General features: G+C 44.0%; 2 protein-coding genes across 3 annotated transcripts; both read left to right on the top strand.

The window, feature by feature from the left end:
- Positions 1-37790: 37790 nt before the first annotated feature.
- On the top strand, positions 37791-77017 carry LOC137095151 (transcription elongation factor SPT5). Of its 2 annotated transcripts, XM_067461462.1 has the most exons (30): positions 37791-37949; positions 41094-41193; positions 43662-43821; positions 43921-43986; positions 45061-45072; positions 46738-46807; positions 47978-48046; positions 48901-48966; positions 50798-50828; positions 50973-51041; positions 52641-52892; positions 53197-53286; positions 54889-54959; positions 56279-56384; positions 58109-58202; positions 58591-58727; positions 60975-61130; positions 62636-62782; positions 64472-64618; positions 66244-66369; positions 68004-68088; positions 68202-68306; positions 68940-69042; positions 69315-69442; positions 70825-70930; positions 71025-71183; positions 71505-71673; positions 73511-73714; positions 74102-74197; positions 76552-77017. In XM_067461462.1, the coding sequence occupies exons 2-30, from the start codon at positions 41113-41115 to the stop codon at positions 76693-76695; spliced, it is 3249 nt and encodes a 1082-aa protein (XP_067317563.1). In that variant the 5' UTR covers positions 37791-37949; positions 41094-41112; the 3' UTR covers positions 76696-77017. The 2 variants fall into 2 exon arrangements, with proteins under 2 accessions (XP_067317563.1, XP_067317565.1); XM_067461464.1 differs by lacking the exon at positions 45061-45072.
- Positions 77018-81193: 4176 nt separating this feature from the next.
- LOC137095235 (mitochondrial import inner membrane translocase subunit TIM50-like) lies at positions 81194-134704 on the top strand. The gene is made up of 11 exons (XM_067461669.1): positions 81194-81434; positions 89277-89424; positions 93116-93147; positions 111342-111363; positions 122595-122653; positions 124071-124190; positions 126972-127076; positions 128184-128282; positions 132544-132700; positions 132900-133006; positions 134152-134704. The coding sequence occupies exons 1-11, from the start codon at positions 81231-81233 to the stop codon at positions 134251-134253; spliced, it is 1155 nt and encodes a 384-aa protein (XP_067317770.1). The 5' UTR covers positions 81194-81230; the 3' UTR covers positions 134254-134704.
- Positions 134705-144179: the final 9475 nt, after the last annotated feature.

The raw sequence follows: 144179 nt of genomic DNA, 5'->3' as shown, positions 1-144179 counted from the left end.
TACAACTCTCAGGATTCCATAGCATTGAGCCGTCTGTGGTTTGGCATGATTTGAACTGCCATGGCATATGGCTACAAAGTCCCAGGAGTTGTAGTTTCACAACGGTCTTCTTGAGCCTTTTTGGACAAAAGAGTGCAAATTACAACTCTCAGGATTCCATAGCACTGAGCCGTCTGCGGGTTGGCATGATTTGAACTGCTGTGGCACAAGGCAATGGAGTCCTGGGAGTTGTAGTTTCACAAGGGTCTTCTTGAGCCTTCTCGGACAAAAGAGTGCAAACTACAACTCTCAGGATTCCATAGCACTGAGCCGTCTGCGGGTTGGCATGATTTGAACTGCTGTGGCACAAGGCAATGGAGTCCTGGGAGTTGTAGTTTCACAAGGGTCTTCTTGAGCCTTCTCGGACAAAAGAGTGCAAACTACAACTCTCAGGATTCCATAGCACTGAGCCGTCTGCGGGTTGGCATGATTTGAATTGCCATGGCACATGGCTACAGAGTCCCAGGAGTTGTAGTTTCACAAGGGTCTTCTTGAACCTTCTCAGCCAAAGAGTGCAAACTATAACTTTTAGGATTTCATAGCATTGAGCCACCTGCAAGTTGACATATTCTGGGAGTTAAGGTTTCACAAGGGTCTTCTTGAGCCTTCTCGGTCAAAGAGTGCAAACTATAACTTTTAGGATTTCATAGCGTTGAGCCACCTGCAAGTTGACATATTCTGAATTGCCATGGCACAAGGCGATGGAGTCCTGGGAGTTGTAGTTTCACAAAGGTCTTCTTGAGCCTTCTCGGCCAAAGAGTGGAAACTACAACTTCCAGGGTTCCATAGCATTGAGCCACCTGCAGGTTGACATGACTTGAACTGCCGTGGCAAAAGGCGATGGAGTCCTGCGAGTTGCAGTTTTACAAGGGTCTTCTTGAGCTTCCTCTGCTATAGATTTATATTCCCTGAAAGAGACTGAAAGCGGCTATGTATCTATTATTATTATTATTATTATTATTATTACTATTCAGGTAATGTTTTGACAAATGGTAGATTTGTGTGAAGCCCAGAGGAGTGGATCAACAACAAATCAGACAGAAACTCTAAAATTACAACAGCAAAACAACAGAGAGGAAACAATCAGAGACAGCTAATCACCTCTCAACAAAAGATTGCCCCAGGCACTGCCAGGCCATCAAATGCTAATCAAGGTGGTCAGTCGAAACATTCACACCTAGCTCCAACAGACAAGAGTTCTTTGTCCCATCCTGGACATTCCACAGATATATAAACCCCTTTTCCTAGTTCCAACAGACCTCACTACCTCTGAGGATGCTTGCCATAGATGCAGGCGAAACGTCAGGAGAGAATGCCTCTAGAACATGGCCATACAGCCCGGAAAAACCTACAACAAGCCAGTGATTCTGGCCATGAAAGCCTTCGACAATACAAAGGCATAATGTTTGTGTAGAGTTTTTTTGTGTGTAGTTTTGTCCCCCCCCCCCCCCCCCGGAGGTTCTTTCTAATGTTCAGGTGGATATTAGCAGCCAGAGGCAGCAACGTATCCAAACCAGGACTGCTCCTATTCAATGTTTTCCATCTGTTCTGCCAATATTTTCCAAAATCACTAGACTATCTTCATGTTTGCCTTCCTTATTTCAACTTCCCAAACATACAAGAAACATAATATATACTCATCTAGCACGGCGTTGGTGCAAGGAGCGACATCCGTAATACAAAACCGATGCTTGTTTTCTTTCCAGATAAAAAATAGTCTTAACTTGTACAGACAAGATAAGCTTTCTCGAGCTTGATCTGCTCCCTCCCTGATATAAAGTTCTTTCTTTTTCCTCCTTTCCTTGGCCTCTTTCTCCTCTTAAGCCAAAGTCCTTGCTGGTGAAATGACCACAGAGTTTTTTCCTGCGGACAAGTAGTGAAGGAGCAGAATTCAAAACTACGTTAACAGATTAGACAGATGATTGGCCAAAACTAACGAAATGGGTTTCAGCAGGGACAAATGCAAGACTCGACTAAATACTAATACTAATACTAATAATAATAATTTATTTATACCCTGCCACCATCTCCCCATGCGCCTTTCACCTTAAGGACAGACAAGCATCCCGAGCTCTGAGGATTATTACCTGGGAAGGAATCCCTCTGGAGCATTGCAGTGCACCCAAGTACCTGGGGGTCACTCTGGACCATTCTATGACCTACAAGAAGCACTGCCTGAACATCAAGCAAAAAGTGGGTGCTAGAAACAATATCATACGAAAGCTGACTGGCACAACCTGGGGATCACAACCAGACACAGTGAAGACATCTGCCCTTGCACTATGCTACTCTGCTGCTGAGTATGCATGCCCAGTGTGGAACACATCTCACTACACTAAAACAGTGGATGTGACTCTTAATGAGACATCCCGCATTATCAGGGGGTGTCTGCGTCCTACACCACTGGAGAAATTACACTGCTTAGCCGGTATTGCACCACCTGACATCCGCTGGGAAGTAGCAGCCAATAGTGAAAGGACCAAGGCAGAGACATCTCCAGCCCATCCCTTGTTTGGGTATCAGCCAGCACGTCAACGACTTAAATCAAGAAATAGTTTTCTTAGATCTACAGAGACACTCGCTGGAACACCTCAGCAAGCGAGAGTTCAAAAGTGGCAGGCTCAAACCCAGCACCTCAATCCATAGCTGATACCAAATGAGAGACTCCCCCCTGGGCACACAGAAGACTGGGCGACTTGGAAGGCGCTGAACAGACTGTGCTCTGGCACCACGAGATGCAGAGCCAACCTTCAGAAATGGGGCCACACAGTGGAGTCCATGACATGCGAGTGTGGAGGAGAGCAAACCACTGACCACCTGCTGCAATGCACCCTGAGCCCTGCCACATGCACCATGGAGGACCTCCTTGCGGCAACCCCAGAGGCACTCCAAGGGGCCAGATACTGGTCAAAGGACATCTAATCAACTACCAAGTTTGCAAAATTTGTGGGTTTTTTTATCTGCTTGTTTGTTTTGTTCTGTTAGAAATGTAATACAATGGCCTGGTTGCGGATGACACGACAAATAAATACCTTCTTTCTAAAGATGAGGAGGGATGATGATGACCTAATTTCCCCAGGGAGTGAATTCTACAGGCCGGGGGGGGGGGGGGGGCACCACCGAGAAGGCCCTGTCCCTTGTCCCAGCCAAACGTGTTTGAAACAGGCCGTTCTTCTGTTTCCGCCATCCGCTTCTCTGGCCCTGGAACGCAACAAAAAAGCTCCTGTTTTGTAGCAGGTTTCCTATGAGGCGGGTGAGGTGGTAATCCTTTGTGATATTATACATTTTTCTCAGGAGGAGGTGGTGGTTTACAGTATCATAAGTGACTTATGAATAAATAGTTGAAACCATTGAAAACCCCACTTTGCTTGAGAAAACAGGCCGTTACCTCCTATCCCGAATGGAATTCTCCATTTCCCTTTTAACACCTGCCAAAACAAACCGTGTTGATGTGTGAACCTTCATGGGAGATCTGGCTTAGAATGGAAAGCAGATGACGGATAGAAAAGTGCATCTTTACTATAACAGAACATCCATTTTAATGTGTTGCGTCGTGTTCCTTGCGTCCGAGGAACATTCCGAGCCCTGCGCCAAACTATAAATCCCAGGATTGCATAGGACAGCGTCATGGGGGGTAAAGAGGTACCAAATCTGTGCAGATACACTATCCAAGGTGCATCTGTATAATTAATGTTGTTAAAGTGGGGTCAAAACAGCACGAATTCTGCAAGTTAAGAAGTGTTTTGAGTCTTTTAGGGTGTGTCTACACAGGCATGGGCCAACTTGGCCCCTCCAGGTGTTTTGGACTCCAACTCCCACCATTCCTAACAGTCTCGGGCCCTTTCCTTTCCCCTCTCAGCTGTATGATGTGTGCACATCCAAGTCAAGTGGCCTTTTGCAGTTGACAGATCGTGATTTTGTCAATGTTTATTGTTTCCAAATGTCAACTGAGATCTTTTGGCACGGCACCCAGTGTGCCCATTATTCCCACTGGGACCACCTGGACTGGTTGTTGCCAGAGCCATTGCCGTTCGATTTTGAGGTCCTGATAATGGCTGAGCTTTTCCGCATTCCGGAATTTCGGAATGCGGTGTTATCTCTACGCAGATGATGTCCAAATATGTCACTCCTTCCCATCTGTCACCAAGGAGGCTGTCCAAACCTTGAACCGGTGCTTGGCTGCTGTGTCGGACTGGATGAGAGCTAACAAATTGAAACTGAATCCAAACAAGACAGAGGTCCTCCTGGTCAGTTGTAAGGCCGAACAGGGCATAAGGTCACAGCCTGTGTTGGATGGGGTCACACTCCCCTTGAAGACGCAGGTTCGCAGCTTGGGAGTGATCCTGGACTCATCGCTGAGGTCTCGGCTGTGGCCGGGAGAGTTTTGCACAATTAAGACTTGTGCGCCAGTTGTGCCCATACCTTGGGAAGTCTGATCTGGCCACAGTGGTCCACGCTCTTGTTACATCCCGAATAGACTAATAATAATATTTATTTATTTGATCAGTCATATGACCATTTCAAAATAGAACACGAGTACCCGAATAGACTACTGCAACGCACTCTACGTGGAGTTGCCCTTGAAGACTGTTCGGAAACTTCAGTTAGTCCAACGGGCGGCAGATAGATTAATCACTGGAGCGTCATACAGGGACATAGGTAGGTAAAGGTAGTCCCCTGACATTAAGTCCAGCCATGTCTGACTCTGGGGTGTGGTGCTCATCTCCATTTCTAAGCCGAAGAGCCAGCGTTGTCCGTAGACACCTCCAAGGTCATGTGGCCGGCATGACTGCATGGAGCGCCGTTACCTTCCCGCCGGAGCGGTACCTATTGATCTACTCACATTTGCATGTTTTCAAACTGCTAGGTTGGCAGAAGCTGGGGCTGACAGCGGAAGCTCACGCCGCTCCCCGGAATCGAACCTGCAACCTTTTGATCAACAAGCTTAGCAGCTCAGTGCTTTAACCCACTGCGCCACCAGGGGCTCCACAGGGAGCATACCACCCCTATTTTATGTCAGCTCCACTGGCTGCCAATCCAGTTCCGAGCACAATTCAAAATGCTGGTTTTGACCTATAAAACCCTATACCGCTCCGGCCCAGCGTACCTGTCTGAATGTGTCTCCTTCTATGTCCCACCTCGGAGCTTAAGATCTTCTGGGGAGGCCCTGCTCTCGGCCCCGCCTCTATCACAAGTGAGGTTGGTGGGGACGAGGGACAGGGCCTTCTCGGTGGTGGCCCCTCGCCTGTGGAACTCACTCCCCGGGGAAATTAGGTCATCAACATCCCTCCTCTCCTTCAGAAGGAAGCTGAAAACACGGATATGGGACCAGGCTTTTGGGTAATCTGGCAGACTGACAAGGTAATGACGACCAGAATTTGGAAAGGACTATGGTAATGCTGAATGGATTTTATGGATTTTAGAACTCAGTTGGCCACTAGATTGGCTTTTTAATTGTTATTGTATTAATTGAATGTTTTAATTATTGAGGTTACTGCTGTTATGTATTTTATCTGATGAATTGTTGGCATCGAATTGTGCTGGTTGTAAGCCGCCCTGAGTCCCCCCTCGAGGGTTGAGAAGGGCAGGGTAGAAGTGGCCGAAATAAATACATACATAAATTGTTTTTCCTCAATGCGACTGTCACCTGGAATGGCGATATCAATAATCCAGACTTTTTTCTTTTCCACAATCGTGATGTTTGGTGTGTTGTGTTCCAAAACTTTGTCAGTCTGGATTCGAAAGTCCCGCAGTATTTTGGGGTGTTCATTTTCCACTCCCTTTGCAGGTTTATGATCCCTTTACCAGTTCTTGACCCCTGACAGGTGGTCCTTGTGACATGAGTTCCAGTGAATCATCTGGGCCACAGAGTTGTGACTCTGTTTGTGGTCTGTCTGTGCGATTTTCTTGCAGCAGCTGAGGAGATGGTCCATGGTTTCATCTGCTTCCTTGCACAGTCTGCATTTTGGGTCATCCGCTGATTTTTCAATCCTTAATGGCCTTGGTTCTGATGGCTTTCTCCTGGGCTGCAAGAATCAGGCCTTCTTCTGTCTCCTTCTTCAGGGTTCCATTCATGAGCCATCACCAGGTCTTCTCCTTGTCAACTTTTCCTTCAATTTTGTCAAGGAACTGTCCATGCAATGCTTTGTGGTGCCAGCTGTCAGCTCTGGTTTGGAGTGCAGTCTTCTTCTACTGACTCTTTGTCTGCTGTGCTTTGAGAAGTTTCCGATTATTAACTTCAATTAAAGCAAGTTCTTGGCTTTCCTTGACATATTCTTTCAGGGCATCGTGTTGTTCTTCTTCAACTGCTTGTTTGACTTGTAAGAGTCCTTTGCCACCAGACTTTCTAGGCAGATAGAGCTAGTCAACATCACTGCGACAATGTAGTGAATTATGAATGGTCATGAGTTTTCTTGTTTTTCTTTCCAAATTGTCCAGTTCTGCCTGCGTCTAGTTTACGATGCCAGCAGTATATCTTATGACAGGTATGGCCCAGGTGTTGATGGCCTTGATGGTGTTGCCTCCATTGAGCTTGCCTTTGAGAATTTTTCTGACCCTTTGAATGTATTCTTTGCTATTTATTTATTTATCGTGTCAGTATCAACCAGAAAATCAACCAGGTGCTCCTCAAGTGGCGGTCGAGGGGCATTTACAGAGGCGCCTCTGCGCCCCTGGCAAAAAAAAGTGTTCTGCGACCGCTTACTTCACGTAATGGACGAGCCGCCCCTGTGGTGGATGCACCCTCAGTCTGCAAAACGAACAATAAATATTTGCAGCCAATTAGGGGCTAGATTCCAGTCCATTGAGCATGCCTTTGCTTTGGGTAAGAATGCTCAATTGATATTAATTCATAATGAGGCCAATTTTTTAAAAACAGACACAAAATCTTCCTTTTTTTCCCAATGGGAAGGACAGGAAAGCCTTCCTTCCTTCTGTACGCCTTGACAAAGGGGAGTGATGTCAAGTGGTGCTTAAGAGAGCTCCACATCTGTCGCCAGATGTTCCTCTGGCTGCTCTCCAAGCGCGTTCGTCGTCAGACCGAAAGCCATTCAGAGCAAAAGTGACACAAAAGCCTTAAGGAGCCGTCTCCAGAGGTTTGCTCCCAGTTTGGAGTCTAAATTAAAGGTAACATCAGGACGAAGGAGTCCAAAGCAGATGGAACAACAGCATCGAGAGCATCTTCCTCTCCTTTCCGTAAGAGGCTGATTCCAAGGAGGAGGAATATGTATTGTCGAAGGCTTTCATGGCCGGAATCACTGGGTTGTTCTAGGTTTTTTGGGGCTATATGGCCATGGTCTAGAGGCATTCTCTCCTGACATTTCGCCTGCATCTATGGCAAGCATCCTCAGAGGTAGTGAGGTCTGTTGGAAGTAGGAAAAAGGATTTATAATATCTGTGGAATCTCAGGATTCCATAGCATTGAGCCATCTGTGGGTTGGCATGATTTCAACTGCCATGGCATATGGCTACAAAGTCCCAGGAGTTGTAGTTTCACAACGGTCTTCTTGAGCCTTTTTGGACAAAAGAGTGCAAACTACAACTCTCAGGATTCCATAGCTTTGAGCTGTCTGCAGCTTGGCATGATTTGAACTGCCATGGCACAAGGCAATGGAGTCCTGGGAGGTGTTGTTTCACAAGGGTCTTCTTGAGCCTTCTCAGCCAAAGAGTGGAAACTACAAATTCCAGGATTTCATAGCGTTGAGCCACCTGCAAGTTGACATATTCTGGAGTCCCGGGAGTTGTAGTTTCACAAGGATCTTCTTGAGCTTTCTCGGCTGTAGATTGCAAACTACAACTTCCAGGATTTCATAGCACTGAGCCATCTGCAACTTGGCACGATTTGAACTGCCATGGCACAAGGCGATAGAGTCCTGGGAGTTGTAGTTTCACTCATTAAGTACTCATTAAGTACTTCCTCATTCTTTGCATGCTTGCTGGAGATTTTTATGGTGTCGTAAATTTAGTAAAATTAGCCTACATTTCCTACTTGACAGATGCAACTGTCTTTCGGGTTGCAAAGGTTGACAACAAGCTACACAAATTGGTCAGAAGCTCACTCCAACCCAGGCTGTTAATTAATCTGTTAACACAGTTTTGAATTCTGCTCCTTTACTACTTGTCCGCAGGAAAATAACTCTGTGGTCATTTCACCAGCAAGGACTTTGGCTTAAGAGGAGAAAGAGGCCAAGGAAAGGAGAGAGAGAAAAGGAAGTTTATATCAGGGAGGGAGCAGATCAAGCTCGAGAAAGCTTATCTTGTCTGTACAAGTTAAGACTATTTTTTATCTGGAAAGAAAACAAGCATCGGTTTTGTATTACGGATGTCGCTCCTTGCACCAACGCCGTGCTAGATGGGTATATATCATTTTTCTTGTATGTTTGGGAAGTTGTCAAAAATGAATTTATTTATCGTGTCATCAGCAACCAGACTTTTGTATTACATTTTAAACAAAAACAAACAAACAGACAGACAAAACACAAAGTTTGCAAGCTTGGTCGTTGATTAAATGTCCTTTGACCAGTATCTGGCCCCTTGGAGTGCCTCTGGTGTTGCCGCAAGAAGGTCCTCCATTGTGCATGTGGCAGGGCTCAGGTTGCATTGCAGCCGGTGGTCAGTGGTTTGCTCTTCTCCGCACTCGCATGTCGAGGATTCCACTTTGTGGCCCCATTTCTGAAGGTTGGCTGTGCATCTCGTGGTGCCAGAGCGCAGTCTGTTCAGCACCTTCCAAGTCGCCCAGTCTTCTGTGTGCCCAGGGGGGAGTCTCTCATCTGGTATCACCCACGGATTGAGGTGCTGGGTTTGGGCCTGCCACTTTTGGACTCTCGCTTGCTGGGGCGTTCCAGCGACTGTCTCTGTAGATCTTAGAAAACTATTTCTTGATTTAAGTCGTTGACGTGCTGACTGATACCCAAACAGGGGATGAGCTGGAGATGTCTCTGCCTTTGTCCTTTTGGGGGCGCTCCGAGGGCTCTGATTGGCCCTCTGGAGGCAACAGCGGCCGGCGATTGGAGGGAGGGTGGGACCAGCGGCCAAGCCTCCTCCCAGCTGTTCCAGAGCCGGCCAACCAGGACAGAGGGGACTGACAGGAGGCGGGCGGGAGATTCAAGCCAGGATTCCTTTGTTCTGTCTGTATAAATATGCCTGAAAATCACTGTACTGTATGCTTATAGAGGAAATATCCCTGTAATGCATCCTTTTCAGCTGAATCGCTAAATAAACGCCTCGGTCGCAGATTGCCTCTTCAGCCTCTGGCGAGATTGATTTTCAACGTTTTTGCGTTTTTTTGAATTGGCATCCGCTGGCCGCTCGCCAAGGTCAGGACCCCATTCGAGGTCCTTTGGGTCTCCCCTCGCTGGGAGAACCCCCCAAAAGAGCTCGATATCACTTTCACTATTGGCTGCTACTTCCTGGCAGATGTCAGGTGGTGCAATACCGGCTAAGCAGTGTAATTTCTCCAGTGGTGTAGGGCGCAGGCACCCCGTGGTAATGCGGCATGTCTCATGAAGAGCCACATCCACTCTTTTAGCGTGGTGAGATGTGTTCCACACTGGGCATGCATACTCAGCAGCAGAGTAGCATAGCGCAAGGGCAGATGTCTTCACTGTGTCTGGTTGTGATCCCCAGGTTGTGCCAGTCAGCTTTCATATGATATTGTTTCTGTTGTTCATTCGTTCAGTCGTCTCCGACTCTTCGTGACCTCATGGACCAGCCCACGCCAGAGCTCCCTGTCGGCCGTCACCACCCCCAGCTCCTTCAAGGTCAGTCCAGGCACTTCAAGGATGCCATCCATCCATCTTGCCCTTGGTCGGCCCCTCTTCCTTTTGCCTTCCACTTTCCCCAGCATAATTGTCTTCTCTAGAAACAATGGAATGATATTGTTTCTAGCACCCACTTTTTGTTTGATATTCAGGCAATGCTTCTTGTAGGTCAGTGCACGGTCCAGAGTGACTCCCAGGTACTTGGGTGTGCTGCAATGCTCCCGTGGGATTCCTTCCCAGGTGATCTTCAGAGCTCGGGATGCTTGTCTGTTCTTGAGATGAAAGGCACATGTCTGTGTTTTAGATAGATTAGGGATCAGCTGGTTTCCCCTGTAATAGGCAGTAAGGGCACCTAGAGCTTCGGAGAACTTCTGTTCTACCATCTCAATGCTCCCTGCTTGAGCGGTGATGGCACGATCATCAGCATAGATGAAGCTCTCTGTCCCTTCTGGCAGTGGCTGGTCATTTGTGTAGATGTTGAACATGGATGGAGCAAGCACGCTCCCCTGAGGCAGGCCGTTCTTCTGTTTCCGCCATCTGCTTCTCTGGCCCTGGAACTCAACAAAAAAGCTCCTGTTTTGTAGCAGATTTCCTATGAGGCGGGTGAGGTGGTCGTCCTTTGTGATACTATACATTTTTTTCAGGAGGAGGCGGTGGTTTACAGTATCATAAGCGGCTTATGAATAAATAGTTGAAACCATTGAAAACCCCACTTTGCTTGAGAAAACAGGCCGTTACCTCCTATCCCGAATGGAATTCTCCATTTCCCTTTTAACACCTGCCAAAACAAACCTTGTAGATGTGCGAGCCTTCATGGGAGATCTGGCCTTAGAATGGAAAGCAGATGACAGATAGAAAAGTGCATCTTTACTATAACAAGACATCCATTTTAATGTGTTGCGTCGTGTTCCTTGCGTCCGAGGAACATTCCGAGCTCTGCGCCAAACTATAAATCCCAGGATTTCATAGGACAGCGTCATGGGAGGTAAAGAGGTACCAAATCTGTGCAGACTATCCAAGGTGCGTCTGTATAATTAATGTTGTTAAAATGGTGTCAAAACAGCATGAATTCTGCAAGTTAAGAGGTGTCTTGAGTCTTTTAGGGTGTGTCTACACAGGCATGGGCCAACTTGGGCCCTCCAGGTGTTTTGGACTCCAACTCCCACCATTCCTAACAGTCTCGGGCCCTTTGCTTTCCCCTCTCAGCTGTATGATGCGTGCAGATCCAAGTCAGGAGGCCTTTTGCCGTTGACAGATCGTGATTTTGTCAATGTTTATTGTTTCCAAATGTCAACTGAGATCTTTTGGCACGGCCCCCAGTGTGCCGATGACCACTGGGACCACCTGGACTGGTTGATGCCAGAGCCTTTGCCGTTCGATTTTGAGGTCCTGATAACGGCTGAGCTTTTCCGCATTCCGGAGTTTTGGAATGAGACGTTATCTCTACCCAGATGACGTCCAAATCTGTCACTCCTTCCCACCTGTCACCAAGGAGGCTGTCCAAACCTTGAACCGGTGCTTGGCTGCTGTGTCGGACTGGATGAGAACTAACAAATTGAAATTGAATCCAGACAAGACAGAGGTCCTACTGGTCAGTTGTAAGGCCGAACAGGGCATAAGGTCACAGCCTGTGTTGGATGGGGTTACACTCCCCTTGAAGACGCAGGTTCGCAGCTTGGGAGTGATCCTGGACTCATCGCTGGTCTCGGCGGTGGCCAGGAGAGTTTTGCACCATTTCAAACTTGTGTGCCAGCTGCGCCCGTACCTTGGGAAGTCGGATCTGGACACGGCGGTCCACGCTCTTGTTACATCCCGAATAGACTAATAATAATATTTATTTATTTGATCAGTCATATGACCATTTCAAAATAGAACACGAGTACCCGAATAGACTACTGCAACGCACTCTACGTGGAGTTGCCCTTGAAGACTGTTCGGAAACTTCAGTTAGTCCAACGGGCGGCAGCTAGATTAATCACTGGAGCGTCATACAAGGACATAGGTAGGTAAAGGTAAAGGTAGTCCCCTGACATTAAGTCCAGTCATGTCTGAGTCTGGGGTGTGGTGCTCATCTCCATTTCTAAGCCAAAGAGCCAGCGTTGTCCATAGACACCTCCAAGGTCATGTGGCCGGCATGACTGCATGGAGCGCCGTTACCTTCCCGCCGGAGCGGTACCTATTGATCTACTCACATTTGCATGTTTTCAAACTGCTAGGTTGGCAGAAGCTAGGGCTGACAGCAGAAGCTCACGCCGCTCCCCGGAAGCGAACCTGCAACCTTTTGATCAACAAGCTCAGCAGCTCAGTGCTTTAACCCACTGCGCCACCAGGGGCTCCACAGGGAGCATACCACCCCTATTTTATGTCAGCTCCACTGGCTGCCGATCCAGTTCCGAGCACAATTCAAAGTGCTGGTTTTGACCTATAAAACCCTATACGGCTCTGGCCCAGCGTACCCGTCTGAATGTGTCTCCTTCTATGTCCCACCTCGGAGCTTAAGATCTTCTGGGGAGGCCCTGCTCTCGGCCCCGCCTCTATCACAAGTGAGGTTGGTGGGGACGAGGGACAGGGCATTCTCAGTGGTGGCCCCTCGCCTGTGGAACTCACTCTCCGGGGAAATTAGGTCATCAACATCCCTCCTCTCCTTCAGGAGGAAGCTGAAAACATGGATATGGGGCCAGGCTTTTGGGTAATCTGGCAGACTGACAAGGTAATGACGACCAGAATTTGGAAAGGACTATGGTAATGCTGAATGGATTTTATGGATTTTAGAACTCGGTGAACGTTGGCCACTAGATTGGCCTTATAATTGTTATTGTATTAATTGAATGTTTTAATTATTGTGGTTACTGCTGTTATGTATTTTATCTGATGAATTGTTGGCATCGAATTGTGCTGGTTGTAAGCCGCCCTGAGTCCCCCCTCGAGGGTTGAGAAGGGCAGGGTAGAAGTGGCCGAAATAAATACATACATAAATTGTTTTTCCTCAATGCGACTGTCACCTGGAATGGCGATATCAATAATCCAGACTTTTTTCTTTTCCACAATCGTGATGTTTGGTGTGTTGTGTTCCAAAACTTTGTCAGTCTGGATTCGAAAGTCCCGCAGTATTTTGGGGTGTTCATTTTCCACTCCCTTTGCAGGTTTATGATCCCTTTACCAGTTCTTGACCCCTGACAGGTGGTCCTTGTGACATGAGTTCCAGTGAATCATCTGGGCCACAGAGTTGTGACTCTGTTTGTGGTCTGTCTGTGCGATTTTCTTGCAGCAGCTGAGGAGATGGTCCATGGTTTCATCTGCTTCCTTGCACAGTCTGCATTTTGGGTCATCCGCTGATTTTTCAATCCTTAATGGCCTTGGTTCTGATGGCTTTCTCCTGGGCTGCAAGAATCAGGCCTTCTTCTGTCTCCTTCTTCAGGGTTCCATTCATGAGCCATCACCAGGTCTTCTCCTTGTCAACTTTTCCTTCAATTTTGTCAAGGAACTGTCCATGCAATGCTTTGTGGTGCCAGCTGTCAGCTCTGGTTTGGAGTGCAGTCTTCTTCTACTGACTCTTTGTCTGCTGTGCTTTGAGAAGTTTCCGATTATTAACTTCAATTAAAGCAAGTTCTTGGCTTTCCTTGACATATTCTTTCAGGGCATCGTGTTGTTCTTCTTCAACTGCTTGTTTGACTTGTAAGAGTCCTTTGCCACCAGACTTTCTAGGCAGATAGAGCTAGTCAACATCACTGCGACAATGTAGTGAATTATGAATGGTCATGAGTTTTCTTGTTTTTCTTTCCAAATTGTCCAGTTCTGCCTGCGTCTAGTTTACGATGCCAGCAGTATATCTTATGACAGGTATGGCCCAGGTGTTGATGGCCTTGATGGTGTTGCCTCCATTGAGCTTGCCTTTGAGAATTTTTCTGACCCTTTGAATGTATTCTTTGCTATTTATTTATTTATCGTGTCAGTATCAACCAGAAAATCAACCAGGTGCTCCTCAAGTGGCGGTCGAGGGGCATTTACAGAGGCGCCTCTGCGCCCCTGGCAAAAAAAAGTGTTCTGCGACCGCTTACTTCACGTAATGGACGAGCCGCCCCTGTGGTGGATGCACCCTCAGTCTGCAAAACGAACAATAAATATTTGCAGCCAATTAGGGGCTAGATTCCAGTCCATTGAGCATGCCTTTGCTTTGGGTAAGAATGCTCAATTGATATTAATTCATAATGAGGCCAATTTTTTAAAAACAGACACAAAATCTTCCTTTTTTTCCCAATGGGAAGGACAGGAAAGCCTTCCTTCCTTCTGTACGCCTTGACAAAGGGGAGTGATGTCAAGTGGTGCTTAAGAGAGCTCCACATCTGTCGCCAGATGTTCCTCTGGCTGCTCTCCAAGCGCGTTCGTCGTCAGACCGAAAGCCATTCAGAGCAAAAGTGACACAAAAGCCTTAAGGAGCCGTCTCCAGAGGTTTGCTCCCAGTTTGGAGTCTAAATTAAAGGTAACATCAGGACGAAGGAGTCCAAAGCAGATGGAACAACAGCATCGAGAGCATCTTCCTCTCCTTTCCGTAAGAGGCTGATTCCAAGGAGGAGGAATATGTATTGTCGAAGGCTTTCATGGCCGGAATCACTGGGTTGTTCTAGGTTTTTTGGGGCTATATGGCCATGGTCTAGAGGCATTCTCTCCTGACATTTCGCCTGCATCTATGGCAAGCATCCTCAGAGGTAGTGAGGTCTGTTGGAAGTAGGAAAAAGGATTTATAATATCTGTGGAATGATGTCCAGGGTGGGACAAAGGACTCTTGTCTGCTGGAGCTAGGTGTGAATGTTTCAACTGACCACCTTGATTAGCATACAATGGCCTGCCTGTGCCTGGGGAAAACTTTTGTTGAGAGGTAATTAGAAGGAATTTGGTTTGGTGTCACATCTAGGACACTCCAGGTGCCTTGAGACTAGCGAGAAACCGGTTCAACAATCAATGCGGTGCTTCCCAAAGCACTTCCATTTTTTTGGCACATGGAAACCTGGATCATATCATTTCCAAAATTCCTTGGATGGGTGTGTGATGCTCAACCCATTTGAGGAAAAGATGAGCAAGAGGAAGGAGAGTTTAGGAAAGCGTAAGAATCAGAGAGCCATTGTTAGGAATTATAATCATATATATACACACACACACACACACACACACACACAACACACACACACACATGTGTGTTATATATTGATCTATATTGGGAGAGGAGTGGGATTTTGAACAAAGCTTAGAAAGTTGTAAGATTTTTGGGTGTGATCACTGGCTATTGTCTTGCAAACTTTTGCAAACTCTTTTGGAACAGAATATGTGGTTCGGTTGGTTGATCAGGAAGGACAACGGTCTTTTGCCTCCTTTACTTTTCTTTTCCTGGCCATTTCTACTTATTTTAGGGACCTCCCGGCGCATCTAACCATGTGGCTACACATGCAGTGCTTCGCCAGCGATGCCCAACAGCGGAGAAAACCTGCGTCCTTCCAAGGGTTTCTGCAATCTCCTCTTAGCCGTCTCACTCCTGGGCATCTCGGCCACCAGCTGGACACAACGTTGTCCCACAGAGTCCATCACTCTTCTGAGAATCATCATGCAACGCCTGGTAAGTGCGCATTGCAAAGGAGATATTGTTGGAATGGAGGGGAGTCAACGGAGTGATGCGGCAGCTAAAAAGGCCAATGTGATTCTAGGCTGCATCAATAGGAATACAGAGTCCAGATCAAGGGAAGTAATAGTCCTGGTATTTTTTGCTTTGGTCAGACTTCAACCAAAATAATATTGTGAATTTACAGTGTGATGCTGCAGCTAAAAAGGCCAATGTGATTCTAGGCTTGTATTGTCGAAGGCGTTCAGGGCCGGAATCACTGGGTTGTTGTAGGTTTTTTCGGGCTATATGGCCATGGTCTAGAGGCATTCTCTCCTGACGTTTCGCCTGTATCTATGGCAAGCAACCTCAGAGGTAGTGAGGTCTATTGGAAGTAGGAAAATGGGTTTATATATCTGTGGAATGACCAGGGTGGGACAAAGGACTTTTTTCTTTCCCTCCCTTATTCTCTCCTTCCTTCCTTCCTTCCTTCCTTCCTTCCTTCCTTCCTTCCTTCCTCCCTTCCTTCTCTACCTCTTTCCTTCCTTCCTTGCTTCTTTGATTTTTCCTTCGTTCCCTCTTTCCTTTCCTCCTTCCTTCGCTCCCTCTTTCCTTCCTTCCCCTCTTTTCTTTACCTTCTCTCTTTCCCTTCTCCCTCCTTCCTTCCTTCCCTCCCTCTTTCCTTCCTTCCCCTCTTTTCTTTTCCTTCTCTCTTTCCCTTCTCCTTTCTTCCTTCTCTACCTCTTTCCTTCCTTCCTTTGCTCTTTGGTTCCATCCTTCCTTCTCTCTTTCCTTCCTTCCTTCCTTCCCTCTTTCTCTCCTTCTTTCCTTCCGTCCCTCTCTCTTTTCTTCCTTCCTTCTCTTTTTTCTTTCCTTCCTTCCCTCCTTTTCTACCTCTTCCCTGCATACCCCACTTTTTCTTTCCCTCCCTTATTCTTTCCTTCCTTCCTTCTCTACCTCTTTCTTTCCTTCCTTGCTTCCTTGCTTTTTCCTTCGTTCCCTCTTTCCTTTCCTCCTTCCTTCCTCCTTTCCTTCCTTCCTTTCCCTTTTTTCTTTTCCTTCTCTCTTTCACTTCTCCTTTCTTCCTTCTCTACGGTTCCATCCTTCTTTCTCTCCTTCTTTCCTTCTGTCCCTCTCTCTTTTCTTCCTTCCTTCTCTTTCTTTCTCTCCTTCCTTTCCTCCCTCTTTCCTACCTTCCCCTCTTCTTTTCCTTCTCTCTTCCCTTCTCCTTTCTTCCTTCTCTCTTTCCTTCCTTCCTTCCTTCCTTCCCTCTTTCTCTCCCTCTTTCCTTCTGTCCCTCTCTCTTTTCTTCCTTCTCTCCTTCCTTCCCTCCCTCTTTCCTTCCTTCCCCTCTTTTCTTTTCCTTCTCTCTTTCCCTTCTCCTTCCTTCCCCCTCTACCTTTTTCCTTCCTTCCTTTGCTCTTTGGTTCCATCCTTCCTTCTCTCTTTCCTTCCTTCCTTCCCTCTTTCTCTCCTTTCCTTCCGTCCCTCTCTCTTTTCTTCTTTCCTTCTCTTTCTTTCTCTCCTTCCTTTCCTCCCTCTTTCCTACCTTCCCCTCTTCTTTTCCTTCTCTCTTCCCTTCTCCTTTCTTCCTTCTCTCTTTCCTTCCTTCCTTCCTTCCCTCTTTCTCTCCTTCTTTCCTTCTGTCCCTCTCTCTTTTCTTCCTTCTCTCCTTCCTTCCCTCCCTCTTTCCTTCCTTCCCCTCTTTTCTTTTCCTTCTCTCTTTCCCTTCTCCTTCCTTCCCCCTCTACCTTTTTCCTTCCTTCCTTTGCTCTTTGGTTCCATCCTTCCTTCTCTCTTTCCTTCCTTCCTTCCCTCTTTCTCTCCTTTCCTTCCGTCCCTCTCTCTTTTCTTCTTTCCTTCTCTTTCTTTCTCTCCTTCCTTTCCTCCCTCTTTCCTACCTTCCCCTCTTCTTTTCCTTCTCTCTTCCCTTCTCCTTTCTTCCTTCTCTCTTTCCTTCCTTCCTTCCTTCCCTCTTTCTCTCCTTCTTTCCTTCTGTCCCTCTCTCTTTTCTTCCTTCTCTCCTTCCTTCCCTCCCTCTTTCCTTCCTTCCCCTCTTTTCTTTTCCTTCTCTCTTTCCCTTCTCCTTCCTTCCCCCTCTACCTTTTTCCTTCCTTCCTTTGCTCTTTGGTTCCATCCTTCCTTCTCTCTTTCCTTCCTTCCTTTCCTCTTTCTCTCCTGCTTTCCTTCCATCCCTCCCTCTTTTCTTCCATCCTTCTCTTTTTTTCTTTTCTTCCTTCCCTCCTTTTCTACCTCTTTCCTGCATACCCCACTTTTTCTTTCCCTCCCTTATTCTCTCCTTCCTTCCTTCTCTGCTCTGCTGGCTGTTGTATTGGATCACAGTGCCTGGAGAAAACTTCTCTACAATTATCTAATTATCTAATTAGGTAATTATCTAATTACCTCTCAACAAAAGTGTGCTCCAGGCACAGTCAGCCCATTGTTTGCGTATCAAGGTGCTCAGTTGAAACATTCACACCCAGCTCCAGCAGACAAGAGTCCTTTGACCCACCCTGGTCATTCCACAGATATATAAACCCATTTTCCTACTTCCAACAGACCTCACTACCTCTGAGGATGCTTGCCATAGATGCAGGCGAAACGTCAGGAGAAAATGCCTCTAGACCATGGCCATATAGCCCGAAAAAACCTACAACAACCCAGGCAAGGGTTCTTTCTCCCACTCTGGACAGATTATTATTCTATTTGAAAAAGAGTTATGGCAAAGCATACATATTTCTAAAAACAATGATTTTTGCGATACAAGACATGATAGAATCAGCGGAAGAAAGAAGATTGGGGCGGCAGATTTGTGCTTTCCTGTTTGGCTTGACTCCCTTCCCTTCCAGAATCCCTTATGGGGCGCCCGCTGGGGTTTAGAAACACGCATTTGGCTTCTTGTGTCCGTTTTTGGCACGATTAACGCCGTGTTGGAGTTGGCACGAGGAAAGTCAAACCTGTCGCCAGATCCTCCTAATTCAGATAAATTCGCCCAGAGGGACGTTTTGTATCTCAGACTCATTGGCTCAAGTCAAATTCCCAGAAAAGTTTTTCAAACATCATGCTACACCGCAGACGTAATGCAGTTTGACACCACTTTTAACTGTATAATGGGACCGTGGGAGTTGTAGTTTGGTAAGACACCAGGAAGGCTTTCCTTGGAAGTGTGTTTGTATGGACTCGACTGCAGACTTGTCTCAAGTAATCCCTTTACTTCTCTTGCCGAGTTTCCAACAGACCTCACAACCTCCGAGGATGCCTGCCATAGATGTGGGCGAAACGTCAGGAGAGAATGCTTCTGGAACATGGCAATACAGCTCGGAATACTGTTGTCGAAGACTTTCATGGCCTGAATCACGGGGTTACTGTGAGTTTTCCAGGCTGTATGGCCATGTTCCGGAAGCATTCTCTCCTGACATTTCGCCCACATCTATGACAGGCATCCTCGGAGGTTGTGAAGTCTGTTGGAAACTCGGCAAGTGGAGTTTATATATCTGTGGAAGAATGTCCAGGGTGGGAGAAAGAACTCTTGTCTGTTTGAGGCAAGTGTTAATGTTGCAATTGGCCACCTTGATTAGCACTGAATGGCCTTGCAGCTTCAATGCCTGGCTGCTTTCTGCCTGGAGTTTATATATCTGTGGAATAATGTCCAGGGTGGGAGAAAGAACTCTTGTCTGTTTGAGGCAAGTGTTAATGTTGCAATTGGCCACCTTGATGAGCACTGAATGGCCTTGCAGCTTCAATGCCTGGCTGTTTTCTGCCTGGAGTTTATATATCTGTGGAAGAATGTCCAGGGTGGGAGAAAGAACTCTTGTCTGTTTGAGGCAAGTGTTAATGTTGCAATTGGCCACCTTGATTAGCACTGAATGGCCTTGCAGCTTCAATGCCTGGCTGCTTTCTGCCTGGAGTTTATATATCTGTGGAATAATGTCCAGGGTGGGAGAAAGAACTCTTGTCTGTTTGAGGCAAGTGTTAATGTTGCAATTGGCCACCTTGATGAGCACTGAATGGCCTTGCAGCTTCAATGCCTGGCTGTTTTCTGCCTGGAGTTTATATATCTGTGGAATAATGTCCAGGGTGGGAGAAAGAACTCTTGTCTGTTTGAGGCAAGTGTTAATGTTGCAATTGGCCACCTTGATTAGCACTGAATGGCCTTGCAGCTTCAATGCCTGGCTGCTTTCTGCCTGGAGTTTATATATCTGTGGAATAATGTCCAGGGTGGGAGAAAGAACTCTTGTCTGTTTGAGGCAAGTGTTAATGTTGCAATTGGCCACCTTGATGAGCACTGAATGGCCTTGCAGCTTCAATGCCTGGCTGTTTTCTGCCTGGAGTTTATATATCTGTGGAATAATGTCCAGGGTGGGAGAAAGAACTCTTGTCTGTTTGAGGCAAGTGTTAATGTTGCAATTGGCCACCTTGATTAGCACTGAATGGCCTTGCAGCTTCAATGCCTGGCTGCTTTCTGCCTGGAGTTTATATATCTGTGGAATAATGTCCAGGGTGGGAGAAAGAACTCTTGTCTGTTTGAGGCAAGTGTTAATGTTGCAATTGGCCACCTTGATTAGCACTGAATGGCCTTGCAGCTTCAATGCCTGGCTGCTTTCTGCCTGGGGGAATCCTTTGCTGGGAGGTGGGAATTGGCCATGATTGTTTCTGTCTGGAATCCCACAGATATATGGGATTCCGGGATTGTGTCACAGCTGGCTGAGTGTCAACTGCATTAAGATCACTCTGACCAAAAGGTCATGAGTTTGAAGCCAGCCTGGGTTGGAGTGGGTTTCCAACCAATTGTGTAGCCTGTTGTTGACCTTTGCAACCCGCAAGACAGTTGCATCTGTCAAGTAGGAAAATTAGGTACCACCTTAAAGTGTGGGGAGGCTAAATTAACTGATTTATGAGGCCATAAAGAAGACTCCAGCAGGGAAGCATGCGGGGAATGCGGAAGTGCTTCAGCAGCGTCACAGATGGACGATGAAAGCGACAGCTCCCCTGGCGGCCAGAAAAAGTTAAATAGCCTCTGTGTATGTCTGTATATGTTGGTATGTCAAAAATTGGCATTGAATGTTTGTCAAATATGTGTACACTGTAATCCGCCCTGAGTCCCCTGCGGGGTGAGAAGAAGGGCGGAATATAAAAGCTGCAAATAAAATAAATAAATAAATAAATAAATAAATAAATAAATAAATAATTTGCATTGGCCCAAGGTTCCTTGTTTTGGGCCATAAATACTCTGGGATAATACTAATATTTTGGTATCTCCTTCCAGGGCAATTCCATTGATGACGTGATGCTCTACTACACCCCACAAAATATCAACGTATGTATCACCTACAGCAATTATGCCCAGCGAGAAGGTCTGTTGGCAACAATATGCTTCTAAAATCGTCTGTTCAAGCTATGTTGGACTATAACTCCCAACACTTGTGCAAAAGGAACTTGTATCACAGTATCCCAATTTGCAACTAGGGCTGCATCTATAAAGCAGTTTGACACCGCTTTCATTGCCGTGGCTTCAAACTTTGGCATCCTGGGATTTGTAGTGGCAAAAAAAGGCTAAAGACCTTATAAAACTACAGCTTCCAGGATTCCATAGCATAAACAGAACTCAATCAACCAGACCTCTCAAGCAACTGGCAGTAGGGTAATTGGTCACTGGACTCTACTGTCAGTTGCTTGAGAGTTCTGGTTGCTTGAGTTCCGGTCATGCTATGGAATCCTGGAAGCTGTAGTTTTACAAGGTCTTTAGCCCTTTTTTTTGCCAAGGAGTGCTGAACTACAAATCCCAGGACCCTAACGATTCTCAAAGCTGTTATCAAACACTGCTACCCTAGTAGCCACTGCTACCCACTGCTTCCTAGTTAGGAATTTATGCTATGGAATCCTGGAAGCTGTAGTTTTACAAGGTCTTTAGCCATTTTTTTGCCAAAGAGTACTGAACTACAAATCCCAGAACACTAAAGCTTCTCAAAGCTGTTATCAAACACTGCTACCCTAGTAGTCACTGCTACCCACTGCTTCCTAGTTACGAATTTATGCTATGGAATCCTGGAAGCTGTAGTTTTACAAGGTCTTTAGCCCTTTTTTTGCCAAAGAGTGCTGAACTACAAATCTCAGAACCCCAAAGAGTCTCAAAGCTGTTATCAAACACTGCTACCCTAGTAGCCACTGCTACCCACTGCTTCCTAGTTAGGAATTTATGCTATGGAATCCTGGAAGCTGTAGTTTTACAAGGTCTTTAGCCTTTTTTTGCCAAAGAGTACTGAACTACAAATCCCAGAACACTAAAGCTTCTCAAAGCTGTTATCAAACACTGCTACCCTAGTAGTCACTGCTACCCACTGCTTCCTAGTTACGAATTTATGCTATGGAATCCTGGAAGCTGTAGTTTTACAAGGTCTTTAGCCCTTTTTTTGCCAAAGAGTGCTGAACTACAAATCTCAGAACCCCAAAGAGTCTCAAAGCTGTTATCAAACACTGCTACCCTAGTAGCCACTGCTACCCACTGCTTCCTAGTTAGGAATTTATGCTATGGAATCCTGGAAGCTGTAGTTTTACAAGGTCTTTAGCCTTTTTTTGCCAAAGAGTACTGAACTACAAATCTCAGAACCACAAAGAGTCTCAAAGCTGTTATCAAACACTGCTACCCTAGTAGCCACTGCTACCCACTGCTTCCTAGTTAGGAATTTATGCTATGGAATCCTGGAAGCTGTAGTTTTACAAGGTCTTTAGCCTTTTTTTGCCAAAGAGTACTGAACTACAAATCTCAGAACCACAAAGAGTCTCAAAGCTGTTATCAAACACTGCTACCCTAGTAGCCACTGCTACCCACTGCTTCCTAGTTAGGAATTTATGCTATGGAATCCTGGAAGCTGTAGTTTTACAAGGTCTTTAGCCTTTTTTTGCCAAAGAGTACTGAACTACAAATCTCAGAACCACAAAGAGTCTCAAAGCTGTTATCAAACACTGCTACCCTAGTAGCCACTGCTACCCACTGCTTCCTAGTTAGGAATTTATGCTATGGAATCCTGGAAGCTGTAGTTTTACAAGGTCTTTAGCCTTTTTTTGCCAAAGAGTACTGAACTACAAATCTCAGAACCACAAAGAGTCTCAAAGCTGTTATCAAACACTGCTACCCTAGTAGCCACTGCTACCCACTGCTTCCTAGTTAGGAATTTATGCTATGGAATCCTGGAAGCTGTAGTTTTACAAGGTCTTTAGCCCTTTTTTTTGCCAAGGAGTGCTGAACTACAAATCCCAGGACCCTAATGATTCTCAAAGCTGTTATTGAACACTGCTACCCCCCCCCCCCCTAATAAAAAGGGATTCCTAATTAGGAATTTATAGTTTTCCAAGGGCAGCAAGCCAGAACGACGCAAGCGGCATCCTATCGAAATGACCTGGGTCCTGTTTCCTCCCAAAATTGCAAGCATTAGAGAACCTGTGCTATGCAAAATAGTTTTATACAGCCAGGTCACCATTGTTTGTGTTTGAATCATCTCTGTTCTAAAAATCCCTTTTTATTAGGGGTGGGGGTAGCAGTGTTAGATAGCAGCTTTGAGATACCGTAGACCACAGTATCCTTCTGAGTCGCCTAATGAAGATGGGTCTTGGAGGTATCGCTTTGCACTGGCTCTAGATCTTCCTGGAGGATCGTACCCAGAAGGTGTTGTTGGGGGACACCTGCTCGGCCCCACGGCCATTGTCCTGTGGGGTCTCGCAGGGCTCGGTACTGTCCCCCATGTTGTTTAACATCTACGTGAAGCCGTTGGGTGAGATCATCCAGAGTTTGGGAGTTCAATGCCATCTGTATGCAGATGACGTCCAACTCTATCACTGTCCAGACTGTCCAGATCGTGATCTGGTGCCTGGCCGCTGTGACTGTGCTGCCACGCATTGGGCCTATAGCAATTGGCTTTTGAACAGGATATGCTCTTTGTGCCCAGCGGGAAGCCAGGGTGCCTCGAGTGTAAGGCCCTAAGGATTTTCCTATACAGAGTCTTTAAAAGCTTGAAAAGTTTAACAAAGTTGTCCTGTCACCGCTGGAGCTAAAATTAAATACTTCTAAGAGAGGATGCAAGGCTTGCGTTCAGCGGGAAGCCCGGGGGCCCGAGAAGGAGCCTTTAGAGGAACTTTCCCTACTAAGCAGGCTTTAGGAGACTTGAACTTAAATACAACAGTCTCTATTAACGAACAAGCAGGAATTGTAAGATTTCTAAATAGTCTATTGGGTCTTGCAGTCTTGTTTACAAGAAACAGGCACTATCTTCAAGAAACTTTGTTTAACAGAAAAATAAGTTCCTCCCAGGCTGCTGTGAACTTAAACCTAACTAGTTTGAGTCTGCTACCGGCTGAACTGCGTCTCAGAACCGAACAGATGTACCATCAGGCTTGAAATCGCTTAGCTGAAGATGGAGAGCTGTTATTCCCTCCGGAGGTCCTCAGGGCTGTGAAGCTGTTCCTTGGAACCCTTTGGGAATCCGTAGAGGCCTTTAATCTGTTCTCCCCCAGGAACTCTTAAAAGACGAAGCTTTTGCACAGGAGGAACGCATCCTCTGCCTTGGCTTCCCTTTCTGTAACTAACTGAAAAATGGCCCTTTCCCTCCAAAAAGCAAAAAAAGGGGGCGGGACCAGGGATCCTAACTATAATTGGCAGGTGGCTTACCCTATAAATGCAAATTATAACAGGAAACCCCCTGCTGCAAAATCCCAAGCATGGGATTGCACACAACATTTAAACACAGCAAATAAATCTGGAGCTCCTGGAACAGCTGTTCCAGAACAAAAGTCTTTATTATTGCTTAGGTCTTCAACAAACCAAACAAATGCTTCTAAGATCTTCAACAGGTCAAACAAATGCTTCAAGGCTTTGACTCAACTGGTGGCTTTCTTAATCTTGTCCACAAGGGACAGGCAACTGGCTTCGTGAACTGTTTCTTTTCTTTAAGAGGAAAAGCCCTTTTTAACCCCTCCTTGGGCAATCTACTTTCTAAACTTTGCTGGTGTGGGCTCGACTCCCGGCTCCAAACTGCTTCTTGGGTCCCGAGTAGACCTACCAGTCAAGGTTTTGTAGAGTCTCCAGCTGGAGTCCTTTGGAACTGTTTCCCCCCGGAATTTCCCCCGGATGCTGTGAGAAACGAAGCTTCTCTACAGGTGGAGCTAATCCACGTCCTGTAGCTAAGTTTTCCAATGCAAGATTGACCTAAAATGGCTCCCTCTCCTCCCATAGCCCTGGGGAAAGGGGCGGAACCAAAACTTAACAATGATTGTTGGGTCATTGGCCCTATAATTGCAAACCAAGGGAAGCCACCTTATTGCAAAATGCATGGAACTTTGGAATACATGCAAACACTCAAAGAAAGAAAAAGAAGTTGGAGCTTTTGGTACAGCCGTACCAGCACAGTGTCAGTATAGATGAGGGCAATAAAACTGAAGTTGAATCCAGACAAGACAGAGGTTCTCCTAGTCAGTTGTAAGGCCAAACAGGGCATAGGGTTACAGCCTGTGTTGGATGGGGTTACACTCCCACTGAAGGTGCAGGTTTGCAGCTTGTTAGTGATCCTGGACTCATAGCTGAGCCTGGAACCGCAGGTTTCGGCGGTAACCAGGAGAGCTTTCGCACAATTAAAGTTGTGTGCCAGCTGCACCCATTCCTTGGGAAGTCTGACTTGGCCACAGTGGTCCATGCTCTGGTTACATCCCATATAGACTACTGCAATGCATTCTATGTGGGGTTGCCTTTGAAGACTGTTCAGAAGCTTCAAACGGTCCAGCGGGCGGTGGCACAAGCTTTAACTGTGTGAATGCTCCCCTGGTCACCGCTGAGACCTGGGGTTCCCGGCTCACCGCTGAGTCCAGGATCACTCCCAAGCTGCGAGCCTGCGTTTTCAGGGGGAGTGTAACCCCATCCAAACACATGTACACATCTATATATACACACAAAAGACATATGCACAAAAACAAAGGAGGGAGAGGAGGTGGGAGATACCTCCAGCCAGAGGGTCTCTCTCTCTCTCTCTCTCTCTCTCTCTCTCTCTCTCTCTTGGTCCCAATGGCTGAAGAGAAAGTCAGGAGAAGAGGCGACTTTTGGTGCGCACGCTGGGGTCTTCAGACACGCCTCCGGACCCGAAGCGGACCAGGCGCGGTGGCTCCACCCCTTGGCCCACCCGTGGATTGGGGAGAGGAGAGGAGGCAGGTGGAGCGCTGGGGGATCAGGAAAGGGAGCCAGTCATGGCGAAAGGATAGAACGCAGAGAACGATTGAGCGCTGGCTCTGCTCGCGCACCCAATGGCCAGGTGGAGCAGGAAGAGAGGGGCTAGGAAGAGAGGGGCTCAAGGGCCCGGCCCCTTTGGGAAGAGGATCGCCCGGCAGTGAGGCAAGAAAGCCAAGGCTCCCCCAGGACTGCTAGGGCTGTTGTGAGCTGAGGGGGCGCTCCTCAAGTGGCGGTCGAGGGGCATTTACAGAGGCGCCTCTGCACCCCTGGCAAAAAAAAAAGTGTTCTGCGACCGCTTACTTCGCGTAATGGACGAGCCGCCCCTGCATACATACATACATACATACATACATACATAATCTTTGACTCTGCTGCCAGTTGCTTGAAAGTTCTAGTTGCTTGTGTTCTGGTTAACAGAGAGTCTACTGCATTTCCCTTTTCCCTCTTCAATCCCAATACAGGTCTGCTATGTTGAAAACCTGGACTGCTTCGCCAAGGAATTGGAAGTGGTCCAGGAGGAGGAGGAAGACCATGCGGAGATCCTATCCCGGCTCCTTTTGCGCCTGCGTCAGATGAAGCTGAAATGGCAACGGGAGAATGGGACCAAGCCCTCCGTCAATGGGACCAACCCTCCCGACGCTTGCCCGCCTTGCCATTCCCATCCCGAAAAGCCCGTGAAGGAGTTCTTCCAGAAACTCCAGCTGTTGTTTCAGGAACAATGCAGGAATGTGGACCAACGGAGGAGAACCCATGACCTGTTCGCGGTGCCGTGAAGAGGTGGCCGGCCGGGCGTTGCAAAAGCCCTTTCTTCCTTGACTTCTTCTACGACAAAGGGACCCTTATGTCCCGCTCAGGTTGGAAATGCAAAGCCTGGGATGCCGGAAGGTGCCCTTTGCAGGATGGGCACCCCATTCCTGCACGGAGATCTACAGGGATTGGGCATAAACTAGCCATGGGCTACATAGAAATGTATAGAAATGGCCAGCAAACTGGCACAGGTCTTGGAGTACGGATGATGGAACATTTCGGATTGGAATACTACTGATTTTTTTTTTGCATCATGATGATGGGTCTTTGCTCAGATTTCCTCAACTTGAATAGAATGTGGGCAAATGTCTCCTTGGCCTGACCAAATCCATCCTCTTAGCAACAACTAATTTGACGGCTCAGTAAGTATCATTCCTTTTTATCCCAATGCTTACTGTTAATATAGCAACACAGAAAAACTACTATTTATTTTGGGTTGCTGTGAGTTTTCCAGGCTGTATGGTCATGTCCCAGAAGCATTCTCTCCTGACATTTCACCCACATCTATGGCAGGCATCCTCAGAGGGTATGAGGTCTGTTGGAAACTTGGCCATCTTGATTAGCACTGAATGGCCTTGCAGCTTCAAGCCTGGCTGGTTTTGAGGCTTATATATCTGTGGAATAATGTCCAGGGTGGGAGAAAGAACTCTTGTCTGTTGGAGGCAAATGTGAATGTTGCAATTGGCCACCTTGATTAGCACTGAATGGCCTTGCAGCTTCAAAGCCTGGCTGCTTCATGCCTGGGGGAATCCTTTGCTGGGAGGTGGGAGTTGGCCCTGATTGTTTCTGTCTGGAATTCCACAGATATATACACCCACTTGAAGGCTATTCAGTCCTAATCAAGCTGGCCAATGGCAATAATCACACTTGCTTCCAACAGACAAGAGTTCTTTCTCCCACCCAAGGTATCATTCCACAGATAAACCTCAAAACCAGCCAGGCTTTGAAGCTGCAAGGCCATTCAATGCTAATCAAGGTAGCCAATGGCAACAATCACACTTGCCTCCAACAGATGAGTGTTCTTTCTCCCACCCTGGACATCATTCCACAGATATATAAACCCCACTTTCCTAGTTTCCAACAGAAATCACAACCTCTGAGGATGCCTGCCACAGGTGTGGGTGAAACGCAAGGAGAGAATGCTTCTGGAACATGGCCATACAGCCCAAAAAGCTCACAGCAACCCAGTGATTCCGGCCATGAAAGCCTTCTACAATACATTTATTTTTATTTATTTTTATTTAGTTAATTTATATCCAAAGGCAAAAACATGAAGCATAATCCCTTAGCAATGGTCAAACAAGAGTCCATGGTAAACAGTTGAAAAAAAGGCCCAAATCCCAGACTCAGGAAGCCAGAAGTGTGCTGCGATAAGCCAAGGAAAATCTCCAGAAGTTAACATGGGAAGAGCAATGTTGGACTTCTTGTCAACTACAAGACTAAATACACTTTGTGAACATGAAAGCATTGCGTTGACCTTGGGCACCTTTGGCTTCTCGCTTGCTGGCCAAGCGAGTGCTTCTCCGAAGCCTTAACTGCAAACGAGCTTGTCTGCTCATTAATTCATTATCTGCAAGGCTATGTAATCTGGGTCAAGATGGGACGGATCCTCCACCTGGCCGTGTGGGATTTCACTCTCGCTATCAGTCTCTCTAAATGCAGGAACATTCCTTTCCCTGGGGAACTGACTTGTTGTTTCTCCTTCAGCAACCACACTATCAGCCCTGTCTGAAACAAGTATGGGAATCTGTAACTCATCAGGCTCCTCGTCATCCTGCAGGAAATCAGGCTCAGAAGGCCCAAACAGCTCAGCTTCAGACTCAGAGTCAAGCTGAGTCACAACAATAGATATGATTCACACACAGATATAGTATCCTAGATTTGAAAGGGACCCTTAAAGAAGGACAATGATATGTTGTATGTTCCAGGGTGGGCAACGTATCATTGTCCTGACAAAGAAACAGCAAGAAATACTTTTTACCTACAAGCATAAAGAAATTACATATATTAAAAACCAACACTTTCTCATTACTTTATTTTCCAGATCAACAGACTGGGCCACAGCAACGCATGGCTGGGGACAGCTAGTATTTCTATAAAATACATGTTAAAATACACTAAACAGAGATTATTTATTAATTATTTATTTCAAATATTTGTACTAAATAATAGGAGCCCCCGGTGGCGCAGTGGGTTAAACCCATGTGCTGCCAGTACTGAAGACCGACAGGTTGCAGGTTTGAATCCGGGGAGAGGCGGATGAGCTCCCTCTATCAGCTCCAGCTCCTCATGCGGGGACATGAGAGAATCCTCCCACAAGGATGATAAAAACATCAAATCATCCGGGTGTTTTCTGAGCAACGTCCTTGCAGACGGCCAATTCTCTCACACCAGAAGCGACTTGCAGTTTCTCAAGATGCTCCTGACACGACCAAAAAAACCCTGAATTAAATAATAAATAATTAAACAAAGGACACAGGTTTCAAGCTCGTGCTTGAAAAGTAGCAGAATGTGGTTGGACTGGATGTCCCTATTGGAGGGGGGGGGGGTCCTTCTTTTATGATTTATCTGGTGTTTTTTCCTTAGCATGGCACATCATTTGCACTGTCCAAATTGTGGAAAGCCAGCCTTCTTTTATTATGATTATATATTTACAGGAAACACCCCCTAAGAGACCGGTATCTTTGCATAGAACCATAGAGTTCCTCGTGGGCCATCTCATCATCAGACCAGATTGGATTTCCAGCTAAATGGCCAGGATTTGACATCGCCACCAAAACAGAAGGAAAAACAGGTGAATTGACATTTATTTCTGGAGTTTACAAATCAATATTTATTATTATTTATTTATTTAAAGCGTTTATATTCCACCCTTCTCACCCTGAAGGGGACTCAGAGCGGAGCAGAGCATATACACGGCAAACATTCAATGCCTGGATACAATACATAAACATTAAAAACATTTATTGAAATGTTAAAATACACCATTTAAAGCGTCCTACCCATCCGCATAAAATCCAATTGGCCCTGTCATCTTTCCCATTCCCGCTTAATTGCCCTGTCCCGAAAGCTTGGTCCCACAGCTAAGTTTTGACCATCCTTCTACTGGACAGAAGGGAGGGGGGACGACCTGATCTCACCAGGAAATGAGTTCCATAGCTGGGGAGCAATTACCGAGAAGGCCCTGTCTCTTGTCCTCACCAATCACGCCTGTGACAATGGCGGGATGGAAAGCAGGGCCTCCCCGGAGGATCTCCGCAATGGTTCATAGGGGGAGATGCGTTCAGACAGGTAATTTGGGCGGGGGCCGTTTAGGGCTTTCTAGGCCAAAGCCAGCACTTTGAATTGTGCCTGGTAGCAAACTGGCAGCCTGTGGAGCTGGCGTAACATGGGAGTTGTATGCTCCCCGTATGCCGCCCCAGTTATTAACCTGGCTGCCTCTCGTTGGACTATTTGAAGCTTCCGAGCAGTCTTCAAAGGCAGCCCCACGTAGAGTGCACTGCAGTAGTCTATTCTAGATGTAACGAGAGCGTGGACCACTGTGGCCAAGTTTGACTTCCCAAGGTACGTGCGCAGCAAGTTTTAATTGTGTGAACGCTCCCCTGGCAACTGCTGCAACCTGGGATTCCAGGCTCAGTGATGAATCCAGGAGAACTCCCAAGCTGTGAACCTGTGCCTCTTGGAGTCCTCGTGGACAACAAGTTAAACATGAGCCAACAATGTGATGTGGCGGCAAAAAAAGCCAATGGGATTTTGGCCTGCATCAATAGGAGCCTAGTGTCTAGATCTAGAGAAGTCATGCTCCCCATGCTCTATTCCGCTTTGGTTAGACCACGCCTGGAATATTGTGTCCAATTCTGGGCACCACAATTGGAGAGAGATATTGACAAGCTGGAATGTGTCCAGAGGAGGGCAACTAAAATGATCAAGGGTCTGGAGAACAAGCCCTATGAGGAGCGGCTTAAGGAGCTGGGCATGTTTAGCCTGAAGAAGAGAAGGCTGAGAGGGGATATGATAGCCATGTATAAATATGTGAGAGGAAGCCACAGGGAGGAGGGAGCAAGCTTGTTTTCTGCTTCCCTGGAGACTAGGACGCGGAACAATGGCTTCAAACTACAAGAGAGGAGATTCCATCTGAACACAAGGAAGAACTTCCTGACTGTGAGAGCCGTTCAGCAGGGGAACTCTCTGCCTCGGAGTGTGGTGGAGGCTCCTTCTTTGGAAGCTTTTAAGCAGAGGCTGGATGGCCATCTGTCAGGGGTGATTTGAATGCAATGTTCCTGCTTCTTGGCAGAATGGGGTTGGACTGGATGGCCCATGAGGTCTCTTCCAACTCTTTGATTCTATCATTCTAAGGGGAGTGTGACCCCATCCAGCACAGGTTGCGACCCTATACCGTGTTTGGCTTTGTGACTAACCAGGAAGACCTCTGTCTTGTCTGGATTCAACTTCAATTTGCTCACTCTCATCCAGACCGTCACAGCAGCCAGGCAGTTCAGGACTTGGACAGCCTCCTTAGCATCTAGTGGAAATGAGTGATAGAGTTGGACGTCATCTGCGTACAGATGGCATCGAACTCCATTGAACTCAATAGCTTTGAGAGTGGGTGTATGTTGCCAGTGAGATCTTTTGTGTCATTTTCTGACATTTCTTGGTTGCAATTTCCTAAATTCTAATTTGTTTCTGTTTGTATCATATGGCTCGCAGAGCTGAGAGCATTCGCTTTCCATCCCCAGAGACAGCAAACTGAATTCCAAACATTTCCTTAATGGTTTTGCACAACAATGCTAGGTTTATGTTTCCTAATGGAGGCAGAATGTATCCAAGGCAGCGTTGTAGTTTGCTCCCATATGGATGGCCAGATGTTCCCTCCTAACAGCTACAGCTCTCAGCCATCCTTTAGGGATGAAAGGATTCCCTCTGGAGTTTACATAATGTTTAATACAAACTTCCCCTTAGAAAACCTAGAAAAATGAAGTCCTTGAGGGAGGGCAGTTTTAAAGATGGCCACCTGCATTATCTATTGCAAGGGTGTAATGAAAAGTAATTTCAACAGAAAGGAGGAAACCATGAAAATGAACAAAATCTGGCTACCAGTATTAAAAAACTCTAAAATTACAACAGCAGAGAGGAAACAACCAGGCACATCTTAACACCTCTCAACAGGAGATTTTCCCAAGCTCAGGCAGGCCTTCAAATGCTAATGAAGGTGGTCAGCTGAAACATTCACACCTAGCTCTAGCAGAGAAGAGTCCTTTGCCCCACCCCAGTCATTCCACAGATATATAAACCCATTGTCCTATTTCCAACAGACCTCACTACCTCTGAGGATGCTTGCCATAGATGCAGGCGAAATGTCAGGAGAAATGCCTCTAGAACATGGCCATATAGCCCCAAAAAACCCACAAGAGCCTAGTGATTCCAGCCATGAAAGCCTTCGACAATACATTAATGCCTCCACCTTTGTAACTCCTCAACAGGCGGCAGTACTGGTATGCGGAAGGTACTGGCTTGTTCAGTAGACTCTCCTCTACAGTTCCATTTTGGCGGGAAGCCTTAGCATTGAACGGTTGTGTTGTTAAATTGCGAAGTATGGAACCCTGTGCAGACTGTCGGTCAATGAGACTCAAGCAACGTGCAGTCATTGAATTCTTGACAGCAGAAGGAGATTCATCAGAGAATGCAAGCTGTTTGTGGTGATTGTTTTGACCCATTTAAGGTGGAATCCGGTGTCAAACAGGGATGTGTTATTGCCCCAATTTTATTCTCCATCTTCATTGCTATGATACTTCATGTTGTTGATGGGAGGCTTCCCACCAGAGTGGAAATTATCTATCAGACAGATGGCAAGCTATTTAACTCTCAACACAAGGTGCTTATCTATAAAGCTATTGTCTTCCCAACCCTGCTTTACGCCTGCGAGACGTGGACTGTCTACAGACGTCACATGCAACTCCTAGAACGATTTCATCAGAGCTGCCTCCAGAAAATCCTGCAAATCTCTTGGGAAGACAGGCAGACAAGTATCAGCGTGCTGGAAGAAGCAAAGACCACCAGCACTGAAGCAATGGTCCTCCGCCATCAGCTCTGCTGGACTGGCCATGTTGTCTGGATGCCCGACCACTGTCTCCCAAAGCAGTTACTCTGCTCCCAACTCAAGAATGGAAAACGGAATGTTGGCAGGCAGGAAAAGAGATTTATAGATGGGCTCAAAGCCAACCTTAAAAACTCTGGCATAGACACTGAGAACTGGGAAGCCCTGGCCCTTGAGCGCTCCAGCTGAAGGTCAGCTGTGACCAGCAGTGCTGCAGAATTTGAAGAGGCCAATAATAATAAATAGAGTAAAATAATAATAATAGTAATAATAATAATAGAGTAAAATAATAAATGTAATAAAAACAATAGAGTAAAATAATAAATGTAATAACAACAATAAAGTAAAACAATAACAACAACAACAAAAACAACAAAGTAAAATAATAAACTACCCTGGCCCTGTTTACCTCGCCGAACGTATTCTCCCCTATGAACCATCAAGATTATTAAGATCGTCTGGAGAGGCCCTGCTCTTGGTCCCACCGGCCTCGCAAACGCGTCTGGTGGGGACGAGGGACAGGGCCTTCTCGGTGGTGGCCCCTCGACTCTGGAACTCTCTCCCTCTGGAGGCCAGAACCGCCCCGTCTATCCTGACATTTAGGAAACAGCTGAAGACTTGGTTACGGAGACAGGCATTCGACGAGTGAGCCAACACCCTGAGATATGGATGGAGGATGATGAGCAACGATTTTAGTGTGACGACTGACCATTATAGTTATTGATTGTAATTGCTGTCTTAATGTTTTACTGTAAGATGTATTATGATGTTTTATTGATTGTATGTGATATTATGGTTGGAAACCGGTCTGAGTCCCTCAAGAGAGGTGAGAAGGCCGGTATACAAAACTTTAAAATAAAATAAAATAAAATAAAATAAAGTAAAGTAAAGTAAAGTAAAGGTAAAAGAAGTAAAAGTAAAAGAAGTAAAAGTAAAAGAAGTAAAAGTAAAAGAAGTAGAAGTAGAAGTAAAAGTAAAGTAAAGTAAAGGTAAAAGAAGTAAAAGTAAAAGAAGTAGAAGTAAAAGTAAAAGTAAAGTAAAGTAAAGTAAAGGTAAAAGAAGTAAAAGTAAAAGAAGTAAAAGTGAAAGAAGTAAAAGTAAAAGTAAAGTAAAGTAAAGAATAACCTTGATTTGAGTATAAGCTGGGGGAGATTTTTTCAGCCTAAAAAAAGGACCGAAAAACTAGGCTTATTCTTGAGTATATACAGTAATTCTACATTGTGTCGCTAAATAATCAGTCCAGGGTCTTTTACACTTTTCAGAGCTATTTCTGCATGATTACAATTATTTTAAGAAATGCCATTCTTGCTTGTAACTGTCCGTATTTCTCTTTCATGTTTCTCCAGGTGAAAACAGATCCAGCAGGCTGGGGGGAAAGAAAATCTATATGTATATAAATTCTTTAGGCTGCTCATTCTTGATTCCCAGTATCCATCCCATAATGACGACGTGAAAATTACTTTATTTACGTATTGCCTTTGGTGAGAGTGACATTGTAAACAACAGAAAACAAGGAGGGTCTGTGGAGTCTAAAAATCTCGAAATTGCAGGAAACCATCACAACAGTATCAGGATGTGGGAAGAGATGTATGATCTGGAGACACAAAGAGGAAACCCAACATAATATACATATCTGGGTCGAATGACTGGAGCTCATCTACATGTTGAATTTAATGCAGTTTTGCTCTGCTTCCAATGCCATGGAACTCCTGGGAGTTGTAGCTTTACACGGCCTTCAGCCTTCTCTACCTAAACTACAAATCCAAGGATGACGTATCATTGAGCTGTGGCGGTAAAAGTGGCATCAAACTGCGTTAATCCAACAGTGTGGATGTAACCCTGAGCTTTGGACTGCTTCCTGCCTCTCACCTTAACCGACCTCACAAGATTGTTGGAAGAATAAAATGGAAAGGAATTGATCTGTCTCCTGGAGTTCTTTTTTTTGGGGGGGTGGGTGGGGGGAGGCTTATCCTACAACTCCCACGATCCCAAAATATCAGGACAACCACACATTCAGAGACTGATCAATGTTACTGTTTTGGACTGCAATGACCACAGTCCGGATAAAGTCTAACTATACACGGCATTGACCTAGTTTGCATCTTCTTTGTGGTTCTTTCTTTCTTTCCTTCCTCCATTTCCCTTATATACTTTTCTCCTTGTCTTTTCTTCCTTTCTTTCCTTCTTCACTTGCTTTCTCTCGTCGACCCCAGCTTTCTTTCTTTCCTCTTCCCTTCTTTATCTCTCTTCCCTCTCTTCCACCATCCTTTCTTCCCTTCTTTCCTTCCTTCATTTGATAGTTTCCCCATTCCCTTTCTTTCTTTCTTTCTTTCTTTCTTTCTTTCTTTCTTTCCCTTTTTTATTTCCTTTTCCTCCCTCCTACCCTTTTCTTTCCTTCCCCTCATACTTTCTCCCTTTCCTTTCCTTCCTCTTCCCCTATCTCATTCCCTTCCTTCATCCCTTCTTCCATTCTTCCTTCCTTTTGTACTTTCCCCCCTTTCCTTCCTCTTCCCTTCTTTTATCTCCTTTCCCTCTTAATTGATCCCTTCTTTTTCCCCTTTCTCTTCCCCCTTTTCTCATACTTCCCCTTTCCTTTCCTTCCTCTTCCTTTATCTTATTCCCTTCCTTCATCCCTTCAGATTCCATCTGAACATGAGGAAGAACTTCCTGACTGTGAGAGCTGTTCAGCAGTGGAACTCTCTGCCCCGGAGTGTGGTGGAGGCTTCTTTTTTGGAAGCTTTTAAACAGAGGCTGGATGGCCATCTGTCAGGGGTGATTTGAATGCAATATTCCTGCTTCTTGGCAGAATGGGGTTGGACTGGATGGCCCAGGAGGTCTCTTCCAACTCTTTGATTCTATGATTCTTCCTTCATCCCTTCTTCCTTCCAGTTGTACTTTCCCCCCTTTCCTTTGTCGTCCTTCCTCTTCCCTTCTTTTATCTCCTTTCCCTCCTAATTGAAACCTTCTTTTTCCCCTTTTTCTTCCCCCCTTTTTCTCATACTTCTCCTTTCCTTTCTCTGCCTTCCTTTTTACCTTCTTAATCTCCTTACCCTCTCTCCTTCCCTTGTCTTTCCTTCCCCTCATACTTTCCTTTCCTTCCTCTTCCCTTATCTCCTTCCCTTCCTTCATCCTGTCTTTCTTCCATTCTTCCTTCCCCTTGTACTTTCCCCCTTTCTTTTCTCTTCCTCTTTCCTTCTTTTATCTCCTTTCTCTCTCTTCTTTCTTCCCTTTCTCTTTCCCCCTTTTCCTCATACTTCCTCCCTTTCTTTTCTCTTCCTTTTCCCTTCTTTATCTCATTTCCCTCACCCTTCCCTTTTCTTTCCTTCCCTCATACTTCCCTCTTTCCTTCCTCTTCCCTCACCTCCTTCCCTTCCTTTATCCCTTTCTTCCATTCTTCCCTTCCTTCCCCTCAAACTTTCCCCTTTCCTTTCTCTTCATTCTCCTTCTCTTTTTCTCTCTCATTTCCCTCTTAATTGACCCCTTCTTTCTTCCTTTCCTTATCCTCACACTTTCGTTTTTGGACCACAACTCCCAAAATTCCCAAATAACACAGCCACATTCAGGCAGTGATCAAAAGTTCCTTTTTTGGACAATTCCTATGGTCCCTAATTAACAGGACAACCACGTTCAGAGCCTGATTTCGAAAAAATAAATCCCTTTTGGACTACAACTCCCAAAATCCCCAAGTAATAAGACAGCCATATTCATTCACTGATCAAAGTTTCTTTTTTGGACTGCAATGCCCATGGTTCCCAATTAGCAGAGCAACCACAAAAGACACTGATCAAAAAGTTCCTTTTTTTGGACTACAACTCCCAAAATTCCCAAATAACAAGATAGCCACATTCAGAGCTCAATCAAAAAAGTTGTTTTTTTTTTTTGGACTGCAATGAGCAGTGTAGTCACATTCAGAGCCTGATGAAAAGTTCCTTTTTTGGACTACAACTCCCAAAATTCCCAATTAACGAGACAGCCTCATCCAGGCACTGATGAAAAGTTCCTTTTTTGGACTACAACTCCCAAAATCCCCAAGTAATAAGACAGCCATATTCAGAGCTTGATCAAAAAGTTCCTTTTTTGGACTACAACTCCCAATATCCCCAAGTAATAAGACAGGCATATTCAGAGCTTGATCAAAAAGTTCCTTTTTTGGACTACAACTCCCAAAATCCCCAAGTAATAAGACAGCCACATTCAGAGCTTGAGCAAAAAAGTTCTTTTTTTGGGACTGCAATGAGCAGTGTAGTCACATTCAGAGCCTTATGAAAAGTTCCTTTTTTGGACTACAACTCCCAAAATCCCCAATGAGGAAGACAGCCACATCCAGGCACTGATCAAAGTTCCTTTTTTGGACTGCAACGCCCATGGTCCCCAATTAGCAGAGCAACCACATTTAGATATTGATCAAAAAGTTCCTTCTTTTGGACTACAACTCCCAAAATCCCCAAGTAATAAGACAGCCATATTCAGAGCTCGATCAAAAAGTTCCTTTTTTGGACTGCAATTAGCAGTGTAGTCACGTTCAGAGCCTGATGAAAAGTTCCTTTTCTGGACTACAACTCCCAAAATCCCCAACTGCAAAGACAGCCACATCCAGGCACTGATCAAAAGTTCATTTTTTGGACTGTGCAATGTTCACGGTCCTCAATTAGCAGAGCAACCACATTTAGATACTGATCAAAAAATTCCTTCTTTTGCACTACAACTCCCAAAATCCCCAAGTAATAAGACAGCCATATTCAGAGCTCGATCAAAAAGTTCCTTTTTTGGACTACAGCTCCCAAAATCCCCAAGTAATAAGGCAGCCATATTCAGAGCTCGATCAAAAAGTTCCTTTTTTGGACTACAACTCCCAAAATCCCAAAGTAATAAGGCAGCCATATTCAGAGCTTGATCACAAAGTTCCTTTTTTGAACTACAACTCCCAAAATCCCCAATTAACAAGGCAGCCACATCCAGACACTGATCAAAGTTCCTTTTCTGGACTGCAATGCCCATGGTTCCCAATTAGCAGAGCAATCATATTTAGACACTGATCAAAAAGTTCCTCTTTTGGACTACAACTCCCAAAATCCCCACTCAGCACACCACCTCCACCAGTTGAGGATTCTGGGAGTTGTAGTCCTCGAAGAGTCACTCCCAAGAAGCAGAACTTGGGCCTTTCATCACCCCAAGCCGACCAATCCGAGCAGGGCCGCCTCGTCTGACGTCAAGAGTGCCAAATCCCGCTTCCTTCTCGGCTTCCGTAGCGCAGCGTCACGCGACTGGGAGAACTGTCCAATCCTAGCCCCTTCCGGCTCGCACTTCTCGCGAGAGCGGGCGGGATTTGACCCTTCCTGAGGCGAGGAAGGTGGGATTTGTGTCTGTGTGGTGTTTTCGCCGAGTTGAAAGGCCGGGAGCAGGAACAGAGGCGTTGCTTGCAGGCGGAAGAAGGAGGAGGAGGAGAAGGAGGTCGGTTGGTTTCCCCTTCAGGCCTTGTAGGCCTTCAAACCTCGCTGGAACCCCGGGAAGGCTTTGGGGCCTAGCTGGGCTCCGTTGCGGCCTAGCCAGGCCTTCCCTTTTTGGAGGCGATGGCGGGGCTGTGTATTATCAGTTGATTTGGGGCCTTGGGTTCATTTGGAGGCGGGGGTGAAAGTCATGAGGGTTTTCCTTGAGGCTGTGGGACAAAGGACTCTTGTCTGTTGGAGCTAGGTGTGAATGTTTCAACTGACTACCTTGATTGGCATTTGATGGGCTGGCTGTGCCTGGGGCAATCTTTGGTTGAGAGGTGATTAGAAGTCCTTGATGGTTGGGTTGTTGTAGGTTTTTTCGGGCTATATGGCCATGTTCTGGAGGCAGTTTTTCTCCTGACGTTTTTTGCCTGCATCTATGGCAAGCATCCTCAGAGGTAGCGAAGTCTGTTGGGTTTATATATCTATGGAATAACCAGGGTGGGACAAAGAACTCTTGTCTGTTGGAGCTTGGTGTGAATGTTTCAACTGACCACCTTGATTAGCATTTGATGACCTGGCTGTGCCTGGGGCAATCTTTGGTTGAGAGGTGATTAGATGTCCTTGATGGTTGGGTTGTAGGTTTTTTCGGGCTACATGGCCATGTTCTAGAGGCATTCTCTCCTGACGTTTTTTGCCTGCATCTATGGCAAGCATCCTCAGAGGTAGTGAGGTCTGTTGGTACTAGGAAAAAAGGGTTTATATATCTGTGGAATGACCGGGGTGGGACAAAGGACTCTTGTCTGCTGGAGCTAGGTGGGAATGTTTCAACTGACTACCTTGATTAGCATTTGAGCCTTGCTCACACTCCCACCTGCATCGCAAGCGCGATTGGTGGGGACAAGAGAGAGGGCCTTTTCGGTGGTGGCCCCTCGACTCTGGAACTCACTCACTAAGGACATCAGGCATGCCCCAACTTTGACAGTCTTTTTTTTAAAAAAAAAAGATTAGGTATATTTCAATGTATACAAAAGGTAAAGATGAGAAAAGAGGATATATAAAGATGTAAGCTTTAAAACCAGTATAGACAGTGTTTGGGGAAAAATGGGGGAGGGAAGGAGGGGGAAGAACAGGTTAGGGGGTTAGGTGTTAGGGGGGTGGGGTTGGGGTATTTGGGAAAGTTAAGGGGGGGAGTTCGAATGGGGAAGGGATTTTGATTTCCTAGTCTTCTTTCTCCGCGTCTTTTGCTTGAGTTTCTTGAGATTTCTTGAAAAGAGAAAAGTTCCTCCTGTAGTTTCTCCCTTTTGGTCCTGTTTTTCCTATCTTTTCACTTCTTCTCACCTCTCTTCAAAGATTACTTCTTTTCTATAAATTTGTCAAAAGGCTTCCAGTCGGTTCTTTTTAGCGGGCGTCCATATGAATCTTTTAATGCATAGGTCAAAACGTCCATCTCTCTAATTTTGCATACTTTTTCTAACCATTCCTCTCTTGTCGGGACTTTGCTTGATTTCCAATGTCTGGCAAATACTATTCTTGCTGCCGTCGTTAGGTAGGTTAGTAAGATGTCACTGTTTGTATCCAATTCCCATTCTTCCTCGAATATTCCCAGAAGATAGCATTCTGCTTTGTTCTGTATCTTTATATTAAGTATCATCTCACAGGCTTCATTTATCTTCTTCCAAAAGGATTGGGTTACAGAGCAGGTCCACCATTGGTGGAAAAATGTTCCTACTTGCTCTGCGCGCTTCCAGCAATTGTTATTTTTGTTCTTGTACATGAGTCCTAGTTTCTGGGGTGTCATGTACCATCTGTGGAATAACTTGTACCAATTTTCTCTTAGGTCAGTAGAATAAGTATATTTGATCTTCTTGGTCCAGACTTGTTCCCATTCTCTAAGATTGATGGGTCTACTGATGTTCCTTGCCCATTTTATCATGCAGTCCTTGATTGTTTCCATCTCTGTTTTCCAATCTAACAGCTTGCTATATATACATGTTATGTTCTTTTTGTCTTTCTGTAGTATTTTCTCTCAAAATTCATCTTTCTCCGCAAAACCATATGTGTTCCTAGTTGGACATATGGAATATTCATGCCAAGTTTGGTCCAGATCCATCATTGTTTGAGTCCACAGTTCTCTCTGGATATAGATGTACTACAACTCCTAAACTCAAGGTCAATGTCCACCAAACCCTTCTAGTATTTTCTGTTGGCCATGGGAGTCCTGTGTGCCATGTTTGGTTCAATTCCATCATTGGTGGAGTTCAGAATGCTCTTTGACTGTAGGTGAACTATAAATCCCCTCAACTACAAGTCCCAAATGACAAACTCAATTTTTTGAGTGATAATCATTCCTTGGGTTAGTAGGTGTCTTGTGGCCAAATTTGACAGCAATTCATCCAGTGGTTTTTGAGTTCTGTTAATCTTACAAACAAACATTACATTTTTATTTATATAGAAAATATAAATTTGTTTCCTCTCAACCTTCTCTTCTGCAGGCTAAACAGACCCTGTTCTTTGAGATGAGCCTCAAAGGGATTCATGGTCTCCAGACCTTTGACCCTTTTATTCATTCACTTCCCTGTGTGATGCTTATTTGTTGTAATGTTTCATTATTCTTGTTTTTTATGCTTAATATATTTGTTTGACTTCTGGTTGTTTTTGCTTCTACTTAATCTATTTAATGATTTGGAGGACATTGAATCCCAGGGTTCCATAATGTTTTCCCACCTATTTTTTCTGTTCACTGGGAAGCAGTTTGTATTTGTGCCCGCCCTGATGCTCAATAATTATTCAAGTCTAAGAAGTAACATGATAGCACTTTTAATGTGTGTGGGCATGCTTTCAAGTTGTCTTATAGGTTTCTAGCCATCTTGTAAATTTAATATGTCTAATATGTCTAATTTTCTTAGACTCAGATGTGGTTGTGCCAGTTCCTTCCTCTGAAATAGAACCAACAGCACCTGGTATCTGTTAATGCTTTCCCATCCAAGTACTAACCAAGGCTGATGCTGCTTAGTTTGCAAGCTCACATGACACCTGGTTCATTGAGGTCAACATAAGTACAGAGAGGGTGAAGTCCTGTACCATTATTCCAAATTTATACTGAGCTGTTTAAATAATATTTGTCTTTTTTATTTTAAAAAGACTTTATTTCCCTCTCAAACAGATAGAGGAATATTGCCAAAATGTCTGACAGTGAGGACAGCAACTTCTCTGAAGATGAGAGCGAACATAGCAGTGAACCCGAAGAGGTAGAGGAGAATGAGGTGAGGCTTATTGTTATTAATTTTTATATTATTTGTATGCTCTTTTTTCTCTTAACAGAGACTCAAAGTGGTGAATAGTGCTAAAAGCAATTACTGTATATACTCGAATATAAGCCGACCCGAATATAAGCCGAGACACCTAATTTTACCAAGAAAATACTGGGAAAACATATTGACTCGAGTATGAGCCGAGGGTGGGAAATGCAGCAGCTACTGGTCACTTTCAAAATAAACATAGATACCAATACAATTACATTAATTGAGGCATCAGCAGATTAAATGTTTTTGAATATTTACATAGAATTGTAATATAAGATAAGACTGTCCAACTCTGATTAAACCTTTATTCTCACCTTCTTCAATGTAAATGTGCTTACATGTCCTCTAATAACAATAATAGAGTAAAATAATAAACGTAATAATAACAATACAGTAAAATAATAAATGCAACAATAACAATAATAGAGTAAAATAATAAATGTAATAATAACAATAAAATAATAAGTACAATAATAACAATAATAGAGTAAAACAAATGTAATAATGTAATAATAACAACAACAATAAAGTAATAAAAGTAATAAAATAATAAATGTAATAATAATAAAGTAAAATGATAAATATAGTAATAATGAATAGAGTAAAATAATAAATATAATAATAGTAATGATAATAATAATAACAGAATAAAATAATAAATAACCTTGACTCGAGTATAAGCCGAGGGGGACTTTTTCAGCCTAAAAAAGGGCTGAAAAACTAGGCTTATACTCGAGTATATACAGTAAATATAAAACCTAAACATAAAGTGTGGATGTATAGAAAGCAAAATAACTTGCCAATCTACAACTCCCAAGATGCCGTATCATTGAGCCCAAGCAGTTACAGTGGTGTCAAATTGCATTAATGCTGTATTGTAGATGCGGCCAAAGGCTCACAACAATAGTGATTTAAACCAAACACTATCTAACAATTAATTGATAAAATCATTAAAAACAGTGGATTATTTGTAAGTTATTCATAAACATTCTCCTTTATTTTTTAAAAAAGACTATCAAATAAAGAAAATTAAGTTGCTGTATATACTCAAGTATAAGCCAAGCCAAATATAAGCTGAGGCGCCTAATTTTATCACAAAAAGCTGTGAAAACGTATTGACTCGAGTATAAGCCAAGGGTTGGAAATTCAGCTGCTACTGGTAAATTTCAAAATAAAAACAGATAGCAATAAAATTAGAATAATTGAGGCATTAGTAGGTTCAATGTTTTTGAAAATTTTCATAAAACTGTAATTTAAGAGAAGACTGCCCAACTCTGATTAAACCATTATTCTAACCTTCTTCAATGTAAATGTGTTTACGTATTTTTCAAATAATAATAAAGAGAGTAAAATAATAAATGTAATAATAATAATAGAGTAAAATAATGGAAATGTAATAATAACAGTAATAATAGAGTAAAATAATAAATGCAATATTTATTTATTTATTTGCCATATTTCTTCCCCGCCTTTCTCTATCCCAGCAGAGGGACTCAAGGCAGCTTACAATGGCATATACATAGTGCCTCAAAACAACACATTCACCTAAAAATAGTTTAAAATTTCAACATATTAGACATGATTAAAATGCAGTCAAATTAAAAACACGCCATCAAGGTCTAAGGCTATTCCAAGGTCAGATTGCACATAATTCTATATTCGGAATACTGTATTGCCCTAATTTTTGCAAGCCTGCTCCCAGATCCAGACTGTCATCCTGAAGGCTAGTAGGGAGGGAGCTGATCTGATGTCTCTAGAGAAGGACTTCTACAACCTAGGGGCCACCACTGAGAAGGCCCTGTCTCTCGTCCCTGCCATTTATTATTATGACAATAATAATAAACTAAATTAATACATGTATAATACTAGTTATAATAATAATAGAGTAAAATGTAAATGTAATAACAACAATAATAGAGTAAAATAATACATTTATTTATTCTATTTGTAACCTGCCTTTCTCTACCCTGAAGGGGACTCAAGGCATCTTTACATATAGCAAGTATTCTATGCCTTTGAACAACAAACATTATTAAAATATACTTAAGTTAAAAAATGAAAATTAAATGCATATTAAAACATAGAGAACATTGCATTGACTATTAAAATTAATGTAAACATAATAATAGAGTAAAATAATAAATGTAATAAAAGCAATAATAATAATAACAGAAAAATAATAAATAACTTTGACTCGAGTATAAGCCAAGAGGGGCATTTTCAGCCTAAAAAAAGAGCTTAAAACTTGGCTTATGCTTGTGTATATATGGTAATCTTCTGCAAATGAAAATTGACTGAGCTGTGTGACAATGAAGCCCACCTCCCCAAAGAATTTTTAAAAATTCCATGTTCATTTTGTGAAAACAAACCGGAGATGCAGAGAGTGAGGTTTTTCGAAAGGCAGACAGTGTCTTTTAATAAACATGCAGGCAGAAGAAGAGCGCGCCAGTGCCGTCGGCAGCGAAAAGGAAGAAGTAGAGGAAGAGGAGGAGGAGGAGGAGGAAGAAGAATATGATGAAGAGGAGGAAGAAGATGATGACCGGCCTGCAAAGAAGCCGAGACATGGAGGCTTTATTTTGGATGAAGCTGGTAAAAAGCCCCACTTTCACCCAGCCATCCATTTTTCTCTGTCTCGTTGGGACTGGACGTTGCTTACCATGTAGGGGATTCCCTTTCTCTTTTCTCCAGATGTGGATGATGAGTATGAAGATGAAGATCAGTGGGAAGATGGCGCTGAGGACATTCTGGAGAAAGGTAAGGCAAGCTCTTCTTGTCCAACACTCTGGATGTAACGGGACGCAGGACCAGGCAAGCATTAAAGTCCCACAGAATTCTTCAGCAAAGATCCTCCTATTGATGAGGCAGACATTTTCTGGTTGGTTTTGAGTCCTCAACACTTGTTTTCTCCATCAAAGTTAGAGATAGCATCTCCTTTGAAGAACTTTCTATTGTCCGGATAGTTCTTACATTCCAGGTTGAAAATCAGGAATTCAGTTGTCTCTTGAAGTCTATAAACTTAGGGTTGCTCTGAGTTTTCTGGGCTGCATGGCCATGTTCAAGAAGCATTCTCTCCTGACTTTTTGCCCACATCTATGGCAGGTATCCTTAGAGGTTGAGCGGTCTGTTGGAAACTAGGCAAGTGAGGTTTATATATCTGTGGAATTTATTTATTTCGTATCAAAAGCATTGCATAAATTAGCATACAACTGATAAAAATAGAAGGTGTGCAGGCGGCTAAATAACTTTTGACCAAAAACGGGCGACAGCAATGGCATTGTCTGTAGCCACCAACAATTCCTCCTCTGTACATGAGGCAGGGCACAATGGACAAGCATACAGATGCAGGGTTGTATGTTCTGCTCCACAGTCACATGGCCAGAAAGTCTGGAAAATTCACAGCAACCTATGGAAACCTTCAATAACTGTATAAATGTAGTTTTTTAAAAAATGAAAGAAATTAGAGAAATTTCAGGTTAAACTTTTCAATCACATTTTTTTCTAATAAGAAGTGTGGATTGGGACAATTTTCTGAAATCATGGATGGATAAGGACGCTATTGGAGCAGTGAGAGAGGAAAAGAAAGGGAGGGAACAGCTTATGACCAGCTGGCCCACCTGTTGCTAGGACAGTCCTCCCTCCCTCCTGGCCTGGTGGCTTCTCCTTTTTGAGTTTTTGTGCATTTCATTCGCTTTTGCTTGGTTTGTGCCACATCTTAATTTTGTTCCTTCCGCTTTTCTGTTCCCCATTCACCCCCACCCTGTGGTTGGTTTTGATGGTATTATTTGGCTCATACTGTCCGCCCTCCCACCACCACTTCTTCATGAGCAGAAGAGATCGAAGGTAAGACAGGTTTTGGTTTTTCTCCTCTCCATTCCAGCTCCTTTCCTCTTCACCGGCTTCACTTTTTCTCTGCTTTCTTTCACCTGAGGGGGTGGGTTGTCTCTTTGGATAGGGGTCTGGCAGGGAATGAAAGGTGGTGCGGTACTCAACAACTCTGCTTGGTTGCCTCAGGTATTTGGAAAATGATCTGTGAAGGTTGTTGCTATTAGCAGCACTCTTAGATTTCGTTGAGTTAGTGATCTGTCAAGCCAGTGCCCTTCTGATGAGTCGGGGGTGTCAGACTCATTTCCATCAAGGACCACATCCACCTTATGGTTGCTTTCAAAGGTGCATTGAATCCATGGACAGAGAATAATAATAATAATAATAATAATAATAATAATAATAATAATAATATTTTGTACCCCGCCACCATCTCCCCAATGGGGACTCGGTGCGGCTTACATGAGGCCAAGCCCAAACACAAATTACATCAGCATAAAACCGAAAACGCAACCCAAAAACGCAGACAGCAAACAATAACTTCATAAATACATAAAACATGTGAAAATATAACAGTATGAAATTACAATAAACACAATCACAGGGACAGTGGGCGGGTTACATATAAAATTTAAAAGAAAAAAACCTTTAAATTAATTAAAACTCGAGCGAGATAAAAAAGAAGCCTTTTTTTTGCGGAGGAGGGCGCCTTATAGCGGAGGTTGTGGAATCAATTTTTCCTACAAGGGGGACACAAGGACAACTATAATTTTCTTACATCGTGGTTGGTTTTCTTTGGTTTTTACCAAGTTTTTTGGAAAATGGCACTCATAACCTTTTTGAAAAGGAGAAAAAACTATGTCATATCCTTTTGGCAAATGTGAATCTCCATGAACATCTGGAAACCACCTTTTGAAAACCACTAATCAAAGAAAGGCATGACCTTGTTGGAAGTCAACCCAGTTCTCAGTATCAATGCCAGAGCTTTTAAGGTTGGCTTTGAGCCCATCTTTCAATCTCTTTTCCTGCCCAAAAACATTCCGTTTTCTGTCCTTGAGTTTGAAGTAGAGCAACTGCTTTGAGAGACGGTGGTCGGGCATCCAGACAACATGGCTGGTCCAGCGAAGTTGATGGTGGAGGACCATTGCTTCAGTGCTGATGGTCTTTCCGTCTTCCAATATGCGACAGTTGTCCACTTTTCTTTCCAAGAGATTTGCAAAATTTTCCAGAGGCAGTGCTGATGGAATCGTTCCAGGAGTTGCATGTGATGTCAGTAGACAGTCCACTTATCGCAGGCATATAGCAGGGTTGGGAGGTCAATAGTTTTATAAACAAGCACTTTGGTATCCCTTTGAATGTCCCGGTTCTCAAACACTCTCTGCTTCATTCAGAAAAATGCTGCACTCGCAGAACTCAGGCGGTGTTCGAGCACTTGCTGAAGCACAGCAAGGGAAACAAGTCTCTCTTTTCCTCCTCTCTCTCTCGTTTCCTACTTTTCTCTGGTCTTTACTGCCAAATGAAATAGAATCAATCAGAGAGTGAGTGGGTGTCCCAGGTTGCAAATGCTTTAGGTCCAGAAGCTGTTTGTAGTTCTGAACCTTCTTGCTCCGCTCATTGACCCACCTTACCCGCCAGCTCTGCCCCTGTCTCCCCCGTGTTGCCAACCTCTGTCTCTTCTCCTAGCCTCCAATATTGACAATGTGGTTCTGGACGAGGATCGCTCCGGAGCACGGAGACTACAGAACCTGTGGAGGTAAGGAGTTTAAACTATTCGACATTGCGTTCTGGTAGTGCAATGTCACTGAATCCAAGCTCTCTTTTTTTTTTGGAGTCAGATTTATTTTTATTGGGAATGTCAAATAAACAAAATAATTAAATGAAAAAGTATTGTATTACATCATAATATTGTATATGGAGCCCCCGGTGGCGCAATGGGTTAAACCCTTGTGCCGGCAGGACTGAAGACTGACAGGTCACAGGTTCGAATCTAGGGAGAGCGCGAATGAGCTCCCTCTATCAGCTCCAGCTCCTCATGCAGGGACATGAGAGAAGCCTCCCACAAGGATGATAAAACATCAAAACATCTGGGCGTCCCCTGCAGACGACCAATTCTCTCACACCGGAAGCGACTTGCAGTTTCTCAGTTTTTGTCCTGACATGACAAAAAAAAAATTGTATGCACAGTTTTGGAAGATAGATAAATGGATGGTTATAGTCTTCAAAATTGATTTAAAAAAATTGTATGCACAGTTTTGGAAGATAGATAAATGGATGGTTATAGTCTTCAAAATTGCAGAAATTGACAGAAATTGCAGAAATTGACAAAGAAAAAGCAAAAAAAAACTTGTATCAAGGACTGAGAGCTATTTCTAAACTTTGTAAAAAAAAAAGAGAAAAGGAAAAGGTTTTTTTTTTATTATCAATGGCTGCATAATTGAACTAGTTGAAATCTGTGTAGGGAATTTATCAGGCCAGAAGGAAGAATAGAAAAAAATATAATAGGAAGGAAGAATGGAATTCTATATGAATATTGTATGCATGTTAGGAAATATTGTATTAGTTCATTCATACATGCATGTATATGAAAAATAATCAGTCCTGTCAAGAGCCTATTTTTTGTGTGAATGACATTTTTTGCAATGGAAATTAAAGATGGGTCAGTTTGCAGGTTCTTGGATGCTGAGCATCAGGTGTTCCCCCAAAAGACCATACTGGGGAACCAAGTTTCCTAAGCCATTTTGTAGCTCCTCGTGATGCTTGCAATTAATATTTACACAGCATATCAAATATTGAAAACTCTTCAATTCTTAGAATGCTGTGGGAGAATGGCCAATATTATATCTAAATATTCTGACCTAGCAAATACCATTTACGATCTTACTGCTGCTGTTTCCTTCATCTCGTTACCTTCCAATTTCCACAGGGACCAGCGTGAAGAGGAACTGGGCGAGTATTACATGAAGAAGTACGCCAAATCCTCAGTGGGCGAAACGTGAGTTTGCAGAGTCTTTTTTGTCATTTATTTCTTAAATGTCCTGACAGTCAGCTTTCCATGCCTTGTTCTCCATCACAGACTGCTTAGACCAGCGGTTCTCAACCTGGGGTTTGCGACCCCCAGGGGGGTCGTTGGGCCATTTTCAGGGGGTCGCGAAGCTGCCTTGCTTAACCCTGACCCTGCCAAAATGGCTGCCGACCCTTGCCACACCCCGCGCCTTTCCGAGTTCAGAAGGGCACGGGGGGGGGGGGGGGAGGCGGAGGGCTGCGCTCACGGTCTTACCATGAGCGTAGTCTTTCTGCCCGCCCCCCGTTCCTTTCCGAGTTCTGTGTGCCAAGTTTGGTCCAATTCCATCCTTGGTGGAGTTCAAAATGCTCTTTGATTGTAGGTGAACTATAAATCCCAGCAACTACAACTCCCAAATTACATAATCAATTCTCCCTCCAACCCCACCAGTGTTCAAATTTGGGCATATTGGGTAAGGTAAGGTAAAAGCTTCCCCCTGACATTAAGTCCAGTCATGTTCCAACTCTGGGAGTTGGTTCTCAGTTTCTAGGCCAAAGAGCCGGTGTTGTCCTTAGACACCTCCAAGGTCATGTGGGTGACATGACGGCATGGAGTGCTGTTGTTGGGTATTTGTGCCAAATTTGGTCCAGTGAATGAAAATACATCCTGCATTTCAGATATTTACATTACGATTCATAACAGTAACACAATTACAATTAGGAAGTAGCAATAATAATTATTTTATGGTTGGGGGTCACCACAATGTGAGGCGCTGTATTAAGGGGTTGCGGCATTAGGAAGGTTGAGAACCACTGGCTTAGACCATTTTCTTTGTGTTTCTGCAGTGTTTACGGTGGCTCCGACGAACTCTCTGATGACATCACACAACAGCAGTTGCTGCCTGGAGTGAAGTAAGAGCCTTGCATTTTCAGGGGTTTGTTTCTGCCAGAAGATAAATGTTTGTGGAGATATAGGGCAGGGGTCCTCAAACTAAGGCCTGGGGCCAGATACGGCCCTTCAAGGTCATTTACCTGGCCCTTGCTCAGGGTCAACCTAAGTCTGAAACGACTTGAAAGCACACAACAACAACAATCTAATTTCATCAGCCAAAAGCAGGCCCACATTTCCCACTGAAATACTAATAAGTTTATATTTGTTAAAACTGTTCTTCATTTTAGTTATTGTATTGTTTTAAAGTTTTTTTTGCACTACAAATAAGATATGTGCAGTGTGCATTGGAATTCATTCATGTTTGTTTTTTTCCAAATTGTAATCCAGTCCTCAAACAGTTTAAGGAACTGTAACCTGGCCCTCTGTTTAAAAAGTTTGAGGACCCCTGATATAGGGGTGTTACATGCAGCTAAGTATTTTCACCTTTCAAAGGTGTGGCTGAGGCATGTCAGGGGACAGCCAAAATGGTGTGGCCAGGCAACAAGAGGCAAGAGTTATTAATAATGAAGAACACAAAGAAAAGTACCCTTTTAAGCAGGGATACCCTGGGAGTGATGTACTGAATTTAGTATTCTCCCTCTCGCTAAGTTAACTGAATGCAGGCTACATCTACCGTATATACTCGAGTATAAGCCGACCCAAATATTAGCCAAGGCACCCAATTTTACCACAGAAAACTGGGAAACTGTATTGACTCGAGTATAAGCCGAGGCTGGGAAATGCAGCAGCTGCTGATACATTTCAAAATAAAATAGATGCCTATAAAATTACATCAATTGAGGCAGCAGTAGGTTAAATGTTTTTGAATATTTACATAAAACTGTAATTTAAGATAAGACCGTCCAACTCTGCTTAAATCATTATTCTCTCCAATAATAATAAAAAGAGTAAAATAATAAATGTAACACAAATAATAATAATAGAGTAAAATAATGGAAATGTAATAATAACAGTAATAATAGAGAAAAATAATAAATGTGATAGTAATAATAATAAATAGAGTAACATAATAAATGTAATAATAATAATAAATAGAGAAAAATAAATGTAACAAAATAATAATAGAGTGAAATGTACATGTAATAATAATAATAATAATAGGGTGAAATAATAAATGTAATAAAAATAATAATAACCTTTATTTATTTATTTATTTACTTTGCTTGTATATCGCAGTTTCTCAGCCCGTAGGCGACTCAACGCGGTTCACAACAAGAGCAAAAAGTCAATCATAACAACATACAATTTAAAACCTTGACTCGAGTATTTCTTTTTATTTAAAACATTTATACCGCATCCTTCTCCACCTCCGTAGAGGGACTCAGAATGGCTTCCAAACATTGATACCAAACATAAAATAAAACACGTAGTAAATACATCCACAAAATTAAAGTAATTCTAAATATACATTAAGAATCTGCTCACCAGATTAAAATCACCAGAATTAAAATCGTCATCCAAAGCAGTCCAAGTCTGGCCCAATAAATCTTGTCTTTCCCAGTAAACTAACTATTCTGTGAACACCTGATCCCATAACCAGGATTTAAGCTTCTTCCGGAAGGTCAGGAGGGAGGGGACAGATCTAACCTCATTGGGGAGGGAGTTCCACAGCCGAGGGGCCACCATGGAGAAGACCCTGTCTCTTACCCTGTGACTGCAATGGCGGTGGGACTGGGAGCAGGACCTCCCTGGGTGATCTTAGCTGAGAATGAAAGGAAAATGAGTGGAACAGTCAACACCTGTTTGGACATTGCACACTATTCCTATAACGTCTCGTCTTTCTCCTCACAGGGATCCCAATCTGTGGACTGTGAAATGTAAGGTAAGGCCCACTTTAACTTCACAGAGCCTGAATTTCTGTTAGGCATTACATTTACAAGACTGCTTCAGCCTAATAGTTTTCTGTTGTGTGTCACCTTTCATTCCAATGTTGCTTTTGTGTGTTTTCTCCTCTTCCTGCCTCCAGATTGGAGAAGAGCGGGCCACAGCCATTGCCCTGATGAGGAAGTTCATCGCCTACCAGTTCACCGACACAGTAAGTGCGGGAGAAGGATCAAGTCCTCGGTGTATCTGTGAGGTTGAGGTTGGGTGAGATGCAAGAGTCCCAGATTGTTGTGTTGTATCTATAGCCTCCTAGGTTCTACAAGTCCTTGTTTGGCTTACTGGCACCAAACCCTTCCCATTCTGTGAATCCTTTGGCACACACAACTGTCTTAGAAGAGAAACAAAGGATTGGCCCCAGTTTGCTATTTGCCTTCAAGTTAACTCTAAGTTGTGGTGACCCTGTCCTTGGGTATTATTGGCCAAGATATCATCAGAAGAGGCATAATCTATATAAATAAAAATGTAATGTTAGTTTGTGGGATTAAGAGAACTCAAAAACCACTGGGGGAATTGGCACCAAATTTGGACACAGGGACACCTAACAACCCAATGTATGTCCTTCACTAAAAAAAATAATGATTTTGTCATTTGGGAGTTGTAGTTGCTGGGATTTATAGTTCAAACATTACATTTTTATTTATATAGATTGTTTATGTGATTTTTATTAATTGTATTGTGTTGATTGTTTTTGTTATTGCTTTTGTTATTGATGTACTATGGGCTCGGCCTCATGTAAGCCGCACCGACTCCCTTGGGGAGATGGTAGCGAGGTATAAATAAAGTTTTATTATTATTATTATTATTATTATTATTATTATTATTTCATGTTCATATGTTTTGACTCTGTTATACTCCGCCTCGAGTTTTTAGGAGATGGGTAACAATTATTATTTTTATTCTTTTTAAATTGTTGTTTTATTGTATTGTCGAAGGCTTTCATGGCTGGAATCACTAGGTTCTTGTGGGTTTTTTCGGGCTATAGAGCCATGTTCTAGAGGCATTTCTCCTGACGTTTCGCCTGCATCTATGGCAAGCATCCTCAGAGGTTGAGAAGGTCTGTTGGAAGTAGGAAAAATGGGTTTATATATCTGTGGAATGGTTGGGGTGGGGCAAGGAGCTCTTCCCTGCTGCAGTTAGGTGTGAATGTTTAGCTGATCACCTTCATTAGCATTTGAAGGCCTGCCTGAGTCTGGGAAAATCTGTTGCTGGGAGGTGTCAATCTGTGCCTGGTTTTTTCCTCTCTGTTGTTTAGCTGTTATAATTTTAGAGTTTTTTAAATACTGGTAGCCAGATTTTGTTCATTTTCATGGTCTCTTCCTTTCTGTTGAAATTGTCCACATGCTTGTGGATTTCAATGGCTTCCCTGTGTAGTCTGACATGGGGGTTGTTGTTGTTTTATTGTTTTTTCCCACTCCCACCCTCCCCTCCCTGTACATGCAATTTATACAGCAAACTACAAAAGTTACATTTGAAATATCAATCTCAGTCTTAATTTTTCTACTCCACATCTTAGCACGTTCTCTAAAGAATTCCTAACTGGTTCCCACATTTTTATTCTTATTATTTACATCACACTTACTCGTATCCTTGCACAGCCCTGGAAATGGCTCCTCCACAGATACAGAGAGCCAAATGTATAAATTATATTTTGGCATTTCTGAGTTTCGTAGTGCCTTACTTTGGGAGTAATGAGTATGCTATTAATAGTGACCAGCCAATCTATTTAATAAGCAAGTCTCCTTGCCTGCAGCCTTTGCAGATCAAGTCGGTGGTGGCTCCAGAACATGTGAAGGGCTACATCTACGTGGAGGCCTACAAGCAGACGCACGTCAAGCAGGCTATCGAAGGGGTGGGCAACCTCCGTATGGGCTACTGGAACCAGCAGATGGTGCCGATCAAGGAGATGACGGATGTCCTGAAAGTGGTGAAGGAGGTGACCAACCTGAAGCCCAAATCCTGGGTCCGGCTCAAGAGGGGCATCTACAAGGATGACATCGCTCAGGTGCGTTGAAGCATTTGCTTTCGGGATTGCGGAGCACCCAAGCCTTGCTGTGGAATTTAGGAAGTGGTTTGAACTGCTGAGTTACCAAGGAAGCTTTCTAATCATCAACAGAATTGGAAGGCTATGCTGAATTGGATAGAGGTAGAAATATGTGAACCTTCTCTGTTGTCTGTCTGCAGGGGGTGGATTTTGGCATTTGCAGTCCATAAAATAAGCTTTCCAAACTTCGAAACTGATTGAGGTACATCTTGCTGTAATCCTGACACTCCCCTGATACTCTTTGTTTCCCTCTCCTTTCCCTTAGGTGGATTATGTGGAGCCGAGTCAGAACCAGATCTCGCTGAAGATGATTCCACGCATCGATTTTGACCGCATCAAAGCCCGCATGAGCCTGGTTAGTGGGCAAGCTTGACTTAAAGACAGTGTTTCTTTTGTATTGGTTTTGTTGAGCCTTTATTTTACCTCTGTGGCTTTTCTGGTTGGTTGCCTCAAACTGGACAGTTTCAGAAAGGAAAAGCTGCTTCAACTGACTCTTCGGTTTGTTTAGGTTTTATGGCAGCTGTTTGCACAGTGCAGTGTTCAGCTGACTCTGTTTTGTAGTATTTTAGAAATTGGTGGATTCCCTAAAACCTTTCTTAAATAATCTGTCCCTGGCAAGGTGCGATATTTCTGGAAGCCATAGAATCAAAATGAAGTTCAACAGTGACAAATGCAAGATACTCCACTTTGGCAGAAAAAACAAAATGCAAAGATACAGAATGGGGGATGATACCTGGCTCGATAGCAGGACGTGTGAAAAAGATCTTGGAGTCCTCATGGACAACAAGTTAAACATGAGCCAGGAATGTGATGTGGTGGCAAAAAAAGCCAATGGGATTTTTGCCTGCATCAAGAGGAGCATAGTGTCTAGGTCTAGGGAAGTCATGCTCCCCACGCTCTATTCTGCTTTGGTTAGACCACACCTGGAATATTGTGTCCACTTCTGGGCACCACAATTCAAGAGAGATATTGACAAGTTGGAATGTGTCCAGAGGAGGGCAACTAAAATGATCAAGGGTCTGGAGAACAAGCCCCATGAGGAGCGGCTTAAGGAGTTGGGCATGTTTAGCCTGAAGAAGAGAAGGCTGAGAGGAGATATGATAGCCATGTATAAATATGTGAGAGGAAGCCACAGGGAGGAGGGAGCAAGCTTGTTTTCCGCTTCCCTGGAGACTAGGACGTGGAACAATGGCTTCAAACTACAAGAGAGGAGATTCCATCTGAACATGAGGAAGAACTTCCTGACTGTGAGAGCCGTTCAGCAGTGGAACTCTCTGCCCCGGAGTGTGGTGGAGGCTCCCTCTTTGGGAGCTTTTAAACAGAGGCTGGATGGCCATCTGTCAGGGGTGACTTGAATGCAATATTTTTGCAATATTTTGTTAGTTTTGGCCAATCATCTCTCCAATCTGTCAAGATCGTTTTGAATCCTGCTCCTGTCCTCTGGAGTATTAGCTATCCCTCCCAATTTGGTGTCATCTGCAAACTTGATGATCCTGCCTTCTAAATAAATAAATACTCTCTATGCTGACTAGGTGGTAAACACTAAGCTATAGTATGTACTGCTATAAAAATCTATAAGGTATGTACAAGGCTATGAGGTGTGTACGGGCTTTAGGATGCCTGTTTTAGATTGCCAAGCCAAACCCCAGACTATTTCTGGCCCTTTCTCTCAAAGCTCTGCCCCAGAAAGAGTGGAGGGAAAACCTTTCCAACAAGCTCTTGAGGCAGCAGGGCTAAACCATCAGAGCCAGGCCTCAGGGGGGATTTTAAACTCCACCCCTACAACTCGGCACAGTCCAGCCAAAGAGAGGCCAAAATAAGGAAATGACCAGAGGAGGGACAAGATCTTAGGCCAAGACATCACACCTCCAAATAAGGATCCTCCGCTATGATGAAGATGCAGCAGGGCTCCTGGCTCTTTTGCCCACTTTGCCTCATCTCCTCTTTTCCATTGCAGAAAGACTGGTTCGCCAAACGGAAGAAGTTCAAACGTCCCCCTCAGAGGCTCTTTGATGCTGAAAAGATCCGGTGAGAGTCCAAGAGTGAGATTGAAACGATAGATTGTGTTTTGCTATATTACAAGGATTTTCATTCCTTATTTATACGTTTATATTGGGAGACATTTTGGGCAAATCTGCAAACTTTTTTATACCACCCTTCTTCCCTTGAATTTTTCTCCATGTTGAAAGCTGCAGTTTTATATGTTGCACTGGGAGCAAGTTGTCCAAATCCCATTACAGTTTGCCTTGATCTTAGTAAAATATTACTTGGTGTTGAATTAGAAGCTGAACAGCCACTTTATATGTATATCCCCGGCATTCTTGTACCTTGGAGCTAATTTTTGTTTTGCTGTGATTTTCTATTGCTTTTGTCTTTTTTATGATTATGCTTTGATCATAATAAAGCGAATTGCTTGAGGAATCGTAGCAACAGGTTCTGCGTGGCAGGAAACTGTTGCAAGGTGGCTTTATCCAGCTCAACCTTGGCTTGAATGTGCTCCTGGACCTTCAAGATCTCGCCTTCTTTGACGTGAGACAGCAAGGTCTCTCAGGGCCCTTCCACACAGAATATATAGACAGAAAATCCCACAATATAACCCAGAATATCAAGGCAGAAAATCCCACAATATCTACTTTGAACTGGGTTATCTGAATTCCACACTGCCATATATTCAAGCAAATCATGTGGGATTTTGTTCAGATGTGTGGAAAGGGCCCCAGACCTCTGCTTCCTGTAATAATGAGAAAGACTGGGTTGTTGTAAGTTTTTCAGGCTATATGGCCATGTTCTAGAGGCAATCTCTCCTGATGTTTCACCTGCATCTATGCCAAGCATCCTCAGAGGTAGTGAGGTCTGTTGGAACTAGGACAATGGGTTTATATATCTGTGAAATGACCAGGGTGGGACAAAGAATTCTTGCCTGTTGGAGCTCGGTGTGAATGTTTCAACTGACCACCTTGATTAGCATTTGGTGGCCTGGCAATGCCTGGGACAATCTTTTGTTGAGAGGTGATTAAATTAGCATTTGATGGCACTGCCTGGCCATCAAATGCTAATCACGGTGGTCAGTTGAAACATTCACACCTAGCTCCAGCAGACAAGAGTTCTTTGTCCCACCCTGGTCATTTCACAGATATATAAACCCTTTTTCCTAGTTCCAGCAGACCTCACAACCTCTGAGGATTCTTGCCATAGATGCAGGCGAAATGTCAGGAGAGAATGCCTCTAGAACATGGCCATATAGACAGGAAAACCTACAACAACCCAGTGATTCCAGCCTTGAAAGCCTTCAACAATACAGTGAGAAAGACCTTCTTACTCAGGTGTTCCTCTTGTTTGCGTTCCAGGTCTTTGGGTGGCGATGTGGCCTCCGATGGGGACTTCCTCATCTTTGAAGGCAACCGGTACAGCCGGAAAGGGTTCCTCTTCAAGAGCTTTGCCATGTCTGCAGTGGTAAGGATCGGAAAACCTGCGGGTTTGGTTTGAGGAGAAGAACATTGTTGCTGTTGTGGAAAGCACTGCAAATATTAGATTTTATTTATCGTGTCAGAAGCAAATTGAGGGTGCAGTTGCAATGTATTTAAAAACACAAACTAAGTTAAAAACTTGGCATGATGCTAAATGTCCTTTGACCAGAAGCTGTCCACTTGGATTGCCTCTGGTTATGGCTGTAAGAAGGTCCTCCCTTGTGCATGTGACAGGGCTCAAACTGCATTGTAGTAGGTGGTCTGTGGTTTGCTCTTCTCCACACTCGCATGGCGTGAACTCCACTTTGTGGCCCCATTTCTTAAGGTTGGCTCTGCATCTCATGGTGCCAGAGTGGTCTGTTAATCACCTTCCAAGTCGCCCCATCTTCTGTGTGCCCAGGAGGGAGTTTAGTCTCAACCACTGATTGAGGTTCTGGGTTTGAGCCTGCCACTTTTGGACTCTCGCTTGCTGAGGTGTTCCAGCGAGTGTCTCTGTAGATCTTAGAAAACTATTTATTGATTTAAGACATTGGCGTGCTGGCTAATATCCAAACAGAGGATGGGCTGGAGATGTCAGTGCCTTGGTCCTTTTATTATTGGCTGCTACTTCCCGGCGGATATTAGGTGATGCAATACTTGCCAAACAGTAGTATTTCTCTAGTGGTGTAGGGCGCAGACACCCTATGATAATGTGGCATGTCGAATTAAGAGCCACATTCACTGTTTTCGCATGGTGAGATGTGTTCCACACTGGGCATGTGACCAGAAATGACCAGAGGCTCTCTGGTTGTTTTGGACTTCAACTCCCACAATTCCTAACAGCTGATAAATCTCTGTAGATCTTAGGAAGCTATTTTTCGATTTAAGACGTTGGCATACTGGCTGATAACCAAACAGTGGTTGCGCCAGAGATGTCACAGCCTTGGTCCTTTCATTGTTGGGTGCTACTTCCCAGCGGATGTCAGGTGATTTAATACCGGTATAATATAATTAACAGTATAATTTCTCCAGTGGTTTAGGGTGTAGGCATCCTGGGACAATGCGACATGTTTTAATGTGGTAAGATGTATTCCACACTGGGCATGCATACTCAGCAGCAAAGTAGCAAAGCACCAGGGCAGATGCCTTCACTGTGTCTGGTTGTGATCCCCAAGTTGAGCCAATCAGCTTTCATATGATATTATTTCTAGCGCCCACTTTTTGCTTGATTGTCAAGCAGTGCTTCTTGTAAGACAGAGCACGGTCCAAGGTAACTCCCGAATATTTGGGTGTGCTGCAATGCTCCAGTGAGATTCCTTCCCGAGTCATCCTCAGAGCTCGAGATGCTTGTCTGTTCTTAAGATGGAAATCACATGTCTGCAGTTTAGATGGATTAGGAATCAGCTGGTTTTCCCTGTAGTAGACAGTAAGAGCACCTAAAGCTTCAGAGAGCTTCTGTTCAACCATTTCAAAGCTCTCTGCTTGGGCAGTGATGGCACAATCATCAGCATGGATGAAACTTTCTGTTCCTTCTGGCAGTGGCTGATCATTTGTGTAAATGTTGAACATGGATGGAGCAACCATGCTCCCCTGAGGCAGGCAAATATTAGATGCCTGGTCTACAGAAGGAAAGACACGCTTGGCATTGTGCTCGTTCAGTAACTGAGAGCATCTTCCAACTGCCACATGGATGTATTTTTGTTTTGTTTCGCTTTGTTTTCTGCTCATCAGATCACGGAAGGAGTGAAGCCCACTCTGTCTGAGCTGGAAAAATTTGAGGACCAACCAGAAGGCATTGACTTGGAGGTGGTGACCGAAAGCACAGGTAGAGAGCTGGGGATGGTGGCAATATGGGTAGAGAGCTGGGGATGGTGGCACCCATATGGTACTGGCTTTGCTTGTTTGATTTTCTTGGCACTGAATGTTTGCCGTGTATGTGTACTGTGATCCGCCCTGAGTCCCCTTCGGGGTGAGAAGGGCAGAATATAAATAAAGTGTTGTTGTTGTTGTTGTTGTTTTGTTGTTGTTATTATTATTAATTATTATTATTATTATTATTATTCTGATACAAAAGCACAGTATGTCACAGCAAATGAGATACATATGATGGATTTTGTGTTGGTGTTCTTGTTGTTGTTAATTAAGGCCATTTAAAACCTGTTTTAAGCAGATTAAATACCATTCATGCTGGGCTTCTCTTGTGTCTGCTTTAGGAAAGGAACGGGAACACAACTTCCAGCCCGGTGACAACGTGGAGGTGTGCGAAGGGGAGTTGATCAACCTGCAGGGCAAGATCCTGAGTGTGGATGGGAACAAAATCACCATCATGCCAAAGCATGAAGACCTCAAGGTATGGTTTTGGGGGCTACCTGGGTCTCAGGACAGCATTGTGCCTTCCTTTCTTATCCTGACTTATCCTATCCTTTAAGTTTCCTCTCAATTATTTATTTTATTTATTTACAGCTTTTACATTCCGCCCTCCTCACCCCGCAGGGGACTCAGGGCGGATTACAGTGTATACATACTTGGCAAACATTTTTGACATTTTTGACATAAAAACATATACAGACATACACAGAGGCTATTTCACTTTTTCTGGCTGCCGGGGAGCTGTTGCTTTCATCGTCCATCTGCGACGCTGATGAAGCACTTCCGCATTCCCCGCATGCTTCCCCGCTGGAATGCTTTGCTGTAGTTTTCTTTATGGCCTCATAAATCAGTTAGTTTAGCCTCCCCACACTTTAAGGTGGTACCTTATTTTCCTACTTGACAGATGCAACTGTCTTTCAGGTTGCAAAGGTCGACAACAGGCTACACACAATTGGTTGGAAACCCACTCCAACCCGGATTGGCTTCGAACTCATGACCTTTTGGTCAGAGTGATCTTAATGCAGCTGACACTCAGCCAGCTGTGCCACAATCCCAGTGCAAATCCCTCTCAAAACATATCCCAGTGTTGGGAGGAAACTGCAGGCTGCCATGTGGAGGGAGATTTTCCCCTTCTGTTTCTGCCACTCTACCAACAAAAGTCCAGCCATCGAATCCTAGAGTTGAAAGAGACCCCAAGGACCATCCGGATGAACCCTGTTCTGCCATTCAGGAAGGCACCATCCGATCCCTCTGGACAGATGGCCATGCAGCCTCCATTTAAGGACTTCTGTAGAGTCATAGAGTTGAAATGTAAATGTGCTTATGTATCTTTTCAGTGATAATAAACAGAGTAAAATACTAAATGTAATAATAATAATGATAGAGTAAAATAATGGAAATCTAACAGTAATAATAGAGTAAAATAATATAATTATTAGTATATTTATTATTTTACTCTCTTTATTATTATTGGAAGGATACGTGAGCACCTCTACACTGAAGAGTATTAGAATAACAATAACAATAATGATAGAGTTAAATCATGGAGATCTAACAGTAATAATAGAGTAAAATAATATAATATTATTATTGGAAGGATACGTAAGCACCTTTACACTGAAGAGTATTAGAATAACAATAACAATAATGATAGAGTTAAATAATGGAGATCTAACAATAATAATAGAGTAAAATAATATTATTGTTATTATTACATTTATTATTTTACTCTTTATTATTATTGGAAGGATATGTAAGCACCTTTACACTGAAGAGTATTAGAATAACAATAACAATAATGATAGAGTTAAATGATGGAAATATAACAGTAATAATAGAGTAAAATAATATCATTGTTATTGTTACATTTATTATTTTACTCTTAATTATTATTGGAAGGATACGTAAGCACCTTTACACTGAAGAGTATTAGAATAACAATAATGATAGAGTTAAATGATGGAAATCTAACAGTAATAATAAAGTAAAATAATATAATTATTAGTACATTTATTATTTTACTCTTTATTATTATTGGAAGGATACGTAAGCACCTTTACACTGAAGAGTATTAGAATAACAATAACAATAATGATAGAGTTAAATAATGGAAATCTAACAGTAATAATAGAGTAAAATAATATCATTATTGTTATTATTACATTTATTATTTTACTCTCTTTATTATTATTGAAAGGATACGTAGCCACGTTTACATTGAAGGGTATTAGAATAATGGTTTAATCAGAGTTGGATTACAATTAAATTACACTTTTATGTAATTATTCAAAAACATTTAACCTACAGATACCTCAATTAATGTAATTTTATTAGTATCTATATTTATTTATTGTTTTTATTGTGGTTTTATTGTTTTATTCAACTCCCACCCTCCCCTCCTTGTACATGCAATTTATACAGCAAACTACAGAAGTTACATTTGAAATACCAATCCCAGTATCTATATTTATTTTGAAATTTACCAGTAGCTGGTTCATTTCCCACCCTCGGCTTATACTCAAGTCAATACGTTTTCCCATTTTTTGTTAGCAACAGTATTTCGGCTTATATTTGGGTTGGCTTATACTCACGTATATACGGTACCCAGAACTGGATATAGTCCTATTCCAGGTGGGACCCGGCCAAAACAGAAGAGAGTGGGGCTGCCACTTCCCTTGATCTGGATACTAGATTCCGCTTGATAAACACGTCGGGCCTTTCTCTCCAGGACATGTTGGAGTTCCCGGCCCAGGAGTTGCGCAAATACTTCCGGATGGGAGACCACGTGAAGGTGATCGCGGGGCGCTTTGAGGGCGACACAGGACTCATTGTGCGTGTGGAGGAAAACTTCGTCATTCTCTTCTCTGACCTCACGATGCATGAGGTGAGTGCGAGGGATGATAAGGGACTCGAATGACATTCCAGCTTTGTTGAGATAGGCTCAGACTCATGATTTATGATCTGGAAGCTCTAACCCAAGCATGGGCCAGCTTGGGCCCTCTAGGTGTTTTGGACTTCAACTCCCACAATTCCTAACAGCCTACTGGCTGAAGTCCAAAACCTGAAGTCCAAAACACCTGGAGGGCCCAAGTTGGCCCATGCCTGGACTATAGTTTCTGATACCCTTGGATTTATTTATTTATTTATTTGCTTCATTTATATACCGCTTTTCTCAGCCCTTAGGTGACAAAGCAGTTAACAATAGCAAAATTCAATGCTCAACGTCATAAAACAGTTAAAAAACAATTAAAACAATAACATAATAAACAATAAACATCAATATAAGATCTCATTAGCGTCTCCTAAGTAGAGTAGAGTAGGATGTCTCCCATCCTTTGTTTGTTTGTTTGTTTATTTATTTATTTATTTACAACATTTATATGCCGCCCTTCTCCCCCGAAGGGGACTCAGAGTGGCATACAAGGTATATATACATACAGTATATTATTAGCATATATTATCAGTTTTAAATATTGCTATACTGTACTATATCAATTATACTGTAATATTATTAGTAATATTACATGTAATATAAATATGTAATTATAATATATTATTAGTAGTAGTATTATATTGCATTACATTTATTTATTTATCATGTCAGGAGCAACCATACAGTTGTATTACATTTTTTAACAAACAAACAAACAGAACACAAAGTTTGCGAGCTTGGTAATTGATTAAATGTCCTTTGAGCAGTCTCTGGCCACTTGGAGTGCCTCTGGTGTTGCCGCAAGAAGGTCCTCCATTGCGCATGTGGCAGGGCTCAGGTTGGATTGCAGCAGGTGGTCAGTGGTTTGCTCTTCTCCACACTCGCATGTTGTGGATTCCACTTTGTGGCCCCATTTCTGAAGGTTGGCTCTGCATCTCGTGGTGCCACAACGCAGCCTGTTCAGTGCCTTCCAAGTCGCCCAGTTTTCTGTGTGCCCAGGAGGGAGTCTCTTATTTGGTATCAGCCATTGGTTGAGGTTCTGGGTTTGAGCCTGCCACTTTTGGGCTCTCACTTGCTGGGGTGTTCCAGTGAGTGTCTCTGTAGATCTTAGAAAACTATTTCTTGATTTAAGTCATTGACATGCTGGCTGATACCCAAACAAGGGATGAGCTGGAGATGTCCCTTGTTTAGGTATCAGCCAGCATGTCAACGACTTATATGTATATACAATATATATTCTATTCTATTCTTAGAATAGCACAGGAGACGTGGAACTGTCCCCTGAGCCCCCCTCTCTTCACTCCGGCCCAGAACGGCAGTTGGTGCTGGGGGGGGGGGGGGGAGAAGTCCCCAACTGATGGCATATGCAGGAGACAAGATGGTTTATATTGTTGATGTTCCTGATCTGAATCCAAAAGTGCTTTCTCGGTCTCAGTTGCCATATTTCCCACCTGCAGCTTAAAGTCCTGCCCCGGGACCTTCAGCTCTGCTCAGAGACGGCTTCTGGTGTGGACGCAGGCGGGCAGCATGAGTGGGGGGAGCTGGTGCAGCTGGACCACCAGACGGTCGGCATCATTGTCCGGTTGGAGCGGGAGACATTCCAGGTGAGTGCCTCTACCTTTTGGTGTTTGGCTGGAAGATTTGGGCTTCTCAAAGTCACCCTCTTGCACTCCTCCCCTTCATAGTTGATGCCTTTCGTTTCACCTCAGTCTTGGACAGCATGTCTGTGATGAAGTGTAAATTTTTATCTACAGTTATGTATTGTTATAGATAAGTGTTTGTAAGGGTAAGTTTATGGTATTGCATAATTTTGGGGAATGGTAGCCAGCTTAGCTCGCTTTGAGTTTTGTTGCTATGGAGATAGGGACGGAGCCAACTGCCACTTGGCAGAGCAGCCATTTTAAAGCAGTCAGTCTGTAGTCGGTGAACTGGTTCTGTTGTGTGTGGCTGGTTCTGTTGTGTGAGGAGAACCAGTGAGAATTCTGTAGTCAAAGAACTACAGGGGAAGGCTGATTCTTTGGTATTAAGAATCAGGAAGGTTTTGGCTTTGAGCCAATATAGTTTAGATAAGTCGAGTGACTTATTTATATCAAAAGTAACAGTTGTGGAAAAAGAGGGGAAGCCTTAATAAGCATCTTTATTGTAACAGAGCCATCATAAAGAAAGAATAAGCGTGTGCCTGAAACAATCTGTGAAAGAAAGAAACATCTTTTTAAAGGAACTAAGTTTGAGACTTGTTTGTTAGAAGAATTAGGCCTCCTAAGAGTTATTTAAGAACGGTTATGAATGTAACCTTTGAAGATCTGTACCTCTAAGAGAAAGGAAACTTTGAAACCATCAAGCTTCTGTACCTCAATAAACTTGTTACAGTTTCTTTTTAAAGTCAAGCCTATGTTACCATTCCTTTCTAAGTCAAGTCACGCTACATATTGAAGAAAGACTAAATCCATATTGCAAGCTATTGGTTGTGTCATCAATATAATAAGCCCTCACAAAGAGGTGGCTCCTTATACATCCTTACAATTTGGTGGCATCATTAAAAAATAGTGGCCAAGCCTTTACAGTTATTAGCAATAATATACGGGCTCCTTCACAATGTCCCTGTTATTTATTATGTTCCTGCTCTCAATAGAATCCATGGCTGATGTGTAGTGTGCTTCACCTTGAGATGGGTACAGATCCTTGAGGTTATATAGCCTTTAAAGCAGAGTTAATCCTCTGCCTTCTCCAGCATGATATTGCCATCACCCAGACATGTTGGATTACAGTCCTTGTTTGACTCAGACACCATTACTGATTGTAGGGGGAAAGATAAATGGCCACTTTACTGGGATCTGCATAAATTATCCACTGACACATCACGCAGTCCTAGTCACTTGGGAAATAATAATAATAATAATAATAATAATTATTATTATTATTATTATTATTATACAGCCTCTACTTAGTTATCAGTAGAATGTCCTTATCTTGCCATAAACAAGCAGTTTCCTTGGCACTCCAAAGGGCTTCAGTCTTCAGCTTCAGGACGCTGCATAACCCCTCCCAGCAACAGCCAAAGGTTCCTTCAGCTGAAACAAGCCATCAAGCTAAGCCAAACACAAAGCTCGAAGCTTGCAAACCTAGTGCCTTGTTATATGCTGAAGCAGATAGCACACCCAATTAACCAGTGACAGCTGTAGCAGAAAAGGTTCTGATCCTCCCTGTTGCTTAGGAAAAAAACTATTGCAAACCTCTAGTAGCAATAGTTTCCTCCTCCCTTCCCTGAATGAGCTACTTCCTCTTGCCTGCAGGTCCTCAACATGTACGGCAAAGTGGTGACGGTCAGGCACCAGGCTGTGAACCGGAAGAAAGACAACCGATTCGCCGTGGCCTCGGACTCCGAGCAGAACAATATCCACGTGAAGGACATTGTGAAAGTCATTGACGGGCCACACTCGGTGAGGGGTTGGGTCTCTGAGGATATACTGAGTTTGCGCACAGGTTGAAGTTTCACTGAGAGATTGGATGACAAAGATGGAAACGCTCTCCTGCTGGGCTGCCTTTTAAAAATACCTTATATATGTCACTAGCTGTGCCCTGCCACGCGTTGCTGTGACCTATAGTAAGAATTTTCGAATTAGAGATAGATATCTGGACTATTATGAAAGAGAGGTACCTACCTATTCCTTCCCTCCTTTTTCTTCCCCTTCCCTTTCTCTCCTTTCTTCCTTCTCTACCTCTTTCTTTCATTCCTTCTTTCCCTCTTTGGTTGCCTCCTTCCTTCTCTCTTTCCTTCCTTCCCTTCCCCAGTGTTTGTGTCTACACTGCCATAGAATCCAGTCCTAAGTAGATAATCTGGATTTTACATGGCAGTGTGGAAGGGGTGACTTTGGGTGCATCTACACTGTAGATTTAATAAAGGAGGATGAAGCTGGTGACGGGAGGAGAAAAAGGAAGGAAAGAAAAGAAGGGAAGGGAGAGAAGGAGAAGGAAGGGAAGTAGAGAAAGGGAAGGAAGGAGGGGGTTGGGCCGGATGGCCTTTAGGGCTCCCTTCCAACTGGTTGGCCATCTGTTGTGAGGGCTTTGATTGTGTCTTCCTTTACTGCCAAATGAGGTTGGGCTGGATGGTCTTTGGGGCTCCTTTCCAAGCAATGTCAATTTCGTGTGTCCCTATTACCCCCATCATGGCACCTTCCTCCTTCCCTTGTGCTGTGGGAATGTGTGTGTGTGTGTGGGGGGGGGGGGCAGAGAATCAGAGGGTGTGCACAGAGTGTGACCTTCCTCCCCATTTTTCCTCCCCCCTCCCTCTCTCTCCTCTCCCTCCTCCTTCTCAGCCTCTACCTTTTGATCCCTTGCCTTAGTGTTAGTTAGGGGCCAAGAGACATGCAGGGAGCAGCAACTGCCGCTGCTGCTTGGGAACCCTTATTCTGTGTCCTCAGTGTGAGGGGGGCAGGGGAGGTGTGTTGTCTTCTTCCTTTTTTGATTTTAAAGGTGTTTTGTGGGGGGGGGGGGGGGGTTCAGTGATGGTCGCTCTTTGGATTGTGAGGAATTTTGTTTTCAAATTTGGGGTCATTTGGCCCCGTAGTTTTTTGTTTGTTTTTAAGCCACTCAATATGCACAGAGCATTTTTATATATATAGATTTGCCCTATGGAGGAACTACCAAACTGTCCTAAACTGCAAATCCTTGGGATGAAATGCACTCACAAAGTAGTTTGGAAACAGATTCCTTTACTCCAGATCATTACAGAATGGAAAGAAAGCTATTTCTGATCTTTGTGTGTGAGAGCGTTGTAAATATTCCTAGGCAAATCCTCTCCTCCTTCACAGACCCCTTTACTACTCTGTTTCCAAGCTCTATTCACTAGCTATCACTCTATTGCTAGCCCATTACTATCAGCATTGTTTGTTATCCTTTTCCAGCCCTTTATTCTCTGCCTTCAATGCCAATAGATAGCTCTGGCTTAAGGCCCTGCTGTCAGTTTCCATCCGTGGCCTGGTTTCCTTTGAGGTCTTCTCTTGAAGTTCCAAAGGGGTTCATGACAACATCTGACTTCCCTTCCGCTTCTTCCTCGTCTTTCCAGGGCCGAGAGGGGGAGATCCGGCATCTCTTCAAAGGCTTCGCCTTCCTCCATTGCAAGAAGTTGGTGGAAAACGGGGGCATGTTTGTGTGCAACGCGCGCCATTTGGTCCTGGCTGGAGGCTCAAAGGTAAGGAGGGATCTGCCTTCCCTTTGACCATTAAGAAGAGTCAAAAAAGTGGGTTATTGAGACAGAGTGATCTATTCAGAGGCAGGGGAAGGAGTCCATTAAGGCTTTCAAGGAAATAATGTCATGCAATAGTACATTCCAAGATTAATGTCGTATTTTTATCTTATTTTATTTTTAGTTATTTAATATTTCTTTATGGAGCTCCCGGTGGCGCAGTGGGTTAAAGCGCCGAGTTGCTGAGCTTGTTGACCGAAAGGTCGCAGGTTCAATTCCGGGGAGTGGTGTGAGCTTCCGCTGTCAGCCCTAGCTTTGTTTGATTTACACACAGCAGGGCAGGAACTAGACATTTAAATATTACCCTGTCAGTTTGTCACAGCCACTGAACTGCACTGGATCAGATGAATTCCAATTCCAGGCTTAGCACAGCAGGATAAATATCTGTGCTGCAGAAAACTCCTGCTGATCTAAAGTTTGGCAGTTTGAGCCCGGGTTGGGGTGAGCACCTGCTGTTAGCCCCAGCTCACCTGCCCACCTAGCAGGTGGAAAGCAGAAATGCGAGTTAATAAAGAGAGGTAATAAAGGTGCCCTTAAGGACATCAATGAGAGGAAAGTTCCTCGGCATGCAAGATGGAGCAACAGGACCCCCTGTGGCCATAGTTGAGCACAGCCTCCAAGATGCTGGAAATAAGATGGGGAGAAATGCCTTTACCTCTGTTTGTGTTGTCTGCCCTTGTTAATTGTGTAATCGGCATTGAATGTTTGCCATATGTGTGTACTCTGTAAGCTGCTCTGAGTCCCCTTCGTGGTGAGAAGGGTGCGGTATCTATATAAATAAAAATGTAATGTTTGTTTGTGGGATTAACATAACTCAAAACCCCCTTGATGAATTGACACCAAATTTGGACACTACACACCTACTAAACCAAGGAGTGACCATCACTCATAAAATCCCGCAAAAAAGCAGTGGAAAGGACTAAAACCCCCAAAAAGCTAAATGACGATCCAGAAAAAAAAGGAAGGAGAGAAAGAAAGAAGCATGGAAGCAAAGAACGAAGGAAGGAAGGAAGGAATAGAGAAGAGAGAAAGAAGAGAAAGAGGAAAAGAAAAGGGGAAGGAAAGAAATGGGTAGAGAAGGAAGAAAGGAGAGAAGGAAAGAAAAAAGGAAAGGGAGCGAAGGAAGAAGGGAAAGAGGTAGAGAAGGAAGAAAGAGAAAGGGAGGGAAGGAAAGAAAGAAAGATAGAAGGAAGGATGGAAGCAAACAGCGAAGAAAGGAAGGAAAGAGGTAGAGAAGGAAGAAAGGAGAGAAAGAGGGAAAGAAAAGGGGGAAGAAAAGAAGGGTAGAGAAAGGAATGAAGGAGAGAAGGAAATAAAGAAAGGGATCAAAGGAAGAAGGGAAAAGGTAGAGAAGGAAGAAAGGAGAGAAATAGAAGGAAAAGAAAAAAGGAGGAAGAAAGAGGTAGAGAGGGAAGAAAGAAGAGAAGGAAGGAAGAAAAGGGAAAGAAGGAAGGAGAGAAAGAAGGAGGGAAGGTTGGCCACAGCAACGTGTGGCGAGTACAGCTAGTAAATAATAAACACATAAATAAATAATTTTTGCAAGGTTTCTAAGTCTCTTGTTCTTTTTCCCCCTCCCGCAGCCTCGAGATGTCACCAATTTCACCATTGGCGGCTTTGCCCCCATGAGTCCCCGCATCAACAGCCCCATGCATCCCAGTGCTGGAGGTGAGTCAGCGAGGAACAAATGTGAGGTGGCAACAAACTGCATGCGCCACAGTGCAAGGGAATGACATCTTCCCAGGGCTTTGCTCAGGCATACTTGTCGTTCTGTTCCTCAGGGCAACCTGGCGGCTTTGGGGGTGGCGGCATGAGCCGAGGCCGTGGCCGCAGGGACAACGACCTCATTGGGCAGACAGTACGGATCTCCCAAGGGCCCTACAAAGGTAAGCCGCCCCCATTTGAGACAGGTATCAACGTTCCCTGAATAGCCTAGAGCAGTGGTTCTCAACCTTTCTAACATCGTGAACCATAAATGTGCTTCCTTGTGTTGTGGTGACCCCCAACCATAAAATTATTTTCGGACTTGCGCGAAGGGCCCTCGCCTGCCTCGCTCCCTTGCTGGCCGGCGGGAGCGCGAGGAAGGCCTCGCACAAGGTGGAGGAGCTGACCTGGAAAGTCTGGCTGTTTCCCTGGCACAGGAACCGGCAACCATTTTGAGGAGGTGGAGGGGGCGGGGCCAACCGAGGCGCCTTTGCGACCCCCAGAAAATGGCCCAGCAACCCCCCTGGTTGTCGCAACCCCCAGGTTGAGAACCATTGGTCTAGAGTCAGACATGCACAAAATTTGGCCCTCCAGGTGTTTTGGACTTCAACTCCCACAATTCCTAACAGCCAGTAGGCTGTTAGGAATTGTGGGAGTTGGAGTCCAAAACACCCGGAGGGCCAAAGTTTGTCCAGGCTTGGCCTTGACTTTCCTGCTCCCTGAACCACAACCAACATGGGTTGAAAGCCTCTTAAGTTCCATCAGGACCCTTGGAGACTCCGGATCGTTGAACTGAACTCAGGTCTCTCTTCCAGGCTACATTGGGGTGGTCAAAGATGCCACGGAATCCACTGCCCGTGTGGAGCTTCACTCCACCTGCCAGACCATCTCCGTTGACCGGCAGCGACTCACTACAGTGTAAGAGCTGATGGGAATGATACAATTTGGGGACAGGGTTACAGATAGAGACAAGTGCATTATATACTTCTGTGCTGACCCTAGGATGCCCTTCAATGGCATTAGAAGTGCAGATACCCGAAGCTCAGGAGCTGGGTCTCCACTTGGAGTCATCTCGTGATGGGTCATTAGGCAGCAGTGTTTGTATACGTCACCTCTCTGGAAAATAGAGAGATGGGAATATGCTCTCATGACTATTGTAACTTGCACTTTATCTCCCCTGCCTTTGATAGTGGTTCGCGGAGACCAGGCGGCATGACTTCCGCTCACAGCCGGACCCCGATGTATGGTTCCCAGACCCCGATGTACGGCTCAGGGTCTCGCACTCCCATGTATGGCTCCCAGACTCCGCTCCATGACGGTGAGTGATAGAATCCTACCAGCTGTTAGGAATTGTGGGAGTTGAAGACCAAAACAACTGGAATAATGAAATTTGTCCATTTGTTTTATTTCTTTATGACATTTATATGCTGCCTTTCTCACCCCGAAGGGGACTCACAGCGGCTTACAAGTAATATGTAAATCCACACCGGGATTGTGGCGCAGCTGGCTGAGTGTCAGCTGCATTAAGGTCACTCTGACCAAAAGGTCATGAGTTCGAAGCCAGCTCGGGTTGGAGTGGGCTTCCAACCAATTGTGTAGCCTGTTGTCGACCTTTGCAACCCGAAAGACAGTTACATCTGTCAAGTAGGAAAATTAGGTACCACCTTGTGTGGGGAGGCTAAATTAACTAATTTATGAGGCCATAAAAAAGACTCCAGCAAAAGCATGTGGGGAATGCGGAAGTGCTTCATCAGCGTCGCAAAAGGACGATGAAAACGACAGCTCCCCTTTCTTTCTCTCCTTCCTTTCCTCCCACTTTCCTTCCTTCCCTTTTTTTTCTTTCATTTTCTCTTTCCTTCCTTCTCTTCCTCTTCCCTTCCTTCCCCCTTTTCTTTCCCTTCCTCTTTCTCCCCTTTCTTCCTTCTCAACCTATTTTGGACTGCAACTCCCAGCAGTCCTTCTTATCAATCTATCTACCTCCCTACCTATCGCTATCTAATCTATCTGGAGGATTGCTGGGAGTTGCAGTCCAAGAATAGGGAATTGGAAATCTGCAGGGATTGGGATGCTCTCAAAGAAATCCAGGGAGAAGCAAGCTTGCATCTTGGAAGCAGTGCATTTGGATCATCCTCCCCTCCTAAAGGTCCTGGTCTAGGGGATTCTGGGAGCTGTAGTCCGAAAGAGAGTGTGGATATGCTTTTGTGTGTAGTTTGCCAGGAGGAAGTTTTGTTTTTGCAATGCGCTGTAGAGTTTTTGGGGGGCTTTTTTTTGGCTTTTTTTTTTGGCGTTTTAAGTCCCTTCTGTTGTTTTTCAGTGTTTTTAGGGGTGATGGACACTCATTGGCCTGATAAGTGTCTTGTGTCCAAGTTTGGTGTCAATTCGTCCCGTGGTTTTTGAGTTATGTTAATCCCACAAACGAACATTACATTTTTATTTATATAGATTATATTATATTATATTATATTATATTATATTATATTATATTATATTATATTATATTATATTATTAGCACAGCACAGGAGACAAGATGGAACTGTCTTGCTAGTCTCTCTTCACTCTGGACCCAGAGCAGCTGTTGGGTGCAGTGCTAATAATATAAAACTGATGACACAGAAGACAAGATGGAACTGTCTTCCTAGCCCTCTCTTCAAGCCCTGTCTGCCTTAAACCATCCCGTGGTGTTTTTGCGTCTCTTTCAGGCAACCGGACCCCCCATTACGGCTCCCAGACCCCGTTACATGACGGCAGCCGGACCCCAGCGCAGAGCGGGGCTTGGGACCCCAACAACCCCAACACGCCTTCAAGGTTGGTGCCACTTGGCAGAGGAAGAGGGAGGAAGGTAAGGCCGCTGTGAAAGGGCCAAGCTGACCGCTTTCTTTGTTCTCGTTGCCTCCTTCAGAGCGGAGGAAGAGTTCGACTACGGCTTCGACGACGAACCCACCCCTTCGCCGCAGGGCTATGGAGGGACCCCCAACCCACAGACCCCGGGCTATCCGGACCCTTCCTCCCCACAGGTCAACCCTCCCTACAACCCTCAGACCCCTGGCACGCCAGCCATGTGAGTATACACCTGTTGTGTTCTTTATTCTGTTTTCAGAGTGACTTGCAGAGAATGAAGTCCAGGCATGGGCCAACTTGAGGTGTTTTGGACTTCAACTCCCACAATTCCTGGCCTCAGGCCCCTTCCTTTTCCCCCTCAGCCGCTTAAGCGGCTGAGGGGGAAAAGGAAGGGTCCTGAGGCCAGGAATTGTGGGAGTTGAAGTCCAAAACACCTCAAGTTGGCCCGTGCCTGGAACACAAAATCTCAGAAGAGCAAAATGTATTAACTTTGAGGAAAATAACGCGGTCCTTGAGTTTCCCACCTTCTCTTTTGCGGCAGGTATAACACGGACCAGTTTTCTCCATACGCCGTCCCGTCCCCTCAAGGCTCCTACCAGCCGAGTCCCAGCCCTCAGAGCTTCCATCAAGTGGCGCCGAGTCCCGTGGGCTACCAGAACACCCATTCGCCAGCTAGTTACCATCCGACGCCGTCACCAATGGCGTACCAGGTAATGTAGTAGAGGACGTGGACGTGTAAAGTTTTGCTTCTGAAAAAAACAAACTACTTAAAACAAATCTCAGGTCATGTAAAAGCTTTGGGAAGAGCTGATGGTCAATGCTTCCCTGCTAGAAATCTATATAAATAAAAATGTAATGTTTGTTTGTGGGATTACCGTAACTCAAAAACCACTGGACGAATTGATACCAAATTTGGACACCTCTCAGGCCAACGAGTGACCATCACTCATAAAAACACTGAAGAACACAGCGGAAGAGACTAAAAAAGCCAAAATAAATAAATAAATAATACATTACAATGCATGTACAAAACCACATACTGTATATACTCGAGTATAAGCCTAGTTTTTCAGTCTTTTTTTTAGGCTGAAAAAGTCTCCCCCGGCTTATACTCGAGTCAATATTATTTATTATTTTAGTTTGTTGTTGTTGTTATGATTATTATTACATTTATTATTTTATTGTCGTTGTTATTATTACATTTATTATTTTACTGTATTGTTATAACGTTTATTATTTTACTCTGTTATTGTTACTGTTACATTTATTATTTTACTGTATTGTTATTATTACGTTTATTATTTACTCCATTATTGTTATCATTACATTTATTTTACTCTATTATTATTACATTTATTATTTTACTCTATTATTGTTATTGTTACATTTATTATTTTACTCTATTATTGTTATTATTATGTTTACTATTTTACTGTATTATTATTAGTACGTTTATTATTTTACTCTATTATTGTTATTGTTACATTTATTATTTTACTGTATTGTTATTATTGTGTTTATTATTTTACTCTATTATTTTTACATTTATTATTTTACTGTATTGTTATTATTACGTTTATTATTTTACTCTATTATTGTTACATTTATTATTTTACTGTATTGTTATTACGTTTATTATTTTACTCCATTATTGTTATTGTTACATATATTATTTTACTGTATTGTTATTGTTATTTACATTTATTATTTTACTGTATTATTACGTTTATTATTTTACTCTATTATTATAATTTTACTCTATTATTATTGGAGGACATGTAAGCATATTTACATTGAAGAAGGTTAGAATAATGGTTCAATCAGAGTTGGACAGTCTTATCTTGAATTACAGTTTTATGTAAATATTCAAAAACATTGAACCTACTGATGCCTAGATTAATATACCGTATACCCTCGAGTATAAGCCGACCCGAATATAAGCCAAGGCACCTAATTTTACCACAAAAAACTGGGAAAACAGATTGACTCGAGTATAAGCCGAGGGTGGGAAATGCAGCAGCTACTGGTAAATTCCAAAATAAAAATAGAAACCACAGTGACACTCATCCAAATACCAATAAAGACCAAACTTGGCACAGAGAGCCCCCACATTCTGGTGAGGTTTGGAGGAGAACAGACTATGGATGATGGGACTTCAAGTACCTCCACTCATTTCCCAAGACTGCTGCAACCCTCTTCCAATGACCAATCAAGACCAAACTTGGCACACCGAGCCCCCATGGCCCACTCTCCATCCTGGTGCAATTTGGAGGAGGATGGACCACAGATGATGGGACTCGCAGTACCTTCACTTACTTCCTGAGACCACTGCGAGCCATATAAATAACTGATAAAGACCAACCTTGATACACAATTCCTTTCTCAAATAACCCGGGCAGTGCCGGGTCCCCAAGCTAGTAATACATAAACATGAATTGGGGCTGCACAAGAAACTTTTGCTTCAAAAAGGGGCTCCACTGCTAAAAAAGTTGGAGACTCCCCTGATTTCAACTAACTCTCCCTCATGATTTCCTCCTCCCTCTCCAGGCGAGTCCCAGCCCTAGCCCCGTGGGCTACAGCCCCATGACCCCGGGGGCTCCTTCTCCGGGAGGCTACAACCCACACACTCCGGGTTCCGGGATCGAGCAGAGCTCCAGCGACTGGGTCACGACTGACATCCAGGTGAAAGTGCGCGACACTTACCTGGACAGCCAAGTCGTGGGGCAGACGGGTGTCATCCGCAGCGTGACGGTAGGTGGATGAAAATACATCCTGCAGATCAGATATTTACATGATTATTCATTATTATAGCAAAATGACAGTTCTGAAGTAGCAACAAAAATAATGTTATGGTTGGGGGTCACCACAACCTGAGGAACTGTGTTAAGGGGTTGCGGCATTAGGAAGGTGGAGAAACACTGCTTTATGTAGACCAGTGTTGATGCTTCTTCGCTTCCAACAAAGAGGACTTTCCTGTGCTCTCTTCTGTTAAATGGAAAGAGAGTTTACCAGCTAGGCTGTGAACTTTAAAAGACAGAAGCATGCAAATGCTTCCAGGATTTAGGCAGGTCTTGTTGAGCCTGGTCTCTTGTCACCTTGGTTGTTTCCTCCCTGTCTGCCCCTTCTTCCTCCTTCCAGGGCGGGATCTGCTCAGTCTACCTGAAGGACAGCGAGAAGGTGGTCAGCATTTCCAGCGAGCATCTGGAGCCAGTTACACCCACCAAGAACAATAAGGTAGGATGATGGGAATGGGAAGGAGAGGGCTCTCTTCCATCTTGATTCATGGAAAATCACACCCAATCCTTACCCGATGTTGGAAGTCTAAGGATCTGAAACCCCAAACCCTTCTGCTCCCAAGCATTTTGGGGAAGGCACACTCATCATTATTATTTTTATTTTTATTGACTGGACTTAATGTCAGGGGACTACCTTTACCTTTTTATCCCGCTTTCCTCTCTTAAAGGGACTCTCAGCAGCTATTCAGTATGATGTAGATGAAGATGGTGGGAGCATATCCCACTGAGGTGCCCCATTTCTACGTGTAGAACTACTATTTGCTTCTCTGTATTATTGTTATTGTTGTTATTATTAGACACACAACAAGATTGCACAGCAAACAAGAACACTATACTGGCTTTTGTATTCTATCGCATGTTGGACATTTCCCAAGTTGTTGTTGTTACAGTTATATCCTACTTTATTCTCTTAAAGTGAGAGTTCTGTAATTTATTATTTATTTATTTGCTGCATTTGTATACTGCCTTTCTCAGCCAATTGGCAACTCAAAGCGGTTTCCAACAAATCAGTATACATAAAACATAATATAGATAAAAAACATTAAACAGTATAAGACATCACAAAAGTAATGTAATGAGAGCATTAATAATAATAATACAATAAAATAGTATAATAATACTATCCCACTTCAATGAGATTCAAAGTAGCTACTCAACCTATATATTATCATGTAGCTGAAGATAGAGCATCTTCCCACTGGGTCTCTATATTATTTATTTATTGACTGATTATATCTCATTTCCTTCTCTTAAATATACTCAAAGCAGCTAAACAACCTGTTTTTTTTATTTATTTTGGAGCTGAAGACAGTGACAGCATATTATTATTATTATTATATCCCACTTTCTTTTCTTAAAGGAAACTCAGATCAGCTACTGAACCTGTTTATTATTATGTAGCTGAAGACAATGGGAGCATAGTATTATTATTATTATTATTATTATTATTATTATTATTATTATTATATCCCTTTTTCTTCTCTCAAATGAGACTCAAAGCAGCTACTTAACCTATTATGTAGCAGAGCATCTCCCCACTGTGGTGTCCCATTTTGTTTTCCTATTAAGCGAATTGGGTCTTCTTCTTATTGTTGTTGTTATTATTATTATTATTATTATTATATTCCACTTTCTTCTCTCAAATGAGATTAAAAGCAGCTACTCAATCTGTATATTATTAGTATGTAGCTGAAGGCAGTGAGAGTATGTTTATTATTATTATTATTACTATTATATCCCACTATCTTCTCTTAAATAAGACTCAAAGCAGCTACTCAACCTTCATGTTATTATTGTGTAGCTGAAGACAGAGCATCCCACAGTGGTGCCCTGTCTTTTCCTTTTGTTGTTGTTGTTATATTCCTCTGAAAGGAGACTCAAAGCAGCTACTCAACCTTCATGTTATTATTGTGTAGCTGAAGACAGAGCATCCCACAGTGGTGCCCTGTCTTTTCCTTTTGTTGTTGTTGTTATATTCCTCTGAAAGGAGACTCAAAGCAGCTACTCAACCTTCATGTTATTGTCTAGCTGAAGACAGAGCATCCCACAGTGGTGCCCTGTCTTTTCCTTTTATTGTTGTGGTTGTTGTTGTTATGTTCATCTGAAAGGAGACTCAAAGCAGCTACTCAACCTTCATGTTATTATTGTGTAGCTGAAGACAGAGCATCTCCCCACAGTGGTGCCCTGTGTTTTCCTTTTGTTGTTGTTGTTGTTGTATTCCTCTGAAAGGAGACTCAAAGCAGCTACTCAACCTTTTTATTATTATGTAGCTGAAGACAGTGATATCATGTTGTTGTTGTTGTTGTATTCCACTTCCTTAAAGGAGACTTAGAGCTACTCAACCTGTATATCATTATGTAGCTAAAGACAGAGCATCTCCCCACAGTGGTGCCCTGTGTTTTCCTTTTGTTGTTGTTGTTTTGTTGTTGTTGTTGTTGTTATATTCCTCTGAAAGGAGACTCAAAGCAGCTACTCAACCTTTTTATTATTATGTAGCTGAAGACAGTGAGATCATGTTGTTGTTGTTGTTGTTGTTGTTGTATTCCGCTTTCTTAAAGGAGACTCAGAGCTACTCAACCTGTATATTATTATGTAGCTGAAGACAGAGTATATCCCTATCAAGGTGCCTCATTTCTCCCTGTTCAGCTGCTATTAGCTTCTCTTTCTCCACTTTCTCCAGCTCCGTTTGTGCCTGTGCCTCTTTGTCATTGGTGTTATTCACCCAAAGTTAGAACAGGATGGCTGGGATCTTGGGACTGTTCACCTAACGGGACGCTTCCCCTTATTTTGCAGGTCAAAGTCATCTTGGGCGAGGACCGGGAAGCCACCGGCGTCCTCTTGAGCATTGACGGCGAGGACGGCATCGTCCGCATGGACTTGGACGAGCAGCTCAAGATCCTCAACTTGCGTTTCCTGGGCAAGCTTTTGGAGGCCTAGATGGAGGGGGAGTTGTGCGAGAGACAGAGAGCGGGTGGCTCTTTTCCTTCTTAGCGTAGCGTCTGCAGCCGTCTATGGCGCAGCCTTGTACAGAATGGCTCTTCTTTCCCTGTGGTGGGTGTGTGTTCTGTCGCCGCGTGTTTCCTCGGCCCAACAAGAGGCCTTGCCTTTTAGAGGCGAGAACTTTTCCGTGTGTGCATACAGTGACTTCCGCTGAACATGGCCCTTCCATCCCTTCGGATGGGATCCCATGCCCTCTGCAGCACCAGCGCCGTCCAGCATGTAGCTTCTTTTAATAAATCCATCCGACGCGCCCAACAAACAGGCACTGCTGTGTTCTCTTCAGCAGACCATCGAGTGAATTGGGAAACGTTCTGCACAGCTGGGATGAGCATAGAGTTGGAAGGGACCCCCAAGGGTCATCTAGTCCAACTGCCTTTCACCGTTAAGGAAGACACAATCAAAGCCCTCTTTTTTTTTTGTCGTGTCAGTAGCAACATGAGAAACTGCAAGTCGCTTCTGGTGTGAGAGAATTGGCCGTCTGCAAGGATGTTGCCCAGGGGACACCCAGATGTTTTGATGTTTTATCATCCTTGTGGAAGGCTTTTCTCATGTCCCCTCATGAGGGGCTGGAGCTGATAGAGGGAGCTCATCCGCCTCTCCCAGGATTCGAACCTGTGACCTATCGGTCTTCAGTCCTACCGGCACAGGAGTTTAACCCACTGCGCCACCGGGAGCTCCAAAGCCCTCCTGACAGATGGCCATCCAGCCTCTGCTTAAAAACCTCAAGAGAAAGAGACTCCACCTTTTAGAAAAAATGTTATTAATAACCTTTTTGAAAACGAAAAATGATGTCATGTCCGTTTGGCAAATGTGAATCTCCATGAACATGTGAGGACCACCTTTTGAAAACGACTAGCCAAGGAAAGGCATAACCTTGTTAGAAGTCAGCCCTTTGCAAAAGTGATGTTCACAAGCATTCATGTAATGGCACACAGGTAACTCAGCTGTTAAACTGACAAACCATGTCACTGAACTGCCAGGGACAAAGACATCCCACTCCACAAATTAACATATATTTGGCTAGAGGGATTAAAATGTTTCTTTGAAGTTGTAACTGCAGTTGTCCAAAACATATACTCTCCCTTGAAACCTCTTAGTTTAAAATATACACTCAGAGGACTCCCAAGGGTTATTCAGACCAACCCCCTTGCTAGGCAGAAGGACACAATCCAAGCCCTCCTGACTGATGGCCATCTGTGTAATAGTGTCAAGAATGACTTTTCCGTGACTTTAAAGCATCGTTTCTTTTTATTTCAATTTCCAGTGTGAGAGGGTATATCAGATTATATAAAAACATTTAGACATAGAATCATAGAATCAAAGAGTTGGAAGAGACCTCCTGGGCCATCATCCAGTCCAACCCCTTTCTGCCAAGAAGCAGGAATATTGCATTCAAATCACCCCTGACAGATGGCCATCCAGCCTCTGTTTAAAAGCTTCCAAAGAAGGAGCCTCCACCACACTCTGGGGCAGAGAGTTCCACTGCTGAACGGCTCTCACAGTCAGGAAGTTCTTCCTCGTGTTCAGATGGAATCTCCTCTCTTGTACTTTGAAGCTGTTGTTCCATTGCGTCCTAGTCTCCAGGGAAGCAGAAAGGAAGCTTGCTCCCTCCTCCTCCCTGTGGCTTCCTCTCACATGTTTATACCTGGCTCTCATCATATCTCCTCTCATCCTTCTCTTCTTCAGGCTAAACATGCCCAGCTCCTTAAGCCGCTCCTCATAGGGCTTGTTCTCCAGACCCTTGATCATTTTAGTCGCCCTCCTCTGGACACATTCCAGCTTGTCAATATATCTCTTGAATTGTGGTGCCCAGAATTGGACACAATATTCCAGGTGTGGTCTAACCAAAGCAGAATAGAATGACATTGGACATACAGATTCTATGCAACTACATTAGATTCACAATTACATGGCTAACAAACAAAAAGGGGAATTACATTTTCACTCAACATTTATTTATTTATTTATTATTCGAACTTATATGCCACCACTCCCCTGGGGCTCGGAGCGGCTTACAAGAACAGGCTAAAATCGAACACAATTTAAAAACAACAATATCAAAGATAAAGGCCTGTCAAAACAGATATGTCTTACATGCCCTGTGGAAAGCTGATCGGTCCCGCAAGGCACGGACTTCGGGTGGCAGAGTATTCCAGAGTGATGGTGCCACTGCTGTGAAGGCTCTGCGTCTGGTTGCTGTTAGACCTTGCGTCTTGACACTGGGAATTTCCAATAGATCTTGGTCCTCAGAACGGAGGGAATCTGGGGTTGGTAGGGGGTGAGGCAGTCCCTCGGATACATCGGCCCCAGATCATGCAAGGCCTTAAAGGTGAGTACCATCACTTTGAAAGTGATCCAGTGCTCAATTGGTAACCAATGCAGCTGTAGTAAGATTTCAAATACAATACTCATGTCACCACTCAGCCTTCTTTTCTCCAGGCTCAATATGCCTGGCTCCCTAAGCCACTCCTCATATGGATTGTTTTCCAAGCATTTGCTCCTTTTGGAGGCCCATCTCGGAACGCTTTCTATCTTGTCCATCTCTTCCTTGAATTACTTTGCTCAGTCTTAATCTAAACAAGGTTTAGCCAAAACAGAACGGAGTGGGACAATGACTTTCCTCAATGCAGACTCTATGCTCCTATTCACGCAGCCTATAATTGCATGGGCTGTTTCCGCTGCCGCATCACAAGCTCATGTTCATGGGGTTTAGATCCCTTTCGTGTTGGCTGATTTATTACAAAGCCTACCGCTGTTAGGAATTGTGGATGTAGAAGTCCAGAACACCTGGAGGGCCCAAGTTTGATTGACACTCTGCAAAGAAGCAGGCAGGGAAAACCATGGAGAATGAAATAAATGGAGAGGGATTGGCAAACTTATTGAAGGCTTTCATGGCTGGAATTGGGGTTGCTATGAGTTTTCTGGGCTGTCTGACCATGTCCCAGAAGCATTCTTCTGACATTTCACCCACATCTATGGCAGACATCCTCAGAGGTGTGAGGTCTATTGGAAGCTAGGCAAGTGGGGTTTATATATCTGTGGAATGATGTCCCTATGCAGTCTGTAGATCCCTTGATGTCAGACAGTAAATAAAGCGGAACACCCAGAAAACAGGAAATTCCAGACAGGAAATGATCACAACCAACAAACACCTCCCAACAAAGGATTCCACCAGGCAGGAAGCAGCCAGGCTTTGAAACTGCAAAGCCATTCAATGGTAATCAAGGTGGCCAATGGCAACATTCACACCTGCCTCCAACAGACAAAAGAGTTATTTCTCCCATCATTGGACATCATTCCACAGATATATAAACCCAATTTTCCTAGTTTCCAACAGACTTCACAAACTCTGCGAATGCCTGCCATAACTTACCTCTCAACAAAAGATTGCTCCAGGCACTGTCAGGCCATTATATGCTAATCAAGGTGGTCAGTTGAAACATTCACACCTAGCTCCAGCAGACAAGAGTTCTTTCTCCCACCCTGGTGATTCCACAGATATATAAACCCATTTTCCTAGTTTCCAACAGAGTTCACAAACTCTGCGAATGTCTGCCATAAATCACCTCTCAACAAAAGATTGCTCCAGGCAGTGTCAGGCCATTATATGCTAATGAAGGTGGTCAGTTGAAACATTCACACCTAGCTCCAACAGACAAGAGTTCTTTCTCCCACCCTGGTCATTCCACAGATATATAAACCCAATTTCCCTAGTTTCCAACAGACCTCACAATCTCTGAGGATGCCTGCCATAGATGTGGGTGAAATGTCAGGAGAGAATGCTTCTGGGACATAGTGAGACAGCCCGGAAAACTCACAGCAACCCTGTGATTCCAGCCATGAAAGCCTTCAATAACAGGAAGCACTCCAAGTGGCCAGATAGTGGTCAAAGGACATTTAACCAACTACCAAACCCACAAGTTTTGTATTTTTCTATTTGTTTGCTTTGTTCTGTTAGAAATGTAATATAATGGACTGGCTGCTCTGACACGACAAATAAATAGGATGCCTGTCATAGATGGGGGAGAAACGTCAGGAGAGAATGCTTCTGGAAAACACGTGCTTTGCCCCCTTCACCTTGACAGCCATCCTTTTTTTCCTTGCGAGGTCAATCATAGGCTTGTATGGTCACGCCCCCTTACTTTTCAGCCAATAGCTTGCCTCGCTTTTGCCTTGTGTGTTATCCTATTGGTTGGGACGTTTGGGGGCGTGGTTACAGGCTGCCTCACACCGCGCCGAGGAAATTAAACAAGCATCCAATCACATCACTCGAGCAGCTCCTTACCGGATTGGCTGTAAACTAACGAGTGGGCGGGGATAACGATGACGAAGCGGATTGGTTAAAACCGAGGTCGAGAAGTCAGAGTGGACCAATTAGAGAAGAGAGGAAGTGATTGGCTAGGATTGCCCCCCTCCGATTGGGTAAGCTCGGCGCATGCGCCTTACCGGGTGAGTGAGGGGAAGAAAGAAAGATGGCGGCGGTGGTGGCGGCGCTGCTGCTGAGGGGAGGCCTGAGGGCCGTGGAAGGAGGCCGGAGCGCGGTGGTGGGCTGCTGCCGGCGCCGGGCATGGAGGCGCCGAGGACGGGCCTTCACCACGGGAGCAGCGCCGCCTCCGGTTTCTCCTCCGGTGGCCGGGACCGGGCTGACCGAGGCCCTCCTGAGGCAGCAGCAGCAGGTGAGGAGGAGGAGGCTCCCAGCTTCCTATGAGTAAAGAAAACAGGGTGTTGATAATACATATAGGACTGCCACTCTCCTCAGCCCCACACACTCTCCAAACTCAGGCCTCAACCTGGGATCTACTGCCACTCCCATCAGCCTCAGCTACTCTTGTTTATTTATATCAGGCATGGCCAAACTTGAGCCCTCCACGTGTTTTGGACTTCAGCTCCCACAATTCCTATTATTATAGGAATATTATATTCCTAAAGAGTAGAGACATCAGACTGGCAACAAAGATCCATTGCCTAGTCAAAGCCATGGTATTCCCTGTAGTCACCTACGGATGTGAGAGCTGGACCTTCGGGAAGGCTGAGCCAAGGAAGAGAGATGCTTTTGAGCTGTGGTGCGGTTTGGAACGCGGTTCCAAATCAAATATTTATTTATTTATTTATTGCAGTTACTTATACCCCGCCCTTCTCACCCCCGAGGGGGGACTCAGGGCGGCTTACAAACAAAGGCACAAATTCGATGCCTGTCAAAATATACAGCATATATAAAACAGTATAAACATTTAACAGCATTAAAACACATCACTGCATAATATAATAAAAACAATTTCATGCACAGTGAGATTCAGAGTTCCGAAATGTCCATTCATTCTAACAATTCCTGCTCATCAGTGAGTCCTTATTTTAGCTGCCAGAATGTCCAAAAGCTTGGTCCCAAATCCAGGTCTTCAGCTTTTTTCTGAACGACAGAAGGGAGGTCGCTGATCTGATCTCCCCAGGGAGTGAGTTCCATAGGTGAGGGGCCACCACCGAGAAGGCCCTGCTCCTCGTCCCCGCCAGCCTCACTTGAGATAGAGGCGGGGTCGAGAGCAGGGCCTCCCCAGATGATCTTAAACTCCGAGGTGGGACGTAGAGGGAGATCCGTTTGGACAGATACACTGGAATCGTATACAAATACGATCGACCCCATCCTTCCTGGCGTTCTGGAAGAAATTAAAATCTTGGTTTTGGGATTAGGCTTTCGGACAATAAACATAAAGCAACACTTTGACTGGGAATGGATCAGCAAAATGATATGTATGAGGATACGGTTTTATGGTTCTATCAGTGGGTTTGTGGACTGAGTATTGTTTTAATGACTTATGAGAATTTGGTTATAATTAACTGCTGTTGTTTCAACTCTGTATGTTTTTATGGTTTTATACTGTGTTATTGATTGTGGCATCCAATTGCTGCCTTTGTTAGCCGCTCTGAGTTCCACCCTGGGGTTGAGAAGGCCGGGGGTAAAAATGCTGTAAATAAATAAAATAAGTAACTGTTTGGTTTGCTCCTGACACGATAAATATTTATTTATTTATTTATTTCTGTTACTGCTACCCCGCCCTTCTCACCCCGAAGGGGACTCAGGGCGGCTTACAAAGGCACAACTCGATGCCGGCATCACATAACAGTAGTATAAAACAACATAGCATCAATTAACAGTTAACCAACAGTTCCTGCATTACAACAATAAAACCAATACAAACCAATTACTCCTCATTAACGATCAGCGTTTGCCATTTCATAGTCCAATTTCCAATTCCACTTTGTCAGTCCTGTCAGTCCTAGTCATCTGATTGTCCTTATCTAGTTGTCAGATTGCCCAAAGGCCTGGTCCCACAATCACATCTTTAATTTCCTCCTGAAGGAGAGGAAGGATGTTGAAGCCCTAATTTCCCCCAGGAGTGAGTTCCACAGGTGAGGGGCCACCACTGAGAAGGCCCTGCACCTCATCCCCACCAACCTCACTTGTGATAGCGGTGGGGTTGGGAGCAGGGCCCCCCCAGATGATATCAAACCCCGGGGTGGGACGTAGAGAGATGCATTCGGACAGATACGCTGGACCAGAACCGTAAAGGGTTTTGTAGGTCAAAACCAGCACCTTGAATTGTGCTCGGAACTGAACCGGCAGCCAGTGGAGATGACACAGCAGGGGGGTGATGTGCTCCCTGTATGATGCTCCGGTGAGTAATCTGGCTGCCGCTCGCTGGACCAGTTGAAGTTTCCAAACAGTCTTCAAGGGCAACCCCACGTAGAGTGCGTTGCAGGAGTCTATTCGGGATGTAACAAGAGCGTGGACCACCGTGGCCAGATCAGACTTCCCAAGGTACGGGCGCAACTGGTGCACAAGTTTTAATTGTGCAAAAGCTCTCCCGGCCAGTGCCGAGACCTGGGGTTCCAGGCTCAGCGATGAGTCCAGGATCACTCCCAAGCTGCGAACCTGGGGGAATGTAACCCCGTCCAACACAGGCTGTAACCCTATGCCCTGTTCGGCCTTACGACTGACCAGGAGGACCTCTGTCTTGTCTGGATTCAATTTCAATTTATTAGCTCTCATCCAGTCCGACACAGCAGCCAAGCACCGATTCAAGGTCTGGACACATTATTATTATTACTATTATCGGTCCCTTTTCTTTCCCCCCTCAACCGAGGAATAGGTAGGGGTTATATATTTATTTATCATGTCAGGAGTGAACTAAACAGTTATTTATTTTATTTATTTACAGCATTTTTACCCTGCCCTTCTCAACCCCCAGGGTGGAACTCAGGGTGGAACTCAGAACAAAGGCAGCAATTGGATGCCACAATCAATAACACAGTATAAAACCATAAATACATACAGAGTTAAAACAATAGCAGTTAATTATAACCAAATTATCATAAGTCATTAAATCAATACTCGGTCCACAAACCCACTGATAGAACCATAAAACCGTATCCTCATACATATCACCTTGCCAATCCATTTCTAGTCAAAGTGCTGCTTTATGTTTATTGTCCGAAAGCCTGGCCCCAAAACCAAGATTTTAATTTCTTTCAGAACACCAGAAGGGATGGGGTCGATCGTATTTCATTTGGAACCGCGTTCCACAGGCGGGGGGCTACTGCTGAGAAGGCCCTGTCTCTCGTCCCCGCCAGCCGCGTTTGCAATGTTGGTGGGAGCGAGAGCAGGGCCTCCCCGCATGATCTTAAGTTACAAGGTGGGACGTAGAGGCAGATGCGTTCAGACATGTAAGCTGGGCCAGAACCGTATAGAGCTTTATAGGTAAAAACCTATAAAGTTGTATTTCATTACAAACAAACAAAACACAAAATTTGCAAGCTTGGTAGCTGATTAGATGTCCTTTGACCAGTATCTAGCCACTTGGAGTGCCGCTGGTATTACTATAAGAAGGTCCTCCATTGTGCATGTAGGAGGTAGCCTCTCATTTGATTGATGTTCTGTGTTTTAGCCTGCCACGTTTGGACTCTCGCTTGCTGAGGTGTTCCAGTGAGTGTCCCAAATACCTGGGAGTTACCCTAGACTGTGCTCTGACCTACAAGAAGCACTGCCTGGATATTAAGCAAAAAGTGGGCGCTAGAAACAATATCATATGAAAGCTGAGTGGCACAACCTGGGGATCACAACGAGATACAGTGAAGACATCTGCCCTTGCGCTATGCTACTCTGCTGCTGAGTACGCATGCCCAGTGTGGAACACATGTCACCACACTAAAACAGTGGATGTGGCTCTTAATGAGACATGCTGCATTATCACGGGGTGTCTGCGCCCTACACCACTGGAGAAATTACACTGTTTAGCCGGTATTGCACCACCTGACATCCGCCAGGAAGTAGCAGCCAATAGTGAAAGGAAAGGGTTAAGGGAGAGGCAGTGGGCAGGGTCATGCAAATTCCATACCAATGGAAAGAGTCAGAAACACTGGGACGTCTGTGTTGGAAGAAACACATAAAATTTAGGGTGAAATTGTCTCCGTATGAAAACCTTCACTTGGGTGGTGGGTACTATGATGTCTGTGGAGGGCATTAGCAGGGCTCTTGTGTATGTTCATGACACTCACTATAACCTGCAATGTCACTGGAGGGAGGGCCATTGGTGTCTCCTGAGAAGTGGGAATTATTGCTATTTGTGAAAGTGGGAGCCTGTCTATGTAAGTGGACACCCAGCCACATAAACACGTATGTATTTTCACTTTTATTATGTGTATAGATTTATATCCCGCTTTATCTCTCCATACAGAGACTCAGAGTGGCTCACAATCAAAAACATTACAACTTCAAATATACATCAATGAAACAGTATATCATTATCTATTATGTATTATCAGTAGAAATTATATTTCATATATTAGTATTACTGACATTACTATATGACAATATTGTTGTTATTGTTCATTCATTCAGTTGTTTCCGAGTCTTCATGACCTCATGGACCAGCCCATGCCAGAGCTCCCTCTCGGCCGTTACCACCCCCAGCTCCTTCAAGGTCAATTCAGTCACCTCAAGGATGCCATCCATCCATCTTGCCCTTGGTCAGCCCCTCTTCCTTTTTCCTTCCTTTCCCCCCAACATCATTGTCTTCTCCAAGCTTTCCTTTCTTCTCATGTTGTGGCCAAAGTACTTCATCTTGACCTCTCATCTCCTTCCCTCCAGTGAGCAGTCAGGCTTTATTTCCTGAAGCATGGACTCATTGGATCTTCTCGCGGTCCAAGGCACTCTCAGAACTTTCCTCCAACACTGCAGTTCAAAAGCATCTCTCTTCCTTTGCTCAGCCTTCCCTAAGGTCCAGCTCTCACATCTGTAGGTGACTATGGGGAATACTATTGCTTTAACTATGCAGATCTTTGTTGCCAGTGTGATGTCTTTACTCTTCACTCTTTGATAGAGATGGGTCCTTGCTCTCCTCCCAAGAAGGAAGCGTCTTCTGATTTCCTGGCCACAGTCTGCGTCTGCAGTCATCTTTGCATCTAGAAATACAAAGTCTGTCATGGCCTCCACGTTTTCTCCCTCTATTTTCCAGTTGTCAATCATTCTTGTTGCCATAATCTTGGTTTTCTTTTATGTTTAGCTGCAACCCGGCTTTTGCCCTTTCTTTCACCTCAAGTCTCTCCATACAGAGACTCAAAGTGGCTCACAATCAAAAACATTACAACTTCAGATATACATTAGTGAAACAGTATATCATTATTATATATTATCAGTAGAAATTAGATTTCATCTATTAATATTACTATATGTCAATATTATTACTATATATTATATTGTATTATTTATTATTTATCGTGTCATCAGCAACATACCATTGTATTACAATTCTAATTGAACAAAACAAACACACAGATTAAAAAGAGGAAAAAAAACCACACAGATTTTGCAAACTTGGTAGTTGGTTAAATGTCCTTTGACCAGTATCTGGCCCCTTGGAGTTCCTCTGGTGTTGCCGCAAGAAGGTCCTCCATTGTGCATGTGGCAGGGCTCAGGTTGCATTGCAGTAGGTGGTCAGTGGTTTGCTCTTCTCCGCACTCGCATGCCGTGGATTCCACTTTGTGGCCCCATTTCTTAAGATTGGCTCTGCATCTCGTGGTGCCAGAGCGCAGTCTGTTCAGCGCCTTCCAAGTCGCCGAGTCTTCTGTTTGCCTAGGGAGGAGTCTCTCATCTGGTATCACCCATGGATTGAGGTTCTGGGTTTGGGCCTGCCACTTTTGGACTCTCGCTTGCTGGAATGTTCCAGCGAGTGTCTCTGTAGATCTAAGAAAACTATGTCTTGATTTAAGTCGTTGACATGCTGGCTGATACCCAAACAGGGGATGAGCTGGAGATGTCTCTGCCTTGGTCCTTTCACTATTGGCTGCTACTTCCCGGCATAAGCTTTATTTGTATCCCATCTCATCTCCCCTCTGGGGACTTGAGACAGCTTACAACATGGAGGCAGTCTCACAATAAAACCAATACAATACAATTAAAGCCTAACAATATGCAAACATTAACATGGAATTAGACATAATAATAATAATAATAATAATAATAATAATAATAATCTTTATTTGTACCCTGCTACCGTCTCCCCAAGATACTCGGTGCGGCTTACATGAGGCCGAGCCCACAATACAACATGGACAGTATAAGGAAAATGAACAGTTAAAACCCAATTAAATAGCCAAAATCATGGTACCACCAACTAGCTCTCAAAAACTTCCTTCTCTAAAAGCCTTCTTGAAGAAAAAGGTTCCTTCCCAGACTCTTTCCAATATGTGACCTTATAATAGGCTGTACTACCACTCCCATCAACCACATACCCCTTCCAGTCTGAGGCCCTTGATGAGCAGTACTACCACTCCCATTGTTCCAATGCTTTCCAATATGGCACTCTATGGTGGTCTGTATTATCACTCCCATCAGCCCCCGACTTTTTCCAACATTTTCAATAGAAATACTAAAAGACTGAAGGGCTGCTATGAAAGAACGAGATAAATCCTTAAGTGTAAAAATATGTCAACAAATACTAAAGTCAGAATCATCCCAGCTTAGAGTATTACATCTCCTTTGAGATGCGGTGCTAGAGGAGGTGTGGCAGAGGTGCAGTAGACTGCTAATGTAAGAGCTCCCGGTGGCAAAGTGGGTTAAACCGCTGAGCTGCTGAACTTGCTAACTGAAAGGTTTCAGGTTCAAATCCAGAGAGCGGTGTGAGCTCCTGCTGTTAGCACCATCTTCTGCCAACCTAGCAGTTCGAAAACATGTAAATATGAGTAATAATAATAATAATAATAATAATAATCTTTATTTATACCCCACTACCATCTCCCCACGGGACTCGGTGCGGCTTACATGAGGCTGAGCCCACAATAATCAATACAAGCAATAGCAACAACAGTAAAGCAATTAAATAAAACTCAAAACAAAAACAATATAAAACTCAAAACATAAGCTATATAGAATGACAGTAATACAACATACAATTAAAATCTATGGCTGGGCCAAATGTAATTAAAGTTAAAAATAATGCTAGGCATGGATAAGGTGGGAGAGATGGGGCGTTGGTGGAAGCGTACAACAATCCTAAATCAATGTAAAGTTCATTTGGAGGGCACAATGCTGAGAATTCATTATTCTGGGAAGACACACTGGAACAACCACATTTTCAGGCTCCTCCTAAAGACTGCCAGAGTTGGGGCATGCCTGATGTCCTTGGGAAGTGAGTTCCAGAGTCGAGGGGCCACCACTGAGAAGGCCCTCTCCCTCGTCCCCACCAATCACACCTGCGATGGCAGTGGGAGTGCAAGGAGGGCCTCTCCAGATGAACAAAGAGATTGTGTGGGTTCGTACACCTAGATCAATAGGTACTGCTCCAGCGGGACGGTAAGGGCGCTCCATGCAGTCATGACCCTGGAGGTGTCTACGGACAACACCGGCTCTTCGGCTTAGAAATGGAGATGAGCACCAGAGTCAGACACAACTAGATTTGATGTCAAGGGGAATCCTTTATGTTTACCTAGACTACTAATATTACTACTTTTGTATTATTCTTATATTTATTTAATACTCACTTGACTGAGATGCAAAGGGACTAATAAAGAGACAGATAAATGGCTCCAAGAGCAAATCTAGCTCTCCTTAGATGCCAAGATGACGAAACCATGGCTGTTGCATTCTGGGACTTATTGTGAGAAGACACAGACTTAACAAAAAAGACGGTCATACTCAGTAAAGTAGAAGGCAACAGGAATACGGGAAGACTGCATTAACAGATGGATTAAATAATCACTGCTAAATTTGCAAGAACTAAGCAGGGTATAATGTAATTACTAACCGGGGAATATACCTACACTGCCGAACTAATGCACTTTGGGACCACTTGAACTTGCTCAGTGCTCGACACTAGGAATCCTGGAAGTTGCAGCTTTGCAAGGTCTTGAGCCTTCTCTGCCAAAAAGGGCTGGGGCCTCACCAAACTACAATTCCTATAATCCCATAGCAGATTCTAAAAAGTGATGGTTTCCTTCATCATCTCTTCCTGTCTCTTTCTCTCTAGTCAACTGAAGGTGGGGACAAGAAGAGTTCTGATGAACAGAAAGAGAAGCAGAAGCAGAAGGAAAACACGGCCTATGCAAAGAAAATGGTGCTCAGGATAGCGGGCCTGATGGGAGCTGGCAGCGGGGTAGCCATCATCTACATCTTTGGTAAGTTTTCTTCCATACTGAGAGTAAATACAAATTCAGTTGAGCATGAGGCTTATCTACCTCTAGGCATGGCAGAGGCTTTCTCATTACACTATGCAACAAAATTTGGAAAGAAAATTATATTCCTGGTTTGAAAGTGTTGTTTCCTGTTTAATTGTGAGGTCCTTACTTTGAAAGTAGGTGTTCTGCTTCAGAAACTTCATTTTTGTGGCTACCACAAACTAGGTTGAATTGGCTGAGACTCTGTGACCACAACAGAGAGGAAACTATCAGGGACAGCTAATCACCTCTCAACAAAAGATTGCCCCAGGCACTGCCAGGCCGTCAAATGCTAATCAAGGTGGTCAGTTGAAACATTCACACCTAGCTCCAACAGACAAGACTTCTTTGTCCCACCCTCGTCATTCCACAGATATATAAACCCATTTTCCTCGTTCCACAGACCTCACTACCTCTGAGGATGCTTGCCATAGAAGCAGGCGAAACGTCAGGAGAGAATGCCTCTAGAACAGGGGTCCTCAAACATTTTAAACAGAGGGCCAGGTCACACTTCCTCAAACTGTTGGAGGGCCGGATTATAATTTGAAGAAAAAAATGAATGAATTCCTGTGCACACTGCACATACCTTATTTGTAGTTCAAAACAAACTTTAAAACAATATAATAATTAAAATGAAGAACAATTTTAACAAGTACAAACTTATTTGTATTTCAATGGGAAGTGTGGGCCTGCTTTTGGCTGATGAGATAGGGTTGTTGTTGTTGTTATTGTGTGATTTCAAGTCATTTCAGATTTAGGTTGACCCTGAGCAAGGGCCAAGTAAATGACCTTGGAGGGCTGCATCCGGCCCCCGGGCCTTAGTTTGAGGACCCCTGATTTACAGTATTTATATTCCACCCTACTCACCCCGCAGGGGACTCAGGGCGGCTCACAATGCACACATACATGGCAGACATTCAGTGCTATTAGACATTCAACATATATAGATAGACACAAAGAGGCTATTTAACTTTCCAGCTTCATGAGGGTATGCTTTGAATTCCAGCCACTGGGGGAGCTGTTGCTTCACCATCCACTTGTGACTCCGATGGAGTACTTCCTCATTCTTTTGCACGCTGCTGGGGAGTTTTATGGCATCGTAAATTAGTTAAATTAGCCTCCCTGCATAAGCAGTACCTAGATTCCCTACTTGACAAATGCAACTGCATTTTGGGTTGCAAAGGTCGACAGCAAGCTAGACAAATGGTCGGGAGCTTACTTCGACCCGGGCTGGCTTCTAAATCATGACCTTTGGGTCAGGAGTGAATTTAATACAGCTGACTCCCAACCAGCTGTGCCACAACACAGTCTATCCCTCATTTGAAAGTGTTATTTCCTGTTTAATTGTGAGGTCCTTACTTTGAAAGTAGGTGTTCTGCTCCAGAAACTTTGTTTTTGTGGCTACCACAAAATAGGTTGAATTGGCTGAGACTCTGTGAGATATTCATTGAAAAGCTAAAGCAAAATGTGTGGCAGGATGTCTCACAAAAACAAAGTTTTTGCAGTTTAATAAACTTTTCCTACGATTGAACCAATTAAGAAATGACATGTATAACCCAGGAACAAAAATTGGTTACATGGTGTTATCTACAACTAGCCATCCCCTGCCACGCGTTGCTGTGGCCCAGTCTGTGTATATGTGCTTTATGTGTGTATATGTGTGTATACATATTTGTGTATATGTGTATATATGTGGTTTTGTGCATGCATTGTAATGATTTTTTATTTCTTTTGGCTTTTAAAGCCTCTTCTGTTGTGTTTTTCAGTGTTTTTATGAGTGATGGTCACTCATTGGCCTGATAGGTGTCTTGTATCCAAATTTGGTGTTAATTCTCCCAGTGGTTTTTGAGTTCTGTTAATCCCAAAACAAACATTATATTGGGTTGTTGTAGGTTTTTCCGGGCTATATGGACATGTTCTGGAGGCAATTTTTCTCCTGACGTTTCGCCTGCATCTATGGCAAGCATCCTCAGAGGTAGTGAGGTCTGTTGGAAGTAGGAAAAATGGGTTTATATATCTGTGGAATGACCAGGGTGAGACAGGTCTGCTGGGGCTAGCTGTGAATGTTTCAGCTGATCACCTTGATTAGCATTCAGTGGCTTGGAAGGGCCTGGGGGGAATCTTTTGTTGAGAGTGATTTTATGTGCCTGTTTGTTTCCCCTCTGTTGTTTTGCTGTTGTAATTTTTGAGTTTTTTAATACTGGTAGCCAGATTTTGTTCATTTTCATGGTTTCTTCCTTTCTGTTGAAATTGTCCACATGCTTGTGTATTTCAATGGCTTCTCTGTGTAGTCTGACATGGTGGTTGTTGGTGTGGTCCAGCATTTCTGTGTTCTCAAATAAAATGCTGTGTCCAGGCTGGTTCATCAGGTGCTCTGCTATGGCTGACCTCTTGTTGAAGTCGTCTGCAGTGCCTTTCATGTTCCTGGATTCTTGTTTGGGCAATGCTGCATTTGGTGGTCCCAATGGAGACTTGTCCACAGCTGCATGGTACACGGTAGACTCCTGCAGAGGTGAGAGGATCCCTCTTGTCCTTTGCTGAACGTAGCATTTGTTGGATTTTCTTGGTGGGTCTGTAAGTGGTTTGTATGTTGTGTTTCCTCATCAGTTTCCCTATGCGGTCAGTGGTTCCTATGTCAGACTACACAGAGAAGCCATCGAAATCCACAAGCATGTGGACAATTTCAACAGAAAGGAGGAAACCATGAAAATGAACACTATCTGGCTACCAGTATTAAAAAGAACTCAAAAATTATAACAGCACAACAATAGAGAGGAAACAAACAAGGACATCTAATCACCTCTCAACAAAAGTTTGCTCCAGGCACTGTCAGGCCATTATATGCTAATCAAGGTGGTCAGTTGAAACATTCACAGCTAGCTCCAGCAGACAAGAGTCCTTTGTCTCACCCTGGTCTTTCCACAGATATACAAACCTATTTTTCCTACTTCCAACAGACCTCACTACCTCTGAGGATGCTTGCCATAGATGCAGGCGAAATGTCAGGAGAAAAAAAATGCCTCCAGAACCTGGCCATATAGCCCGGAAAAACCTACAACAACCCAGTGATACCGGCCATGAAAGCCTTCAACAATACATTAAACATTATATTTTTATTTATATAGATTAGCCCTTTACGTTTGCACAGGTTAGAGGTTCAGGATCCCTATAAAAGTAAAAAACCCCACAAATTTAAAAAAAATCCTAGAATTGGAAGAGACTCCAAGGGACTTCCAGTCCGAAAAGCCCCTCCAACAGATGGCCATCCAGTTATCTTTTTCACCTGAGAGATCACCTCTTTAGGAATCTCTAGGCCTCCAGTGCAACTCTATGATCACAGAGTTGTGCCAGAGGACTTACAGATTGGGTAGTTGTAGGTTTTTCCGGGATATATGGCCATTTTCTAGAGGCAATCTCTCCTGACGTTTTGCCTGCATCTATGGCAAGCATCCTCAGAGGTAGTGAGGTTCCCAGGGAAAGATTTAATCAAATCCACTACAGTTAAACCTGGATATGTGGACTAAAGCTATCTTGGTACATCCATAATTTAGTAGAATTACTTCTATTTCCATACTATGTATAGATATCTGCAAAAGTTCTGAAGTCGTGGTTGCACAATATTACAAAATATATCTCCTATTTTTTGTGGCAGGTAGTAATTCAGTGGATGAGCATGGTACCAAGGTAAGAGAATACCTTCAGATTTTTGGTTTTTACAATGTCTGCCACTAGGGGTCACTGTGTGCTCGAAGTTGCTTAGTTATTGATGATTCACTGCTACAGTCTTCTCCATCTCTGTGGGCAAACTGAATTGTTGTTTTTTGTTCTTATTTGTAACCCCTTTTTTATCCCACAACTGGGACCCTATTTATTTATTTATTATTTTTAAAAACATTTATATTCCGCCCTTCTCACCCGGAATTGATTGAGACTCTATTTATTTATTTATCGTGTCAGGAGCAACCAGACATTTGTATTACATTTTTTAACAAAACAGACAAAACACAAAGTTTGCAAGCTTGGTAGTTGATAAATGTCCTTTGACCAGTATCTGGCCACTTGGAGTGCCTCTGGTGTTGCCGCAAGAAGGTCCTCCATTGTGCATGTGGCAGGGCTCAGGTTGCATTGCAGCAGGTGGTCAGTGGTTTGCTCTTCTCCACACTCACATATTGTGGATTCCACTTTCTGGCCCCATTTCTTGAGATTGGCTCTGCATCTCATGGTGCCAGAGCACAGTCTGTTCAGTGCCTTCCAAGTTGCCCAGTCTTCTATGTGCCCAGGGGGGAGTCTCTCATTTGGTATCAGTCATTGGTTGAGGTTTTGGGTTTGAGCCTGCCACTTTTGGACTCTCGCTTGCTGGGGTGTTCCAGCGAGTGTCTCTGTAGACTCTATGAGATATTCATGGAGCAACTCACAGTCTATTATAAGATTTACAAATATACAAATATTAAAATGGAAGCAAACATTACAATTATTTAAACAAGTAAAGCTGTTAAGAAGAATTCCTAACACGATCCAGCTCAACATGGTAAACTTGTCAACCTATTAACTAGTAAAACCTCATTGGAAATAGAAACTATGAAGTATTATTGGCAGTTAACATCACAACATGTGTATAGGATGAAAGTAATGTATATATATGTGTGTGTGTGGAATTTGTTTACAAATGCAGCTCAACATGGTAAACTCGTCAACCCGCTCACTAGAAAACCTCATTGGAAATAGAAACTATGAAGTATTATTGGCAGTTAACATCACAACATGTATATAGGATGAAAGTAATGTGTATATATGTGGAATTTGTTTACAAAAAGTAACAAATCTCCCCCCAAAAAGAAAATAAGAATGTGTTAGAGGTGTCAGTACATTGTTATCTAGGAGTAAAATGTTATGTACTGATCAAGAAGCTCAACAAATATCCCACTTAGAATCATAGAATCAAAGAGTTGGAAGAGACCTCATGGGCCATCCAGTCCAACCCCATTCTGCCAAGAAGCAGGAATATTGCATTCAAATCACCCCTGACAGATGGCCATCCAGCATCTGTTTAAAAGCTTCCAAAGAAGGAGCCTCAACCACACTCTGGGGCAGAGAGTTCCACTGCTGAACAGCTCTCACAGTCAGGAAGTTCTTCCTAATGTTCAGATGGAATCTCCTTTCTTGTAGTTTGAAGCCATTGTTCCATGTCCTAGTCTCCAGGGAAGTAGAAAACAAGCTTGCTCCCACCTCCCTGAGACTTCCTCTCACTAATAATAATAATAATAATAATAATAATAAAAAGGATATTTATACATGGCTATCATATCTCCTCTCAGCCTTCTCTTCTTCAGGCTAAACGTGCCCAGCTCTTTAAGCTGCTCTTCATAGGGCTTGTTCTCCAGATCCTTATACAGAAAATAGCAAATAATAGAATCCAGCGTATAATTGTATAAACTTGTTATATTGTTCAATTTCACAGTAATCACAAACAATATTATATGAGTTTTTGTACAGTCACTCTGAAACCCTGAATGCTATTATTTGCTATTTTCTGTATAAGTTGGATATTTATTGAGCTTACTAATTCAGGAACCCATTCATATTGTAATGTACTGATCAATATCAGTACTCGAGAGCAGTACGTGTGAAAAAGATCTTGGAGTCCTCGTGGACAACAAGTTAAACATGAGCCAACAATGTGATGTGGCAGCAAAAAAAGCCAATGGGATTTTGGCCTGCATCAAGAGGAGCATAGTGTCTAGATCTAAGGAAGTAATGCTACCCCTCTATTCTGCTTTGGTTAGACCACATCTGGAATACTGTGTCCAATTCTGGGCACCACAATTCAAGAGAGATATTGACAAGCTGGAATGTGTCCAGAGGAGGGCGACTAAAATGATCAAGGGTCTGGAGAACAAGCCCTATGAGGAGCGGCTTAGGGAACTGGGCCTGAAGAAGAGAAGGTTGAGGGGAGATATGATAGCCATGTATAAATATGTGAGAGGAAGCCACAGGGAGGAGGGAGCAAGCTTGTTTTCTGCTTCCTTGGAGACTAGGACGCGGAACAATGGCTTCAAACTACAAGAGAGAAGATTCCATCTGAACATTAGGAAGAACTTCCTGACTGTGAGAGCCGTTCAGCAGTGGAACTCTCTGCCCCGGAGTGTGGTGGAGGCTCCTTCTTTGGAAGCTTTTAAGCAGAGGCTGGATGGCCATTTGTCAGGGGTGATTTGAATGCAATATTCCTGCTTCTTGGCAGAATGGGGTTGGACTGGATGGCCCATGAGGTCTCTTCCAACTCTTTGATTCTATGATTCTATGATTCTAATATCAACATGTATCCAATCATTTCAGTACAGTGGAGGGCCGAAGTTGGCCCATACTTGCTCCAGAGGCTCCAGATTCTCTCCTTGCCCCAGTTCTAGGTCAAATAAACAATGGTGGTAAAATAAGGTTGCAGAATAGGTGGAGTTTTGAGCCAACTGCCTTTCCCCCTTTCCTTTCCTTCCACTAAATTTATCAGAGAGCACAGGCCCCATTTTTTCCAAATCTGTATATTGCCGTTTCCTGTTCCGCAGTGACTCAGCCGTGGGACTCAGGCCGGAGCTGGGTTCCCACAGGGGTTTTGTGGCCCTTATTACAGCCGGCGCATGTTGCCAGGGATGTGTGAATGGGCCTGGCTGAGGGGGGGGGGGGGGGGGCTTGACTACCTGTCCGCCTTTGAGGAGCTGGGCTTCTCTGCATATTCCATTGCGGGGGCTTTTATTTCTTCCTTCTCACCCTCTTCCATGTGGCTTTAATTGGTTGATGGCAGACCTCACACCGCAGTCCATTTGGGGGACCATTATGGGTCTCCTTTGGTGACTCCTTCATTCCTGCATCTCCATCTTGGGCCTGTTTTGCCATATTGAATGTATTGATTGATTGAATTTATACTTTGCCTTTCTCCCCATCTAATGGGGCTCAGAGTGGCTTATTAAAATTTAAAAGAAGATCCAGTTAAAGTATACATATATTTGAGCAGCAATGAAAGAAACAGTATTGTGTTAGATTTTAGCCTGTTCTTGTAAGCCGCTCTGAGTAAGTAAAACATCAAGTAAAACATCAAGGGAGGCATTCAAATCCTATATTTGAGCCAGAGTTGAAAACAAATTTTCTAATTTCTGGTCAGTGACCAATAAAGGAAATAATATGGAATAAGTTAAGCATTATTTATGTATGTATTTATTTACGACATTTTGACCACATCATGAGAAGAAAGGAAAGCTTAGAGAAGACAATGATGCTGGGGAAAAAGGAAGGAAAAAGGAAGAGGGGCCAACCAAGGGCAAGGTGGATGGATGGCATCCTTGAAGTGACTGGATTGACCTTGAAGGAGCTGGGGGTGGTGACGGTCGACAGGGAACTCTGGCGTGGGCTGGTCCATGAGGTCACGAAGAGTCAGAAACAACTGAATCCAGTCAACCAGTCACTTCAAGGATACCATCCATCCACCTTGCCCTTAGTCGGCCCCTCTTCCTTTTTCCTTCCATTTTCCCCAGCATCATACTCTTCTCTAAGCTTTCCTTTCTTCTCATGATGTGGCCAAAGTACTTTATCTTGGCCTCTAAAGGTAAAGGTAAAGGTAGTCCCCTGACATTAAGTCCAGTCATGTCTGACTCTGGGGTGTGGTGCTCATCTCCATTTCTAAGCCGAAGAGCCAGCGTTGTCCGTAGACACCTCCAAGGTCATGTGGCCGGCATGACTACATGGAGCGCCGTTACCTTCCCGCCGGAGCGGTACCTATTGATCTACTCACATTTGCATGTTTTCGAACTGCTAGGTTGGCAGAAGCTAGGGCTGACAGCGGAAGCTCACGCCGCTCCCCGGAATCGAACCTGCGACCTTTCGATCAACAAGCTCAGCAGCTCAGTGCTTTAACCCACTGCGCCACCGGGGGCTCCTATCTTGGCCTCTACTATTCAATTATAATTTAACAATTATAATTTAACAATTATATTGTTAAAAATCATAATTAAATGTCAGTACCTCCCTATGTGTTGATTCTTTCTGATTATTTGGTCCAGAAAGGCAGCATTGTGTCGTGGATTGAGAGTTAGGCTACAGCTCAGCAGATGATGGTTTGCACCAGTCCTGAAAGGACTCTGTTTTCAGCAGACAATGGGGAAAACTCCCTCGGATGCGAGTCCTTTCCAAGAATGCAGATTAAGAGCGTTTACGACCCTTTTGATATGCAGCACAAGCCCAAAGTGCTTCTGTGGGGAAAGGGGGGTGACTCAGAAGTACCTTCTTTTTCTTCTTTCTAAAGTATCTCCGACTTCCTGATTGCCTTTCTCTAGCGTGGCCTCTTTTGATGTTGAAGGCAGAGCTGCCATTCCACACCATGATGCAAACTGCGCCTCAATTGAGCCATCCTGCCATATTCCTCAGCAAAAGAGGGTACTTAGCCAGTTGCTTCCAGGTGAAGGGCCCTTTCTTCCCCCCAAATTCTTCAATTGGTGCTAACACGCTCCTTTCATGCTCCCGCAAATTGCTCCTATTTGGGGCAGCAGGTCTGCTTATGGCTGGCACATGCCATCTGCTCTCTGTCGGAAGGGCTGACCCAAATGCCTCCTGGAAAAGTTAGAGATGACACCCTTTGAAAAAAGAAAATTCTGGTTGTAAGGAAACAAAACACATATTTTAATCTCTTTCAGTGAGGAAAGGGAGTCTTTTTTGTATATCTATGTGTGCTCACACTGAGTTAAGATTTGGCTGTAAGAGATGCTCCTTTCATTTACCATAACTATGCTAAAGAATCCCGGGAGCTGTAATATACATTATTTGGCAGAGAAGGCTAAAACTATAGCTCTCAGGCCCCTTCTACACTGCTTTATAAAATCCAGATAATCTGCTTTGAACTAGATTATATAGCAGTGTAAACTCATATAACCCAGTTCAAAGCAGCAAATCTGGATTATCTGTTTTGATATTCTGGATTATTTGGCAGTATAGAAAGTGGTTTTTCTGGCCAAGTGGTGATTCGTAGACCAGTGATAAAGCCAGTGCCCAACATTTGTCTCTCGGTTTGTAGTTTAGAGAAAAATATTTTGCAATACTCAGCCAGAAAGCACTTAATTTTGGAGCTCCAGGAGTTCATAGGCTATGGCTTTCCTCAATAAATTGGAATAATATGCACCCAAGGGCTAGAGATGGTAATAATATTAATATTAGTATAGTAATAGTAGTAATAATAGTAATAAAATTTGAAGAAAACGGCACTCTTTAACTTGATGCCTTCCAAAAGTCTTGGGCAAATGCCCCCTTGATCCCCAAGTCACATGGCCAGTGACCAATGGTCATGTAACTGGGGGTGATGGGAGATGAAAGGTTCCTAGCAGTAAATAGAAGGTAAAAATGTCATTTATTCCGGAAGTTGAACCTCAGCACTCTAGAGCTACTGAAGGCACTGTCTTCCAAGGAAGTGATACTGATCTCTCAGATTGGCTTACTCAAGGCATGGTCAAACTTGGGCCCTCCAGGTGTTTTGGACTTCAACTCACACAATTCCTAGCCTCGGGCCTCTTCCTTTAAGCGCCTGAGGCCAGGAATTGTGGGAGTTGAAGTCCAGAACACCTGGAGGGCCCAAGTTTGACCATACCTGATATAAATAAATAAGAGAACCAGAGGCTGATGAGGGTGGCAGTAGATCCCAGGTTAAGGCCTTAGTTTGGGAAGTGTGTGGGGTTGATGGGAGTGGCAGTTGTATGTATTGTGGAACTTGAAGTCCAGAACACCTGGAGAGCCCAAGTTTGACTATTATTTATTTATTTACTTACTTTATTTATATACCGCTTTTCTCAGCCATCAGCTCCAGCTCTTCATGCGGGGACATGAGAGAAGCCTCCCACAAGGATGATAAAAACATCAAATCATCCAGGCGTCCCCTGGGCAACGTCCTTGCAGACGGCCAATTCTCCCACACCAGAAGCGACTTGCTCCTGACGCGACAAAAAAAAAAGAAGCCCTCAGGCGACTCAGAGCAGAAGACTAAGCCTGGAATACACTCTGCTATAATAATAATTATTATCATCATCATCATCCAGCATATATATCTCATTTGCTGTGACATACTGTGTTTTTGTGTCAGTAAAATAATATAATAATAGGAATATAATATTCCTATAATAATAGGAATTGTGGGAGTTGACGTACAAAACACCTGGAGGGCCCAAGTTTGACCACGCCTGGAATGCACTCTGCTGCAATAATAATAATAATAATAATAATAATAATAATAATAGAATATAATATTCCTATAATAATGCCGCCCTGAGTCGCCTTCGGGCTTATATGGGCGGGATAGAAATAGTGTAAATAATAATAATAGAATATAATATTCCTATAATAATGCTGCCCTGAGTCGCTTTTGGGCTGATATGGGCGGCATAGAAATAGTGTAAATAATAATAATAATAATAATAATAATAATAGAATATAATATTCCTATAATAATGCCATCCTGCGTCGCCTTCGGGCTGATATGGGCGGGATAGAAATAGTGTAAATAATAATAATAATAATAATAATAATAATAATAATAGAATAGAATATTCCTATAATAATGCCACCCTGAGTCGCTTTTGGGCTGATATGGACGGCATAGAAATAGTGTAAATAATAATAATAATAATAATAATAATAATAATAATAATAATAGAATATAATATTCCTATAATAATGCCACCCTGAGTCGCCTTTGGGCTGATATGGGCGGGATAGAAATAGTGTAAATAATAATAATAATAATAGAATATAATATTCCTATAATAATGCCACCCTGAGTCGCCGTTGGGCTGATATGGGTGGGATAGAAATAGTGTAAATAATAATAATAGAATATAATATTCCTATAATAATGCTACCCTGAGTCGCTTTTGAGCTGATATGGACGGCATAGAAATAGTGTAAATAATAATAATAATAGAATATAATATTCCTATAATAATGCCACCCTGAGTCGCCGTTGGGCTGATATGGGTGGGATAGAAATAGTGTAAATAATAATAATAGAATATAATATTCCTATAATAATGCTACCCTGAGTCGCTTTTGAGCTGATATGGGCGGGATAGAAATAGTGTAAATAAATAATCGGAATTGTGGGAGTTGGAGGTCCAAAACATCTGGAGGGCCAAAGTTTGCCCATGCTTGGCTTACCCTGTTTCACATCTGGATGTGCTGTATATTTTCTGAGAAGAATTTAAAAGGGAAGGGATAAGCTTCAAAGATGGAAAAAAAACTACATCTTTAAATTCCCTCCCCATCTGTGCTTCTTGAGGCAAGAGAATTCGGACAGGCGAAGAGCAATGGAGAGCTCAGTGGCCGGTCGTAGGTCTCTTTGGGAGCACAGATTTCCCCATCTGGAATCTGCCGAAGAGCAATTGGCGCATGCCCGTGCTTTGAAGTGCTTTCCCAAAGGTATTCCTCTGTCTGCCCCCTTTACCTGCTGTTCCCAAACCGCCATAAAACCCCTTTGGTTTTGTTAATGACCCTTTCCAGGCCGCCTGTCACACACATGCGAATGGCCATAGCAGAGCAGATGGGTCTGGGCCGCTGGGTTTGGCACACTTCGCAGCTCTCTGCAAGTCGCATGGCATCACTTGGGAGCCACCCCATTGCCCTGCTGCCTTGTCTGGCCGCCTTTCGGCCCAAGCGGCTGTAAAACTGGGGGGCCCTCTTTGATCTCTTTTGCCTTGTTCCGCTATTCTTTTGGTTCTTTCTCTTGGGAAGCGTGGACTTGCAAAAGGGGGTTGTTTGTGTCTTGATCTTTCCTTTTTTATTACAAATTTCCTTTGTCACTCTTCCAAGTTTGCATTGATCTCCCAGCTTCTGGTTTTAAACACTTGGGAGCGTGTGATAGGAAACCAGAAAGGGAGGTTTCAATGGAAAGATGGGTTGTTGTTTTCTTAAAAGGCTTTGGGGTTCTAGCTGGAGAAGAGAGAATAATAATAATACGGTAACAGCAACAGCATCCTGTCTTTTGGGGTTTGGGACTCAAGTATACAAAAGGGAAAGCAAACGTAGTTAAAAATTGGAAGCATACAATGATTTAAAAATATGATTCAGTTAAAGTACACATATATTCAGTCAGTTGAGCAGCAATGAAAGAAACAGTATGGAGTAAGTAAAACATCAAGGGAGGCATTCAAATCCTTTATTATTATTATTATTATTATTATTATTATTATTATTACTTTTTGAAACACAACAAGATGAGTCCACAGCAGACACTCTGCTGGCTGTTGTATTAGATCACACGTCGGACACTTCCCAAGTGTCTAGGACTGGGTTATTATTATTATTATTATTATTATTATTATTATTATTTGAAACACAACAAGATGAGTCCACAGCAGACACTCTGCTGGCTGTTGTATTAGATCACATGTCGGACACTTCCCAAGTGTCTAGGACTGGGTGATTATTATTATTATTAATATTATTATTATTATTATTTGAAACACAACAAGATGAGTCCACAGCAGACACTCTGCTGGCTGTTGTATTAGATCACACGTCGGACACTTCCCAAGTTTCTAGGACTGGGTTATTATTATTATTATTATTATTATTATTATTATTTGAAACACAACAAGATGAGTCCACAGCAGACACTCTGCTGGCTGTTGTATTAGATCACATGTCGGACACTTCCCAAGTGTCTAGGACTGGGTGATTATTATTATTATTATTATTATTATTATTATTATTATTATTATTTGAAACACAACAAGATGAGTCCACAGCAGACACTCTGCTGGCTGTTGTATTAGATCACACGTCGGACACTTCCCAAGTGTCTAGGACTGGGTTATTATTATTATTATTATTATTATTATTATTATTTGAAACACAACAAGATGAGTCCACAGCAGACACTCTGCTGGCTGTTGTATTAGATCACATGTCGGACACTTCCCAAGTGTCTAGGACTGGGTAATTATTATTATTATTATTATTATTATTATTATTATTTGAAACACAACAAGATGAGTCCACAGCAGACACTCTGCTGGCTGTTGTATTAGATCACATGTCGGACACTTCCCAAGTGTCTAGGACTGGGTAATTATTATTATTATTATTATTATTATTATTATTATTATTTGAAACACAACAAGATGAGTCCACAGCAGACACTCTGCTGGCTGTTGTATTAGATCACACGTCGGACACTTCCCAAGTGTCTAGGACTGGGTAATTATTATTATTATTATTATTATTATTATTTGAAACACAACAAGATGAGTCCACAGCAGACACTCTGCTGGCTGTTGTATTAGATCACATGTCGGACACTTCCCAAGTGTCTAGGACTGGGTCATTATTATTATTATTATTATTATTATTATTATTATTATTATTTGAAACACAACAAGATGAGTCCACAGCAGACACTCTGCTGGCTGTTGTATTAGATCACATGTCGGACACTTCCCAAGTGTCTAGGACTGGGTGATTATTATTATTATTATTATTATTATTATTATTATTTGAAACACAACAAGATGAGTCCACAGCAGACACTCTGCTGGCTGTTGTATTAGATCACATGTCGGACACTTCCCAAGTGTCTAGGACTGGGTTATTATTATTATTATTATTATTATTATTATTTGAAACACAACAAGATGAGTCCACAGCAGACACTCTGCTGGCTGTTGTATTAGATCACACGTCGGACACTTCCCAAGTGTCTAGGACTGGGTTATTATTATTATTATTATTATTATTATTATTATTATTTGAAACACAACAAGATGAGTCCACAGCAGACACTCTGCTGGCTGTTGTATTAGATCACATGTCGGACACTTCCCAAGTGTCTAGGACTGGGTAATTATTATTATTATTAATATTATTATTATTATTATTATTATTATTATTTGAAACACAACAAGATGAGTCCACAGCAGACACTCTGCTGGCTGTTGTATTAGATCACACGTCGGACACTTCCCAAGTGTCTAGGACTGGGTGATTATTATTATTATTAATATTATTATTATTATTGTTATTATTTGAAACACAACAAGATGAGTCCACATTAGACACTGCTGGCTGTTGAATTGGATGGCCATTAGGTTTATTTGGAATTAATATTATGTTATAATTGTTCTGCTTCCTCTACGTCAGTGTTTCTCAACCTGGTGGTCGCGAGGGGGTGTCAGAGGGATCGCCAAAGACCATCAGAAAACATAGTATTTTCTGTTGGTCATGTGGGTTCTGTGTGGAAGGTTTGGTCCAGTTCTATCAGTGGGGTTCAGAATGCTGTTTCATTGTGGGTGAACTATAAATCCCAACAACTACAACTCCCAAATGGCAAAGTCTATTTTCTCCAAACTCTACCAATGTTCACATTTGGGCATATTGAGTATTCGTGCCAAGTTTAATCCAGATCTATCATTTCTTGATACCACAGTGTTCTCTCGATGTAGGTGAACTACAACTCCAAAAACTCAAGGTCAGTGTCCACCAGACCTTCCCAGTATTTTCTCTTGGTCATGGGAATTCTGTGTGCCAAGTTTGATTCAATTAGATCATTGGTGGAATTCAGAATGCTCTTTGATTGTAGGTGAACTATAAATCCCAGCAACTCCAGTATTACCAAATGACAAAATCAATCACCCCCCAAGCCCACCAGTATTCTGTTTGGTTGTGCATTTAAGTAATCAGATCTAATTTGCCAAATAGTCACTGTTGAATGTTTTAATGTTGAATGTTTTTATATTGTGAAATGCTATTTTAAATTGTAAGTCGCTCGGAGTATTTTGGTGGAGAGCGACTAATTAAGAAGTAAAGTGAAGTGAAGTATTCAGATTTGGGCGTATCGGGTATTTGTGCCAAATTTAGTCCAGTGACTGAAAATACATCTTGCATTTCAGATCTTTACATTACGATTCATAACAGTAGCAAAATGACAGTAATGAAGTAGCAATGAAGATAACGTTATGGTTGGGGGTCACCAAACATGAGGACCTGTACTAAGGGGTCGCGGCATTAGGAAGGTTAAGAAACACTGCTCTACGTCTTCTTTTCCCCTTAAGATTGAATGTCTTCAGCAGATGAGATCTATTTTCATCAGTTTTAAGTAGTCTTTTCCAAGGTCCCAGTTGGTTTCTTTCTTAGGTAGGCCTTGATTAGATGAAAGCCCATAGGTAAGTCTGTCCATGTTCCTAATCTCTAGCACTTTGGTTCGCCAGTCTTCTTTTTCCAGTATTTCTTTTTGTCTCCAGTTCTTGGTGTACACTATTCTGGCAGCAGTGACCAAGAAATTAAACAAAATCTCTTTACTCTTGTCTTTTTCTATATCTAAATATTTCTTTAGATGTTTTTGGATGGGGTCCTTACACAGTTTGGTCCTGGTGGTATGGTATTTGATTTGTTCCAGTGTCTCCAAAGATTCGTTTGCTAGATATAGGTCCTGCGGTCTCGGTATGCTTTTATTTTGTGGATGTTTACGGGGGTTTTCTGAATCTTCCCCTAAAGATGGCGGCATTGAGCTTCAAAACTTGGCAGCTTTGGGATGTGGGGACAAAGCTTGAGTTAAGGAGGCCTCTGGAGAACAGACAATACTGCCAAGATTGTCAAAAGTGGTTACTGAGAAAGAAACAGATGAACTTGCATGCTTTTCCTGTGTCAATTCCCTGTCTGAAGATGTTTTGGTAAGGAAAAAAACATCATCTTTGCCTTCTTCCTAGGCTGAGAGAGCATGACTTGCTGCACCTCTGTTGTGTTTGTTGTTGTTCATTCGTTCATTCGTCTCCTACTCTTCGTGACCTCATGGATCAGCCCACGCCAGAGCTCCCTGTCGGCCGTCACCACCCCCAGCTCCTTCAAGGTCAGTCCAGTCACTTCAAGGATGCCACTCATCCATCTTGCCCTTGGTCGGCCCCTCTTCCTTTTGCCTTCCACTTTCCCCAGCATCATTCCCTTCTCTAGGCTTTCCTGTCTCCTCATGATGTGGCCAAAGTACTTCAACTTTGTCTCTAGTCTCCTTCCCTCCAATGAGCAGTCGGGCTTTATTTCCTGGAGGATGGACTGGTTGGATCTTCTCGCAGTCCAAGGCACCTCTGTATAATACCCCAAACATATCGCAGAAAATCAGCCAAGGTGGTTTTTGAAACTCCTGTCTTCCCCTTCAAACAGAGTTTGTTTTCTGTTTATACAGAACCGTTTGTCAGATTATCAGGTTGTCTTTTTTCCAGAATCCTGCCATCTCCTCGGCAGCAAATCAGGCCAGTTGTGGTGAACAAGCCATCCTGAAAGAGAGTGTGCCCGTTCACGGCCCAATGTCCCCTATCCTGCATCCTGCATATTGGGAATTGCTGTTTTTCTGGGCAAGCGCCTTATAGGGCACACTGAACACTTCATATAGGACAATCAAGAAGTCCCAAATAATCCTAAGAGTTATTGCCAGAGTCGCGCAGGAAGATAAGTACCATCCTGTCAGCCTCATGTCGACAAATGCATAATAATAATAATAAAGATAGTGGTCAAAGGACATTTAATCAACTACCAAGCTTGCAAACTTTGTGTTTTGTCTGTTTGTTTTGTTAAAAATGTAATACAACTGTCTGGTTGCTCCTGATATGATAAATAAATAAAATAAATAAATAGCAGTGGAACTCTCTGACCCGGAGTATGGTGGAGGCTCCTTCTTTGGAGGCTTTCAAGCAGAGGCTAGATGGTCATCTGTCAGGGGTGTTTTCAATGTGATTTTCCTGCTTCTTGGCAGAATGGGGTTGGACTGGATGGCCCACCAGGTCTCTTCCAACTCTATGATTCTATGCATGCCTTAACAGCTCCTGAAAATGTCCTAGCTTTAAGACGGTTAAGTTCAAGGAATCCTCATCCTTTATTTCATTTCATGCACAAGGCCCATTGAGCCTCTCCGAATTGAAACCAACATAGAAATTTGCCATCTAACATCCACCCCATCCCATTAATTCCCTTGGAGATGTCGCCTGCCTTCTTCGGAGGGTTGGCTTGGTTAACAAGTGCCAGGATGCGCTGCCGTATTTTCATGCCCAATTGAGCTAACTCGGTAGCCGTGGCTGTGTTTGGTTAAAGCGGAGGAGGGCTTTGTGGCTGGGAGGGTGTCTCGGGAAGACATCTGACAGCTGCCCCTGTCTGCCTCCCTCCGATTGTCAGCACCGCTGCCGTTCCCTTCCCTGCCAAGCCAATTTTCCGCTGCCCTGAACAAAGGGGGCTCTGCGGATTAGGCCTGGGATTAATCTTGCTGTATCTTAAAAAGTCTTTTCGCGGCTTCCCACTCGTTTTTTACATAATCCCAAACTCTGGCGAAAGGGGTAAAAACAAAGCCGTGATTCAGAAAGTATCTCTGGAACAGAATTCTGCCTTTGCTCTGCTCCAAAGAGTTTGATTGGTTTGCTTTGTGAAATAGCCACAGATCTTGGACTGTGTTGTTTTGCCCTAGGCTGTTACCACATTTTGTGTAATTTTGTGGGATTGGTTCAAGTTGCTGGGTGTGTTTGACCAGTGACTTTGGCAGAGGGCAAGGCGCTCTCTCTGCATTTGGGGCCAACAGCTGCCTTATTCTTGCACCTGTGACTGCAAACAATACAACTCTTAACTCCCTGTGTGTGTACACTCAAGCAGATAGGAAGGCTGGCTTTAAAAAAATGTTTTAAGACCCATTGTTGCTTTGTGCAGAGATTTCTGTGGCTCAAACAGCTGGTCCTTTGCTTGGCGGAGTTGAAAGAGATCCCCTCTCACTGACTTCCCTTTGGACCATTAAAGGACGCAGGTCCCTGGTTCAGACACGGCCAAGTTTCAGCAATCACACTTTGCAGCAGAGTTTTAACAAGCTGGCCTCGGAATATGTTCACAAGTCGAAAGCATTACTTATCCAAGTGTCCGGATGCAACTAATGCATTTTAATTATCTTGTTTTTCCCTCCTCTCACCACACTTTAAATCACAAATTTTGTATTTCACCTTAAGAACAGACAAGCATCCCGAGCTCTGAGGATTACCTGGGAAGGAATCCCACTGGAGCATTGCAACACACCCAAATACCTGGGAGTCACTCTAGACCATTCTCTGACCTACAAGAAGCACTGCCTGAACATCAAGCAAAAAGTGGGCGCTAGAAACAATATCATACGAAAGCTGGCTGGCACAACCTGGGGATCACAACCAGATACAGTGAAGACGTCTGCCCTTGCGCTATGCTACTCTGCTGCTGAGTACGCATGCTCAGTGTGGAACACATCTCACTACACTAAAACAGTGGATGTGGCTCTTAATGAGACATGCCGCATTATCACAGGGTGTCTGCGCCCGACACCACTGGAGAAATTACACTGTTTAGCCGGTATTGCACCACCTGACATCCGCCGGGAAGTAGCAGCCAATAGTGAAAGGACCAAGGCAGAGACATCTCCAGCCCATCCCTTGTTTGGGTATCAGCCAGCACGTCAAGGACTTAAATTAAGAAATAGTTTTCTTAGGTCTACAGAGACACTCGCTGGAACACCTCAGCAAGCGAGAGTTCAAAAGTGGCAGGCTCAAACCCAGCACCTCAATCGGTGGGTGATACCAGATGAGAGACTCCCCCTGGGCACACAGAAGACTGGGCAACTTGGAAGGCGCCGAACAGACTTCGCTCTGGCACCACGAGTTCAACTCCCACAATTGGGGGGAAAACAAAGTGATGAAGATGATTATGAGGCATGTCATTTTGCTTCCTTGTGTGTTGACTTCTTTTTCCTTCCTTTACAAGAGTTATGTTGCGGTTTTTGTTGTTGTTGATGTTGGGATGCTTTTCTTTGCCACAATACCTGGAACGCTCTCCCCAAGGACATCAGACAAGCCCCAACGTTGGCAATCTTTAGGAAGAGCCTGAAGACCTGGCCGTTCCAGTGTGTCTTTCCAGATTAGGAAACTCCTGGCATCATGTCCCAAATGCACTTTGTTAGAGACTAGGATTGTCTGCATATTGCACCTACCTCCAAAAAACCTCTACATACCTCCTGCCAAGTTCAGCACTTTTAAATTTTGTCCATTACATTTGGCCCGGCCTTTTAGATTTTAAATGCATCATGTGTCATTGTTTTTAGTGTTTATTGTCTTTGCTTGATGTTTTATTATATGCTTATTACTGTTATATTTGTAAGTTGTTGATTGTTGCGGCCTTGGCCTTTGTAAGCCGCATCGAGTCCTTCGGGAGATTTTGCGGCGTATAAATAAAGATAATAATAATAATAATAATAATAATAATAATACCTGGAAGCATGCCGGTGAACCAAAAGCACTCATTCTTAGTGTATGAAACCGGTTCCATCTCTGTGAGCTTGTGAACAGTGGTCCAAAGGGCTCCTTTGGCACCCTGCAGCATCTGAATATGTGGGTCCAAATGACTAGGGTGGCAGTGTTGACAGAGCCATGCTGAGTGGAGGTGACTGGCTGCATAGCGGCGCACCTCTGCCTGTTGATGCAAGGCTCTTCAAGGTGTGAGAGCCATTTGGCGTCAGAGCTCGGTTATTTATGCAAGTGCAGAACAAGTCCAAAGAAAAGGGTGAAGCATGAGGAGAAGAGAGATTCGGGCTGCTTCTCCAGCAAATCAGGTACCAGTTAAACACCAACAGTGTACTGCTTTAGGTAACCAGCCATGCCCAGGTCCTGGCATTGGGTTATACCCTTGGTTATATCCTGCTCCTTCATACCCTTCAAGGCTCTTGTTTTACCAGCTGTTTGTTTCCATATACTGCATTCACTGCAGGGAAGGGCACAAAAACTCTGTAAAAATGGGGGGGGGGGGGAAGCAATTGCCATTTTTTAAAACCCGAAAACACCTTTCTAAGAATTTTCTAGATCAGGGGTGCTCAAACTTTTTGAACAGAGGGCCAGGTCACAGTCCCTCTAACTGTTGGAGGGCCGGATTATAATTTGAAAAAAACATGAAAGAATTCCTATGCACACTGCACGTATCTTATTTATAGTGCAAAATAAAATCCACTTAAAAACAATAAAATAATTAAAATGAAGAACAATTTTAACAAATATAAACTTATTAGTATTTCAATGGGAAGTGTGGGCCTGCTTTTGGCTGATGAGATAGGATTGTTGCTGTTGTTTTGTTTTCAAGTCGTTTGAGACTTAGGTTGACCCTGAGCGAGGGCCGGGTAAATGACCTTGGAGGGCCGTATCCAGCCCCCAGGCCATAGTTTGAGGACCCCTGTTCTAGATCATGGCATGAGTCTTCCAACAGAAAGTGATCTTAGAGCAGTGATGGGCAACCTTTTGAGCTTGGTGTGTCAAAATTTGCCAAAAACCTGAGCATAACTTGGGTGTCAATTTCGAGGAAAAAAAATATTTTTTTTGCAATATTTATAGTTTAAGTAAGAAAAATGTATATTCCATGCTGAGTTATGGAGTGAACAATGCTCAAATGTGGAAATGTTAAATTTGTAGAGCCTTTTACAAAATGAAGGATGGAATTAGATTGGCTCTTATAAGGTGTACTTCTCTGTATGCATGTGGCCGCGTGTCATCAAAAATAGTCATGCGTGTCAGTGCTGACACGCGTGTCATAGGTTCACCATCACAGTCTTAGAGACTTGGAGATTCTTTGAGAGAGAACATTTCCACCTAAACGTTACGAAGAACATCCTGACAGCGAGAGGTGTCTGACAGTGGAATATGCTGCCTCCACGTCTCCTGGAGTCTCCTTCTCTGGAGGTTTTTCAGCAGAGTCTGGCTTGCCATCTGCTAGGAGGGTTTGGATGGTGCATTTCATCCTGGCAGAAGGGGGTTGGATTAGATGGCCCTTAGGGTCTCCTCAAGTTCTAGGATTCTGCACGTAATCAAATCTGCAAATGTGGAAGGATGGCTGCATTGCCTTCTAAATCCCCTTGTGATCGATTTGCATAACGTGGTGAGATTTAGTAAGCTAGTGAATTCCAATAGCAACAAATGTTTTTTTTAGGTGGAGAGCTAGTTTCAAAATCAAAGGTCCCTATATTGCTTTTTATAAACCTGTTTCCTCTCTGATGGTTTTGTGCTGACATGCTCAATGCGCCCTGGCATTCCGATGCCGAAACCCAGGTCTCCTGCCCAATGCAAATTCCTGAGTGCGTCTTCATTGCACCGAGGTGTTATTCCGTTCTGCTGAGTCAGTGTCTGCGTCTCCGTCGCATCCTGGCCTTTTAAAAGACCAGGTTCCTGCCTCTGGCCTGGGCTGCTCTGGGGCTAAATACAGCCCAACAATATCCCTCCTTCTCCATATGCACCGCACTTCCTTCCTGTTGTCCGGTCTGACCCTTGTCTGTCTTCTCCTGACCTGTTTTAGTTTCCAGGAGAAGGCTGTCTGTCCGCAACCGCCACCCATAACAGTCTCCCAGACTCCTCTGTCAACAGGATGGGCACCAACCCACTAGAGCTTGGCAGACTTGAAGGGTGATCGGAGGTACCTGGGAAAGGTCTCTGCCCAGCAAGATCAATAATGGTCTTCCTGGATCAGATCCTAAACCTAGCATTCCGATATCACATTGTAGCCCCCAGTCTTCCACTCAGACGTTCCCATAATCCAGCTTTTCCCGAGGCAAGGCCTTCCAGATATAAATGGCAAACATAACTCCTTAGGACCACCAGAAGACAAAACAGTGAACATTTTTCCATTCCTATCCATGCTTGGTCAGAAGAAATGGACCTTTCAGTCAAGGATGGACAACTTCCAAGGGTTTGGGGGCCAAAGTCTCAAAACACGTGGTCCTAGGTCTAAAAACACAGCAACAGATGGTTGGGTTACTTCCAGCTTCTCTCTTCTGCCTTGTAACTTGAAGTAGATTCATTTTTATAACTGGGATTTTCTCTCTCTCCTTCTCTTTGCAGATCCCTGATGAATTTGATAATGGTAAGTAGAAATCTTTTGCCTCTTCAAAGTTGCTTATGATGGAATGGAGTTGGCAGACTGGGCTGAGGTGGACAGACTTCTGAGCTTTCCTGTGCAAAAGTACTACATTTGTCTAAAAACAACCCAGTGTTTATACCTAATAATGGATTCTTTCAGTCCTTGTATTCCAAACTTGTTTTTAAGGCAGATGGTCTGCTACAAATGTTTTTGATGCTTTTAAATCCACATTGCTGCTGCTGTTATTACTTTAATGTTGCCCTGACAGCTAGGGATCCTGGTGCTTTTTTTTAGGGATTGATGAGTCAGAACTTTGAGTTCAAAAATATGGATTGAATAAAAGAAATACATTCTTGATAGAAAATCATAGAATCAAAGAGTTGGAAGAGACCTCATGGGCCATCCAGTCCAACCCCATTCTGCCCAGAAGCAGGAATATTACATTTAAATCACCCCTGACAGATGGCCATCCAGCCTCTGTTTAAAAGCCTCCAAAGAAGGAGCCTCCACCACACTCCGGGGCAGAGAGTTCCACTGCTGAACGGCTCTCACAGTCAGGAAGTTCTTCCTCATGTTCAGATGGAATCTCCTCTTTTGTAGTTTGAAGCCATTATTCCGCATCCTAGTTTCTATGGAAGCAGCAAACAAGCTTGCTCCCTCCTCCCTGTGGCTTCCTCTCACATATTTATACATGGCTATCATATCTCCTCTCAGCCTTCTCTTCTTCTGGCTAAACATGCCCAGCTCTTTAAGCCGCTCCTCATAGGGCTTGTTCTCCAGACCCTTGATCATTTGAGTCGCCCTCCTCTGGACACATTCCAGCTTGTCAATATATCTCTTGAATTGTGGTGCCCAGAATTGGACACAATATTCCAGGTGTGGTCTAACCAAAGCGGAATAGAGCATGGGGAGCATGACTTCCCTAGATCTAGACACTATGCTCCTCTTGATGCAGGCCAAAATCCCATTGGCTTTTTTTGCCGCCATATCACATTGTTGGCTCATGTTTAACTTGTTGTCCATGAGGACTCCAAGATCTTTGGAGTCTTGGAACTCACTAGCTTACTAAATCTCACAATCTAAAGAAAGTAAAAGGATACGAAGTCCGTGCAGCTACACTTTGCCTAGAGAGAGGCAAAATGTGCTTCCTCGTAGGTAGAAAGAAAAGCAGAAGAGACTGGGAAAATGGTGAAAAGGCCACGTGGCAATAAGAATACCTTTAAAAAAGGAAGTTCCCTCACAGAATTCCAATGCCACATCATCAAAGGGGAAGAGACAGTGGCAAGGGGGAAGAGTAAAGACAAAGCCTTTTTGGGAAACATGCATACGAATGTGGGGTTGGGGGGGGGGAATCCTTCAGCCTAATCCTATCTCTAGTCTAGCTACTCATTGATGTCTGGAAACTTGATGACAGAAGAGACTTGTGCAGTCCAGGAATGAAACCCAACACTTTTCTTATCATGGTGCTGAGTATAGTTGGCCCTCCATCTCAAGAGATTCTGTATCCATCCATGACTTGAACTTAAGGTGAACCTCTCACAGGATTTTCCTTGCAAGACAAGGCAAGAACCCTGGTTTCCAGTGTCCAGCGTTCAGGCCATTACATCCCACTGGTTTCCTATAAGGTCATAAGGTAAAGGTAAAGGTTTTCCCCTGACATTAAGTCCAGTTGTGTCCGACTCTGGGGGTCTTCTCCTGACGTTAAGTCCAGTTGTGTCCGACTCTGAGGGTTTTCTCCTGACATTAAGTCCAGTCGTGTCTGTCTCTGAGGGTTTTCTCCTGACATTAAGTCCAGTCATGTCCGACTCATCTCCATTTCTAAGTCAAAGAGCTGGCATTGTCTGTAGACACTTCCAAGGTCATATGTTACCTTCCTGCCGGAGCGGTTCCTATTGATCTACTTACATTTGCATGTTTTCGAACTGCTAGGTTGGCAGAAGCTGGGTCTGATAGTGGAAGCTCAACCCGCTCCTCAAATTCGAACCTGTGAACTTTAGGTCAACAAGTTTAGCAGCTCAGTGGTCATGCCAGGAGCTAATTTTTCTTATATCCTCCCCCCACAAAAGGTCCATAACATCATAATGTACTATATATAATATACAATTTACCTATCCAGAAAACAGGTAGAAAAGTGGGATTTCATAATCCAGCAGGACAGTAATCATTAGAGTTTCCTGGTTTATATTATGTGGGAGCTGCTATTTGAATTAGGTGTCGCTTAATACATTTTTTACTTTTCATACCCAAGTGATTTCATAGGTAGAAACTTGGGATTTTAATCTTGAATTTGGGCCAAGGTAACTTCAAGTACCTCTGTATTTAACCAGCTGAGGAATTGGTAAAGAGAGTTGAGCAAGAAATAGGTGGCCTCCTTGATGCATTAAACTGGAGACTTCCTTACCCAGCCACCTCTTTACAAGTGACTTAAAAAATTAAAATCCCCAGAAGCAAAGTTTCCAGGAATAACTAGAATCGCTTGACATTTCTAACAGAAGAATGGGAGGGGGTTGGCTTTCTTCAGCGGCTTGAGAGCAGATGTATCGGAGCATAAACAGAAGGTCAGGCGGGACATAGTTTGCGGTGACGATGGGGGAGTTAAACAATGCTCCTCCAAATGCCTGTTCCTGGGTATCGCTCGAGGCGAAATGCAGCGGGCAGCAATGAATGGAGAGCCCCAGAGCCTTCAGGACCGCGGGTGTCCCTTGGGAGAATTATTATTATGCCATAGGCATCCCAGATGTCCTCCTCAGCTATTCTGCTTTTCACAATGACGAAGACACGGCAGGCGGGGAAGCAGATTTCGGGGCACTGCGTTGTCAGGCCCTAAAGGCATCTTTGTGTTGCCTTTCACTTATTGTTGGCATGCCTTTGTTTGCGTGGGCAAACTTTGTCCCTCTGGGTGTTTTGGACTTCAACTCCCCAGCTGTTAGGAATTGTGGGAGTTGAAGTCCAAAACACCCAGAGAGCCTCTGGTCGTTTCTGGTCACAACATGCCCAGTGTGGAATACATCTCACCATGTGAAAACAGTGGATGTGGCTCTTAATGAGACATGCCACATTATCACAGAGTGTCTGTGCCCTAAACCACTGGAGGAATTATGCTGTTTAGCCCAGGGGTCCTCAAACTAAGGGCCGGATATGGCCCTCCAAGGTCATTTACCCGGCCCTCGCTCAGGGTCAACCTAAGTCTGAAACGACTTGAAAGCACACAACAACAACACAATCCTATCTCATCAGCTCAAAAGCAAGCCCACACTTCCCACTGAAATACTAATAAGTTTATATTTATTAAAATTATTATTCATTTCAATTATTATATTGTTTTTAAGTGGGTTTTTTTTTTGCACTACCAATAAAATATGTACAGTGTGCATAGGAATTCATTCATGTTTTTTTCAAATTATAATCCAGCCCTCCAACAGTTTGAGGGAATATGACCTGGCCCTCTGTTTAAAAAGTTTGAGCACCCCTGATTTAGCCGGTGTTGTGCCACCTGGAAGGCCTCGCCTATCTTTGCGATCGCATTTCCATCTATGAACCGGCACGAACTTTGAGATCCTCCGGGGAGGCCCTCCTCTCATTCCCACCGCCGTCACAAGTACGGTTGGTGGGGACGAGAGAGAGGGCCTTCTCGGTGGTGGCCTCCCGCCTCTGGAATGGCCTTCCAAGGGAAATAAGACAGGCCCCATCTCTCCCCTCTTTTCGTAAGAATTTGAAGACTTGGTGGTTTCAGCAAATTTTCGAGAGTGACCAGTGTTAGCTCAGCCCAGACACTGTCCGGACACGACCTGTTACTGTTATTTTTTATTTTGTTTTGATCATGTTGTGACTCTGTATGTCTTAATGTTGTTTGGAAACCGCCCTGAGTCCCCCCGGGGAGATAGAGCGATATATAAATAAAGTTTTTTATTATTGATAATAATAATAATAATAATAATAATAATAATAGGACTAAGGCAGTGACATCTCCCACTCATCCCCTGTTTGGATATCAACCAGCACGCCAGTGCCTTAAACCAAGAAATAGTTTTCTAAGATCTACAGAGATACTTGCAGGAACACCTCAGCAAGCAAGAGTCCAAAAGTGGCAGGCTAAAATCCAGAACCTCTGAATGAAATGCTCCCTCCTGGGTACACAGAAGACTGGATGACTTGGAAGGCGCTGAACAGACTGTGCTCTGGGACCACGAGATGCAGAGCCAACCTTAAGAAGTGGAGTCCACGACATGCGAATGCGGAGAAGAGCAAACCACAGACCACCTACTACAATGCAGCCTGAGCCCTGCCACATGCACAATGGAGGACCTTCTTAAAGCAACTCCAGAGGCACTCCAAGTGGCCAGCTACTGCTCAAAGAACATGTAATATAATGCCAAGTTTTTAAACTTTGTGCTTTTAAAATGCATTACAACTGTACCCTCGGTTCACTACTGATACGATAAATAAATACGCAAAAAGCCCAAGTTTGCCCATGCCTGGTTTAACCTGAAACCTGTCTGTTTGGACTGAACCTGACAATCCAGGCTCACACCTTGCAATTGATTTAAAAGTCCTTGCAGTTGATTTTGAGAAACCAAAAATGTACCTGAAAGCTTCCAAAAGCAGCAGAAAGGAAAATAATAATTTTTATAATTGAATTAACATCAGAAACAAAGGAATAGGGTGGCTGTGAGATGCCTGCGTGCCCAAAGGCCCAAATAGGACAGTTTAGGGTGCTTTTGAGAAGCAAGTTCCCCACTTAGTGGAGGTTTTCTAAGAATATATATAAGAAATCAAGGGAAAGAAGATTTAGGGAGGTGGGTGAAGGGGGAGAAGTTTGCCTTTCGCTCTGTTCAGCCAGCTTGGCATATGCTCTCTGCGGCTTAAAAGGCCTTCTCCAGGAACAGCCCCATTGTTGCCCACAATAGAGTCACTCCCTCTCCCCCCTCTGCTCCCATTCAGGCTTCTTTAACCCTCTCCCCCTCCCTTTAAGCACACGTTTACAAGTCTGGTTAAACAGCTTTGCAATTGGGGATACCAAAACTATTCTTCTCCCTTCCCCTTCTTTATCCTCTGCATGCACATTTGACTTTTCTGCTTGCATCAGGTGATGGCCTTTGCTTCATCTTCTCCCATTCACTGGAAGATATTGAGGTTACATTTTCTAATGCCAGACTTAATGGCAGTATGGAAGCAGCCACTTGGCACGTGTGTTTTCGATTTAAAATAATGTTTTATGTGCGGTCCTTTGAAAAATAATTTTGTTTTTTTCTGGAATAGAGCAGAAACAGCATCTGCTATGACAAGACAGTCAGTTTCAGAACTGGAAAAACACTTCTAATATCAGTGGCAGAACCAGCACGACAAATAAATGTGAGCTGCATTACAAAATACCTTTCAAAAAGGCAACAATAAGCAGTTTCAAAAAGGATACGAAACAAATCATGGTGGAAGAGTCTGGATCCTTTTTGTTAGATGCTCCTTGTAATAAGATGGGAACCAGAATAGGGAGTTCTCCCATGTAGTTTGATTCATCTCATATGAAGAAAACATTCAGTCTGTCAAATATTCTGTTGATACATACCATTTAGTAATAATATTTATGATAAAATACAACCTGGTGGTTGGGGAAAACAATTACTCAATTATCTACCTTTATAGAAGACTGATTGCATGTTTGGATGTTGCAAACCACACATCAGAAGCTCAAGATGAACTGTTTTTATTGAAGGTAATTCTAACCATTTGGATGCCTTCCTCTTGCCTCCAATGGTTTTAAGAGCAGAATAAAATTTTATTTATTTATTTATTTACATTATTTATATTCCGCCTATATCAGCCTGGAGGCGACACAGAATTCCCTGGAAATAGGAAAATGGCAAACGAAGGAGAAGTTACTACAGTGCTGTGTGTTTTTGTAGTATCTTAAGCGGCCCTTTTCAAATAATTATAATAATGTATTTTCAAAGGCTTTTATGGCTGGAATCACTAGGTTCTTGTGGGTTTTTTCGGGCTATAGGGCCATGTTCTAGAGGCATTTCTCCTGACATTTCACCTGCATCTATGGCAAGCATCCTCAGAGGTAGTGAGGTCTGTTGAAATTAGGACAACTCCAACCTACCATTAAAGCCTTGGCAGACCGTGCAAAAAGAATCTGCGAACCCCACCTCCTCCAAGATGAACTGAACCACCTCAACTGGGCTCTCCAGGCCAATGGAGACTCCACCTCAGACATCAGAAGAGCTGTAAGACCAAGAACAAGCCACGAGAGTAAAGATGATGATCCACCCAGAGGAAAAGTGTTCCTGCCATACATCAAGGGAACCACTGACCGCAGAGGGAAGCTGATGAGGAAACACAACATACTACAAACCCAACAAATCTACAAACCCAACAAATGCTACGTTCAGCAAAGGACAAGAGGGATCCTCTCACCTCTGCAGGAGTCTACCGTATACCATGCAGCTGTGGACAAGTCTACATAGGGACCACCAAATGCAGTGTTGCCCAGACACGCATCAAGGAACATGAAAGGCACGGCAGACTACTTCAGCCAGAGAAGTCAGCCATAGCAGAGCACCTGATGAACCAACCTGGACACAGCATATTATTTGAGAACACAGAAATACTGGACCACACCAACAACCACCATGTCAGACTACACAGAGAAGCCATTGAAATCAACAAGCATGTGGACAATTTCAACAAAAAGGAAGAGACCATGAAAATGAACAAAATCTGGCTACCAGTATTAAAAAACTCTAAAATTACAACAGCAAAACAACAGAGAGGAAACAACCAGGCACATCTTAACACCTCTCAACAAAAGATTTTCCCAGGCTCAGCCAGGCCTTCAAATGCTAATGAAGGTGGTCAGTTGAAACATTCACACCTAGCTCCAGTAGAGAAGAGCTCTTTGCCCCACCCCAGTCATTCCACAGATATATAAACCCATTGTCCTAATTCCAACAGACCTCACTACCTCTGAGGGTGCTTGCCATAGATGCAGGTGAAATGTCAGGAGAAATGCCTTTCGGGCCCTATAGCCCGAAAAAACCCCACAAGAACCTAATTATAATAATAATAACAATAAGAAGAAGAAGCAAGAATAAGCAATTAGAACCAGTGCCATCAAAGCCAGAATTGAAAAGTTGATGACAGATTCTAAGTGTAGACTGCAAGGAAGCATACAAAATTATGAATCACATACTCAGCTGCTGCAAGAAGATTGTGCAAATGGACTACAAGCAGAGGCACAACACCGTTGCTCAGATGATCCATTGGAACTTGGCCACAAATATCATCTGGCTGCAACAAAGAACTGGTGGGATCACAAGCCTGAATAGGTTAGGGAAAATGAACATGGCAAACTACTCTGGGATTTCCGAATGTATGATTGTGGGGGGAAAAAACAAGTATGGATTGTAGATGTTGCAATCCCAGGTGACAGCAGGATGGATGAGAAGCTATTGGAAAAGCTTATACGATGTTGATCATTCATTCAGTCATTTCCGACTCTTCGTGACCTCATAGACCAGCCCACGCCAGAGCTCTCTGTTGGCCGTCACCACCCCCAGCTCCTTCAAGGTCAATCCAGTCACTTCAAGGATCCCATCCATATACGATACGAGGATTTAAAGATCGAACTGCAAGACACTCAAGGTGGTCCCAGTGGTGATCAGTACATTGGGTGCAGTGCCTAAAGACCTTGGCCTGCACTTGAAAAAATTACCACCTGTCAGCTGCAAAAGGCCACCCTGCTCAGATCTGCACGTATTATTTGCCGATACACCACACAATCCTAGACACTTGGGAAGTGTCCAACATGGGCTCAAATACAAAAATCAGAATAGTGATCTTGTTTGCTGTGTACGAATCTTGTTGTGTATCAAATAATAAAACATTGAATTTTGCCATTGTAAACTGCTCTGAGTCACCTCCGGGCTGAGAAGGGTGGTAAATAAATATGGTAAATAAATAATACATTTGTTACCCCCCTCTCCACAGCTCAAAGCAGGACACAACCCAGCTAAAAGACAGCATAAATAAATACTGTTTTGAATATGTTGGACCCTTCCTCAAGCCACAAGGAGACGTGGATAATCTATTATTATTATTATTATTATTATTATTATTATTATTGACACAAAAGCACAGTATGTCACAGCAAAAGAGATCTATATGCTGGATTTCGTATCACAAAATCACAAGTCGAACACTTCCCAAGCGTCTAGGACTGTGTGATGTATTTTCGAATGATGCGCACAGATCCAAATAAAGTGGCATTTTGCAGTTGACAGATCGTGATTTTGTCGATATTTATTGTTTCCAAATGCCAGCATTATTATTATTATTATACAGTGAAATACGTGTATTAAAACACATTTCTATAAAATGCACATACTAAAATACACAAGACAATGTATAAAACACAATAATGGTAGAATGTAAATTTAAAATCCTATCAAAGGGGCAAATTTGTCTGTTTTGTAACTTGTGAAATCGATCCTAGACCAAGCCATTTTCCTCCCCACTCAACAGCATAGTGTCATTCCAAGTTTTTTCTAACACAAAATTACAGTAAAAATGATGTAATTGATATCGACTGCCTTATGTGTGCATTTTTTAGATAGATCGATCGATAGATATGTTTTCCCCTTGAATTCCACCATATAAGCCTGGGTTGCGGCATTGACACCTGAAGCCGTTTCCCGGAGGGCCTGCCAAAGCAGCCTTTGGGCCCCAGCTGCTGGGCTGGGATTATCATAAGAATGGCTCCCAAATTACGCCCCATTCAGGGGGCCTGCCTTTGATTGATTAACTTACAGTTTCTGTTTGAATAACCCTGGCCGCTCCGTCAAATCTCGGAGGGATAGTTAACCCAGCCGCTCACACGCTCTTTCTTCTTCGCCAGCCTGACCCCTGCTGCAGGGAAGGCCTGTCATTGGAGAAGCCATTAGTATTCTTTAGGGAAGAAGGGGCTCGAGCCCTGCATATGTTCAAGCTGCATCAGGTGGCTTTTGTATTATTATAGCTATTTCTGCAAAGGAGGGGGTTGAACCACTAGCCTTGGACCAGGGAGCAATTAATAGGCATCTTCGTAGACGTCAGACTTGGATTATTACTGAACAGCTGCACCGAATTGTGGCTCCCTTGCTTCTGATAACCTTTGTCACCGAGAAGGGATTATTTTCCCTACCAATGGAATTATGATTGGGGTGGTGGTTGTTGTTGTTGTTTATTTCTGTTCTGCTTTACCTCTCTATACACAAACATTAAAATAGAACAGCGCACTGAAACCATTAAAAAGCTATTCACATACTTAAAACAGAATTGTTGGACACCGAGGGATATACTCAAAGTTTCACTTAAATTAAGCCTTTGTATCCACAGATTCTTTGTATCCACAGACCAAGTAGCAACAGTCAGAACTGACCACGGAACAACAGACTGGTTCAAGATTGGGAAAGGCGTATGGCAGGGCTGTATCCTCTCACCCAACCTTTTAAACTTGTATGCAGAACACATCATGCGAGGATGTGCGGGGCTTGAGGAATGCAAAGCTGGGGTGAAAATTGCTGGAAAAAACATTAACAACCTCAGATATGCAGATGACACCACTCTGATGGCCGAAAGCGAGGAGGAGCTGAGGAGCCTTCTAATCAAGGTGAAAGAAGAAAGCGCAAAAGCCGGGTTGCAGCTAAACGTCAAAAAAACCAAGATTATGGCAACAAGAATGATTGACAACTGGGAAATAGAGGGAGAAAACGTGGAGGCCGTGACAGGGTTTGTATTTCTAGGCACAAAGATGACTGCAGATGCAGACTGTGGCCAGGAAATCAGAAGACGCTCCCTTCTTGGGAGGAGAGCAAGGTCCAATCTCTATAAAATAGTAAAGAGTAGAGACATCAGACTGGCAACAAAGATCCATTGCCTAATCAAAGCCATGGTCTTCCCTGTAGTCACCTACGGATGGGAGAGCTGGACCTTCGGGAAGGCTGAGCGAAGGAAGAGAGATGCTTTTGAGCTGTGGTGTTGGAGGAAAGTGCTGAGAGTGCCTTGAACTGCGAGAAGACCCAACCAGTCCATCCTCCAGGAAATAAAGCCCAACTGCTCACTGGAGGGAAGGAGACGAGAGACAAAGCTGAAGTCCTTTGGCCACATCATGAGGAGACAGCAAAGCCTAGAGAAGACAATGATGCTGGGGAAAGTGGAAGGCAAAAGGAAGAGGGGCCGACCAAGGGCAAGATGGATGGATGGCATCCTTGAAGTGACTGGACTGACCTTGAAGGAGCTGGGGGTGGTGACGGCCGACAGGGAGCTCTGGCGTGGGCTGGTCCGTGAGGTCACGAAGAGTCGGAGACGACTGAACGAATGAATAACAACAACATCCACAGATTCAGAGCTCCCGGTGGTGCAGCGGGGTAAACTGCTGAGCTTGCTGACCAAAATGTCAGCAGTTTAGATCTGGGGATCAGGTTGAGCTCCCACTGTTAGCCCCAGCTTCTGCCAACCTAGCAGTTTGAAAACATGCAAATGTGAGTAGATCAATAGGTACTGATCTGACGGGAAGGTAACGGTGCTCCTTGCACTTATGCTGGCCACATGACCTAGGAGGCATCTATGGACAACACCAGCTCTTCGGCCTAGAAATTGAGATGAGCACCACCCCCCAGAGTCGAACACTACTAGATTTAATGTGAAGGGTAAAACTTTACCTTTACTATCCATAGATTTCAACCATAGCTTCCACTTAAGATACCCTCCATATATCCTTCTGTATCTACCGACTTTGCATCCAAGGATTCAACTATCCACAACTTGAAAAAATTACAACAATCCCAAAAGTAAACCTTTGCTATTTCATATAGAGGATACCATTTTACCATTGTCCATAATGAGACTTGAGTATTAATGACTTAATGGGACTTGAGCATCCAAGATTGCATTTCCGCAGAAAAATGTTGAATGTCTCACTCTTTCCAACCTTAAATACTGGAAGTTTTGCCTCTTGATTTTGAGGGAGCTGAAACTATTCTGTAAACATCACATTTCTAAGTTGGAAGCCATCAGAGTTAGAACACGTTTGAAATTGGTTTTAAAATCTGGCACATAAACAGGACTGGTCCTGGGCATCCTTGCACACATGTGGCATTTCTCCTTGGCAAAAGCATTCCTTAGACTTAGAGGAGTCTGTGCATATCTGTGTATGGGATGTACCATCCGTTTGTTTCTTTTTCCCAATTTCCTTTCAGACCCTGTGGTGATTCAGCAGCTCCGGAGGTCATACAAATACTTCAAGGATTACCGACAGGTAAGTAGTCGTGGTCTTTTATATGCCTGCAAAAGTTGCCTATCAATTTATGGCAACCTCATGAATTTCATAGGGTTTTCTTAGGCAGGTGATACTCAGCGGTGGTTTTACCAGTTGTTTCCTCTGAAAAAGAGCCTGTAGCACCTGGGATGTGTTCTTAGCCATCTCCCATCCAAGAGCAACGTTTCTGTTTTGTTTCTCATATTTAGCACTCAAAAATACATTCCAAGAGTGACAATATTGACCGAAAGTGATTTCCTTATGGGACGATGTTGTCACTTGAGACAGACGATATAAAATAGCTGTAAGCCTAGCATATGTGCAAGTTGAGTCCACAATATGACCCCTGGGTGTATGGGGGATACGTTCCTGGATTTCGCATGGATACGCATAACCACAAATAATAGCGAAGTACCACTGACCAAAGAATGACATAGAGTTGCATTGGAAGGCCTAGAAAATGTCCAGAGAGGGTATATACGAGGATTGAATGAAAAGTAATGCCTTCATCTTCGTAACTCCTCAAGAGATGGCAGTACTGGTATGCGGCAGGTACTGGCTTGTTCAGTAGACTCTCCTCTGCAGTTCAACTTTGGCGGGAAGCCTTAGCATGGAACGGTTGTGTTGTTAAAGTGTGAAGTATAGAGCCCTGCGCAGGCAGACAGTCAATGTGACTTAAGCAATGTGCAGTCACTGAATTCTTGACAGCAGAAGGTGTCACCCCAAAGGAGATTAATCAGATAATGCAAGCTGTTGATGGTGATTGTGTTGATGTGAGTACTGTGCGTCGTTGGGTGAGTAAGTTTAAAGATGTTGAGGTGGGAACATCTGACTTGTGTGACAAACAAAGATTTGGACATCCTGTGATAGCAACCACCAAGTTTCACAAGCAAAAGGTTGACAGATTGATTCAGGACAATTGTCTTATTACTCGGAGAGAAATTTCAAGCATAATCGGCATTTCACAAGAATGTGTGGGTCACATTATTTCTTTGCTTGGCTATCGGAAGATCTGTGCACCATGGGTACCCAGGATGAGAGAACTGTGAGACGCTGTTTGTGGAAACAGTGTGTCAACTTCTTCCGCGACAGCTTCAGAAAAGGTGTTCATCGTTGGCAGAAATGTATCCAATTGTCTGATGATTGTGTGGAAAAGTGAATAGTGGTAGTTAAAGACCACATTCTAAGGATTATATACCTTTCTTGGGGTCTTTGGCTGGCCCTGTGAAGAAGAAGACCAAGATGATTGGGGGTTACCACAACATGTGGGAACTGTATTAAGGAGTCACGGCATTTAGAAGGTTGAGAAACACAGCTCTAAAGCTAAATTGAGCCAAGCTGAGTCACTTTGCCAGGACCCTCTTATTCATTCTTGCTTTTGATTGATGCAAGTTCTCTGCTGACTTTTCTTTTCCAGATGATCATTGAGCCCACCAGCCCTAAGCTGCTCCCAGACCCTCTGAAGGAACCCTATTACCAGCCCCCTTACACCTTAGTCATCGAACTCACCGATGTCCTCCTACACCCAGAATGGTCGGTGCGTAGCCATTTTGATGTTTTTCAGAAGGTGTTATTCGATTTTTACGGCTTAGATCTACCAAAGACTGTCCCTACCCTTAATGAGCCTGTGTTTGATCTTATAATCTGTGTTGGAGGCTTTTCTCTAAGTTCCACCACTTTCACTGCCCCATCTGTTGAAGACATGAGCATTAGGGTCTTTTTGATGGAACTCTATTGAGATAAAAGTGGGTTATAAAGAAGGAGGAGGAAGAGGAGGAGGAGAAGGAGAAGAAGATGGAGGAGTAACTGTCTTCCAAGAGAGGCTCAATTCACTCCTCTGGAAGTGAGAATCCAAGGAAGGGAGTAACATCAAGTCTTCATGGTTCCCTCGTATTTGTCCTCCATGATTTCTGCAAAGAGTCTTCTATCCTTATGTTGCGTCAGTAATGTTTGAGATGCTTGTCTGTTCTTAAGGTGAAAAGCACATGTCTCTGTTTTAGATGGATTAGGAATCAGCTGGTTTTCCCCGTAGAAGGCAGTAAGAGCACCTAGAGCTTCAGAGATCTTCAGTTCAACCATTTCAAAGCTCCCTGCTTGGGTGGTGATGGCATTATTGACAGCATAGATTTAACTCTCTGTCCCTTCTGGTAGTGGCTGGTCATTTGTGTAAATGTTAAACATGGATGGAGGAAGCATGCTCCCCTGAGGCAGGTCGTTCTTCTGTTTTCGCCATCTGCTTCTCTGGCCCTGGAACTCAACAAAAAAGCTCCTGTTTTGTAGCAGGTTTCCTATGAAGCAGCTGAGGCAGTAGTCCTTTGTGATAATATAATTTTTCCTCAGGAACAGACAAGCATCTCGAGCTCTGAGGAACACCTAGGAAGGAATCCCACTGGACATCCAAATACCTGGGAGTCATTTTGGACCATGCTCTGACGTACAAGAAGCACTGCTTGAATATCAAGCAAAAAGTGGGTGCTAGAAATAATATCATATGAAAGCTGACTGACACAGCCAGGGGATCACAACCAGACACAGTGAAAACATCTGACCTTGCACTTTGCTGCTCTGCTGCTGAATACGCGTGCCCAGTGTGGAACACACCTCACCACACTAAAAAAAGTGGATGTGGCTCTTAATGAGACATGCTGCATTATCACAGTATGTCTGCGCCCTACACCACTAAAGAAATTACACTGTTTAGCCAGTATTGCATCACCTCACATCCACTGGGAAGCAGCAGCCTGTAATGAAAGGACCAAGGCAGTGACATCTCTGGCCCATCCTCTGTTCAGATATCAGCCAGCAAGCCAATGCCTTAAATCAAGAAATAGCTTCCTAAGATCTACAGAGATACTTGCAGGAACACCTCAGCAAGCAAAAGTCCAAAAGTGGCAGGCTCAAGCTCAGGACCTCAATCTATGGCTGAGAGCAGATGAGAGGCTCCGTCCTGGGCACACAGAAGACTGGGCAACTTGGAAGGCACTGAACAGACTGCGTTCTGGCACCACCAGATACAGAGCCAATCTGCAATGTGGAGTTCACAACATGCAAGTGTGGAGAGGAGCAAACCACAGACCATCTATTACAATGCAGCCTGAACCCAGCCACAGGCACAATGGAGGACCACCTCAATAATAATAATAATAATAATAATAATAATAATAATAATAATAATAATCAACAACAACAACAACACTTTATTTATACCTTGCTACCATCCCCCCAAGGGACTCGGTGCGGCTTACATGAGGCCGAGCCTGAATACAACAGTACAAGCAATAATAACAACAATACAAGCAATTAAAATAAAACATAGACAATAAAATATACAACATTAGCAATAAGACAACACACAATTAAAAACAGTGGGAAAGCCAAATGTAAAGTTAAAATTGGGAATAATGCTGGGACATGGACAAAAAGGTGATAGTGGCGTTTGTGGAAGGGCATACGAGCAGACCTAAAAAATATAAAAGTGTTTGGAGGACAAAGTGCTATGGGATCATTATTCCAGGAAAGCACACTGGAACAATCACGTCTTCAAGCTCCTCCTAAAGACTGCCTGAGTTGGGGCCTGTCTGATATCTTTAGGGAGAGAGTTCCAGAGTCGAGGGGCCACCACCGAAAAGGCCCTCTCGTCCCAAACCGTTCAGGGCTTTGTAGGTAAGTACCTGCACCTTGAGTTGGGTCCGGTAAATGAATGGCAGCCAGTGGAGCTCCTTGAACAGGAGGGTTGACCGCTCCCTGTAAGGAGCCCCAGTTAACAACCTGGCTGCCGCCCGTTGGATCATCTGAAATTTCCGGGCCGTTTTCAAGGGCAGCCCCATGTAGAGTGCGTTGCAGTAATCCAGTCTAGAGGTGACTAAGGTGTGGAACACTTTGGCCAGATCCGCCTTCCCGAAGTGGCCAGCTTCTGATCAAAGGACATTTAGCATAATGCCAAATTTTTAACTTTGTTTTTGTTTTTAAATACATTACAACTGTACCTGCAATTCCCTTCTGACATGACATGACAAGCCAAGTCTGTAAGGTTTCCTGCACTTTTCCCTTTCTTTCTCTATTACTGGCTTTGTTTTAAAGGAGTTGCTGCTGATTCTCCACTTTTTCCACTGCCTTAGATACACCTTCCAAAGTTATAAGGCATTCCTGCTCCTGTCTGTTATTTTCCTGCCCTCTTTTCTCCTTCTCGCTGGCTTTTGGACTTCCCATTCCTGAAGCACTGCTGTTAATGCACCACTGTTGCATTGGTTTGTATTTGTCCCCTCTGTGTTGCCTTTTCTCTCCTGGCTCTTCTCATTTCTCCCCGTTCTGTCCTCAGCTTGTGACCGGCTGGCGCTTCAAGAAGAGGCCGGGCATCGACAATCTCTTCCAGCAGTTGGCCCCTCTCTACGAGATCGTCATCTTCACTTCCGAGACAGGAATGGTGAGTGTCCCTCGGAGATGTTCCTAAGCCAGACATGGGCAAACTGTGGCCCTCCAGGTGTTTTGGACTTCAACTCCCACAATTCCTAACAGCCTACCGGCTGTTAGGAATTGTGGAAGTTGAAGTCCAAAACACCTGGAGGGCCAAAGTTTGCCCATGTCTGGCTGAAGAATGCCGGGTGAGTTGGCCTGCTTCAAGCTCCTTCTTCCCCGCTCTCCTTCCTCACGCTTGAGTGGCAGAAGGGAGTGTGCCGGGGCTCATTTGAATGTCTATGGGGTGCCTTTCAGCCCATTGAATCGGGGTTGTTCCCGTGCTAATTGAGTGGGCCTGTATTGGGAGAGAAAACAACAAGCACACGGTCAGGAGATACCCAGTCTGAGTGGGCAGAAGGCAAGGAGGAATCTGCCTGAGTCCTTCTCTGCCTTCCTTGTTGCTCCTTGGCCCTTAGAAGGCCTTTCAGCCAGATCCCATGTAGCAGTGGCCTTTATGTTGTGGCCCGTGGCTCTAGGACAGTGGTTCTCAACCTTCCTAATGCCACGACACCTTAATACAGCGCCTCATGTTGTGGTGACCCCCAACTATAAAATAATTATCGTTGCTACTTCCTAACAGTAATTGTGTTACTGTTATGAATCATAATGAAAATATCTGAAATGCGAGATGAATTTTCATTCAGTAGACCAAATTTGGCATAAATACCCAATAACGGAGCTCCGTGCAGTCATGTCGGCCTTGAAGCTGTCTATGGACAACACCAGCTCTTCGGCCTAGAAATTGAGCACCAACCCCCAGTCTTGGACATGACTGGACTTAACGACAGGGGAAAACTTTTACCTTACCTTACCCAATATGCCAAATTGCATCCAGTCAGTGAACTGAAACAGACTCTTATGACTGGCCAGCCTTTTGTCAAAAGCTAAAGAGAGATGAAGCTTCTTCCTTTGGTTTTTGACTCTCTCATGTCCGGTCATGAGAGAGTTGCATGTTTCAAACTGCCAGGTGAACAACCAAATGTTATTGTGCGTCAATGGAATTACAATATTTGCCCATGTTCTGGCATCATTTGGGCCTGTTGGATAATTTTGTTTATCTTTTTCCATGTTCCAGACTGCCTTCCCGCTCATCGACAGCGTCGACCCTCACGGGTTCATCTCCTACCGGCTTTTCCGCGACGCCACCCGCTACATGGATGGGCACCACGTGAAGGTATCGCTTGCGAAATTCTCGAACCTTTATTTTCTGTAAAGAATTACTTTTTTTTCCTGTGGGAACTCAACTGCCACTTGAGCCCAGGCCCTGGCTTATATAGGTTAAACAGGAAGCAACCACTCCCTCCCAGAGAGCTTTCAACAACAGGGAACAGTGAGTCACTAATTGATGCCCTGCAACTGTCAATCACTGCTGGCTAAAGAATTTAGCCTCGCCTCTCAAACAAAAGAAACACTCAGAGCAGCTAATTTTAAACACTCACTCAGCTTCCTAATGCACTCTAAGACAAAGCTTACCTGAAGAAGAGGGAACAAGATGGCTTCTTGCTTCCTCAACTTTTGTGGGAACTCAACTGCCACTTGAGCTTAGGCCCTGGCTTATATAGGTTAAACAACCACTCCCTCCCAGAGAGCTTCAAAGAACAAGGAACAGTGAGTCACTAACTGATGCCCTGCAACTGTCAATCACTGCTGGCTAAAGAATTTAGCCTTGCCTCTCAAATAAAAAAAACCACTCAGAGCAGCTAACCTTAAACACTGATTCAGCTTCCTAATGCACTCTAAGACAAGGCTTACCTGAAACAGAGGGAACAAGATGGCTTCTTGCTTCCTCAACTTCTGTGGGAACTCAACTGCCACTTGAGCTCAGGCCCTGGCTTATATAGGTTAAACAACCACTCCCTCCCAGAGAGCTTCAAAAAACAGGGAACAATGAGTCACTAATTTGATGCCCTGTAACTGTCAATCACTGCTTGCTAAAGAATTTAGCCTCGGCTCTCAAACACTCAGAGCAGCTAATTTTAAACACTCACTCAGCTTCCTAATGTACTCTAAGACAAGACTTACCTGAAACAGGGGGAACAAGATGGCTTCTTGCTTCCTCAACTTCTGTGGAAACTTAACTGCCACTTGAGCTCAGGCCCTGGCTTATATTTCACTACCTCATTGTATATGAACAGACTTGAGCATCAACCGATTTGGGTGTCTATGGGGATCCTGGAACCAAACTCCACCGGATCCAAACTGTCAGGGTTAGATTTTGATGAAGGTTTCTTTCAAGATATCTCTTGTCTGGAAAAGATGGCCCTAAAACAGGCATGGGCAAACTTCAGCCCTCCAGGTGTTTTGGACTTCAACTCCCACAATTCCTAACAGCCTACCGGCTGTTAGGAATTGTGGGAGTTGAAGTCCAAAACACCTGGAGGGCTGAAGTTTGCCCACGCCGGCCCTAAAAACACCGCGAGGATTTGATTGAGTGGATATTCTTTCGCCTGCTTTTGGTCATAGCTCTGACCCATCTCCAAAGCTGCATGGAAGGCCCAAAGACAGGACCGAGATGCCAGATGCTCCCTCGTGCTCTGCAATGCAAGTCCTGTGGGTCTGCCCTCCCACAATAGAGGGGTGATGGCTTTGCTTGGCTTTGCAGCGTGTCTGCCTTCTGTTGGTTCTCTCCCCCCCCCCCTTTTCCTCCCATCTGCTGCCCCAGAGCCGGCGGGGTGCCCCTTTCTCTCTCCGTGACATGTGCTTACTTACCATCCTCCTGATTGTTGCCTTTTCTTTTCTTTCGTCTCCCTTAAGCCGGGGTGGCGGAGTGTCCCCCTCCGTCCTGCTGTTCCTCAGATGGCTGGACAGGAAAAAAACAAGGGACGTGTTTCACTTAGTGAGTTAAAGGAGAAAGTAGGATAGGAAGAGAGGGCTGGAGTCGCGCAAGGGGAAAGTGTTAGATAACATTATGTATGTTCTGGATTATAAGTGTCATTTCCTAATTGGGACTATCATAAAAACATAGGGAAAGTTTATTAAACTCTAACAACATTGCTGTGAGTTTTCCAGGCTCTCTGGCCATGTTCCAGAAGCATTCTCTCCTGACGTTTTGCCCACATCTATGGCAGGCATCCTCAGAGGTGTGTGTGTGTGTGTGCGCGCGCGGGAAGGTAACACGACCTTGGAGGTGTCTACAGACAACGCTGGCTCTTCGGCTAAGAAATGGAGATGAGCACCACACCCCAGAGTCAGACATGACTGGACTTAATGTCAGGGGACTACCTTTTTCCCTTTTTTATATATATATTTATCATTACTGAAAGACAGATTTTTTTTCCATTTTGTGCAGAGAAACAATAGTGCAAATAGTGGTGCAAAACCGAATAAAATAAAATAAAATAAAGAGATGACAGTTGAAAGGCAAGTAATCAGATACAGAGAGAAAAGCAAATAATAATAATAATAATAATAAATAAATAAAAAATAGTGCTAAAAAAAATAGGAGCAGATTGTTATAGCTCCTTTGTTGACTTCCTGAGTATCTTTCTGGTGGTTTTTCCTCTTCTTTCTTTCTTCTCTCCTTCTTCAGTCTTGTTTTCTCTTCCCTTCATGTTATTGTGTGTCCGTTTCTCTGTTTTAGGTAGTTTGTTACCTTTGTCCAGTCGGTCTCTTTTATTGGGGTCCCTTTACTTTTTGTGATTAAATATGTTAATCTGTCCATGTTTTTGATATCTATCACTTTTTCTAACCAATCGCTAATTTCCAGTATGTCTTCTTTTTTCCATAGTTTTGCGTAACAAATTCTCGCTGCTGTATTTAACAGGATTTTATCAGTATTCTTCTCTATTTCTTGGTTTATTATTCCTAATAGGAATATTTCTGGATCAAATGGGATTTTGGCCTGCATCAATAGGAGCAGAGTGTCTAGATCTAGGGAAGTCATGCTATCCCTCTATTCCGCTTTGGTCAGACCACACCTGGAATATTGTGTCCAATTCTGGGCACCACAATTCAAGAGAGATATTGACAAGCTGGAATGTGTCCAGAGGAGGGCGACTAAAATGATCAAGGGTCTGGAGAACAAGCCCTATGAGGAGTGGCTTAAAGAGCTGGGCATGTTTAGCCTGAAGAAGAGAAGGCTGAGAGGAGATATGATAGCCATGTATAAATATGTGAAAGGAAATCATAGGGAGGAGGGAGCAAGCTTGTTTTCTGCTGCCCTGGAGACTAGGGCGCAATGGAACAATGGCTTCAAACTACAAGAGAGGAGATTCCATCTGAACATGAGGAAGAACTTCCTGACTATGAGAGCCGTTCAGCAGTGGAACTCTCTGCCCCGGAGTGTGGTGGAGGCTCCTTCTTTGGAGGCTTTTAAACAGAGGCTAGCTGGCCATCTGTCAGGTGTGCTTTGAATGCAATATTCCTGCTTCTTGGCAGAATGGGGTTGGACTGGATGGCCCAGGAGGTCTCTTCCAATTCTTATGATTCTATATAGATATATAAATGTAAACAGTGACTATGGCAGGCCACAAAAGCAAAGAGCGATGTGGAAATAAAGCTGAGGAAGGTGGCAGACTGGAAGTGGCATCTTCAAATATTTGAAGGGTGACAAAAAGAAGGGAGAGCAGTCTTGTTTCCTCCTGTCCTGGAGACTAGGACTCAATGGAGCCATAGGTTCAAACTGGAGGAAAGGAGATTCCATCTGAACATTAGGAAGAACTTCCTGGCCATAAGAAGAGCTGTTCAACAGTGGAACTCACTGCCTCGGAGTCCGGTAGAAAGGAAACTCCTTCTCTGGAGGCTTTTAATCGAGGCTGGATGTGTCAGAGTAAAATTCAGGGTGCTATGCACAGCAGATGAGGTTACTAGATAACACAGACACAAATCAGGACACTGCAGTATTCCAGTTTCAAAAATAACATAAAGTTTACTAAGTACATCTCAATACATGTCTACTTCTAAGCGGGCAAAATCAAGAACTACAAAGCACAGCTTCAGTACAGTTTCAGAACATCTGCTTATCAGGCTCTCTGGCTGTAAGCCGGATACTCCCTATTTCTTCCCAGGCAGAGAAATTCGTTATCTAACTTCTGTCAAGGTCTCTTCTCTCTCTACCTCTCTGTCTCTTACAACAACAATTCCAATACACAGTTGAACATAACAGAATCCATCTTGAATACATTTTAACACCATTCTTAATCATATAGAAACACATTGAAAAAACATACATGCATACTTTCAATAATCCTGACAAGATGGCCATCTGTCAGAAGGGCTTTGCTTGTGCTTTCTCTACATGGCAGGATAAGGTTGGACTGGATGGCCCTTGGGGTCTCTTCCCGCTCTATGATTCTAAGTGCAGAAGTGTTGGACTTCAATAGGACATCTCCAGTGTATATATTTCTGCTCCTCTCAGCATGTGAAAAACCATCTTGAAGGCCAGTTTGACTTGTTCCCCTTCTATTTCTTTGTTGTCGTCATTGTCCTCCTCCTAGGATATCTCCTGCCTGAACAGAGATCCATCCAAGGTGGTGGTGGTGGACTGCAAGAAGGAGGCCTTCCGCCTGCAGCCCTACAACGGCATGGCGCTGAAGAAATGGGATGGGAACTCAGATGACCGGACCCTCTTCGACCTCTCTGCCTTTCTGAAGAGTAAGAGGGAAAGGGGGCACCTGAGGGGAGGCTGGTGGGGAAGCGTTTCAGTACTTTGTCCAAAGAAGGTGGTTTATAGTTTCTGCAGAAATACAATCCAGCTGCCCCATTTCTTCTTCTTTGCTTCCACCTTTTTTACGCTGAGAGAGATGTTTGAGCTTTGAGGCGACGCTGCTACAACTCTTTTGTTTGCTTGCAGCTATTGCCTTGAGTGGAGTGGAAGACGTCCGGTCGGTGCTGGAGAATTACTCCTTGGAGGACGATCCCTTGGAGGCCTTCAAACGCAGGCAGACCCAGCTGGAGCAGGTGAGAGCCAGCCTGGCTGGTTTTATTACTTCTGGATTGAATTATGTTCTCTAGCAATCTCTAGAGCAGGCCTGGGCAAACTTGGGCACTCCAGGTGTTTTGGACTGCAACTCTAGTTATTATTAGGACTTCCACTCCATAGATGGAGCTGGAAGATGCACCATTGTTGTTGTTGTTGTTGTTGTTGTTGTTATTTAGCTGGAATTTAAAGATGGATTATTATTATTATTATTATTATTATTATTATTATTATTATTGGGTTGCTGTGAGTTTTTCGGGCTGTCTGGCCATGTTTCAGAAGCAGTATCTCCTGACATTTTGCCCACATCTATGGCAGGCACCCTCAGAGGTTGTGATGTCTGGGACCACCTTTACTTTTATTTATTTATTTATTTATTTATTTATTTATTTATATATTTACTAGAACTCCCAAATGTCAAGGTCTATTTCCCCCAAACTCCATCTGTGTTCCTAGTTGGGCATATGGAATATTCGTGCCAAGTTTGGTCCAGATCCATCATTGTTTGAGTCCACAGTGCTCTCTGGATGGAGGTGAACTACAACTCCCAAACTCAAGGTCAATGCCCACCAAACCCTTCTAGTGTTTTCTGTTGGTCAGGGGAGTCCTGTGTGTCACCTTTGGTTCAATTCCATCATTGGTGGAGTTCAGAATGCTCTTTGATTGTAGGTGAACTATAAATCCCAAGAACTACAACTCCCAAATGACAAAATCACAAAAATTTGAGTGAAGGACATACATTGGACTGTTACATGTCTTTTGTCCAAATTTGGTGTCAATTCCCCCAGTGGGTTCTTGTGGGTTTCTTTCGGGCTATATGGCCATGTTCTAGAGGCATTCTCTCCTGACGTTTCGCCTGCATCTATGGCAAGCATCCTCAGAGGTTGTGAGGTCTGTTGGAAGTAGGAAAATGGGTTTATATATTTGTGGAGTGACTGGGGTGGGGCAAAGAGCTCTCTGCTGCAGCTAGGTGTGAATGTTTCAGCTGACCACCTTCATTAGCCCAGTGGTTTTTGAGTTCTGATGGTATTGCAAACGAACATTACATTTTTATTTATATAGATTTTGTGTTGAATTTTCAACCAGCTGTGCCAGTGCCCTTAAGTTTTTGTGCCTTTTCTTACAGGAAGAGCAGCAGCGCCTTTCCGACCTCACTCAGCACAAGAAGCAGCAGCAGTTTCTGGGCTCCTTGGCAAGCCGGCTGTGGCCACGCTCCAAACAGCAGTGACGCAGGCGCCGTGCATGGGCCACCGATAGACTTCTTGGCTGCCCCAGTGCCCTCTGGGGAAGGCATGGACTTTGGCCCAAAGATGGCTCAAGAAGTGGCCTCTCCTCTTCCTTTCTAGCAATACTCTGCCCCGGTTTTAGATGGCTACATGCATCATTGAGCCTTTTCCTGGGGAAAGACTCCTCCAAAGGAGAACATCTTGTGGCCCATTGAGCTGCTTCTTTTGTCCATACTCGAGGAAGCATGCTTCAGCATCACAGCCCAGGAAAGGGAAAATTGGGGGTCGGGCGGGGGTGGGGAGAGAAGTTGCTCCTAGTTAACTTCTGGGTCAGTCGTTGATAGACGTATCATGTTCCGCGCAGAAGGCTGGGCCGCACGGTTCTCCTGCTGGGATGAACGGGAATGAATGTTGGGTGTGTACTCTTCAAATAAATGGTCATCTTTATAGTGACGGCATTGGTTCCTGTTTCCTTCTGGCAAGGAAACTAGTCCAATGTGGGCTAGGCAAAACTACGGTGAGGTGGATCTGTAATTGGTTAAATGGACGAATCCAGAGGGTGCTCACCAATGCTTCCTCTTCATCTTGGAAAGAAGTGACCAGTGGAGTGCCGCAAGCAGGGTTCCGTCCTGGGCCCGGTCCTGTTCAACATCTTTATTAATGACTTAGACGAAGGGCTAGAAGGCAGGATCATCAAGTTTGCAGACGACACCAAATTGGGAGGGAGAGCCCAAGACTCCACAGGACAGGAGCAGGATTCAAAACGATCTTGACAGATTAGAGAGATGATGGGCCAAAACTAACAAAATGAAGTTCAGCAGTGACAAATGCAAGATACTCCACTTGGGCAGGAAAAACAAAATGCAAAGATGGGGGACAGTGCCTGGCTCGAGAGCAGTACGTGTGAAAAAGATCTTGGAGTCCTCATGGACAACAAGTTAAACATGAGCGAACAATGTGATGTGGCGGCAAAAAAGCCAGTGGGATGTTGGCCTGCATCAAGAGGAGCATAGTGTCTAGATCTAGGGAAGTCATGCTCCCCATGCTCTATTCTGCTCTCGTTAGACCACACCTGGAATATTGTGTCCAATTCTGGGCACCACAATTCAAGAGAGATATTGACAAGCTGGAATGTGTCCAGAGGAGGGTGACTAAAATGATCAAGGGTCTGGAGAACAAGCCCTATGAGGAGCGGCTTAAGGAGCTGACCATGTTTAGCCTGAAGAAGAGAAGGCTGAGAGGAGATATGATAGCCATGTATAAATATGTGAGAGGAAGCCACAGGGAAGAGGGAGCAAGCTTGTTTTCTGCTTCCCTGGAGACTAGGGCATGGAACAATGGCTTCAAACTACAAGAGATTCCATCTGAACACGAGAAAGAACTTCCTGTCTGTGAGAGCCGTTCAGCAGTGGAACTCTCTGCTCCAGAGTGGTGGAGGCTCCTTCTTTGGAAGCTTTTAAACAGAGGCTGGATGGCCATCTGTCAGGGGTGATTTGAATGCAATATTCGTGCTTCTTGGCAGAATGGGGTTGGACTGGATGGCCCATGAGGTCTTTTCCAACGCTTTGATTCTATGATTCTAGGTGAGAGTTTCCAAGACAGCCTTCAAATAAGAAAGAAGCTCTGGGTCCCACCTTGAGGACACTGTGCAGAAAAGTTGACTCTTCTCTTCATCCCAAGTTCAGAACTGGACGTAAACAGGAAAGATAGTTGGTTGACGTGTACTGACCATGGGCTGTTTGAGAAGCAATACGTTGTCCTGGGAATATTTGACTTTGCTTGCACTAGGGCAGTGGTTCTCAACCTTCCTAATGCCGTGACCCCTTAATACATTTTCCTCATGTTGTGGTGACCCCCAACCATAACATTGTTTTCGTGGCTACTTCATAACAGTCATTTTACTACTGTTATAAATCATAATGTAAATATCGGATAGGCAGGATGTATTTTCATTCACTGGACCAAACTGGGCACAAATACTCAATGGAACCACATGTAAATGCTAGTGGGGTTGGGGGAGGATTGATTTTGTAATTTGAGAGTTGTAGTTGCTGGGATTTATAGTTCAACTACAATCAAAGAGCATTCTGAACTCCACCAGCGATGGGTTTGAACCTAGTTTGCCACACAGAACTCCCATGGCCAACGGAAAACACTGGAAAGATTTGGTGTGTATTGACCTTGAGTTTGGGAGTTGTAGTTCACCTATATCCAGAGAGCACTGTGGACTCACGCAATGATGGATCTGGACCAAACTTGGCACAAATACTCAATATGTGCAAATGTGAACACTGGTGGAGCCTGGGGAAAATAGACCTTGATTTTTGGGAGTTGTAGTTGCTGGGATTTATAGTTCATTACAATCAAAGAACATTCTGAACTCCACCAATGATAGAATTGGCTCAAACTTCCCACATGGAATCCCCATGACCATCAGAAAATGCTGTGTTTTCTGATGGTGTTTGGCGACCCCTCTGACACCCCTTCGCGACCCCTTAGGGGCCCCGACCCCCAGGTTGAGAAACACTGCACTAGGGCCACATCTCTTGGCACAAGTTTTTTCTACAGCTGTCATTAGCAGAAACCCCAGGCCTTAGAAATGCCGAATTTTATTGAGGCTCAAGGGCACTCCAAGGGGCCAGATACTGGTCAAAGGACATTTAATCAACTACCAAACTCACACATTTTGTATTTTGTCTGTTTGTTTGCTTTGTTCTGTTAGAAATGTAATATAACTGACTGGTTGCCCCCCTTCAAGACATCCAGAGTGCACTCCTTGCTGCAGTTTGGTCTTCCTTCCTTCCTTCCTTCCTTCCCTGATTCTTCTGAGAATGTCATGTTGATTGCAAGAGGGAGAGATTTCCGGACAGGAACAAAACCCAGATCTTTCCCACACTTTCCTCCCTCCTTGAAAAAAAAAGCATTTCCGGGCTGTCTTAAGCCAAACATGGAGAGGAATAAACAACGGGTAACGAGGGGAGGGTTGATAGTGGAAGCTGAACACCCGCGTGTTTGGAACATAAACAGGACGTGAACATGGAAGGACGTTGTTGTTGTTGTTGTTGTCGGCATCCCCTCCTGGATGGTTTTTCAAAGCTGATAACTCCCTTTCTTTGCTGCCAATAAGAACAAGGAGGGAATGTACTGTCAGAGACTTCCATGTCTGGAATCACTGGGCTGTTGTAGGTTTTTCGGGCTATATGGCCATGTTCTAGAAGCATTCTCTCCTGACGTTTCGCCTGCATCTATGGCAGTCGTCCTCAGAGGTTATGAGGTATGACCTCATATTGTACAATTTGAACTCTAGAAGATTGTCTGGATACAAAAAAAAATTCACTAGTTGACTGAAAAAAAAATATTCGCCTTAAGGGAGTTCTATGATCTGGGGCAGCTACAGAAAAGGCCCTGTCTTGTGTTCCCAAAAGCCATTCCTTGGACTATAAGAAAGACTTCTGTGGGTCTAGGCCAGGTATAGGCAAACTTTCTAACTTGGTTACACACTAGTTCTCCCATCTAGGAGGACTGGCTGCCCGGTGATGGAAGGAAAGAGAGAAGGAAAGGGAAGGAAGGAAAGAGAAAGGGAGAGAGGGAAGAAGGGAGGAAATTGAAAGGAAAGAGAAGGGAGGAGGAATGAAAGGGATGAAGGGAAGGAAGGAAAGACAGGAGGGAGGAAGGAAAAAAGAAGGAAGGAAGAGAAGGATGGAAGGAAGGAATGATAAAGGAAAGAGAAGGAAAGATGGATGGATGGATGGATGGATGGAAGGAAGGAAGGAAGGAAGGAAGGAAGGAAGGAAGGAAGGAAGGAAGGAAAGGAAAGGAAGGAAGGAAGGAAGGAAGGAAGGAAGGAAGGAAGGAAGGAAGGAAGGGGAACAAAGGAGAGGGAGGAAGGAAGAAAGGGTTGAAGGGAAGGAAAGAGGAAGGAAAAGGAGAAGGATGGAAGAAAAGGAAGAGAAGGATGGAAGGAAGGAATGATAAAGGAAAGAGAGAAGGAAGGAAAGATGGACGGAAGGAAGGAAGGGGAACGAAGGAGAGGGTGGAAGGAAGGAAGGGCAAAATGCTGGAAGGGAAGGATGAAAAGAGAAAAAGGGGAGGGAGGGAGGTAAGGAGCAAGGAAAGAGAGAAGGGAAGGGAGGAAGGAAGGAAGGAAGGAAGGAAGGAAGGAAGGAAGGAAGGAAGGAAGGAAGGAAGGGGAACAAAGGAGAGGGAGGAAAGGGAAGGAAGGGTAAAGTGATGGAAGGGTAGGATGAAAAGAGAAAGAAGGGAGGGAGGTAAGGAGCAAGGAAAGAGAGAAGGGAGGGGAGGAAAGAAGGAAGGGGAACGAAGGAGAGGGAGGAAAGGGAAGGAAGGGTAAAATGATGGGAGGGAAGGATGTAAAGAGAAAGAGGCGAGGGAGGTAGAGCAAGGAAAGAGAGAAGGGAAGGAAGGAAGGAAGGAAGGAAGGAAGGAAGGAAGGAAGGAAGGAAGGGGAACGAAGGAGAGGGAGGAAAGGGAAGGAAGGGCAAAATGGTGGAAGGGAGGGATGAAAAGAGAAAGAGGGGAGGGAGGTAAGGAGCAAGGAAGGAAGGAAGGAAGGAAGGAAGGAAGGAAGGAAGGAAGGAAGGAAGGAAGGAGAACAAATGAGAGGGAGGAAAGAGGGAAGGAAGGGCAAAAGGGTGGAAGGGAAGGATGAAAAGAGAAAGAGGCAGGGAGGGAGGTAAGGAGCAAGGAAAGAGAAGGAAGAAAAGTCGGAAGGGAGGAAAAAAGGAAGGAGGAAAGAAGTAAAGAAGGAAGGGAGGGAAGGAGGAAGAAAGGAAGGAGGGAAGGGAAGGAAGGTTGAAAGGATCGAAGGGAAGGAGGGAGGAAAGGAGGAAAGAAAGAGGAAGGATAGGATAGTGAGAGAGAGGAGGGCCTGAGTTTGCCCATTCATGGTCTGGGAAAACTCATAATGAGCAATATGGATTGCACCTCAAAGGGGGGGAGCCTTTGTGGCTTTATAACTATGTGGAATTGCACGGTTAGAAACTATCTGGAGATTATCGAAAGGCATCAACGTGAGAGCAAAGTCTGGAGTGTCACCTTGCAATGGGCCCGAGCATGATCCCGAGCCTTAAGTCTGCTACTCTCGAGTGCGTGGCTGCTTTCTCACACAAGACGACTTCCTCGGACACAAATAAATAAATAAGGGCCAGTGTTGCCAAGGTCTTGTCTCATTGCTTCCTGTTTGGTGTGTATAATGGAGCCGTTTCCTGGACCTTTTGACATGACCTCACTCTCAGACTGCTATTCTGTATTCCCCCCCCCCCCCCCCCCCAAATCCCCTACTCTCTAAATGAGTAAGAAAGAGGCACTTGGAGCAAGTTGAGAAAAGTCTGAGAACAAAATAGAGAGTCTCAAATCTCTCCACTCCAGAAGACCCCATAGCAGGCCCCTCATCATATCTCCTCTCAAGAGACAAAGCTTAGTTCCCCCAATAGCCTCTCATTGGTTGACTTGCATCCGTCCTGGGTTGCATTGTTTCGTAACACAATTGTTTATTTGTTTATAACCATTCTATTTTAATGTGAGTTTTAAATTGTAATCTGTATTGCTTTTTAGTCCTGTGTGAGACTTTGTGTCTTGTTTAAGAGAGGAAAGAGGAGAAGGAGAACAGGAAGAAGAGGAAAAGGAAGAAAAGAAGAGGAAGAAGAAGATTAAAGAGCGGGAGAAGCAGAAAGATACGAAGGAGATGATGGAAAAGGAGGAGGAGATGGGGAAGAAGACGAAGAAGAGGAGGAGGAGGAGGAGGAAGAAGAAGGGGAAAGAGAGGAAAATGGGGAGGGAGAAATAGGGAAAGGAAAAGAGAAGAAGATTATGGAGAAGGAGATAGGGAAGAAGGAGGAGGAGGAGGAGGAAGAAGAAGGGAAAGAGAGGAAAATGGGGAGGAGAAGTAGGGAAAGGAAAAGAGAAGAAGATTACCGAGAAGGAGATAGGGAAGGAGGAGGAGGAGGAGGAGGAGGAGGAGGAGGAGGAGGAGGAGGAGGAGGAAAGAGAAGAAAATGGGGGGGGGGGAAGTGGGGAAAGAAGAAGGAGAAAAAGGAAAATGATGATGAGGAGGAGGAGATGAGTAGATGATGGAGGAGGAGGAGGAGATGTGGAGGGAGAAGTGGGGAAAGGAGAAGGGGAAAAGGGAAAAGAGAAGAAGGAGATGACAAGAAGGAGGAGAAGGAAATATGGGGAAGAAGAAGAAGGGAAAAGAGAAGAAGATGGGGAGGGAGAAGTAGGGAAAATAAAAGAGAAGAAGGAGATTACAGAGAAAGAGATGGGGAAGAAGAGGAGGGGGAAAGAAGAAGCAGAAGAAGAAGCAGAAGCAGAAAGAAAATGAGATGATGGAGAAGGCGATGGGGAAGAAGAAGAAGGGAAAAGAGAAGAAGATGGTGAGGAGAAGTGGGGAAAGAAGAAGGAGAAGAAGGAAAATGTTTATGAGGAGGAGGAGGAGGAGATGGGGAGATGATGATGGAGGAGGAGATGGGGAAGAAAAAGAAGGATGAGGAGAAGATGTGGAGGGAGGAGTGGGAGAAGGAGAAAGGGAAAAGAGAAGTAGGAGATGACAAGGAGTAGGTGGAGATGGGGAAAAAGAAGAAGGGGGAAAAAGAAGAAAATTGGGAGGGAGAAGTGGGGAAAAAAGAAGGAAAAAGATAAAGAGATGATAGAGGAGGAGGAGATGGGGAAGTAGTAGAGGGAGAAAGAGAGTAAGATGGGAAGGGGGAAGTGGGGAAAGGAAAAGAGGAAAGGGGAAAGAGAAAAAGGAGATGACAAGAAGGAGGAGAAGGAAATATGGGGAATAAGAAGAAGAAAGGGATAGAGAAGAAGATGGGGAGGGAAAAGTGGGGAAAGGAGAAGAAGGAAAAAGAGAAGGAGATGATGATGAAGAAGGAGAAGGAATTATGAGGAAGAAGAAGAAGAAGAAAGGGAAGAAGAAAGAGAAAAAGAGGAGAAGGAGGAGATGATGTAGTAGTAGTATTCTTATTCCAAAGCATGTCAGGGTTTTCTAGAAGCCTTCTTATTTTCCTCTCCAGCTTAGAAAGATGTTCTCTTAACAGCCTGGTTTATCCTCCAAATTTGAAGTAACCATTCTAGCAGCTCCTGCTTCTTTCTTTGGGACTGTTTTCCTGTAATTTACAGCTCTCCTTTTTCTCCTGCTGTTTTCTCTGAAATGAGCAAACACCAAGGGGAGAGGAAGCCACAAGACACGCACAACTGTGAAAACATTCCGGAGTGTGGAGGCATGGCACCTGAGCATGTGCCGAGTCCTTAGCTCAGCCTGCAAACGCATGGGTTTAGGAGGAAAGCGGCTTTTGGCTTGGAAAGAGACACATGGAAAGAATAAATAATAATACGTGAGATCAGGTTGCATCTCATCTTGGAGGGAAATTGGAATACCCGTTTTTTGAGACTGTATTTCAGAGGAAGGAAGAGACAGAAATGACAGCTGACTCTTCCTTGCTTACGAAAACACTTTGAGACCCATGAGGATGCCATAAGCAAGACAGGTGACTCGGAAGCGCATGCACAAACAAGCGGAAATGTGAGATCTGGTGTTTACATGGTCATGGATGCGATGGCTGGATTTGATGCTCTCCACACTCTTTTAAGAGATGTGCAAAGGAAAACATTTGCCTTTTCAGAGTGACAATGGTCTGTTGTTTGCGCAGCATGATGGAAGGTATGTGATGAATGGAAGGAAAACCACTTGGCCCCAAAAGAGTTATAATCCCATTTTCAACGCAGGAGAGATCATGTCATCTAGCATGTCTGAGAATTTAGTCCAATCTGCCTTTCCGAAATTGAATCTTGGTTTAAATCGAACTTCCTGAGGCCTTATTGTTGGGAACTGTTGGCATACTATTAGTCAGTGCTGTGCGTTTGGGATTGGTGGTCCCACTGATTTAGTGCATTGCTGTACAATGCTGTTGCTCACAAATAAGAGGTCTGGATTATAACCTCGGTGCCATCTCCCGCTGTTGTAGGATGGTGGGAATAGACAAGCATCCCGAGCTCTGAGGATGACCTGGAACCTGGCTCCATCTGCAAGGCATCCTTCCCTCTTTCCTTATATTTCATAATGAGACTGAAAAGGAAACCTGCTACCAAACAGGAGCTTTTTTGTTGAGTTCCAGGGCCAGAGAAGCAGTTGGCAGAAACAGAAGAACGGCCTACCGCAGGGGAGCGTGCTTGCCCCATCCATGTTCAACATCTACACAAATGACCAGCCACTGCCAGAAGGGACAGAGAGCTTCATCTATGCTGATGATAGTGCCATCACCGCTCAAGCAGGGAGCTTTGAGACGGTAGAACAGAAGCTCTCTGAAGCTCTAGGTGCTCTTACTGCCTATTATAGGGAAAACCAGCTGATCCCCAACCCATCCAAAACACAGGCATGTGCCTTTCATCTCAAGAACAGACAAGCATCCCGAGCTCTGAGGATCACCTGGGAAGGAATCCCACTGGAGCATTGCAGCGCACCCAAATCCCTGGGAGTAACTCTGGACCGTGCTTTGACCTACAAGAAGCACTGCCTGAACATCAAGCAAAAAGTGGGTGCTAGAAACAACAACATACGAAAGCTGACTGGCACAACCTGGGATCACAACCAGACACAGTGAAGACATCTGCCCTTGCACTGTGGTACTCTGCTGCTGAGTATGCATGCCCAGTGTGGAACACATCTCACCACGCTAAAACAGTGGATGTGGCTCTTAATGAGACATGCTGCATTATCATGGGGTGTCTGCGCCCTACACCACTGGAGAAATTACACTGTCTATCCGGTATTGCACCACCTGACATCCGCCAGGAAGTAGCAGCCAATATTGAAAGGACCAAGGCAGTGACATCTCCAGCTCAGCAGAGGCTGGATGGCCATCTGCTGAGGGTGCTTTTAATGTGAACAAGCTCTATGAGGAGTGGCTTAAAGAGCTGGGCATGTTTAGCCCGAAGAAGAGAAGGCTGAGAGGAGATATGATAGCCATGTATAAATATGTGATAGGAAGCCACAGAGAGGAGGGAGCAAGCTTGCTTTGTACTGCCCTGAAGACTAGGACGCAGGGCAATGGCTTCAAACTGCAAGAAAGGAGATTCCAAGAAAAGCATGGATGGCACACTTGGAAGCCAACCTTTCCCGTAACAACATAGATTTTCTCCTTCTGTGCTTAATGGGCATTGCCGTGCCAGGCTCCAAGATGCTATTCCTCATTGCCTAAAAAGAGGGCCATTTGCAACTATAATTCCTTAAAATATTGACATGGGAACAGCCGTTTGGCATTCGTTTCCTAATTGTATCTCTGCATTTATTTGTTGCCAAAGGGTTTGATGGGATGAAAGCTTTCTCTTCCTGTTCTTCCTCCCTTTAAAAAAGACCGAATGGCCCTTCTCTCTCTCGCTCTCTCTCTTCTGCCTCCTTGGGGCCCGTGCCAATGTTGTGACATCCTCTGCTCTTTTAATGCGGCCATAATGTTTGTTTACAGCCCAGTGTGGCAAAGCAAGCGAGGCGATGGCTGGTGTTTCTGAATGCCTCCGCTGAAGAAAGAGAGAATTGGCTGCTTTCCCAAGTTGCCTGCTCTTTGTGGGGGTATTTTCGTGCATTTCCAAAGGTTTGCTAGAGCTTTCTGCATGTCAGGGTGCTTGTATTCGTCCCAAGTTTGGTCTACATCCATCATTGCTTGAGTCCACAGTGCTCTCTGGATGTGGGTAAACTACAACTCCAAAACTAAAGGTCAATGCCCACCAAACCCTTCCAGTATTTTCTGTTGGTCATGGGAGTTCTGTGTGACAAGTTTGATTCGATTCCATCGTTGGTGGAGTTCAGAATGCTCTTCGATTGTAGGAGAACTATAAATCCCAGCCAGGGGCGGCTCAACCATTACGCAAAGTAAGCATTCGCAGTATAGTTGATTTTGCCCAGGGGCGCTCT

Source organism: Anolis sagrei, chromosome Y (assembly GCF_037176765.1).
Source record: "Anolis sagrei isolate rAnoSag1 chromosome Y, rAnoSag1.mat, whole genome shotgun sequence".
Classification (NCBI taxonomy): domain Eukaryota; kingdom Metazoa; phylum Chordata; class Lepidosauria; order Squamata; family Dactyloidae; genus Anolis; species Anolis sagrei.
Note: the sequence above shows the minus strand (reverse complement) of the source record. Positions and strands in the feature narration are given on the sequence as shown.

What these genes read in the sequence shown, in the direction of transcription:
- LOC137095235 (XM_067461669.1), top strand. Translation starts at nt 81,231, where the DNA reads ATGGCGGCGGTGGTGGCGGCGCTGCTGCTGAGGGGAGGCCTGAGGGCC. An exon ending in AGCCATCATCTACATCTTTG is followed by an intron (nt 89,425 to 93,115) that starts GTAAGTTTTCTT and finishes TTTTTGTGGCAG; the next exon opens with GTAGTAATTCAGTGGATGAG. An exon ending in ACTTCAAGGATTACCGACAG is followed by an intron (nt 122,654 to 124,070) that starts GTAAGTAGTCGT and finishes TTTCTTTTCCAG; the next exon opens with ATGATCATTGAGCCCACCAG.
- LOC137095151 (XM_067461462.1), top strand. Translation starts at nt 41,113, where the DNA reads ATGTCTGACAGTGAGGACAGCAACTTCTCTGAAGATGAGAGCGAACAT. An exon ending in CCTACCAGTTCACCGACACA is followed by an intron (nt 51,042 to 52,640) that starts GTAAGTGCGGGA and finishes CCTTGCCTGCAG; the next exon opens with CCTTTGCAGATCAAGTCGGT. An exon ending in TCAAAGCCCGCATGAGCCTG is followed by an intron (nt 53,287 to 54,888) that starts GTTAGTGGGCAA and finishes TTTCCATTGCAG; the next exon opens with AAAGACTGGTTCGCCAAACG.